Raw genomic sequence first — 123,598 nt, 5'->3', positions numbered from 1 at the left:
GTGGTTTATGATCCAAATGTGCCTTTATGCCCTACATCCCCTTCCTCTGTCCCAGCCAGGCAAACTCCTTCCCTGCTCCCCACATCCCTCTGGAAAAACACAAAGAGAACACAGAAGAATCCAACTGAGAGGCTGAAATTGGTTAAGGAGCAGGATTAGATCAAATATTTCCGAGCATCTGGGGCTTCTTGACCCCCCCATTGTGGCCCATCCCCGGCTGTCAGACCCTGAGCATTCCCAGAAGGAGTTAAGGGAGACCTGGGTGGGAGCCAAGAGCTTTTGCCGGAAGCTTTATCTTCCCCCCCAAAAATCTGATGTCTGGAGCTCTGGACAAGGCATTGTCTTCATAAAACACAACAAGAACAACAAAACAAGCCCTGCTATTCACAGCTCTGTAACAAGCCATAAAATGGGGGAAAAAAGGCAAAAAAAAAAAAAAAAAAGCCCTGGAAATGTAAGAGTTTTATTAAACTGGAACCATGTGTTTCCCATAGTCCCGTCTCCATAAGCTGTGCACATCCCGTCCATGTTTATGTTCTCCTCGGGGGTGTGAGGGGGTTTTTTCCATGCCTGGGAATGATTAGGAGGAGGGAGCCTGGATGAACTCATGTCTCCTGTGAGCAGCACCAGGAAACCTGCACACACCGGGAGAGGCACAAATCCTGCGGGAATGGCCGTGGAAACGCCAGAGACTGGGAAGAGGGAAAGGCAAGGAAAAAGGAAAAAGGAAAAAGGAAAAAGGGAAATTCCAGAGTGGAAAAAGAGGAGAAAGTTGTCCCATGTGGCTTGTTGTAGAAAGTGTGTATTGAAGTGCTGGATTGAGAATATTCCCTGGATATTCCTGTGGGCCTGGAGTGATCCTGCCTCACCCAGGGAGGCTCGGAGAGGCCATGTGTGGCTTAAACACCCCCCCTTCCCTCCTGGGGTCTCCAGCACCCACCAGGGGTTCCTTAAATGAGGAGATTGATCCTAGAAAAGAGAGCAGCTCCCTGGAGACTTCAGGAGCCCAGACAAGGAGAAGGGCCAAGTCTGGGATTTGCCAGGAGCCCTCGGCCTGGCTGGAGACATTTGGGCACAAGGAGTGGCCGCAGCATCCATGGGCAACTGGGTGGTGAAGTTGGAAGTTCAGATTTGAGCAGGAATGCCCCAGGAAGGAGGCTCAGAGGAGGAATCTCAGGGGAAATCTCGGGTAATGGGATATTTTTAGCTGGAATTGGCAATGCTGTGGTTGTTGTTTCCACGTGGGTGAACAGCCCCGGGGAGGACTGGGAAGGACTGGGAATCATCCCCTGTGCAGTGAGCAGGTGTGGTGACATCTGCACGGTGACAGAGCTTCAGAGAAGGGACATTACATCATGGAGAGTGACCTCAGATATCCCAGAGATTACGGAATTTCACCCATTTTTCCTGGTCCTGAGCCCATTCCCTCCCTCCGACCGGTGCCTCTCCTCCTGCAGGACATCCAGGCTTGCCTGGGGCACCAAGGACTGGCAATCCATGATTTCCTGGGCATCTGGTTGCAGATCCCAGGCTGGTTTAGGTTGGAAGTGCCCTCAAAGCTGCTCCCATTCCATGGGCAGCGACACCTTCCATAGACCAGGTGCTGTTAAAACTTCCCTCCTTATTTCTCATTTGGAATCCTCTGGATGTGGCATCCAGCTGATGATGGTTTTTTTCCCCAATGATAAAAGGTTTTTTCTATCCCACATTCCCCTTTTCCAGTGATAACCATGCCTGGCAATCAAGTTATCCCTCAGACTTCCTTTAGTTTTGATAAAGTGGCTCCCTCAGCTTTGCCAGCCCTCGGACCAGGGACTTTCTGCAGGCCTTTGATCCCTTTTGGAGCTGTTTTGCAGCTTCTGGGCCTCAGCTCATTCCCTTTGATGGCCCTGTCCTTATCCCTGTGGAAAACTCGTCCAGTTTGGGGTCTGCAAATGTTCCCAGCAGTACTTGGACATTTTTTGCTGTGTTGCTTCAAGCCCCATCCAACCTGGCCTTGGACATTTCCAGGGATGGGACAGCCACAGCTTCTTCGGGAATTTCATTCCAGGGCCTCCCCACCCTCACAGGGAAAAATTCCTTCCTAATCTCCCACCTATCCCTGCCCTCTGTCCATGGGAAGCCATTCCCTGTGTCCTGTCCCTCCAGGACAGTTTAGGAAGGACACAAGCCATGCATCCAGACGTGGGATAGTCAGGATGTGGGATTTGATGGTCATTCTGTTCCTTCAGCCTTTTAATTCCTCCTCTTGGTGAACGCCTTGAACACATCCCAAAAATAAGGATTCGTAGGAGCGGAGCCAATGAACACCAGCACCTTTCCTGGCAGAATTCCCTCTCCCCCTGCAGCTGCACCAAACCCACCTCCTGCTCCGTGCCCGCCGCCAGCCAGGAGCGGCCTTTCCAAGGGAATGACTCCTGGAGGTGCTGGCACCGAGGGAAATGTGCTCCTGCTGCTGGGACCCAGCTGGCAGCGGGCAGAGGGAGCAGGAGAAAGAGGGGTTTGGCACCTCCCAGGGAAGGCAGAGCTGAGCTGTTCCCTCCAATCTGTGAAGATTAAAAGGAATCAGATTTTCTGCTGGCTCTGGGTTTGTTCCCTCATTACCCCGAGCTGGGAAGGGGACCCTGCAGGACGGACTGGGGACACGGGGGTGTCCTGGCCAAGGGTGACATCAGTGAGGGGCTGACCCCCAACGAGGGGACGGTGACTCGCACACGACCCTGACAGGCAGAGCCCTGAGCGAGCCAAAGGATTCCAAAGGAAAATCTCCTTCCCCAGACCTTGGAATATGAATAATGTTTGCAAGACAACAAAATAATGATGCAACTCCCAGGGGACGTGGAAGGGTCTTTGCCAGACAGCTCAGACACAAAGGCTCTGCTGTGTGTGCTTCCTGCACTGATCTCATGGAATGCCAGGAATCATGGAATCCCAGACTCCCAGAATGGTTGGGTTGGAAGGGACCTCAAGGATCAAACCACACCCCTCTGTCCTGGTGCAGTAAGTGGCCACCAGATCCCAGCGATTGCTGCACACAAATTTCTTCCCATCCCTTTTGGTCTTGCTGTGTTTTCCAGAAATTCCTTTCAAATGTATCCTGAAGGTTTTGGACTCTTCCTAGACCAGTCAGACCAGTACCCAGCCAGACATTCAGGGGCTGGGATAACTGATAAACCTCTGGAAGCCAGGTTTGGAGCAGGAGTCCTCCAGTCCTCCGGGGCCTGTTCGGGATAAGTGAGGCCATGGCCCACCTGGGGCAGGGAGGGAGTTTAGGATCTGGGTACCATCCATGAGGGGATATTTGCATGGCAGGACAACTGTCCTTGGGGTAATTTAGATTAAGTTTGTTCCCCTCCTCCTTTTGGGGGGCAGAGTCAGGCTCTGCTCCAGCATTTGGGATGTCCCAGGGAGGCCACGGGGCTGGATTTGCTGCTGGGGAGCAAAATCCAGTGTTTTTGTGGCCCTGGGCTGCAGCTGTGCCATGGCCAAGCTGCTCCACACAGGCTGAGCTGGGGCAGCTCCAGCCTTGCCTGGGTGGTCTGGCAGCTCTCGAGCTCCAGATGCTCCTTGTGCAGCCCCTTCTGAGGGGGAGAATCCCAGGACAGGGAGGCAAGGGAGGGATGCCCAGGCAGGAGGAGAGCTGAGAGAGTTTGCATTTACCAGCTGATTCTGCACAAAGAGCAAATCAAACCCTCTGGATCTCCTTGGAGCAGGATCAAATGAACACTTGGACAAGACTTAAAAAGGATCCATCCACCCCGAGCAGTCAGCGATGCTTGGCCTGGCTGGTGCACCTTGGAATCACAGAATGTTCCTCCCCCCGTCAGCAGCTCCTCAGCCTTTGCTCACAGCTGTTCTCCTGTCCTGCTGAAATCCCATCAGCTTCTCACGTGGAGGATCCAGCACCTCTTGTCTCTCTCTCTTTCCATGTTCCTCTTCCTGCCTGAATTCCTGAGCCATGAACTCCCCTGCTTTTCGAAGGAAGGGCTCTTCACACACCAAACAAGGTTTGCTCCAGTACTTTCCCTTTCTTTTCACATTTTTACTTCACCACAGAGCCCTGCTCAGCTGAGGGCAATGGGGAGAGGCCTCATGAGTAACCCTGGAGTGTCATCCTTGCCCTCTGCTTCCCTCCTGAACCTCCCCAATCCCTGTGGATTCATTTCTTTGCTCCCTCCTTGTGCCAGCTGATGCTCTGGGCTTGGATTGGGCACAACGTTCCTGGGCATGGACCTGGTTTTTCCTCATTCATGAAGGATGTTTTCCAGGAGGAATGGCTCCAACCTGTGCCTGCTCATGGCTTGGATGTGCTTGGAAGGCAAGTGCAGAGCTCTGCTCCATCCTCACCTTCAGGAGAATCCAGTGTGCATTCTGCAAACTGAGCTGTAGGAAGGGATATCAATATTCCAGCTTTCCCTACAGCTACCCTCTTGTTTTCCCTTGAAATCAGCTCACGTGGAATTCTCACCTTCCACAGGGGAAAGGGTGCTCATGTGGTCACTTGTAGTCACTAAAGCAAATTCCAGCTCCTCTATAGAAAATGGGTTTTTTCGGCTCTGCCTTGGCAGAGCCAGGCAGCGAGTGGCTGGAAATCCTGCCCACGGCACCGAGCAGGAGTTCCTGGGATCTGGGGAGCTGGGCCAGGGCTCTCCATCTGTTCCAGCCCCGCTGCCAAGTTAAACTTCTGTGCTGCAGATTGCACAAAGGGGAGAAAAGAGCAACAAAAAAAGGTTGGAAAACGGGAAACTTGGAATCCAACTGAGGGTAAAGGGAGTGAGGTGGGGCTGGAGCAGACAGATGTGGTGGGGAGAGTCACATCTGCCTGGGGTGACCACTCCATGGCAGGGACACTCCACATCCCAGGAACAAGGGCTGGATGTGCCTCCAGCCCACCTGAGGGCAACAAGAAAGGTGTTTGTATCCCTGCTTGGAATTTCACAGGAAATGGAGGGATCACCTTACTCCTGGCAGGAGAAAGAGGCAATTTTCCTTCTAAATCAGGCAGCTCCCGTGTCAAAAGTTCCACAGCGAAATCCCACTGCACTCAGAGCAGGGCTTTTTATGAATAAAATCTTAATAAATGTCCAGGGCTTGATTTTTCACAGCAGCCTCGCCTGGCTTTGATCTCCCCTTGCCTGGGCTCGGCCCCTGCCAAGCCAAAGAGGGAAAAAGTCCCTTTCCCTGGGTTTAAAGCAAAGGGTGTTTTTTTAAAGCTCTTGGCTGTGGAGCCGTGTGTGATACATCATCCCTCGGCCCCATCCCTCCTCTCCCAAATCCAGAGCACACACTGAAACAATTTCCCTGTGGTTTCCCTCCTTGGTGGAGTCGAATTCCTAGAAAACAAAAGGAATGTTGCAACCGTGGTCACAAGCTCGGAGGCTGGAAATGTTACCCACGGCCGGGAGCCCTGGCGTGTCCTCAGCGGGGACCTGGGATCAGCCCTGGCTGGTGGCACCTCGATCCCAATCCCACATCCCTGGAGCATAATTCCTGCCACGTGAGTGTAAAATTAGGGAGTTTCTCCAGCCCTGGGAATTGCAGGAGGCAGTGAGCATTTAGGGAATTCTGTTGGCTCTTTGCCCTGGCCCTGAGGTCACTCAGAGCTCCCTGAGGTCTTGGTGTGGGTCTGACCTGGTCCTGTCTAAACCCAGAGTCTTGAGATGGGCACAGACTCATCCAAGTGAATCCACAATGAATGCAGAGCCAGGAATTCCTCCCTGGGAGGGCGGTGAGGCCCTGGGATAGATTCCCAGAGAAGCTGTGGCTGCCACAGGGATCCCTCGGGATGTTTTTGGGGTTGGAGTTTTGTTTTTGTAGATTTTAAGGGCATCTGGACAAGGTGCAGGAGCAGGTTTATGTGGATCGTCCCAGGAGGTGACAGCCACTGCCTGCTATTCCCTGTTGTCAGGAGATGGGATAATTCACATCCCTGGGATCACCTGTTCCCTGCGCTCATCCATTGAATTCTCTGGCTTGGAAAGTTCTCAGGAGCCCTCCTGTTCACACAGGACCTTTTTAATGTGTTCTTGGCGAACAAAGCTCACTGGACTGAGCCAAAGGTGAGGCAGGAGGGTGCTCCAGGCTGGTTATTTATTTAATGGCAGGGAGGAGGAGAAACCAGCCCGGTTTGGGGCTAAAAAGCTGCTGGTTGTGTGTGGGACTGGGAGCAAGGGAAGGAGTTAATGCTGTGGAACAATTTCCCCGAGGAAAGCTCTGTCTGGGTTGGTTCCTGAGTGTCTCTCAGTGCCTCATGTGGTGCTGCTCGCTGCCACTTTTGATCTCCAATTCCTTCTGAAATTCGATGGGAAGGTTCTGGAAATCCTGGGCAGTGCAGGTCCAGCAGCCACGTCCTTGTCCCCGTGCCCCCCTCGGCCCCTTTTTACCCCATTCCCACGGATTAAATCCCGCTGTTCCCTGCTTCCCGAGCAGAGTGAGCAGCGTGGGCTGGCCAGGACAGAGCCGTGCCGGGAGCTGGGAGCAGCAGCATCAATCCCACATTCCCTGACCTCAGCTCTCTGCAAGGATTGCAGCACAAGAGCCTGAGCTGGCTTCTTTTTGCTGATTTTTTTTCAGATGACATCACGGTTCAGAGCTGTTGCTGCCCTGACAGCAGTTGTGTCATCCTGGGAGAAGCAGCACGGACTAATTTTAGCAGTTTTAAGATAGCACTTTTTAATAAAGGCAGGAATGGAAAAGTTCAAGGGGCTTTCAGTCAGCTTTGCTGGGGGTTCCTGACAGGCCCTGATGGGGCTGAACCAGCTCCACTTTGATAAAGAAATGTAGGAAAGAGGTGAAAGAATCAGGGCTGACACCCAAATTCCCAGCTCTTGTCAGACTTGGGAGATCAAAGAACCCCGGGATGGTTTGGGTTGGAAGGGAACTTAAATCTCATCTCATTCTATGGCAGGGACACCTTCCACTGTTCCAGGCTGCCCCAGCCTGGCCTTGGACGCTTCCAGGGATCCAGGGGCAGCCACAGCTGCTCTGGGAAATCCATTCCGGGGCCTCCCCACCCTCCCAGGGAGGAATTCCTTCCCAATATCCCACCCAACCCCCCTCTCTGTCCATGTGAAACCATTCCCTGTGTCCTGTCCCTCCATCCCTTGTCCAATGTCCCTCTTCACGTTTCTTGTGGCTCCTTCAGGCATTGAAAATCCACAACTGGGCCAGCCCAGAGCTTCTCTTCTCCAGGCTGGACAATCCCAATTCCTGATATCCCAATTCCTGGTATCCCAGTTCCTGGTTTCCCAATTCCTGGTTTCCCAATTCCTGGTATCATTTCCTCCCAGAGAAAGAGCCATGAGCTTGCTGAGCATTAAACTGTAAAAGTTGAATTTGACAACTTTTAAGCAGCTTTAAACCCCTCCTCTGGGCATTTCCATGGTTCCAATGACATTAATTAATGAGGATCTCATCCTATTTTCCCACAGGATTATCCCAGACAGTCCATGTGCTACCTGGAGCTCCCCAAAATGAAGACATTGGATTTTTTTCTCTGCCCTCATTTGCATTATTTAGTGCCCACAGTTCCACCTGCTTGCACAGGAGAAGTGGCAAAAATTCCTGAATCCAGACTGGGAAAAACTCATAAATCCGTTCTGGGTTTGTTAAATAGCTTGAACAGATAATGAGTCATCTGCAAATATTTGATTCCATTAATGAATGGTACAATTATGGGCTGTACTTTTTCCCTTTCCAAACAACATTTGAGGAGCTTGAATAAATACAATAATTGAAAATTAATTTAAAAGCGCTTTAAAACCAAATCTGTATTATTTAAAATCCAATTCTATGTTCAGGTCAAGCTAAAATGTTCATCAAATCACCCCAAAATCAAATCACCCCTAAATGACTCCTCCTTTCTCTTCATTTCTCACTTGGCCCAGGGCACCAAAAAACTCAATTACTCTGAAGGTTCTACTCCCAGCACATAATTAATAATACTAATAATTAATCACAAGCGCTTTTCCACTGTGCCTCACACATTAAGAATGAAACCCTTCCCGGGCAGTTCCTCTTGGTGCCAGCTCCTTGAGCTAAGCCTAAGCTGCGTTTAAGGCCTCTCTCCTCCTCGAGGGGGAGGAAAATGTCATTTTTTGGTTTTTCCTGGCTATTTTTTCCCATGTGATGTCCCAGTCCTGCCCTTCCCAGGCAGGTAAAGCCCAGGCTGATTCAAGCTGGAATGGGGGCAGGATCAGGCTCGGGGAATGGGAATGGGAACGGGAATGGGAACAGGAATGGGAATGGGAATGGGAATGGGAATGGGAACGGGAACGGGAATGGGAACAGGAATGGGAATGGGAATGGGAGTGGGAATGGGAGTGGGAATGGGAATGGGAATGGGAATGGGAACAGGAATGGGAGTGGGAATGGGAATGGGAACGGGAATGGGAATGGGAATGGGAATGGGAGTGGGAATGGGAATGGGAATGGGAATGGGAATGGGAACAGGAATGGGAGTGGGAATGGGAACGGGAATGGGAATGGGAATGGGAATGGGAATGGGAACGGGAACGGGAACGGGAATGGGAACGGGAACGGGAACGGGAATGGGAACGGGAATGGGAACGGGAATGGGAATGGGAACGGGAACATGAATGGGAATGGGAACGGGAATGGGAATGGGAATGGGAGTGGGAGTGGGAATGGGAATGGGAACAGGAATGGGAGTGGGAACAGGAATGGGAATGGGAACGAGAATGGGAACAGGAATGGGAGTGGGAACAGGAATGGGAACGGGAATGGGAACAGGAAAGGGAACAGGAATGGGAGCAGGAATGGGAATTGTCTCCTGGCAGAGCTCAGATGAGTTGCCAGAGCTGCATTCCCTGCCCAGCTCCATTCCCAGCTCTGCCTTTTCCCTGGCATCCCACAAGGCCGGTGTTAATTAGGCCGCTGTTAATTAGGCCGAGCCTCTCCTGACCCCTCCAGAGCCGGCGGGGGCTGACTGGGAACAGGGACGGGAACAAAGGAGCGCCGAGGGTTTCAGAGGGAGCAGCAGGAGAAGGGCTCAGGCTCTCCTGGAATTCCGGCTCCGCTGGGAATTGAGCCGATGGCTGCAGCCGGACCCTCCCATGCTGGGGTCAGGAGGGGACGGGGCTGGAGCAGATGTGGGATAACCACGGGGAATCCTTGGCTCTCCCTTTGGATCCCGTCTGGTGCAGGAGCTTCTCTGACCCCCTTGGACCTGGAAATCAGCTGGATTTGGGCTTTCCAGGGAGAATTCTGGGCTTCCGCCCCTGGGAAAAGCCATGGGTGTGCAGTGGCACGGAGCAGAAAGAGGATTTATGTGCATTTTATTCTGTGTTATTTAAAGAAAAGCCGTCAGTTGTGAGTCCTACAGCAGGAGGCAGAGGGAAACTGGGGGTTTGTTGGGTTTCATAGTTTTGTTTTTTCACAGAGCCGAAGAGGGAATTAAACTCCCAAAGTTCTGCCTCGGAACAAAGACTGAGTATCTCCAACATGCTTTTATTTTTTTTAATTTATTTTGAGAAAATGCTTCTTAACTTCCAAGGTTTTTCTCCTCTGGAGCCAAGGTAACTTTTGGGTGTGAAGATCTTGGGCTGGGTCACCTATTCCTTCAGAAATCCATCTTTCCTTCATTGTTTCACGTGAATTACCCTAAAAACAGGAAAATAAGCGGCCAGCAAAGTGCTTTTTACTTAAACTTTTCCCCCTGCTGTACCACACCACCATTTGCCCCCGAAATGAAGCCTAACCCCCAGGCTGAACCCGAATTATCCCCCCGAGCCCTTTGAAGCGAAGCCGCTGTCACTGACGCCTCCAGCCCAAATTCGGGAGCAGAGCCTTCCCCAAGGAAGAGCCCCGGGAATGCCGAGGTGCCAATCGGGGCCGCTAAACCCAACCTCTCCCCCAGCCCCTCCTCGGAGCCGAGAACTTTTGGCTGAAGAATGTTGGGCTGAGCTACTCCCACCGCTCGCGGTCCCCTCTCGGCGCAGGGCCCTCCCCCTGATTCGGATGAGGCTGTACCTTTTCTCCTCTCCTCAGGAGTGAGGGCTTTAGTCCCTTCTTTTCTGCCCAGATCTCCACTAAACAAAGGAGCTCTGGGCACATCACCAGCTCCAGGACACAAAGGTATTTAACCACTTTCCGCCTCAGCCCGGAGCTGCAGAGCTGATTTCTTTCTCTTTATCCATTCCTTTCTCTGTTTGATTGTGTCTTGCACATTTTTTTTTTTTTTTTAAATTGATTTAATTTGCACACCCACGGGCTTGGCTTGGAAATGTTTTCCTGCTTCCTTCCCAACCGGTTTAAAATCTGATTTTTGGGGGTTGATTCTCTCATTGCTTTCTCAGTGTCTTTCTTACAAGTGGGGTTTGCTGCAATTTCTCAGCGCTGCAAAGAACTTTTGGAGGCTTTTATTCCATTGAAGCTGTGACTCGCTCGCGGGTGTAAATGACTTTTCCATGCCTGTGCGAGCACTCCGGGAATGTCCCGTGTATCGATCATTTGTCAGGCTCCTCATCCCCCCGCGGGGAAGGGGATGCAGCTGGAATTCCTTCGCTTTAAATCGCTGGAGTGCAAAACTTTTTTGTCCTTTTTTTTTGCCACTTTTTTTCGCCCCGTGTGCCCCGTTCCTCGGGAGCTGCGGGACAGGGAACACTCTGCCTTTTGTGTGGCTGGAGATAAGCGGAGCCCGCGGAGCCGAGCCGGAGCTCTGGGGGCTGCAGGAAGGGCACTTTCTTTGTCTCCCAGCCCTGCCTTTCCCCTTCCCACTCTCCTCATTCACTGCATTTGAAACCTTAGAGCCTGAAAAATTCCTGCCCTCAAGAGCTGAGACATTCCCAGCTGGGACACTGGGAGCAGCGAGGGAAACTGAATTTATAATTATTTTTAATTATTTTTTAATAATCTTTAGGGGTTTTTCCTGTTTATTTTTGGGTTTTGGTTTTGGGTTTTTTTTTGGTCAGACACATTTTCTGTCCTGTCTGGGCTGATTCTCGAGGCTGGGCTGGCCCGGGAAAGCTGCAGTGGGAAAGCAGGGGGGACAGTCAGGGGTGGCTCGGGGGCCTCTCCTTCCCCACCCGGGGCCTCTCGCAGCACAGATTGCTCCCACTCCGGGGCACATCCAGGAGGATTCCTCACTCCTGGAACACCAAATTTTGGGGGTCTTGAGGTGAGAGCTGCATCCCGAGCTGCTGCTGGCCGGGAGGAGGAGGAAGGATGGGCTCCCCACAGGCAGAGCTGGGGGATTTGGGATTGGGGGCCCTGCGGATGGGAGGAGGGGGCACAGACTGGGAGGTGGGATCCTTTTTAGAGCCTTTCCCTTGGGATTTCTCATCTCCTTCCCCCTGATCCCAGCTTTGCCCCCCTGCCTGCTCCCCAGCCCGCCAGGACCACCCACCCTGTCCCAGGGGCCATCCCCAGGACACCCCGATGTCCCTGGTGCCCCAGGGGGTCACTGCCGAGCCAGAGGCTGTCCCCATCCCAGGACAGTTGTCCCCTCAGCCATGGATGAGCTGGGAGGTTGTTTTCCAGCAGCTGATCTCCTGCAATCCCACGGAGCGCAGCAGAGCTGTGGGAGGATGGTCCATGAGCAGGATCTGCTCTTTCTTGAAGCTCTCCTCTTGCCTGGAGGAATTTGGTCGCTCTTTGTTTCTCCATCAGGAAAATAAATGTGAGGCAGAACCACAACTCTTGGACATCTCTTGGTTTCCAGCTCTTGGGAAAGAAAGATCTGGCAATGCAGTGGTGGGGAATGGCAGTAGGAACACCGGGTGGGATTGTCTGGCCCCCTGGATCAGCTCCAGGAGGGGCTGCCTGGGGTGAGCAGTGACTTCAAAAATGGGAAAGTCCTTAAAAATGTCTCTTTCCCCCTCTTTTCCTTCCAGAAAGGGAACTCCAGGACGGCTCCTTGGCACCCAGGGGCTGCTGCCAAAATCCATCCTCCTCCAAGGGCAGCAGGGACCCTGCAGCTGGACAAAGCTCTCGGGGGACTCTCGGAATTGGGGCCACCATGGGGGATTTGTGGCTGGCCAGGCTCCTGCTGGGCTGCACGGCCGTGCTGGTGGTGGCACCGGCCCGGGGACAGTACGAGGGGGACTTGCAGACAGACAGATTTGCAGCCTACGAGGAGAGACCCCCAAACAGAGTGAGGAGAAGGGGCCAGGACTCCCTGCGAGGGTGAGTTTGAGCTCTGTCTCTTTGATAAAGCAGATTTTGGGTTGTTATCATGGCACATGGAGCTGGGCTGGCAGGATTGCCATTCCCTGAGCTCGGGAAGGAGTTGGATCTGCAGCAGGGAAGCTGCTGGCACAGGGAACAGCCAGGCGGGATCCCATGGGAGCAGTGCTGGGCACTGAGCTCCTTTTGGGGTCACAGCACCTCGGGCTCACCTGCAGGGACTGAAGAGTCCCTACACCCACCCGGTGGGTGGGTTTGTCTTCCCTGGGAGGGTGGGCACCGATTTCCCAGAGAAGCCGTGGATTTCCCATCCCTGGCAGTGTCCCAGGCCAGGCTGGATGGGGCTTGAAGCAGCCTGGGACAGTGGAAGGTGTCCCTGCAGGGGTGGCACTGGATGGGCTTTAAGGTCCCTTCCAACCCAAACCATTCCATGACCTGCAGCGGTGGCTCTGCCTGTTCTTCCCACGTCACCTGTGGGATGTTGTTACCCCGGGATTTGCCCCTGGAGTCCCTCTGGCTCCGCTCCCAGGTGCTGTGGCTGTGCTGGGAGGGTTTTGCCCCTGGGTGCTGCTTTGGGAAGGGGCCACACTCAGTCCCTTGGGGCGGCTCCTGCTCGCTCCCAGATCCGTGCGAGACCGGAGCCGTTTTCCACCTGAGGAGGGAGTCAGGGCCCAGCAGGAGAGCCCCGGGCTGAGCTCGGCTCTGCTGCTCTAAGATGGTTCCTGGCCCGCGTTGATCCTGGGTTATTTTAAGTCCGTCTGGCTGCAGCTCCTGGGAGCGTTCCCGTGTCAGTGGGCAGGAGCAGAGCGGGATCCACGCGCGGGGCCGGGCTGTGCCAGAGCCTCGGGAATGCTGGAATGCTGCTGGAATGGAGGGAGTGCTCTGCTCCCAGCCCAGCCAGGCCAAAGGGTTGCAGCTGGAGCCCTGGGGATGGAGGCAGCTCCTCCTGGAATTCCAGCCTGCATGGCCTCCCCTCCTGCTATGATGCCCTTGGAAAAGAGGGACAACGACTGCCCAGGGATTTGGGCTTTTCAAACTCCCCATGTGCATCCCCTGGGATTACTCCTAAGGAATTGTGCCATGCTCATCCTTCAGATAAAACATCCCAAATCAGACAAAACATCCCAGATCTTTATGGGGTTGGAGTGGAGGATCTCCAGAGGTCCCTTCCAACCCCACCCATTCCAGGGGGCTGTGATTAACGGGAATGAAGCTGCTTCTTGAAAAAACCTCTCTCCTCCAGCATTCCCAGCATTCCCACCTTCTCCTCAGTCCCTTCCCCTCCATGGAAGCCAGGCTTGGCTCAAGGCACCCAATTTCTTCATTCCCAACCCCAGCTCTGGGTTTTCCATCTCCCTCCGGCCCTCCCTCACCCTGGGATGATGCTCTGCCACATCCACAGGCTCCCATTGACCCTGGGGCTGTGTGGCTGATTCCTGGCTCTCAGAAAGGATTGGAAGGCATTGATGTGGGCATGGATAACAGGAGGAAAAGGGAGGGCAGAGAAGGAAATAAATATTCCCATTGTTCCCGGCACCCAAAGGAAAAGGCCACTGGTGTCCAGTGGTCTTGGAACACTCAGGGACTGGAGTGACTAGATCCAGTTGCAAAAATTCCTTACAGTCAAATCCCTTTGACTTCTGGGCAGGCTGAGAAGCCCAAATCCAAAGGGCCCTTAAAAACGAAGGGCAGGTTCTTGAGTGAGAAATGGCTCCTGCAACCCCTCCTGCACCTCAAACCCTCACTCAGGGCAGCAACCCCAGGCTCTGGCTTGGCTCCATTCCCCGTGGCTCCGGAGGGCTGGGATCACCCTGCTCCCTCCTTTCCCCTCCTGCCCTCTGGAGCCGCTGCTGCAGGAAGAGAACGCCCCTGGGATAAGCACGAGGAAATCTGTGCAGCTGGAACTGGAGCCCACTGAGGGATCATTGTTCCCCTGGCCCTGGGCAGAGCAGGGCTGTTCCTGGGGAGGGATTCCTGGTGGGCAGCACAGGGGGAGCTGCCAGGGCTGGAGCTGCTGCCTCAGGGGTTCCCAGGCTCCTTGTGGGGTGACCCTGGTCATGGCCTGGATTTGTGTCCAAATCTCTCCTTCCCAGCCCTTCAGCTGGAAATCTCCCTCTTTGAAACCCCTTTTCCAGGCAGAGAACCCCAGTGGGATGAGAACTGGGACATGTTTTAAATAAAGTCCTACTGGGCTTGGACAGCAGCTGCAGATGTCACCAGCCAGCTCCTGCAGAGCCAAAAATCCCAGGGATTCTCCTGTGGATTCCCCAAAATGGTGCTGATCCCTTGTCCTTGAAACAATTCTGGAGAGCTGCCATTGTGGATCAGCATTGGGAGGTTGGACTTTATGATCTCAGAGGTTGTTTCCAAATTTAAAAATTCTGGGATCTTCCCTGGCCTGGCTTCTGCTGCTTTGAGGCCTCAGGATCCTTTGGTGCTGTGGAATTTCCCTTTGGGCAAAGCAGGTCAGTCACAATTCCAGGTTTGGTTCTCTCAGAGTGGCCAAAGGAATGAACCAAGGGGGGATTTTCTCGGCACAGCTTGAAATGCAAATAAAGGTTGGGTCAGCTGTTTAAATTTGGAGTTGTTTCACAGTGTGGGCACGTGGGTGACCTTGACAACTGCATTTTGTGGAATTATCTCTTCTCCAAAGCCACACAGGGAACATTTAATCCCATTTATCCATGGTGTCCATTTAACAGCTCAGGACACCACTGCAAATATTTGCTTTGGCTTTGCCTTCACAGACCCCCAGCTTTCCCTTTCAGGAAGATAAACCAGTTTCAGTCTGGGATCTCTGCTGGTCTGAGCCTTCCCTTGGCTTCAGGGTTTGCAGGAAGGAATTTGGATAGAACTGGAATTAAAATCCAGCTGAGCTCAGCTGTGTCCCATGGGCTGGACTGGCACAGTCCCTGGGCACCACCCCAGGCACTGCCCTGGACACTCAGGTTGCTGTGAGAGGGTCCAAAAATTTGGATGTTGGGTCTGGATGGAGGAAAATGGAGAAATGTTGAGGATTTGCTGTTGGATTTAAGGGTGGAGCAGTGCAGAGTCCTGAGTGTTCTCCTGTGGGGAAACCTTCCCCGGCTTCCTGGACTGGCTGCAGCTCTGGTCATTTGTCTCCTGAAAGAATTTGTTTCCCAATGCGAGTTAATCAGAGTTTTCCTTTCCCACACCTTTTATTCCAGCTCCCAAAGCCTTTTACAGCATTTTCCTGCCATTCCTGGAGCATTTTATCCATGGCAGAAGTGTTTTCCCTCCCCAAATGCCTGGTGAAAGACAGACACATCCAAGGACTCAAGGGACAGCCACCAACCCTGACAAGATCGGGGTTTTCCCCTTCCTTTTGGGCATTTTTTTGCTCTCCCCTGCTGGGTTAATTGTTGGGATGATCCCTGAGGTGTTTTCTAGCCCCAGTGATCCTGGGATTTATCCTTGTCTGGGCCTCCCTTTCTCCCTCCATCTCCAAATCCTGTCATTTCCCACATGGGACAAGAAAACGGAGCCACACCAGAAGTTCAGAGAGAGAAATGGGACTCAGGTGACTTTTTAGGGAGGTTTTTAAACTCTGGAAGATAAAAATGCCCAAACATTGGTTCAGTTTCTCTTAAATATCATCCACAAGTGGCACAAACCAATTCCTGTGGGTTTTGTAGAATCCCAGAGTGGTTTGGCTTGGAAGGACCTCAAAGATCACCCAGAATCCACGGAAACCATGGGACTGGGAGGGAGGAGCTGCTCCCAGTGACTCTGGGTGCCCAACACGAGCTGTCCCTGCTGCTTTCCCTCCTCGAGGGTGCTTGGAGAGGCTTTGGAAAGAGGCTCCAGCAGTTCAGGCCAAAGGCTGGATGTGTTTCTGCTGGAATTACATTTATATGGAGCTCATTCCCATCCCAGCCTCCTTCAATAAAGGGGAAAGTATGAAATAAATGCAAAGCAGGGATTAAATGCAAAATAAACAAGCCTCTTATGCAGCCCTGCTTTCCCAAACAACAATTAATAAACGGATGGGGAGCCATAAACCACAGCCCAAGCCCGGCTTTAATCTGGCCTTAAACTCATTAAAGGAGAGACAATTTCAAATGAGCCTCTCCTGAAGGGCCCAGCCCTGACAAATCCCGTTCTGAGGCAGCACTGGAATGGGATTATTGCTTTAATGAACTCTTGAACAGTTTGCAGGAGCAGGAATGTGTGGAACAAAGGGAGAGCAGGGATGATTAGGCTGGGCCGTGCTGGCACTGCCATTTGCTGGGACCTCAGCGCTGCCTGTTTGTCCCGGGAAGAATAAAGGCCTGACTTCAAACACAACTCGTTATGTCAAGCCCATTAATTATGAACTGGCCCCTGCAAGTGAGAAGATGGATGGGGAGAGCATGTTGGGATGTTTGTGGGACCCTGCCCTGGCCCGGGCTGAGGGCAGCACACAGAGGTGGCCAAATTCATTGTGGGGAAAAGGGAACGGGAGCAGCTTCCAGTGGATTTTGGACACCTCCTCATTTTCCACTGGGGAACGGAGAGGGAAATGTTGGAGCTGCAGAACAGGAGCTGAGGGATGCAGGGGGATTCTCCATCCCCTCCCTGAGCTGGGATGCAAAGGAGGGGGAAAGCCAAGGGCTGGGATTTGGGGCCACAGGACACAAATGAGCCTGGAGCTGACTCTGGGATGATGTTTCAGATCAAGGCTGGAGCTCCATCACCTCTGAGTGTCCTCAGAGAGGGGCACAGGTGTGTTCCAGCAGCATTTCCATCCAGGTCCATCCCTGACCTTGCAGTTCCACCAGAATCTTAGGAATTAGAAAGGTTTCAAACCCACTGGAGGTGGCACTTGGGGACATGCTGGTGACCGTGGGGGTGGCGCTGGCTGATGATCTCAAAGGTCCTTTCCAGCCTCAACAATTCCATGATTCTCTGAACCAAGGTGCTCCTCAGAGGCAGCAGAAGCTGAAATGTCCCGATTTTTAACTCAGTCCTGGATTTCAGGGAGCCAGAGCCCCTCGTTGGGAGGGGAAATGAGCTTTAACTACAATGATTTAAACACTTCAAAAACCAAATCAGCAAAAGAGCCCCAAATTTCCTTCAGTAAAGGTGCAACTGGAGTTCTGCCCCTGTGATCCAGCCACCTCTGGAGCACATTCCTGCTTCCAGCTCCACGTCCTCCACACGTCCCAGCCTTGTTCCCAGCCAGGGCTGGAATACTACGAACAACACCAGGAACAACGTGAAGGCAGCACTTGGAAACCTCTGACTCGAGACTTTTGTTCCTCAGTTTTCCTTGGGCCCTGATTTATGTTGTGAAATGGTTGATCTTGGCCTCCTGGCCATGGCTGGGTTCTCTTGTTTTTGGCAGGAATCGTGAGGGAGAATATTGGAATGGCAAAGGAATATCTGGCAGAGGAGCGCAGAGGTTATATGGGTTTTGTCTGGAAGTTTTAAGGGCTGTATTTGAAGTTTCAGAATTTAAGGGGGGGAAAAAAAAGGGGAGAGTTGGTGGTGCTGCTTTCCAAATGAAAGTGTGAAGCAGTTCCTGGAAATCAGTTGGATTTTCAGTCTTTTTTCGAAGGAAAAGGTTCCTTTGTGGTCTGCAGGGGTTGAATTGAATTTTCACCAAAAGGGAGATTTTCCTACCATCACTCACAGGAGGTGTGTGAAGAACTCAATAAAGGGGAAAAATGCTCTTATGGCCAAAGCAAAGGTGTAGAACAAGATTTGGTAGATCCCCCCCCTTGCTGAAAAGATATAAACCAGAAAAGGATCAGGATTATGAGGCTTGAGCCTGGCTTTACCCAGAGCAGCTGGAACCCAACCCCTGCACAGCCTTGGCGAGACTTTCCTCCTGTTTTGCTTCGTTCCTTTGATGAACCCGAGTAAGAATGGTTTAAAAAATTAATTCCAGCTCCCAGAGGTGAGGCCCTGGAAGAGATTTCCCAGAGCAGCTGTGGCTGCCCCTGGATCCCTGGAAGTGTCCAAGGCCAGGCTGGAGCACCCTGGGACAGTGGGAGGTGTCCCTGCCCATGGCAGGGGTGGAATTGTATGGGATTGAAGGTCCTTCCAACCCAAACCAGTCTGGGATTTTATGATCCCATGTTTCTACGTGCTGAGTTTGGAATATTTTTGTGCTGGAATGTTACACATCCAAATTTCTGTTGGAAGTTCTGAGGCTTGTGGCTTTTCCTCGAGGCGCAGACATTCAGCACCTCTCACCTTTACACCCCAGCTCTTAGGACCAAAAATAATTGGAATTGTTGGGACTTGAATCCATTCCTAAAAGTCCTCAGGAGCTGCTCTGGAGAACCAGGGATGGGTGGAATTCAGAACCCCCTTTGCAGGACCTTGGCACTGTCCCTGCATTGAGCAGGGGCAGATCTGACATTTCCAGGGGGATTTCTGGAATTTTTCCTTTGTAAATTCCTCATCAAACACAGCCAGGCCTGGGGGAGCAAGCAGAGAACTCCTCAAAGTGAGAATTCCCTGGAATGAATCCTTGCAGCGTTTACAGGGGGGGTCTGGTCAGTCCCAAAGGAGGAGGACACGGATGTGCTGCGGATCCCAAAGTCAGCATTGCTCGGGATCTGTTCCCATGCCCTGACACAATCCCAAATCCCTCTGCGGGGGGAGATGCTTTCCCAAAACCCCCCTGACATTTGGCACCAGTTATTGTCCCCTGGTGATCCCCACCGAGGCCAGGGGGGCTCCAGAGCTGTCCCCACTCATTGTCAGGGCTGATCCCAGGGGTGCAGCAAAAAACCGGGCACAGACCAAAACCAGAGCAAATCCTGAACTGGGGGAAGAATTTCCAGCTTGGATGGAGAGGTGGGATCATTGTCCCTGGAAAACCACAGGCTGAAGTCATCCACATTCATGTGATTTCACTCTGAATTTCACAATGAGAGAAGGGCTGCGGGGGGGTCACAGATAATCCCCAAAGAAACTTCCCTGTCTCTTCCTTAAAGAAGCTTTTCCATGGATAGCAGACATCCGTCTTTTGGCACTGAAAATCCTCATCATCCTGAAATTTGGGAAATTTTCACTGGTGAAGCAAAGGCTGCCTCTGGATGGTTGGGAAAACCTGGAGTCGATGGCCATTCCCAAAGGTGAACAAGTTGGGAATTGGCTGAATCTCTTCCTGGAGGGTTTGGTTTCTCCCACAAATTTTTCTTAGGATGAGACTTGAAGACAGAAGAACTTTCCAATAAGGAAAGGGACAGGGAAGGTGGGAACTGGGAATTCCATTCTCCCCTGTCAGAGCGGCTGCTCCCCAAACTGGAGGAGTTGGCAGAACAGGAGAGAGATCCCGCGGCTCGAGTTACCCAGAGAATGCAGAGAGAGAAAGGCAAAATAACTGGGAAATATTGGGACGTTCCCAAAATACTGGCAAAGCTGAATGGATCCCAAAGTTAGGAGAGAGTGCTCAAGCAGGAGAGCGAGAAAGAGCTCCCCTGGAATCTGAGCCTGCGGGGATTCTCAGCACGGCCTTCCCTCACTGTTTCCCTCCCTCTCCAGCCTTTCCCAGGATCTGGCAACACCCGCAGCACCGAGCCCTTCCCAGCTCCTTTCCCAGCCCCTCGGCCGCATCCCGGGACTCCCGGTGGCCTTTCCCAGGTTCCTGCAGCCCCCTCCAGGTGCCGCGTGTGTCCCGTCCCCTGGGCCGTGTCCCCGGCCCGGCTCCCGCTGGGATCCGCTATGGATTTGGGAGGAGGCTCCTCCTGCCCACGTTTCACATCCAGCGTTTCCCATCCCACGGCTCTGTTCCAGCGGGTTTTGCCTCGTTTCCCAGCTCTCCGCTGGAGGCAGTGCCAGAGGGCAGCGCTCGGTGCCATCCTTTGAAATTCCCGCTGACTCCGTCCCTGTTTATCTCCGTAACCCCGGGGTTTGTTTCGAGAGCACAAAGGCGATGCCGAGCGTTTGTTTTCCCTCTGTCCTTCCTCAGCAGCCCTCTTTTAGTCACAGTCACCGCATTTGCATAATTCTCATTAGCGAATGAGCCCTTTCAGCCGCACAGAAGGTGAGAAGGGACGATCCATCCATGGAAAAACGCTCCAGGACTGCGCCCGCTCTGGGAAAGACCCCCAAGGAGGCAGAGCTGAGAGTGAGGAGGGGGGAAAAAAACCTCTGTATTTTTAAATTTAATTTTTAATTGAATTTTTAATATATATTTTTTAAAAAATTAATTGTGTCCTCATCCCTGGCAGTGTCCAAGGCCAGGTTGGACGGGGCTTGGAGCAGCCTGGGACAGTGGAAGGTGTCCGTGTCCCTGGCAGAGGTGGAATTCCATGAGTTTTAAGGTCCTTCCATCCAAACCATTCTGTGATTCCATGATTTTAAGACATCCCTTTCATCCCGACCTTCTTTCTGATGGAAATGAGGGATTCCAACTTGTGTTTCCTGGCACTGAGCAAACTGCTGATAATTCCAAAAGCAATTTTATCTCAAATTTACTGAAGATGTTATTCCCCCCCCCCCCCCCCCCTTACAAACCAGCGTTGTCCTTCTGGAGTTACCGCTTTGGAATCTCATTCCCTTCTCCCTCTGGGTCATTCCTGGGACACCATTAATCCCAGCCCCTTCACAGTGGATTCTCCCCATGGTTTATTTTGAAACTCCACTAATTTTTAGCAGATGCTCAGCAAGGTTCACTTTGGGAGGAACAATTGGCATCTTTTAGTTTCACCCTCCATCTCCCAGGATCCCTGCACGAAATCCTTGGATGGATCCCTTTTGGGAAGAGGTGCTGTCTGCCCCCTAATTAAAAATCCTCCACTTTATCCATTCCACTGAACTCCCTTCTCTCTCGGTCCGTGGGATTGATGCCACATTCCTCTTCCTCCACTGATTTTGACCTAACCCCTCCAAAATTCTAAATGGGAGGGAATGGAGTTTGGAGGGAGATGTCCCGCAGGGAGCTCTTCCCTGCTCTCCTGCAGAGCCTGGATTTATCCAAAGGCACTGGAACAGAGGGAAAAACCCCAAACTGTGTTTGATTTTCAGCCCCAACGTCTGTGGCTCGAGGTTCCACTCCTACTGCTGTCCCGGCTGGAAAACCCTGCCTGGAGGGAACCAGTGCATTGTCCGTGAGTATCCCTTTATCCCTTTATCCATTTTACCCATTTCCCTGCTCCAAGGGAGCTGCCAGCCCCGTGGGAAGGAATTCCCAGCTCCCACTGCAGAGCTCAGGACGGGGCAGGAGCAGGGATTGTGGGAATTCCCAGCTCCGCTAATCCCGATTAAACCAGGGTGGCTCCAACTGGTCCCGGTTATTTAATTCAGCCTTTAATCCTCTCCTGAGGTGTCCCTTGGCCGTGCCTGCTTTGGGACAGGAGGCTCCTGACGAAGTGGTTTTGCTGCTGAGGAAGTGATTTCCTCCTTGTTCCCATGGAATAATTCAGTTGGACACCAGCTGATGGTGACACTGCAGACCTGGTGTCACCAGAGGTGTCTCCCAGAGGGAATTTGCATCTTTGAGGGGCCACAGGAGGATGGTTGAGATAAATCTCACCTGGACTGGGAGGCTTCCTTGCTGTCTGGGCTCTCCAGGGCTGGAGAATCCATGAATGGGCTGATGTCCTGCATTTCTGCAGGATAAAGGTGTCCCTGCCCGTGGATGGGATGGGATTTAAGGTCCTTCCCACTCCTGCTCTGCCCACAGAGGTGCCCCAGGCCCTCCCTGGGTGATTCATATCCCGAGGGATGAATCCAGAGCCAGAGCCAGGTCTGTGAGTGAGTTCCATGTGCTAATCCCAGTGTCCCTCTGTGCCACCAGCAATCTGCAGGAATTCCTGCGGGGATGGATTCTGCTCCCGGCCCAACATGTGCACCTGCTCCAATGGACAACTTTCCCCCAACTGCGGCTCAGCTGGAGGTAAGGGAATTCTGCTGCTGATCCCAGGGGTTCTGTGCTCTCCCAAAAGGGAAAGGAATCGAATCTCTGCAGTTCTACCCTGAACTGGGCAGAGCCCACAAAATATTTTGGGGTGCTTTCCCTGAAGGCTTTTCCTGCAGAAATAAACGGGATTTTGGAGTGTTTTAAGGTCTCAGATGGAGAGAGACGCCCCAGGAATTAATTTCCCATCAGTGCCCAGCTGCAGAGGAGCCTCTGTGATAAAGTGACCCCTCAAACCCCCAGTCAGGGGGTGCCTGGGAGAGGGAAGTTCCCAGGATCTGCTTCCCAGGTGCCACATTTCGCTCCAGATATCCCTGCGGATGCCCCGGGAAGCAGCGGAGTCTCGGGGACGGGAAGGTGCTGGAGCCACGAAACTCCGGGAGTCAGGGTCCATGTGGGAGCAATCAGGGAGGAATTCCAGGAATGCCGAGAGCAGTGCATCCATCTGGGCACGGCCGTGGCATTCCCGGGAGCCCGGGCTGGATGTGAGGGGGGGGCTCCTCTGCGGGGGCTCCTCCAATCTGGAATTCGCTGTTGGGGGCTGGATTTCTGTGGAAAAGCAGACAAATTGTGCATTCCAGAGGCAAGAAAAGCCACTGTGCCTCCTCTGGAATAACAAAGAGCGGCGTTTCCTGCCTGGTTTCCTGCTCCAGGGAGTAAAGATGTTTTAGGAGTGCTCTGAAGGGGCTGTTTAGGTGGAGTAGGGAGTGAGTAGAGACAAAAACCCCACAGCTGATCCCTGGCAGAGCCACTGATCCCTTCCAATAAGTTGTAGGACTAATCCAGTCCAATCCAATCCTGGGAAAAGCTAACGAGGACGAGCTGCCATCCTCCTTTTCCTGCCATTTCTCCTTTTCCGACAACTTTGGCCTCTGCTGCCCTGGCAATTCCTGATAAGGCCTTGAAATTCCTGGTTGGAAGGTGTTCTTCTGCATTGCAGATCCACAGGGGACTCCAACAGTGCCAGGCTTGGACACTCCGAGGCTGGACTGGGCTTGGAGCAACCCGGGACAGTGGAAGGTGCCTGCCCATGGAAGGGGTGGAATGGGATGAGCTTTAAGGTCCCTTCCAGCCCAAACCTGTTGGGGATTCCCTGATAAATCAGAAGATGATGGGATCTCAGGGATTTTGGGATCATGGCAGGAGTCAGAAATGGGACCAGGAAGAGTCTTTGCCAGTTGGTTGGAAATTTCTGGACCAGGACTCTTCTTGTGTCCAGAGCCTGAAGTCCCTGAATTCCTCAGCTCCTCTGAACCTTATCCCAAGCTCCCTGCAGTGCGAGGCTCGGGATGTGCAGGGAGGAGCTGCCTGGGGCCAGCTGTGACACACAGACCCCTCCCAGCCCCCTCTGTCTCCGGGCAGCCTCCCAGATGTGCTGGAATTGCTTTCCCGGGGCTGCCTGAGTGAGCTGAGGACTGTAGGGAAGCAGATTCCAGATTGGAGCCTTTTCCCAGTAGGAACGGCCTTGTGTCTGGTGATCCAGGCAAGGCTTTGAAGCCTCGAGCTCCGTTTCCTGAAGGATTAAACTCCCATCTAAATTTGGGCTGAGCCCTGGCCGTGGAGCACGAGGAAGACGAGGAGACATCGGGACGGATCCAAACCAGCCCTGGATCCAATGTCCAGCCCTTGTGCCGAGCACTTGGAGCACGGAGACTTCCCAGCCCACCCCTCCCTGCTCCCAGAACTCCCACAAACCAGCAGCAGCCACAGAATTATCCCACTTGCACACTTGGGAGCCCTGCTGCTCCTGGACAGGCACTTGGCCCCAGCTCTTCCCAGCCTGGAGCTGGTGTTGGAGGAGCCACAGCTGAGCCTCCACTCCCACAAATCTGGCCCCTGGAGCTGCCGGATCCTGGCCCCTCCTCTCCCTGGCAGCCGGAGCTGAGCTCTCTGTGGGGTTCTGATGTGAATCCACTTTTCGGGTGACTTGCTCCAGCCTCGGGCCCTTGCCGTTGGAGTGGTCGCACTTTCCCGAGGAGGAATGGGCTGTTCCAGGCATTCCAGAGGGAAAGCTGGGTGACCTGGGGTTGTAACTCGGTGTTGAGCCCCAAACCTCCCTTTTTGGGCTGCTTTAATCCCAAATTCCTTAAACATCACGGAGTGATGAAACAGTTAAAGCCAACACTTTGTGTCCACAGCAGGATCAAACTTCCAGTTTATTTACTGCTATTGTTTTCCTGCAGTGCCTCAGTCACATCCAGTGGGTCATAATCCAGTGGGAAAGCTGAACTCTCACATGGAAGAATGGAGGATTCGTGCTTTTCTTTCCAAATTCCTTAAAAAAACCCTCTCCCAGTAACCGGATCTTGCCAAGGAGGCCACGTTGTGTTTGCAAAAGGAGAAATGTCTTAGAGTTGATGGTTTCCCCCCACCAGAGAAATTCCATCCCCCCAAACACCTCAGAAGGCTTTGATAGGGAGGAATTTGGAAGATTTGACAGCCCGAAGTGTGAAAAGGGTTGAAAACGGAGCAATAATGGAAAACAGCGATAAAAAGGGTGGGAAATATTGGAAAAGTGTAAAATCCTGAAAGAAAGGATTATGACAGGGAAATATCAGGAACTGTGCCCTTGTTTGCAGGAAATCCTAAAGCTGGAGAGGTTTAATTGGGGTGGATCCCTTAACGAAGGAGAAGGATGGATGCCTTTGGTGTGTGTGGAATGATGTTTGGGATGGAGTCAGGGAAAGCTTCATCCCCCAGAGGGTGGTGGCCACGGAACAGGATCCCAGGGAATGGGCACATTCCCAACCCTGCCAGAGCTCCAGGAGGGATGCACGGGGTGGGGTTGTTGGGGTGTCTGAAGTCAGGAGCTGGGTCCAGGATCCCTGGGGGTCCTCCCAGCCCAGCACATTCCATGACATCAGCAGCGTCCCCTGTCACTGAAGGACGTGGCCAGTCGCTGTCAGCTGGGCCAGGAATTCCCGGCCCATCCCGCCCTGCCTGGGATCCCGGGTGACGTTTCCTGTCCTGTCCCCAGTGCAGAGCTGCAGCCTGCGGTGCATGAACGGGGGCAGCTGCTCCGAGGAGTCCTGCCTGTGCCAGAAGGGATTCACCGGCACCTACTGCGGGCAGCGTGAGTGCGGGAGCGGGATGGGAACGGGATGGGAACGGGATGGGAACGGGAACGGGATGGGAGCGGGAGCGGGATGGGAACGGGATGGGAGCGGGAACGGGAACGGGAATGGGAACGGGATGGGAACGGGAGCGGGATGGGAACGGGAGCGGGATGGGAACGGGATGGGAACAGGATGGGAGCGGGAACGGGAACGGGAACGGGAACGGGAACGGGAACGGGAACGGGAACGGGAACGGGATGGGAACGGGAGCGGGATGGGAACGGGATGGGAATGGGAACGGGATGGGAACGGGGGTGGGATGGGGATGGGAACGGGATGGGAACGGGATGGGAATGGGAGTGGGAAAGGGAAAGGGCACCCAGGACACTCCAACGTCAGCGCTGTGTTCTCCTTCCTTCGGAATCTCAGCCCTCCCTCCTGAGCAATACAGACGCAGCTCTGTCTCAAAATATAGATATTTGATAGAATTAATAGATTAATTTATTTCCCAGCATAATATAGAATGAATTGATATGATAGAGATTTTTCAAATCATTATAATATATAGATAACGTTGCAGATAGCATTGTATGTACATTATATACTGTATATAATATATAGATAATACAGAATATATAGATGTGTTATATATCCTAATATATTCATAATACACATCCCATCATTATATCAGATAGTACATGCATCATGTATTATATATAATCATTATATATACCTTATTATATGATCATGATATTATTATATTTGCTATATTACAATTATTAAATCATTATATCATTTATAAATTATATACATTTATATATTTTATATCTATTGTACCATGTAACACATTTTAAGAAGCCTTTAGTAAGCAACTAAGCCCAATCTCCTTGAAAGAATCTCTTCTCAATTAGATCAGTTAGAACTTCCCAAATTCCAATCCCTGGATCCGTGTGGGAATCACTCCCAGTGAAGTCAATGAGAATTTTTAAAGCACCCCAAAGTCCCCCTGAGCTCTGCCTGATCCCTTGGTGCTGAAACTTTCCCAAAAGTTCAGCCGGAGGCAAAGGCTCCATATGGAAAATTTCACCCTGAGCAGCAAAAGCTTGGGAAAATTCTAAGGAGCAGCAGCCCAGGGCTGGGGATGGAACGTGCAGCCCTCACTACGTGCTGCTCCCAGCTCCACCCCGCGCCTTCCCGCTCTGGCAGGACATCCCAGCAGGGTCGGGAATGCTGCATCCCCCTGGCCCCGTCCCAGCAGGCAGATCCCGGCTCCTCGGCTCCGGGTGGGAACTGAGGCAGAGCCTGGGATCGGAGCTGGGAGCTGGGCACTGAGTGGGGTCTGTGCAGGGCAGGGGCCTGGGGGGTCCCTTCCTGCTCTGGAGCTTCCATCAATCCATGAGTTTATTCGGGACACTTCCTTCGGCTCCAGCCTGGGAGCTCTGAGTGCAGGGTTTAACCGAGGCTAGCAGGACTAAGTTTAAGTCAGGAATATTTTAAGCCAGTGACTATTTTAAGTCAGGGAACACCTGAGTGTTGCTCAGACCTCAGTTCCTTGCTCTGGGCACGTGGGATTGAGTCCCTGAGCAGCCTCCCCTTCTCCCACTCCAGCTTTTCCCTTTGTGCATTTTCCCATTTGTATCTGTTCATCCCGACCCTGCCACCTAAATCCCAAGGCTGGCCTGAGGGAACTGAGATTCCAGAGGGCAGAAAATCCTCTCCAGTACAATAGGAGTTTATGGCCTTTGCAGAAAGCGGCTCAGGCAGGGACAGGGAACAATTCTTCCCAGGAAAAAAATTAAAACCTCAGATTTTTCTCCGCGTTCGCTGCGCTGAGGCTCCGGATGGGAGAACACGGAGCTGGTGTTCCAAGCTCTGATACTCCAGCCGCGATGGAGGTGACATTCCGAGCTCTGCCAGCAGCGTGTGTCCCACTGAGGGGGTTCTCCGGGAGCAGAAGTGACGGAATTCCTGTTTTCCCTCGCAGCTGTGTGTGAGAACGGCTGCCAGAACGGGGGCAGGTGCATCGGGCCCAACCGCTGCGCTTGTGTCTACGGCTTCACCGGGCCCCAGTGCGAGCGAGGTAAGGGCGCCTTCCCTGCAGTGCCAGGCCACAGCAGCAGCAGCACAGCTGAGCTCCAGGCTGCATCCCACTCTCTGGGTTTAGGTCCGGACATTCTGGGTTTTGTTGAATTTCTGCTCGTGCCCAGCTGGTGCCCCAGGCACTCCATGGGATTCCTGGTTGTGGGATGAGATCTCCCCGGGATGTGGCTCGGGGTGGCTTTGCTGGGTTGACATTGGCTGGGTGTGAACAGAGAGATGGGAATTCCTGAAAGAAACTTCTGGAGAAGACTGGAAAATCCAAGTGTCCTGTGTGTGGGGAGAGGGGAAGAGGCAGGGGGCTGAGCAGGGGCAGACTTTGGGGCCAATGTATAAAATTCTTTACATAAAGGAGCATTTTCACAAAGCCTGCAGAGATTTGGCTGAGCCAGACTTGTGTGAGAGACAAAACAAATCCTCCAGCTGTGTCCACACAGCTCCTCCCCGCCAAGGCAAACAGAGCCTGCTCTGTCCGGCTGGGAACAGCATCCCGGGGGTTTGCAGCCAGGTGAGTGCTGGGACTGACCTTCCAGGGATAACCAGGGAGCCAGGGAACAGCTTAACCCTTCCAAGGGAAAACTGCGCTCCTGCTCCATCCCCGGGGCTGCTGAGAGGAGTCCCTGAGCACCAGGATTTGTGTCCTGTTGCTCCAGGGGGTGTTTGGTGGGTCCACAGGAATCCTTGGGAGTCTCCGTAACGAGATTCCAGCAGCAGGACCTTCTGTAGCTCTCAGTTCGGCTCCAGCCCTCACTCCTGAGGATTTTCCTGGGGAAGGATTAATTCAAAGCAGAGCCTGAAGCCCTTTCCTCACAGGGAGAGAGGACAAATCTCATCACAGAGCCAGGGAATGTCCTGCATTAGTAATGGGAGTAATGAGTGAGGAGCATAAACAAACACAAACCAAGCACAAGAAATTCCACCTCAGCAGGAGGGAAAACTTCTTTCCCTGGAGGTGGCAGAGCCCTGGAACAGCTGCTCAGGGATTTGGGGGTTCTCCCTGTCTGGAGACTCCAAACCCACCAGGTTCCTGTGTCACCTGCTCCAGGTGACCCTGGGTTGGACTGGATGATCTCCAGCCCCAGAATTCTGGGATTCTGAGGGCCCCATTCCTCACAAAAAGAACTCATCCCCCCCCAAATCCATCCAATTCCAGGTTTTTTTAAGGGCTTCGCTTGAATTTACTTTGCTATCGCCGTAGCAAGAAATAATTTTAGTTTTAAATTGGAATAAAGTGAATTTCTGAGTGCAAAGAACAGCTCCAGTAAGAGGCAGCTTTGTGCTGGGAGCAGAACAACCCCCCTCACACCTCATCCAGGAAATTCCCCTCTCCAGAGGTAAATACCCTTGGAGCGAGGAACTCACAGAATTCCAGCATCATTTCCTCCCTCTCCCTGACATCTTCGGGGACGAGGGACCGGGGGATATTTTGTGGAACCTGAGCCCCCATTACATCAGTGTGGGAGGAAAAGCTGCAGCCCAGAAAAGCTGAGGCTGTGGGGCCAGAGGCCAAGGGCTGGTCACGGTTCTACAGCACAGTGAAGGATTTTGATGTCATGGCTCTGATTTCACCCTCCCTCAAGTAGGAAAAAATGACCTGGACCAAGTGACTGAGCTCGACTCAGGTGATGTTTGGAGCTCCTCCTGTGCTCCAGGGATGAGGTTTTTAATTTGGGGCTGTTTTTCCAGCCAAATGAAATCTTCCCCATGGCGGCCATGGAAGAAAATCTTTTTTATTGGAAAAATGGATTTTTACAGGGACATTCTGCACCTTGGGAGGTCCCTCTGACCCCTGTGGCACAGGAGGCCCCTGGGGTGGGTTCTGCTCCTCGTGGTGCAAGGTTCCCAAAAGTTGAACCCAAAAACTCGTGGGTGGAACATTTCCCCCTGAGCTGGGCTCTCCAGTCCCGTATCCATGGAGGAATTGTGCCCATGGAAAGAAAAGAGTCACATTTTCCTCCTTCCCCTCCTCTCTTCTGCTTCCATCAAGGAGCAGCTTTTTATTTCTGAGGGTCCCTTTGATGTCCCTGCAGGGAGGATCCCTGGAATTCCACACTTCTGTGTCTGCAGATCCACCAAAATTTCTGACAGCTTTTGATTCCTGTTTTTTGGGAGGGGGGTCCTGTGAACCCAGGATTCCTTGGAACTCCTCCAATCCCAGCAAAGAGCTTTCCAGATACCCCCAGCTGCTGAAGTGTGGGGTGGAGGGATGAAGATGCTCCTGCCCATCACTAAAATCAGGGAAACCCAACTCAATTTTGTGCAATTCCTCTCTCAGGGGTGTCCTGGCCACCACCCCCTCCCAGCTCTTTATTCCAGGATAGGCAAATCCCACAAAACCTCTGCCCAAAAATGCTCCCACACAAATTTCTGCTCCCTTTAGTCCTGTAAGGAACACTCAGGCCAGGAGGAATCCCCCAAGTTCAGCCACAGCCCGGTCACCATCTCCAGATCTGCTTTTCCCTGGGATCCAGGAGCTGTGGTCTCTTCCAAGGGATCTGGGAAGTGCCAGGTTTCCACCTGAGTGCTTGGGAAGAGTCTGGAGCTCTGGAAGTGCCACCCCAGCACCTCCACTGACCACCCACGACAAGTCCTGACCCCGAGGGCTCTTCCAGGCGTTTCCAAGCCCTGCTCTGACATTCCTGCCTTTCCTGCCCTCTGGAACCCCCAGCTCCGTGTTTCCCTGTGCTCTTTGTGCCTCTGGAGCTGCTCCTTGCAGGAGCCTGAAGCTCTCTCGGGTTTCATCAGGCCGAGACTTCGGCAGGAAACTGTAAAAATAGGACAGGAAAACGCAAAAAAAGTTCTCCCTTTACAATTTCCTTTGGATGTGTTTTTTCAGCACTTGGAATGTCTGGCCTTAGAAAGTGCCCCCGCCAGCTTTTTCTTTTCTGCAAAAGTCCAAACAGTTAAACTTGAGGAATGTGGCTGTGTTTGGATGAGGTAAGGAAATGACGAGCTGGAGAAAGTATTCCATGAGAAAGGAGCCCCTCAGGGAGACCCTGGGGCTGCTCCCACCCCCTCCCTCAGCCAGACCCAGCCCGAGGGGCTGGAGAGCCTCGATCCAGGCTGGAAAACACCTGGAGAACAACAGGAATAATCCTTTGGGGTTGGCTCCTTCCCGTGGGGTTGGGCTGGTGGCTCTGGGATGCTGATCCCTTGTGTGATGCCCTGAATGTCCATGGAGGGACACAGGGAATGGCTTCCTGTGGCCAGAGGGCAGGGATAGGTGGGATACTGGGAAGGAGTTGTGCCCTGTGAGGGTGGGGAGGGGCTGGGATGGAATTCCCAGAGAAGCTGTGGCTGCCCCATCCCTGGAAGTGTCCAAGGCCAGGATGGACCACCCTGGGACAGGAACAAGATGGGCTTTAAGGTCCTTTCCAACCCCAAGCATTCCAGGATTTCAAGGTCTCTGTGAGCAGAGCATCCATTGCTCCACAGAGATTTGATTTTATCCTGTCTCCTCTGTGATCCCTGTCTCTCCCAATCCCTGTCCCTGTCTCTCCTGATCCCTGTTTCTCCTGATCCCTGTCTCTCCTGATCCCTGTCTCTCCTGATCCCTGTTTCTCCTGATCCCTGTCTCTCCTGATCCCTGTCTCTCCCAATCCCTGTCTCTCCTGATCCCTGTCTCTCCTGATCCCTGTCTCTCCTGATCCCTGTCTCTGTCTCTCCTGATCCCTGTCTCTCCTGATCCCTGTCTCTCCTGATCCCTGTCTCTGTTTCTCCTGATCCCTGTCTCTCCTGATCCCTGTCTCTCCTGATCCCTGTCTCTGTCTCTCCCTATCCCTGTCTCTCCTGATCCCTGTCCCTGTCTCTCCTGATCCCTGTCTCTCCCTATCCCTGTCTCTCCAGTGGCCTCCTGCCCAATCCTGGGATTTGTGTTGCTGTGGCCCCATCCCAGCGTGGGCAGGAGCTCCCTGGGGATGATCCACAGGCCACTTTTGTCCCGCTGATTTTAAGGAAAAGCCTCCATTGTTTATTGTGAGAAGGAATTGGAGTTCTGGCAAAGGACAAAGCTCCTCTTCCTCGGCTCTGTTTGTTTGTTTTGGAGAGGAGGAATTCGGCCCCTGGCCTGTCTCAGGAGGGAATTCCAGAGGGTGGGAGAAGAGAAAAGCTCCTCATTCCCTTCCCCTTCCCTTGCGCTGGGCTCTGGATCTACTCCCACGGTAGATTTGTGTGGCTGGGATTGTCCTTTAGATAACACAGAAAGTTGTGGAATTATCCCACTTTTCCATCTCCAGGGATCTGAATTCCCACTGGAATTGACTCAGGGACACCCTCCTGGCTCCATGGTTGTTGTAGGAGTGGAGGAAACTCTTTTTTCTTGTGAATATTTTCAGAAGTTCCTGATCAAACCCTCCCCGTTTCCCCCAGGCACAGTCAGGACCAGTTAAAAGGGAATAAAATGTTCATTTTCAAAGCCTTTTTCATTCCCCCCCAGCAAAGGGGTGATCTCAATCCACTCCTAAATCCAGTCTTTCACGTCCCACTGAAACTGGGGATGAAACAAAGCCGTAAATGCTTCAGGTCCAGCTCCAGTTTCAATCCAGGTGCTACAAAACCTTTGGAAAACGCCCTTGTTGGGAGCCGTGTTCAGTTTGTTCCCTGCTTCAAAGAAACCTGAGCTGCTGGAATTAACATTCCCGTGCCAAATGACGGCGTTAAACCCTGCTGTTATCCCAGGGAAACATTCCCGTTGTTCTCCTCCGGCACTGGGAGGCTGAGCCTGGAGAAGGCACCCTCCAGCCGTTGTCCCTCAGAGCCTGACGGGCTCTGATGGGGATTTTGAACACTCTGAGGCTGATTATTCCTTTTTAATGAGGCCAAGCTGCATTTCTGGGATAAATTCTGGCTCTTTTTTCACCTCTTGGAGGAGGTGAAGGAGGTTCTGGCAACGTGGATTTGGGATAAGGAGGGCGGGCAGAGCGTTCCTGGTGCATCCCAAGTGCTGGGAATGTGGGAAGTGCCCAGGTCCAGGTGCTGGCTTGGCTGGTTCCAGAGGAATTGGCCCCATTCCAATGCCCCAGCCCTTCCACAGGACTCCACGTGGGCCATCCTGGACACGATAATTTGGGATATTGTGAGGAAGCTGCTCCCAGAGGAACAGCATGGCTGGGTGTGAGACATGGATCCCACCCCAGTCCCTGGAATTGTCAGGGATTCAGCTCTCGAGGGGTTCCCAAAATCCTCCCAATCCAGGATGCCTTGCAGTGCTTTAATGGGAACTTTACCTGGAGCTGGAGAGGTGGAACTGCTCCATGTCCCACACTGGGCTCTGCTGCTGGGAAGAGGGAACAGCAATCCCAGCTTTCCCCTTGGCTTTTCCAAGGAAAAACCCAACTCCTGAAGGACAGCTACCTGCAGCAGGATTCCTGGAACATGGATCCCATACAGGGACTGTGAGAGGCTTCAGACATCTCCTAAGCCTCCCCATTTCCTTCATAAAATTTCACTGGTGCCTCATTAAAAATTTAATCATTTGCCCATTAAAATTAGCACCAGCTGGGGCTGGAAGGCAGCCAGGGCTCTCCAGACTGCAATTTCCTTGGCTTCGTTCCCTCCAGAGGAGTCATCTGCATAGGAAAAGTTATTTTGGGCAATTATTTGCTTAAAAGGGGGTGTTCTCCTCACAATCCCGCATTCATTATCCCTCTCCAGGAGCTCCTGCAGTGCCTGGGGGAGATGAGGTGGGAGCTGCAGCTCTCCCCGCTTTGCTCTCTGTTCACAGCATCACTTTGGGGTTTGACATTTATTAACCTGAGTTTTCTGGGGTCCACCCCACAGTGACATCAGCCACTGGTCTGGGATGGTTGGCTCCAAAAAGAAAGGATAATTCTTTGGTAACTCCCCATGGTTCATGTTTCTGGTGTGATTCCCAAAACAAAGGCATTTTTGGGAGATCCCATCCCCTTCCCACCGATGTAACTTCCAAACCATTCCTTTTTTCCCTCTCAAACCCTTCTCCTCTCCACCTCCCGGTGACACCCACAGCCCAGTCTGATCAGCTTTGATTTTCAGGTATGAGCTGCTCCAGAACACAAATCAGAGGGAGCATTAAGCTGGTAATGAGGAATTCTTTGCTAATTGATTCTTTCCCAGACAGGAGGATTTCCTGTGTGTTTTCCATGGATTTTGGGATGCTGTTACCTGGGGGTCCCAGTGCTGTCACCCCCTTCCACACAAGATTTTTGTTGCTTCACACATCAAACCCAAACCTTTCCCTGCAGGGACATCTGGGGGTTAATCCGGGAGCAGGGAACCGGGGTCAGGGCAGTTCCTAATTACTGCCTAATTCCAGCCTGGAAATTCCCTGAGCACATCTCAGCCGGCCTCTGGCTGCCTGACCAACACCTGACTGCTCAGACAGGTCGTGGGGAATGTTCTGGGCTGACAAGGACGAGGTTCAAGGGGATTTTTCCAGCCACAGATCAAACACTTCCGTGCCACCACCTCTGCCTGGCAGAAGGAAAATCTCATTGAGAGATTTCGCTTCCTGCTGGATTCCTGCTGTGCCTCATGCCTCATCAAGGGTCATGGGAGCCCAGGCAGTGGAAAACCCACATTCCTGAGGGCAAAACCCTGCAAAAATTGGGTTAAAATCCTTGGAGTTTAAGGGATGGGAGAATCCTAATTGGGAATGGGAAACCTGCTGGTTGTTCCTGCAGTGTCTGGGGTTTAAAGTCAAAATTGCCAGGAGATGTTTGAGAGCTAAAGTGAAGAGAGACAGCATCCCAGAGTCTGAGAATTTGAGAATCCCAGAATCCCAGACTGGTTTGGGATGGAAGGCAACATAAGAATTGTGGAATTCCAGACCCTGCCATGGGCAGTGACACCTTCCACTATCCCAGGGTGCTCCAAGCCCCATCCAGCCTGGCCTCGGACACTGCCAGGGAAGGAAATTGATTGCTTTTCTCATTCCTGAAGTTCTCCAGGATAGGTGGAATTGCAGCCCTGGAATTGCCTCTTTGCCTGACTTTTGATTTTCAGTTCCTTTTAGGGCCAGCACCACCTCCAACACCGGGCTTCAGTTTGTCACCATTGCAGTTTCCCCCCCAGATTTCGCACGAGTGGCTGTGCTGGAAAGGGAACAGCACTGAGAGCCGGGCAGAAATCCTGGGATTTACGTGCTGGATCTAATCCAGGGATTGATTTCCTCCCCAGATTACCGCACCGGGCCCTGCTTCAGCCAGGTCAACAACCAGATGTGCCAGGGCCAGCTGAGCGGCATCGTGTGCACCAAGACCATGTGCTGTGCCACCATCGGCCGCGCCTGGGGCCACCCCTGCGAGATGTGCCCGGCCCAGCCCCACCCCTGCCGCAGGGGCTTCATCCCCAACATCCGCACCGGGGCCTGCCAGGGTGAGCAGGGATGGGAGGGGAGGGAAGGGAGGGGGCAGAGCCCCTGAAGAGCCCCGGAACAGAGCACACAGAGAGCAGAGCCCCAAAACAGAGCCCCAAAACAGAGCCCCAAAGCAGCCCCACAATGGAGAACACAGAGCAGAGCCCCAAAGCAGCCCCACAATGGAGAACACAGAGCAGAGCCCCAAAACAGAGCCCCAAAGCAGCCCCACAATGGAGAACACAGAGCAGAGCCCCAAAGCAGCCCCACAATGGAGGACACAGAGCAGAGCCCCAAAACAGAGCCCCAAAGCAGCCCCACAATGGAGAACACAGAGCAGAGCCCCAAAGCAGCCCCATAATGGAGGACACAGAGCAGAGCCCCAAAACAGAGCCCCAAAGCAGCCCCACAATGGAGAACACAGAGCAGAGCCCCAAAGCAGCCCCATAATGGAGGACACAGAGCAGAGCCCCAAAACAGAGCCCCAAAGCAGCCCCACAATGGAGGACACAGAGCAGAGCCCCAAAGCAGCCCCCCAAAGCCCAGAACTCGCTGTGGAACTTTGCCAAATCCCCGCCCTGTGTCACGGAGCTTCTCCATGCACCCAGAGTATCCCATGGGATTTTCCAAGATCATTTAATCCTAGAGATTCTGGCCACGCTGTGGCTCTCGGGTGAGCTCCTCCATCCCACAGGGTGTCCTGGATCAGGCTGGTATTTCTCCCAGAGAGCCATGGGATGGACACATCCTTTGGGAAGCATTCCCAGACTTTTGTCTCCCTCTTGCTTGAGCCAGGAATTCATTCCTGTCCATTCCCTGTCCTTATCCCTGGTGCCATCTGAGGGATAATTCCTTCTGGAATGTGATCCAGCTCCTTGGAGCACAGGAAAATCCACACTGGACGTGGGTCCATGGCTCCATTCCCTGACATCCTTGCTCCTCTTGCCACAGATGTGGATGAGTGCCAGGCCATCCCTGGCCTCTGCCAGGGCGGGAATTGCATCAACACCGTGGGATCCTACGAGTGCAAGTGCCCTGCAGGGCACAAGCAGAGCGAGACCAGCCACAGGTGTGAAGGTAAGGGAGGCTCCAGGCCTGGATCTGCCAGGATTCTCCTCTTCCCAATGTCCTTGGAGTATTTTAGTCTTGGCTTTTTCCAAGGCAGAGATGGGGGAGAGCTCCCATTCCAGGCTGGATCCCACCTCCCAGCCAGCCCCACCAAAAGGGTTTTTTATCTTCTTCCCAGAGTCCAAGGCCAGGAAATGAGGAATAGGCCTTGCCTGATCCCCTGATCTTCCCTGAAACCAGAAGGAAATGGTTTGGTTTGTTCACAGAGGGGTTTTTTAAGGATGTTTTAACGGGAACATGGATTGATGGCACAGAGGGGACCTCTGGAAGGGTTTACCCAGGCTCAGCCCAGGGCTGCCTCCAAAGCTCTGTCAGGTTCTGAGTCTGATCAAGCCTTGAAAACTCAAAAACTTTTAATTCCGAGGCTCTTCATGAGGGCTGTGAAGATTTAATCAGTGTGAAATATGGAATCAGACTGGCTGTGGGAGCTAAGGGAGAGCTCTGCCTGCCTCTGGAAGCCCCTGGAACAGTGGGAGGTTGGGATGAGATGATCTTTAGGGTCCCTTCCAACCCAGACCATTCCAGGATTCTGTGCCCTGGGTTCAGCCCCTCAGGAAATCTTTCCCAAAGAGAGCCAGGAGCTCCAAAGGTCAGTCCCTGGTGGGGGATGGACATTCTTCCATCTCCAGGAAACATCTGTGTCTGTGGCTCCTCCTGGGCAGGGTGCCAGGAGACTTTCTCTAAAATCCTGACAGAATTCCTGCAGAGCTCCCACATCCAAGGATTGAAAGCAGGAGAATCCAGCGCAGCCTTTTTCTGTGTCAGGTGAAGGACCAGCTCCCCGAATCCAGTGATATTCCGGGAATTTGCCTGGCCAAGGTGGGACCAGGGGCAGCAGAAAGCTGCTCCTGCCTCTCTCTGCCTCTCCCATGCCAGCTGGGGAGCAGAGCACATCTGAAACCAGTTGAGCTGGAATCTCCTCCATCCCGAGATTAAACCAAGTCCATTGTCTGGATCTGTCCTCCAGATGTGAGGGGCCTTCCCCTTCCCCCAGTGCCTGGAAAAGCAGCCCCACAAACAGCTTCCCTTCCCCATCCTGCCCACAAAAGGGACATCTCCAGCATTCCCAGGGGCTGCTCCACCCTTGGGATCACCACCAGGTCAGGATGCTTCCCTTTGGATCTGGGAGTCCTGCTGGGAATGACATGGAGCAGGGATGCTCCAAAGGGATGGGGTTTGAGGGCTCCTTTCCCAGCTGTGTCCCCTCCATGTCCCCACAGGGGCCACCGGAAGGTGAGGAGAGTCCCAGGAAAGGGAAATCACCTTTGGAGTATCACTGCTCCCCTCTAGGAATGTGATTCCCTAAAACCACGTAATAGGGGAATAGAGAGGGTTCCTCTCCACTTTACGGACACAAGAAGGTTTGGGCCCTGAGCTCCCCGAAAATCTCTGAATTTCCTGAACCCTTTGATCCATCAGGATTTTGGTCCAGCAGATGGAGCATCAAATTCCTGAGCTTCACATTCCTGCTGAAACTGCCAAAATCTCTGCCTTGGTCCAAGCGTCCTCCTCACTGAGCCCAGGGGTTCAATCAAAGCAGCAACCAGAGGATGGATTTGTTATCCAGGTGTGCTCCAGGCTGCAGATCCCAGCTCCGCAGGAGATCCCTTGCTGAGTTTTGGGTTCATTTCACAGCTGGGGAAAGGAGAGAATTCTCTGCCGTAGGAGGAGGAGCTGCTTCCCTCTCGTTCCCAGGCTCCCCATTCAAGCCCGGCATCCAGGGAATATTAAACCTCCATCAAACATCTCCGGGAGATTCTCCCGGGGTTCCCGGAGGTCGGGGGGGTCCTGGTGAGGAGGGAAGTCAGCAGCTGCGACTGTGCTGGAGCCGGAGCTCAGAGCCCAGGCCGCTGATTAACGATGTCCCCTCATTAACGATGTCCCCTCATCAACGATGTCCCCTCATTAACAATGTCCCCTCATTAACGCCGGCGGTTTGTGCCATAACCCCCCCGGCCGTGTCCTGGGGGGAACAGAGATAAGGGCGGTGCCTTCCCAGGGCGATCCTTATCTCTTAACACAAACCTTATCTCCAAACACCGACGGCACCTGGAGCTGAGGCTGCTTTGGTCCCCGAAGGATAAAGATGTTTTTCCTATGCGAGATATTCCATGCTGATAAGGGAGGCCCCGCTCTCCCGAACAAACGGGGAGGCTGCGGCTCCCGGGATATTCCCGGCATGGATTTTGCTCAGCTCCAGCAGGAAAAACGAATCCTTTTCCTATCAGGGCGACGTGCGCCCCACGTCCAGCCTGGATTTGTGCCTGAACCGCCTCCAAGCCCGGGGTTGCTCCGTTCCAGGCTCACTCCCGCAGCCCATCCCTGACCAATGTGACGCTCGCAGAGGGTGGCGCGTGTTATCCCTTTGTCCATTGTATTCCGAGGAGCTCCAGGGATTCCTGAGCTCGGGGCTGTGCTCTGGATGATGAGAACTTCTGGCACTGCTCCCCTTCTGAGGGATCTGAGCAGTCTGGGAAACAGGGAAGTGCTGGGTTTAGGGCGGCGAGGGGTCAGGCTGATCCCTAAAAACCGCTGGAGACGAGGTCGGCTTGGGAAGCACCGAGAACTGTGCTTATGTTGTACAAAAAGATGAGAGAAGAGGGCAGGAATTGCCAGGTTCAGGATGAATTAACCGGTCCCATGCCTGGATTTTGGTGGAAAAAAAGGAAAAAAGCAGGATCTGTTGAGATTTAGGGGATTGAGAGCCTGGGGAGAAGGGCAGGTTTGGATCCAGCGGAGTTCTTAAGACGGTGGGAGGAGAATTGTCGAGGACACAAGAAAATTCCTGGTGCGAAGTGGAGAGAGGGAACATCAAAGCTGAACTCGGAGACATCCTCCTGCTCCAGAGACCTGGATCCATAAATCACAGGGAAAGGGAGGCTGTGGCATTTTTAAATTGTCCTGGAAGCAACCGGAAAAATGACAACGGGGGGAACAATTCCGTGGTGTGGAGTTAAGGGGGAATCACTGGCTGGACAAAGCTTTTCCTGCCATAATTCCAGGGTTTCTCTGCCAAGAATTTCACTTTTTAGCAGCCCTTCCTGTGCTGCAGGACAACGGCCAAGCTCTGCTATCAGTGAGGTAATGCCAGTGCCTCATCCAGGATGCTTCCCAAAGGAATGTGTCCTGCATCCAAAATCCATCCATGGTGATAAGAGACAAAAAAAAAAAAAAAAAAAAAAAAAAAAATCCATGGAGAAACACCAGGAAAGGGAGTGGAAGGCTCCAGGAAGCTGTGTGCAACAACCTCAGCTGAAATCCAGCCAGGATTTGACCATTTTTGGCCTCTCCAGGACATTCTGCCAGGGAGAACAAATCCTGGAATCCCAGCGCTCACCTGTTTTTCTCTCCCCTTTGGATGTGAGGTGCTCCTGATGTCCCCCCAGGCCAGGCTTTTGTCATCAGGGCACAAAATCCTGAATCTCCTCATGGAGCTGAGGCTCTGTTGCCTCTCATTGATGTTCCTGCACCAGTGGGAGCTTCCCAGAGTTTTCCAAGGGTGGATGGAGCCCAAAACCCACTTTCTTTCCATTTCCTCACAAAACCCCTCAGGAGAGCTCATTGTTTGGCTCTATCCAGAGCTCATTTCCCTGGATTTGGGGTGGTTTGGAGGTTCCATTCCCTGCTCTGTGGTTCCTTTGTGCTTCCTGGGAGAGGAGGCTTCGAGTCCCTGGTGCAGCACCAGAGCGATCCCAAGGCACGACCCCTGGGGATGTTTTCTCCATCAAATCCTGGGATTTTAGCACATGGAATGGTTGGGGTTCCCACATGTCTGTAGGCACTGTGTGGGATGAGCTTTGCAGCTCCAGCTCTTCCAGAGGCTCTGCAGCCTTCGGCTTTTCCAGCGTTTTCAGCCTTAAGGATGAAGCCAATTCCAATCCCAGCCCAGCTCCAAAATCAACGTTTGCCTTGAATCCTGCCATTGTCTGAGCAGCAGAGCACAAGATCCTGCTTTAATTTTGAACAGAAGGTTGGAAAAGTCGGGAAGGAGCCAGGCTGGAGCTGGCAGAATTCCCTCCCCGGCGCTGGGTGTTAATGAGAGGGGAATGAACCCATCCCACCGGGTCAGCTCTGCCTGAACGGATCCAAACCACCACGGGACACTCACAGAGGGAAAATCGAGAAGGAAAATGTGGTGGGGAAGGACTGAAAGGACAACAAAGCCCAGGGCTCAGGTTCCCAAAGCTCAGGAGGTGGAATCCTGCAGGAACGGGCTCTTTTCCTGCTCCTCAGCGCTGGGATTTTGATGGGGGAAAGAAAGGTCTGCAGTTTGAGTGACCCCCTTGGATTCCCTGTTTTTCCATGGGAATGGGATTCATCGCTGTCCCCACAGCCCCTGACGCTGCTTTGGGGTGAGTGAGGGATGTCAGAGCACAGATCTGCCAGCTGTGCCCAGATATCGGATCCTCCCCAGTGCCACACGGAGTTTTGAGCTGGTTTTTTCACCAATAGCACAACTTTTCCTTCCCAAAGCTCTTTTCCTTCCAGAGCTCCGAGAGTTGTAGCCCCGGGCAGGGCTGGGATTAAACGGCAGGGCAGGCTGGCTGATAAAATCTCTTTTTGGCTGCAGGGGCCCAGGTGGGGGAAGTGTTTTCGGTGTTCTGTTCCGCTGCCCTGGGAGCTCTCAGGGCTTTTCTGAGGGACTCAAAGAGCCAGAGCAGCCCCGGAGGGCTCGGGGGACACCTCGGGTGGTGTCCGGGGGCAGAATTTGAGAGTCCTAAAGAGCCGAGCAGGAATTTGTCTTCCCCTCTTGACTGGAATAGAATCAGAGGATGGAACCATGGAATATCCTGGGCCGGGAGGGACCCCCAGGGCTCTGCAAGTCCAGCCCATGACCCACCACCCCCATGGCACCGAGTGCCACATCCAGGCTTTCCTTGGGCACCTCCGGGGACGGGGACTCCAAACCTCCCTGGGCAGCCCCTGCCAAGGCCCAGTCCCTCTTTCTGGGAGGAATTTCTCCCTGCTGTCCAGCCCAAACTCCCCCCTGGGAGGGGCTGTGCAGAGAAGCAGAGAACTCCATGAATCCCCCTCTGGGAGAGTTTTGGAGACCCTTTATGGCCTCAAGCATCCCACGACCCCTCCAACTCCATTTCCCACCCTCTGTGCCCTGGGTGTGGATGGGGAAGGGGCCGTTTTGCATCCTCCCCGTGGGATTTTCTCCCTTGCAGATGTGGATGAGTGCGGGGCCATCCCCGGCGTGTGCGACGGCGGCGACTGCACCAACACCGTGGGCAGCTACGTGTGCTCCTGCCCCCGCGGCTTCGTCAGCAGCCCCGACGGATCCCGCTGCCTCGGTGAGGGGAGAAACCGGGATATGGGGCTGGACCAGGCTCTGGGAGCCTGGCAGGGCTGGGAATCTCTGCAGAGGGATTTGGGGGTTGTTGCTGGGATAGGGGGAAACGCTCAGTTCTCCATCTCCTGCTCCTGGCTGGATTCTCTTGCTCTTTCTCCCTCTCCAGAATTGGGGCTGTGGGAGCCTCAGTACTGGGAAGGGTTGACAAGAACACGAGGAGGAGGATTGGGAGGAAGGTGTGGGGCTGGGAATGTGGTGGGAGTGAGGATGGGGAGATTTGGGAAGAGGAATTCAAACAGAACACGCAGAGATTGGTGGTGCAGTGCAAAGTGTCAGGTGCAGCTTTCTGTGGAAATTAATACAGAAAAAAAAAAAAAAACAAAAAAACCCAGCTCCAAATTCTTTTCTAGCCACAGATCCTGGAGCAGGATTAAATGTTTTCGTTCCAGGAGGAAAAAAATGTTGTGAAGTGTAAAAAGTAAAGCCCAAGTCCTCTTGTTTGGGAAACTGATAGATTTTAATGGGAATGGAATTTTTTCCTGCTGTTTCCCAGCCCCTGCCATGAGCCCAGAGGGGTGTGACAGCTCTGGGATGAGTCATGTGGACATTCCCCACTTTCCTTGAAACCAAGAGCTTCAAGAAACGAAAATAAATAAAATTAGAAAGCCCAAATTTAAAAATAGTCCCGAGCTGATTTAGCTGCAGTGGACTCTGACTGCACCTGAGCTGGCTCTGGGTGCTGCAGCCTTTCCCTGAGCTCCCTTTTTGGGTCAGGCAGGGTTTGTTTTGGCAAAATCCACAGCTCCAGCCAGGGTGGGGTTGCCCTGGCACCCGAATTTTGCCAGCTCTGCTCGAGGGGGTCTCAGGGCTTGTTTGGAGAGTTTGGGGTGGGTTCAGGCTCCAGGTTTGCATCCCATGAAATAAATCCAGGGAGCAGATGGGAAAACGGAAGATGGATAAATGATGTGGGCACTTTTAAAGCATGAGCAGCACCAGGAGAGGGGAGATTGTCACCCTGGAGGTGACCACAGTGTCTCATGTGAAGATATTTAGGAGCACCAGCCCTTGATCCATTCCCCTCCCTTTTTAGCAAAGCAAAACCCTTTTTTGTGGCACTGCAATGATCTCCTGCAGCCTTTACAGCTGGAACAGCAACACCCAGAGCTTGAGCTGATCCCCAGTGCCAGGAGCTGCTTCCAGTGCCTGCCCTACTAAAACCCCACCAGGAGAAAAACCCCTCCTGGTCGAAAGGAACCTTCACGGAGGGATTCAAGCACCTGGGCTTGGCACACAAAGCCCAGTCCCACCCTGGGCCATAAGGGTCCCACCCATTCCTGCTGGTGAAGGCTCTGCAGGCAGCACAGGAGCTGCTGCAGCAGCTGGGGGGGGCTCAGTGGATTTTCCTTGGTACAATGGGTTCCTCTTGCAGAGCAGCTTAAAAGAATAATTTTCAAATGAAGAGAAATGGCCTTTGTGCATTCCCAGACACGCACATGGTGTTCCTTCCCTCCCTCCCTCCCTGCGACTCAGCACTCCTGCTCTGGCCTTTCTGAGCTCTTTCTTTCCCTGAGAGTGCAGCAGAGCTCTGAAGGATTTGGGTTCTGCCTCTCCTTGGGCAGCATCAGCAGATTCAGTGCCTCAGGTTCTGGGTCTTGCTGAGCCTGGCAGAGCCCTGGCTCACAGAGGGTTGGGAGGGTTGCACTGAGGGCTTTGCCTGCCTGGAAAGCCCTTTTTGCCCACTTTTGTCTAAGCAAGAGGAAAAAGGAAACATGAGGGTTATGGACTCATGGAACGGGTTGGGAGGGATCTCAGAGCTCATCCAGCGATGTCCAGGGACACCTCCCACCAGCCCAGTTCTGTGGGATTAGCCGTCCTGGATAATCTCTCCTGCCTCTCCTGGGGTCAGGACATGCCCCATGGGATGGGTGCAGGCCTGCCAGACCCCAGATCCAGCCTGGAATCACTCCTGGTCCCTTAGGATGAGCAGGACCAGCTCCCTCTGTGCTCTGCCATCCTGGCTGAGCCCTGTCACCCCCCAGAGCCCTCTGGGCTCAGTCCCCACCCCGCAGCTCTCTCTAATCCCATCTGGAATTTCCCCTCCCCTCTCTCCTGCAGCATTTTCTGCCTTACTGGGGTTTTGTGCAAAGCTGTGCCCTGGGACCAGAACACCCCCATGGCTTCTCCTCCCCTTCCTCAGTATCAGGAGCTAATCCAGCCTTGCATTCAACCCCTGCTTCCAACCTTCCCTTCTCCAGGCCTGACTTTCTCTCTGCCGGTGTTTTTGGTGGATAAAGTTTCCTGAAAGGAGCGATTCCCGCAGAATCCAGCTCTGAGCAGGGGTGGGGGACGTGCCTGAGGAAGGACCTGCTGGTTTGAACTGGGGTCACTGTCCCCTGCGGGTCCCCGAGCTGTGCTGGGAGCAGAAGTGCCCCCACAGCCCACAGATCAAACAGCGCCAGGCAATTAATTCCAATTACATTCCCGGGATGTACATTCCCTGCTGGCAGCCACATCCCAGGAGACTTTTCCCCTCATTAACTGACTTGAGAAAAAACAAGGTGGGAGATGAATGAGGGGAAGATTCCAGGTTTTCCTGGAGGGATTGGTGCCAGGTGGAGCCTGCTGGATATGAGAGACCCTCAGTCCCCTGGGCCTTGGCAGGAGCCACAACCCCCCCCAGCAGGGCCAGGCTCGGGGTGAGTGGCTTTGACCCCATCCAGGGCTCCTTCTGCTCCAGCTCAGTCCAGCTGGGATCAGCCAGGGACAGGGACACGCTGGGAATGGGAGCCTGGAGGGAGCTGGAATTGGGAACAGCTCCATTTGTGCAGCGAGGGATGCTGGGGCCTGGCAGGGGACGATTCCTCGTGGGAAGCCTGGGATGTGGGACACTTTGGGACCTGAGGGGGGCAGGACACACTGGGCAGGGGTGGCAGCAGGAGGGGAGACACCTGGCCATGGTCCCATGACTTTGGGAAGGGAGGAAGCACAGGATGAGGTGGGAACACGGGATGAGGTGGGAATGTCCCTGTTCTGTGCTCTGGGAATTCATCCAGGACCTGCTGGGTCCCTTGTCCTTCCTGCAGGGCAGGGAATGCAGCTCCCAACGGGCAATCCGATGGGGAGGGGTTGCCCAGATCTGGCTCTGGTCTGGCTGGACTGAGGAGCCCAAATGGGAACGGGAGGTTGAACACTGGGAATGAGTTCCTGGATGTGGTCCAGAGGGAGAACCTCATGATCTGGGAGGATGAGACAGAACAGGGGGGTCACACTGGGAGAGGGGACGGCCGGGAGAGATTCCATTGGGAATGGGCCCTCAGGAGCTGGCTGAGAGGGGGGTGGTGGTACGTTGTGACCGTGTCTCCTCTTCCTCTTCCCCTTCCCCTTCCTCCTCCTGCAGACCAGCGGCTGGGGACGTGTTTCTCAGCGCTGCTGGGTGGCCGCTGTGCCGGGGACGTGCCGGGCCAGGCCAGCAGGATGCAGTGCTGCTGTGACTCGGGGCGCTGCTGGGCCATCGGCCAGACCCCCGAGATGTGCCCCGTGCGGGGCTCGGGTGAGTGACACCCCGGGGATCCTAAAACTGGGGGTGTTGTTAAGACGAGGTTGGAAAAGCTCTCCAAGAGCACTGCCAAGGCCACAAAACCCTGTCCCCAAGTGCCACATCCCCACGGCTTTTAAACCCCTCCAGGGATGGGAACTCCTTTGCCAAAGCCACCGTTCCCATGGGGAAATCTCCCTCTGCCCCATTCCCATCAGGAACCCCCTGTGCTCCCTGCCCAGGCCCTGCTGGAACAGCCTTGTTTTGTTTCAGACGAGTACCGCAGGCTCTGCATCGAGGGACTCCCGGTCATGCCAGGCTTCCCCAGCAACTTCCCAGGAATTCCTGGATTCGGGCCCAACGGAGTCGGGCCGGGACTCAACGGGCCCGGAGGCATCGGCCCGAACGGGGCGAACGGACAGGGGGGAATCCCGGGACTGCCCGGGATGGGCCGGGGGAGCTCCAGCATCGGTAATTCGGGGGTTTGTCCTGGCTCTGGGAGCAGGGGTGTTCCCGAGGGCTGGAATGCCGCTCCCAGCCGGACACACGGGAGCAGAGGGGTGTGCTCAGGGAATGTCCTGGCTCCGGAGAGTGCTGGGTTGTGGCACCAACGCTGGGCAGGAGCTGAGCCCGCAAACAGATCCAGCGGGGCTGGCTCCGGTCTGGGATATCTCCCTGATTCCCAACGAGGAACGGAGCTTTCCTGTCACCGCCTCGCTCTCCGTGGTTTCCCCCCCGACCTTGGACCCCTCTGATATCCCCCCAGAGAGCTCCTGGGACATCCAAGGGCTCCCCAACCCTCCCTGTGCCCCCCAGGAACGGCCACGCTGAACCAGACCATCGACATCTGCAAACACTTCACCAACCTGTGCCTGAACGGGCGCTGCATCCCCACCCCGTCCAGCTACCGCTGCGAGTGCAACATGGGCTACAAGCAGGACGTCAGAGGGGAGTGCATTGGTGGGTAGGGGCTGCTCCCAAAGCTCCCAGGGCCCCTCCGGGCTGGTTTTCCCGTTGCTGGGCTTTGCTGTGCCCCAGGGTCCCTCACAGGTTGGTTTTCCCTCCCTTGCAGACGTGGATGAGTGCTCGAGCAGCCCCTGCGTCCACGGCGACTGTGTCAACACCCCGGGCTCCTACCACTGCAAGTGCCATGAGGGCTTCCAGAGCACCCCCACCAAGCAGGCCTGCATTGGTAAGGGCTATGCCCTGCTTTGGGGGAGCTGCAGGGGTGGCAGATGGGTCAGCAGAGCCCCTGGCACCACAAAAGGGTTGTAGGGACGAAATGCAGGGAGGAGTGTCCAGCACCGCCAGGTGTGGGATGGGATCTGTCCAGGAGAAGTTTCCTCTGCCTTGGCCTTCCTTGAAATTTTCTGATGGCAGTCAAGGCACCCTCAGAGTCCTCCACAAGAGCAGAACTCTGCTGGGAGAACTTTATCCGACAAAAGGGGGGATTCTGGGCCCTATTTATATGGATGCAGGATTTCCAGCAAGGTGTTCTGCCAAGATGCTGCTGCAGGTGAGGGGAGGCCAGAAAAGGATGGGAAGGGAGTGTTCCACCATGGGAACAACAAGCAAAGGCAGATTTCCCTGGCAGTGCCCAAGCTCTGAGTTTTTTATTTTCTCCATTCCTGACAAAGTGGCTTCCAAAGGCTCCCTGTTGCCTGGCAGTGTGAAAAGATTCCTCATTTCCAAATGGGATTTTTGAAGATGAATTCCTGTGTCTGAGGACACCTGCCTGGGTTTCTCACGGGCAACATTAAGCTGGGACTGCTCCCATTCCCCCTGCTCCCACTTTCTGGTGATTTCCCTGCAGACATCGATGAGTGCATCATGAATGGGGTGATGTGCAGGAACGGGCGCTGCGTCAACACCGACGGCAGCTTCCAGTGCATCTGCAACGCCGGCTTTGAGATCACCCCCGACGGCAAGAACTGCGTTGGTGAGGGTCCTGGGGGCCTCCAGGAGCTCAGGGCTGAGCTGGGATCGTATTCTCCCTGGGGATTTAATCTGGGCTATCCCCCAAGGAGAGGGTTGGACTGGGGAGGTGTTTCCATGGGGGTGTTGTGATCCTGTGGGGTTTGGGCTGCGGGGATCAGCAGGGCTGGGGCTGGAGCGGGAGGTCCCCCAGGAGCACTGGGAATGCAGCAGGACAGCTCTGACCAGGAAAGGTGACCCTGGGCTTGGAGCTGATGCTCTTGGAGGTCCCTTCCACCCAAACCCCTCTCCCCCTCTGTCCCCTCTGAGAACCAGCACCCACTGCCACAATTTGGCCATGGGATGGGGCACGGGGTTTTTGGGCACGGGAGGGTCTTGCTGCAGCTCTGGGGTCCTGTCTGTGCCCCCAGACCACGACGAGTGTGCCACCACCAACATGTGCCTCAACGGGATGTGCATCAACGAGGACGGGAGCTTCAAGTGCATCTGCAAGCCCGGCTTTGTCCTGGCTCCCAACGGGCGCTACTGCGTGGGTGAGTAAACCCCAACCCGAGCTCTTCCCAATTCCAGCCCCTGCCCACATTCCTGGTCACATGTCAGTGCCTCAGGCCAAGGGGAGCTGAGAAATCCAAGGTGTGGCCAGGCAGCTCCTGCTCCACTGCCAGAAATTGTCCCGTTGTGAGAGAATGGGAAAAAGGGAAAAGGTTCTCCTGTCCTGAGCCTCTCTCTGTGTAACCTGAGCCTTGTCCTGTGTCCTGACCTCCTGTTCTTGTGTCCCAGTCCCTTCTCCACACATCCCAACCCTTTCTCCGTGTGTCCCTCACCTCGAGGTCGCCTCACTCTCGTGTCCATCCCCAGACATCGATGAGTGCGAGACGCCCGGGATCTGCATGAACGGCTGGTGCATCAACACGGAGGGCTCGTTCCGCTGCGAGTGCCTGGGGGGCCTGGCCATCGGCGTGGACGGCCGGGTCTGCGTGGACACCCACATGCGCAGCACCTGCTACGGGGGCATCAAAAAGGGCACCTGTGCCCGCCCCTTCCCCGGCGCCGTCACCAAATCCGAGTGCTGCTGCGCCAACCCGGATCATGGCTTTGGAGAGCCCTGCCAGCCCTGCCCGGCCAAGAACTCCGGTGAGTCCGTCTCTGGGTGTGCCAGAAGCAGGGAAGGTGCTCAGGGATGGCCTGGTGGGTCACTGGGATGGCTTGGGCAGCTTGGAGAACTGTGGGAATGGGGAAAGGGGCACCAGGCAGTCAAAAAATGGAGAGTGGATGCCCACATCTGGTGCTGGGATGTTGGAACTGGAAGTATCAGCGTTAAAATGCACAAAGCCACAGTACCGAGGCTGGGAGAGCTCAAGGAGAGTTTGGACAACGCCCCCAGGCACAGGCTGGGATTGTTGGAGTGCCTGGGCAGGGCCAGGGATTGGGCTGGGGATGATCCTTGGGGGTCCCTCCCAACTCAGCTCATTCTGTGTTTGTGTTGTATGAGCATAACCAGGCCTAGAACTGCCATTCTGACAAACAAGCACTAAACCCAGCTCTAAGCTCAGTGAATGTCACTGTGGGGAGTGTCCAGCCACGCTGATGGCTCTGTTGTGCTCTGTCCCCAGCGGAATTCCAGGCTCTCTGCAGCAGCGGCATCGGGATAACGGCTGATGGCAGAGGTGGGTGCAGGATTCCACAGGGACGTGCGGGATTCCACAGGGATGTGCAGGATTCCACAGGCACATCCCACAGCACCCTCAGCTGCTTTTCACGGCGTGGGGATGGATCTGTGGGAGCGTGTGCCAGGAGAGGCTGGGCTTTACTCCCTGCTCTGATGGGAATGGGGAGCAGGACCGTTTGCACCCTCCTGGGTGTTTCCCTCCTCTGCTCTCCGGCTCCTCCTTGGGGTGTCCCAGGCACAGGGAGTTGGCAAACATGTGCTGCCAAGGGGCTGCTTTGAGTTCCAAGAGGTCCCAGTGCCAGCCCTGGGCAGTGCCTGGATCAGCAGGGAGAGCACAGAGCGGCCAGGCAGCCACGGCCTTGCCGAGCCTTCCAGATGGGAAGGAGCCAGAGGTGAAGCCCTGGTGGCTCCTTGGGCTCCCATCCAGGGCTCCGTGATCTGGCCAGAGGCAGTCCCAGGGGAATGATGAGACTTTCTAGCAAGGCCATGCTCTGGTCATTCCACCCTGCTGGGAGCCAGGACTGCACTCAGAGCTCTCCAGGCTGCGTTTCCCTGGATGGAACCGAGCTCCAAGTGTGTGGGGACAAAGGCCAGCAGTGTCTGGGCAGCCCTGGCCATCTGGCACTGCGGGGACGCTGCGGTGCCAGCACTGACTGCCCTGGGCTGGGCGAGGCTGGGGCTTGCCAGGGTGAAATCCCTGCCCTGGCACCAGGGATTGGCTCCAAAAGAGCAGAGGAAGGGAATGGTGCTGCAGGGAAGGGACACTGCCCACCTGGCTGCCACCCTTCTGGGTCACTCGGTGCTGAATCCAGGGATAGTTGAAAGGCCCGACCTGAGTACTGGGATAAAGAAGACTCAAGGATGTCACACGAGGACCTGAGAGCCCTTGACATCAAACTGGGCTTATCCCATCCCCTTATGCAGCTCTCTCCACCTGAGCTCAGAGCCCCAGGTTGGGTCAGGACCTTATGGGCCAAACCAGGGGAGCAGAGCAGGGAGAAGCTGTGGCTGCCCCATCCTTGGACATGTTCAGGGCCAGGCTGGGCAGGGCTTGGAGCAACCTGGGACAGTGGAACTGGAATGAGATGGGCTTTAAAGTCCCTCCCAACACAAACCATGCTGGGATTCTGCAATTCCTGCAGTGAAGAACCGGGAGGTGCGAGGTTTCTGTCCTTGCGTTTGCTGGGGTCCATCTCATGTGGCTTTTTCCCTACCAGACATCAATGAGTGTGCCCTGAACCCCGACATCTGCCCCAACGGGATGTGTGAGAACCTGCGGGGGAGCTACCGCTGCATCTGCAACCTGGGCTACGAGTCCGACCCCACGGGCAAGAACTGCGTGGGTGAGTCGGGCCTGGCCCAGCACAGGGCACTGGGGCTCAGGGGGTGCCCGGGGGTGCCAGGCACCTCCAGGAGCTGGTGCAGCCCCTGCTGCCCTCAAGCACCATCCAAATCCCCGTGGGACAGCACGAGGAGCCGCGTGAGGACCTGCAGTGTGTGGTTTGAGGCTGCATTGCTGGGAGGGCGCAGCTGCATTTCTGCACCTCTCAGGCTGCCGGGGCTCCTGCAGTGCTGGAAGCCCAGCCCTGCACAGCCCCCACAGCCCCCCACATCCCCCCACAGCCCTGCACAGCCCCCCACAGCCTCCCACAGCCCCCCACAGCCCCCACAGCCTCCCACATCCCCCCACAGCCCTGCACAGCCCCCCACAGCCCCTCACAGCCCCCCACAGCCCTGCACAGCCCCCCACAGCCTCCCACAGCCCCCCACAGCCCCCCACAGCCCCCCACAGCCCCCCACAGCCCTGCACAGCCCCCCACAGCCCCTCACAGCCCCCCACAGCCCTGCACAGCCCCCCACAGCCTCCCACAGCCTCCCACAGCCCCCCACAGCCCCCCACAGCCCCCCACAGCCCCCCCAGCTCCCCACAGCCCTGCACAGCCCCCCACAGCCCCCCACAGCCTCCCACAGCCTCCCACAGCCCCCCACAGCCCCCCACAGCCTCCCACAGCCCCCCACAGCCCCCCACAGCCCCTCACAGCCCCCCACAGCCCCCTGCTCGCTCCCCCAGCAGTGGGACTGAGGGGAGAACTCGTGGGTTGGGATAAGGACAGTTTAATGGGGAAAGGAAAACAAGGATTCGTTCCCTGCTCCCCGTGGGCAGGTTCAGCACCTCCGGGAGAGCAGGGGAGATGCTGCAAGTTCCTTGTGAGGGAAGAGAAGGGGCAGCTCTGATTTCTGTTCTCTGGGAGCAGGGACAGGACACAGGGAACGGCCAGGGCTGTGTCAGGGGAGGTTTGGGATGGATCTCAGGGAAAGGTTCTTTCCCCCAGAGAGGGCCTGGGCACTGCCCAGGGAACGGGCACAGCCCCGAGGCTGCCAGAGCTCTAGGACAGCACTCTGGGGACAGGGTGGGATTGTTGGGGTGTCTGTGCCGGGGCTGGGGTTTGGTCCCTTGGGTCCATCCTGTGGTGGCGTGGGGGAAATTAACCCTTGCCAGCCCAGAGCAGCTGACGGACGCCGTCTGTCCCCAGATGTGGACGAGTGCAGCGTCAATCGGCTGCTGTGTGACAACGGCCTGTGCAGGAACACCCCCGGCAGCTACACCTGCACCTGCCCCAAGGGCTTCGTGTTCCGCACCGAGACCGACACCTGCGAAGGTAACGGGGCCCGAGCCCTGCCTGGAGCCAGCGCGGCTCCAACCCCCCTGCTGCCTCCCCACCCCGCTGCTGTGGGCAGCTCCACCTTTGGGGCTCGGGGGTTTTTACCTCATCTTTAGGGTTTTTTCTCATGGTTTTTAGTGGTACTTCACACTGGGTTCAAAGCAGTGGGCACCCAACCCCAAAACATCTGAGCCTGGAAACCAGAGCAATTTCCTCCAGGCCCACAAAATTTGAGCTTGAGGCCTGACCAAAATTGCAAGGTTTAGGGAATTTGGTTGAAAGGTTGTGATTTGGAGGGGGAGAAATGGTTTCCTGTGCACAGAGGACTCAAATATTTGAGAACTGGCACTTTGCACACAAGTGTTTGGTGAAAAAAGCTGATTTTCTGTGAAGGAGGTGAAAAGTGGCCAATGCTGTGCAGCCTCGATCCAAATATATTTTAAAAAATCTCATATTTTTAATATTGTTGTTAGATCTCTCTAAATTACGTGTTTATACGTACATTTTATATATTTATATGGAATTTATATATAATTTATTTATTATTTATACATTATATAGCATATAGTACATTATGTAGTATTTGTTACATTCCATATGTCATGATTATATGTTATATATGATTGTATATATGCAATATACAATAATATATAATACACCACATATAGTATATAGATGTATTATATATATTATTTATTATATATTATATATAATATTTTATATTTTATATTTTATATTTTATATTTTTATTTTTTATTTTTATATTATATATTATATATTATATATTATATATTATATATTATATATCATATATTATATGTTATATTTTTTATATTATATATTATATATTATATGATTATATATTATATATTATATGATTATATATTATATGATTATATTATATAGTATTTACTGTTATATATGACATTATTATATCATGATATATTTCTATATTGTATATTTTCTATTTTTATACATATTACATATTCTAGCATATTTTCAATTTTATTATTATATTAATACCATGTAAAAAACAGTTTAAACCACCATTCTTCAGGCTCTTTGCTCTCACCTCCTCCAGTCTGTGTCTCTGAGGCAGTGTCCCCTGTCATTGCCCCCAGTGACCATCCCTTTGTCCCTTTGTCCCTTTGTCCTTTTGTCCCTTTGTCCCTTGTCCCACCAGACATCAACGAGTGCACGTCCAACCCGTGTGTGAACGGGCTGTGCCGGAACAACGCCGGCTCCTTCGCCTGCGAGTGCTCCCCGGGCAGCAAACTGGACCCCAGTGGCACCATCTGTGTGGGTGAGTGGGGCCAGCTCCTGCCAGGGCCAGGTGGCACTGCCAGCGTCACCCTGCATGGTCACCTGGCCTGGCGCAGGGGCGGGAATTCCAGAGGGCAGGGATGGATGGGATATTGGGATGGAATCCTTCCCTGGGAAGGTGGAGAGGCCCTGGAATGGATTTCCCAAAGCAGCTGTTGCTACCCCTGGATCCCTGGAAGTGCCCCAGGCCAGGTTGGAGCAGCCTGGGATCAGGGAAGGTGTCCCACTGGATGGGATTTAAGGCTCTGGGGACCAGCCTGGTTTGTGTCCCTGCTGATCCTGAAGGATCAGTGTCCCCAGGGAGCACTTGGGCAGAGACAGCTCCTCCCAGCTGCCTCCAGGGCTTCCATGCCCCTGGAATGTGGGGCGTGGAGCAGCCCCTCCAGCCCCCGTGTCCGTCCCTGCAGACAGCATGAAGGGCACCTGCTGGCTCAACATCCAGGACGGGCGCTGCGAGGTCAACATCAATGGGGCCACGCTGAAATCCGAGTGCTGTGCCACCCTGGGGGCAGCCTGGGGCAGCCCCTGCGAGCGCTGCGAGATCGGTGAGGCTCTGCCAGGCTCTGGCATTCCCGAGGAAGTGCTGGAGTTGTGCCCGGGGGTGGGATGGAGATCAGGAACAGGTTCTTCCCTGGAGGGTGCTGGGGCACTGGCAATGCCCAGGGACAGGGTGGGATTGTTGGGGTGTCTGGGCAGGGTCAGGAGTTGGACTGGGTGATCCTGTGGGTCACTCCTGGCTCTGAATACTCCATGATTCTGTGGGAAACATGGATGGGTTTCTTTGCTGACGTCCCTGTCCCTTGCAGACACCGCCTGTCCCCGGGGATACGCCCGCATGAAGGGGGTCACCTGTGAAGGTAAAATAACTGCTGTTATTGGGAACATGGGCATGGTGTCCATGTTGGTGTCCTGCCTCTCTGAGGCTTGGGGGGGATCTTCACTCTCTGGCCCTTTGTCTGTCTGTCTGTCCGTGCCCAGATCCCATCCCTGTTTGTGCCCGATTTTCATGGATAAGTTGCCACTTGGAGCCTGGTGGGTGGCTCTGGGCTCCTCCCACCTCCTCCAGGAGCCCCTCCAGGCCACACTGGATGTGTCCCTGTGCCATCCCTCACCTTCCCACACCTCTGTGCCCACAGATGTGAACGAGTGCGAGGTGTTCCCGGGCGTGTGCCCCAATGGACGCTGCGTGAACTCGGCCGGTTCCTTCCGCTGCGAGTGCCCCGAAGGGCTGACCCTGGATGGCACTGCCAGGACCTGTGTGGGTAAGGACACCTCCTCTGCCCAGATCCTCCCTGCCATGTGCCCCAGGAATTCTTGGGAATCGAGTCACACCTGAGAGAGCCCCCAGACCTCACAGCTGAACCAGAGTTTCCTGTCCCCAAGTCTGGCCAGTAACACCATTGTCCTTCTTGCGTGGGCTTCAGGAGTGGCCAGATAACCTCAGGGGTTAAAGACATGGCCCAGCAGCCCTAAAACAGCTCCTGGGAACCCAGTGCCAAACTCCTGCCCTTTGTGGGGGCCACCTGTGCTTGCAGCACCGTGTTTGAGAAAAGCCTGGATGTGGCACTCGGTGCTGTGGCCTGGGTGACAAGGTGATGTTGGGTCATAGGCTGGACTCGATGATCTCAAAGGTCTTTCCCAACCTAAATCCTAGCATTCTGTGAGGGTCCATCCTCTGGCCCTGTTGCCAGCACTCCATGCTATGGAATCCCTCCCAGGAAAGGTTTTCTCATCCCCATGGGCGCTGTTTGGAGGACGCTCCAACCAAAGCCACCGCAGGAAGCTCAGCCCGTCCCAGCCAGCGACGTGGCGGGCTGTGCTGGGGGCTGAGCCGCGCTGTGTCCCCAGACGTGCGGGTGGAGCAGTGCTACATGCGCTGGGACGAGGACGAGTGCACGGAGCCGCTGCCCGGCAAGTTCCGCATGGACATGTGCTGCTGCTCCGTGGGCTCGGCCTGGGGCTCCGACTGCGAGGAGTGTCCCAGGGCGGGCTCCAGCGAGTACAAGGCCATCTGTCCCCGTGGGCCTGGCTTTGCCAACCGCGGGGACGTGCTCTCGGGACGGCCCTTCTACAAAGGTGAGGGGGACTCGGGGCTGCTGGGGCTGGGCTGGGATGGGCCTCTCTCAGCTGCGGCCCCGCTGCCTGAGGGGGTTCACGGAGACCCCCCCCACCCTGAACCCCTCTGGTGCCCCCTCAGATGTGAACGAGTGCAAGGTGTTCTCTGGGCTGTGCACCCACGGCACCTGCCGGAACACCATCGGCAGCTTCCGGTGCATCTGCGGCAATGGCTTTGCTCTGGATGCTGAGGAGAGGAACTGCACAGGTGAGGGACCCCCTCTGGGCTCTTCCCACTGCCTTTGGGGGCTCAGCAGGGTGGGGCTGCCCAGAGGAGTCCTGGCGCTTATTGAGGGATGTGGGGAGGAGCCAAGGGCAAGACCATGAGTAGAAGTGTGCAAGGCCAGGCTGGACATTGGGGCTTGGAGCAGCCTGGGACAGTGGGAGGTGTCCCTGCCCATGGGTGGGATTTAAGGTCCCTGCGACCCAACCCATTCTGTGATTCCATAAAGCTCCTCCTGCCTGTGGGATGAAGGGTCAGCCCTGCCCCAGGGAGCAGCGTAACTGCTGCCTCTCCAGGGACAGGGAGTTCCTTTGTCCCTGGTCCCTGCCCAGCGAGTCTGGTGTGCAGTGTGGGCAGCCCAGTGTTGGCTCTGGCGGTGCTGGTGGCCTGTCCTGCCCCACTGCCTGTCCTTGTCCCCAGACATCGACGAGTGTCGCATCTCCCCTGACCTGTGTGGCCACGGCTCCTGCGTGAACACCCCGGGCAGCTTCGAGTGCGAGTGCTTCGAGGGCTACGAGAGCGGCTTCATGATGATGAAGAACTGCATGGGTGAGGCTGGGGACAGGGCATGGCCAGGGCCGGAGCTGCCCAGCTCCCCAAACGCTTCCATGGATCAAATCCTCCCTGAGGAGTTCTGGGACACCATGTACCCTCTCCCACCCCACCCAGCTCTCAGTTATAGGGGCTCCCTTCACCTGCCCATTTAATCTCCCTTTACCCTCACACAATTCCTTACAGCTCCTCCCATCTGCCCAAGGCTTGTTTTTATTCTGTCAGAGTCCCATCTGTTTTCAATTGAATAATTCTTGTTTGGAGCTTAAAAAATCCCATCAGTGACCTCAGTACCTCAGTTTGTCTCCAACAGCTCAGCCAGACTCTTGCTGTCCTCTAATTCCTGGCATTCCATGTTCCTCTCCTCTGTCCAGCCAGACTCACTTGTCTCACTGACCTGCTCTTAATATTCTGCTCTCCCTGCTTTGGCTTGGACTTTCAAACCACTTCAAGCCATGATTCAACACCATTTATTTATTTTTCATGTTTTATTCTCTGTGCTCTTTAAAATAAATCACTGCCCCTGGCAGGGGCTTTGTCTTTTCTATACAATTTGTAGCAGGGGTTTCCACAGCTCCCACTGATCATCCTCCTCCTTCTGCTCCATTTCTGAGACACTGAGAATGTCACAGTCCTCACCCATGGCCTGGTGCCTTCTTGCAGTAATCAGATTTCTAATCTTTATAGAAGGATATAAATTTCATTGTTCTTTTCATTGTTCTTTTTTTAAATTTAATGCTCACTGTTACCCGTCCAATTCCACTTTATCCTGTTTTTCTGGGTGACAGGGAGCTGAGTCATCTTACCCCAAAGGGGGTGGTGACGTTTTGTCCTTGCCTGTGGTCAAGGATTAACTTCTTCCCACCTGTGTTTGGCAAAATAATTTGGCTTCAGCCTCCTGAGGGAGGAATTCTTTGCAGCCTGGGGCAGGGGACAACAACAGCAGTGAAGATACAGCCTGGGATTCACCGGGAACAGGCTCCCACTGATCTGGGGGTGTTTGGTAGGGACCTGCCACCCCCATTTTCAGGTGCATCCCAGCCCTCTTTACCTGGAAATCTCATCAGTGTTTTATCCAAGTCAGGGAAAATATCCCATTCCTAATTTCAAGGCTGGAATCAGAAAAATAAACATGAAAGGAAAATGAGTTTTTTAAATATATCCAACCTCAGTCCCTTGTTCTGCTGTCACTGAGGGGCTCCTGGGTTCTGCTGAGGTCAAGGCACGAGCTGTGATTTCCCAACATTCAGGCTCCAACCAGGAGACCACTGGATCCAAGCCATGCGCTCCCTGCCCTGTTAACTGTGTGATATTCCCTGTTCTGGGATGTGCCTCCAGCACAGCAGCAGCAGCTGGAAGGGACCAATCCCATTTTCCTGTGCAGACATCAACGAGTGCGAGCGGGACCCGCTGCTGTGCCGGGGCGGGATCTGCATGAACACCGACGGCAGCTTCGAGTGCATCTGCCCCCCTGGGCACGAGCTGACGGCCGAGGGCAACACCTGCATCGGTGAGGGGGCACAGCAGGGATGTCCCACGGGGAGCCCTGGAGCTCCTACAGGCGTGTGGGTATCTCCTTCCCATCCCCCATGTCCCATCCCTGGAACTGCCCAGGGCTTGGAGCAGCCTGGGTTAGGGGAAGGTGTCCCTGCCCATGTCCCTGCCCATGGATGATCCTTAAGGTCCCTCCCACCCAAAGTCTTCTGTGCTTCCATGATGAGTGGGTCCAGCTCATCCAGGAGGAGGGACGAAGCTCATTCCCAGAGTTTCACTGTTGTTCATTCTGCTGCTCCCTTTGACCAATGGGACAAATCCAGTTTGGACACCCAGGGTGGGCACCAGATGATGGCCTGAGCGTGGCCTGAGCAGGGCTGGCTGCTCAAAGTGCTCTTGTTCCCTCAGACATCAACGAGTGCTCCCTCAGCGACAACCTCTGTCGCAACGGGCGCTGCGTCAACGTCATCGGCACCTACCAGTGCTCCTGCGACTCGGGCTTCCAGGCCACGCTGGACAGGCAGGGCTGTGTCGGTGAGTGCTCCCCCAAAGGTCCCTCCAGAACCCTCCTGGGCTCGTGTGTGTTGTAGTGTTCAGGGGGTAAAGCAAAGGGGGAACGTCCTGGATGAGTGACAGCCAAATCTGTGCTGCTGGCAAGGGACTGTCACCGGCTGTGAGGGCTGTGAGGGCAGTGCCAGGGGCTGGGGAGAAGGAATGAGGTGTTTTCTCCTGGCTGGGGGAGATCTGTGTCCTCCTCTCCCACCCAAACTGCTGCCTGGGCTCTTGTCTATGCAGGGCCAGGGGTTGGGCTGGGTGATCCCTGAGGGTCCCTCCCAACTCAGGCCGTTGTGTGGTTGTCCCCAGACATCGACGAGTGCACCATCACCAACGGGGGCTGTGACACCCACTGCTCCAACTCCGAGGGCAGCTACGAGTGCAGCTGCAGCGAAGGCTATGCCCTGATGCCAGACAAGAGGTCCTGTGCAGGTCAGTGGCCACCTTGGCTCTCGTAGCCCCAGGGACCTCTGTGTCCCCCCCCAGTTGGCTCCAGGATGAGGGGTCTCACTTTTAAGTCCCTTCCAGAGAGGGGATTTCCCTGGGCAGATGATTTTGCTTTGCACTGCCACATCCAGCCCCTCATGATCTGGGATTTCCTCCTGCCCCCCGTGCTCCCGCTGTGCCTGTTCACTGTGTTCACCTTGGCACGGTCTCCTCTGTGCAGATATTGATGAGTGTGAGGATAATCCTGACATCTGTGACGGGGGGCAGTGCACCAACATCCCCGGGGAGTACCGGTGCCTCTGCTTCGACGGCTTCATGGCATCCCTGGACATGAAGACCTGCATTGGTGAGGCCCTGGCTGTGTCCTGGGCGTGTCCCAGCTCTACATCCTGTCCCCAGAGCCACACCAGGGTCCTTGGGGTGTGCCATGGTTGGTTTTGTCCTGCAGATGTGAACGAGTGCGACCTCAACCCGAACATCTGCCTGCACGGCGAGTGTGAGAACACCAAGGGCTCCTTCATCTGCCACTGCCAGCTGGGCTACTTCGTCAAGAAGGGCACCACGGGGTGCACAGGTGGGAGCTCAGCACCCCTGGAGCCAGGGCTGCCAGTGGCAAAAATGGGAAAACCCTCCCAGAGCTGCCCTGGAGAAAGCCCCATCCCAGGGTGCTGTGTGGGGTTGCTGTGGGATGTGCTGGGAGCCCTCCTGGACAGGCACAGAGGGCCAGCAAGACAGGATGCAGGCAGGAACCCACCTGTTCCCAGGTGATGGCCAAGCCAGGAGCCTGCCCTTTGCCCAGTTGTACCCTCAGCCCCAGGGTACAACCCCGGGCAGCCTCTCCCCCAAAGCCCTGGGAGCTCCGGGAGCCGTTGGTGCCCAAAGCCCGGAGCGGGACCATCCCTGGCTCAGCCCTGCTGTGCTGGGAGAGCTGAGCTGTGCCAGCCCTGGTGTCCTTCCTCTGCAGACATCGATGAGTGTGAGATTGGGGCCCACAACTGTGACATGCACGCATCCTGCATCAACATCCCGGGCAGCTTCAAGTGCAAGTGTCGCTCGGGCTGGCTCGGGGACGGCCTCAAGTGCAACGGTGAGTCCTCATCCAGGGGAGGTTGATCCCTCTCCAGGTGCTCTGCAGGCATCTGGGAAGGCTGGGCTGAGCTTCCACTGGAGCACCAGGAGACGGAGGAGCTCAGCCTGGAGCAAAGCAGGCTCAGGGGAGCCTTCTGGCTCTGCACAACTCCCTGACAGGAGGGTGGGGTTGGGCTCTGCTGCCAGGGAGCAACAGGACAAGAGGGAATGGTGTCAAGCTGTGCCAGGGGAGGTTTAGGTTGGATATGGGGAAAATTGGGAAAATGTCTTCATGGAAAAGGTTGTCCAGCCCAGGCCCAGTCACCATCCCTGGAGGGATTTAAAAGCCGTGTAGATGTGGCACTTGGGGACATGGTCAGGGCTTAGCAGTGTCCTGGTTGTGGCCGTAGAGGCTCCCAGGGATGTGTTGGAGCCTCCAAGTGCCTGGACAGTCTCCTGGGCCATTTGTGTGCCCCTGTAGCTGCCCAGGCTCAGGGGAAAGGCAAGAAAAGGTGACCAAGGCCAGGCTGGACAGGGCTTGGAGCAACCTGGGCTAGTGGAAGGTGTCCCTGGGGGTGGAACTGGATGATCCTTAAGGTCCTTCCCACCCAAACCGCTCTGTGGCTCCGTGGTAAGCGGGTCCAGCTCATCCAGGAGCCCAAGGTCATTCCAGATTAGCCAGGCCAGGCACTGACAGGGTGTTGTCCATGCCCAGACCTGGACGAGTGTGCGACCGAGGAGCACAAGTGCAACCTGAACGCCAACTGCGTGAACACGCCCGGCTCCTACCGCTGCGCCTGCCGCGACGGCTTCAACGGCGACGGCTTCTCCTGCTCGGGTGAGCCCAGGGCTGGCAGCAGGAACGGGACTGGGACAGGGACCAGCCCCTCTGAGCCACCAGCCTTGCTCGGTGCTGCCTGTGGCTGGGGTTCCCCAAAGCACGTGTGCCCCAAAGCACAGGGCAGCCTGGTCTGTGCCACAGGGATCTCCAGCAGGGACCCAGCACCTCCTCACAGGTGTTTGGGGAGGCTCAGGGCCATGACAGGAACTGCAGCCTCCCAGCAGTGGGTGGGCACAGGCTCCTGGGGTCCCCAGGCTGGCTGCGGGCAGCCCCCACCCCTGTGTGGACACTGTCCCTCCCTGCAGACGTGGACGAGTGCGCGGACAACGTGAACCTGTGTGAGAACGGGCAGTGCCTCAACGCGCCCGGCGGGTACCGCTGCGAGTGCGAGATGGGCTTCAACCCCACCGAGGACAGCAAGGCCTGCCAGGGTGAGTGCCCCGGGCTCTGACTCCCTCCTGGCCTTCTCTGTCCTCTGCTGTCACCTCCTGATCCAGCGCTGAGCCAGACCCCAGCACCTGCTGGTGCCAGGCTCCTGAGGTGCCACCTCTGCCACTGGCTGCAGTTGGTCCCCAGCCCTCAGAGAGGCTGGGCTGAGTTGGATTCCTGCCAGATGGAAAACCAGGAGAACAGGGGTGAGGGGAGAGAGTGGGAGAGGGTGGAGTGGCCCAGCTCTGCCAGGAGATTGTCTCCCACGGCACCAGAACCGTCCTGGGGTGGGTTGGTCACAGCTGGGCAGGAGAAGCCTGTCCTGGCCCTCACCCTGCCACAGCCTGTCCCCAGCTGTCCCTGTTTTGCAGACATTGATGAATGCACCTTCCAGAACATCTGTGTCTTTGGCACCTGCCAGAACCTGCCCGGGATGTTCCGCTGTGCCTGCGACGATGGATATGAGCTGGACAGGAGCGGGGGCAACTGCACAGGTCAGGGCTCCTGGGTGAGGGTCCCGCTCTGGGCTCTGCTGGGCTGGGCTGGCCCCAATCAGTCCAGCATCCCTGTGACGTCTTTGCTGCTGGGGGGTGGCCAGGAGGGACAGCTGGGTGTAGCTCTGCTCCTCCCTTCTGCCTCTGGGCAGGGTGGTGGCAGTGGCGCAGGGCAAGATGTGTTCTAGAGGGGCTTTGCCTCACGTGAGGGACACCCTGGGCACAGAGCTCTGGCTGGGCTGGGCTTTCCTGGCAGTGCTCACCTTGATCTTCAGTGTCCATCTGTCCATCCTTTCAGACATCAACGAGTGTGCAGACCCTGTGAACTGCATCAATGGACTCTGTGTCAACACCCCTGGCAGCTACCTGTGCAACTGCCCCCAGGACTTCGAGCTGAACCCCACCGGGGTGGGCTGTGTGGGTGAGTGGGGAACCCCCCGGCACCCTGGGGATCCTTCTTGGTGGTCCCTTGTAGCTGGAACTGGTCACAATGAGGCTGTCCCTGCCTGGCTGTCCCTGCCTGGCTGTCCCCTGGGTTTAACCCACGTCCTGTCAAGTGTGCCCCACCTCGTGTCGCTGTCACCGCTGTGGGTGCCCCTCTTGTTGAAGCGATGTTACTCCAGGGCAGCTCTGGAGCTGTTTTATTCCCTGGCAGTGTCCAAGGCCAGGGTGGACGGGGCTTGGAGCAGCCTGGGACAGTGGAAGGTGTCCCTGCCCATGGCCAGGATGATCCTTCAGATCCCTCCAGCCCAAACCATTTGGGATTCTATGATCCCACACAGCTCCCAGTAACCCACAATTTTTCCTTATCCCTGGAACATTTCACATTCCTTTGCAGCCCGTGGCAGGGGGTGGAACACGATCATCTTTAAGGTTCCACAATTCCATGATTCCATTCCTCCTGCACCCACAAGCTTTCCAGGAGAGGCTTTGCTCACGCAGCCCTGTCTCTGTGCAGATACCCGGGTTGGGAATTGCTTCCTGGACACGCAGGATCGAGGAGATGGGGGCATCTCCTGCAGTGCTGAGATCGGAGTGGGGGTCACTCGGGCCTCCTGCTGCTGCTCCCTGGGCCGTGCCTGGGGCAACCCCTGCGAGCTCTGTCCTCCGGCCAACACCAGTGAGTGGGGAAAAGCTTGGGATGAGCACGGGGTGGGAAGGAGGGAAGAGAAGCAGGGATGCTTCCCGATGGATTCTCAACTCCGACTGGAGGTGCCAAGTTCAGGACTTGCTGCTCCATTCAGGGCAGGGCAGAGGTGAAGCGGGGTGGGAGAGACCAGGCTGTTGTGTCTGGGGGATCTGGGCTGGGATCCTTCATTCCTGGTGCAGTGGGCTGGGGGAGGGAATGTGGAATCGCCCTCTTCCAGGGAGGGCAGGCTGTGGGATGGCTCCGTTGGCTCGGCAGGCGATGGGGATCGAGCTGCCCCGTCTGAGCCCCAGCCACATCCTCATGGCCTGTTCCTCCTGGGATTCTCCTGGGATTCTCCTGGGATTCTCCTGGGATTCTCCTGGCTCTCCCCACCCCTCCTGGTCCATGGGAGCCCTCTCAGCTCCCCCGACTGCCTTTCTCCACAGCCGAGTACAAGACCTTGTGCCCTGGGGGAGAAGGGTTCCGGCCCAACCCCATCACTGTCATCCTGGAGGGTGAGTTATCCCTATTCCCATGGCCCTTCCTGAGGGATGGGGTGCTGAGGGACTCCAGCCCTGTGGGGACTCTCTGTGCTGTGGCACTGAGCTGGTGGGTGCCCGCTGGCCACCAAGTGATGGACACAAAGTGTGGCTCTCCTTGGCCACAGTCCAGAGCAGGGCTGGGCGTGGTGGGATGAACTCTCTGGAGCTGCGGGGGTGGCACAGGCAGTGAAAATGTCCCACTGCTGTCCCTCCTCAGACATCGATGAGTGCCAGGAGCTGCCGGGGCTGTGCCAGGGCGGGAACTGCGTCAACACCTTCGGCAGCTTCCAGTGCGAGTGTCCCCTGGGCTACTACCTCAATGAGGACACCCGCATCTGCGAAGGTACCGGTGCCAGGGACGGGGGACAGGGGTGGCACCTGCTGCAGGGGCTGGGGTGTTGTCCGTGGTGGATGGCACACGCACGTGCCAGAGCTGTGTGTGCATCCCAGCTGCCCCAGGAGTGGTTCTTTCCCTTCCAGATTTCCTCATCACAAACCTGTCCCTGTGCCAAACCCACCCATCCCTCGTGCCAAGCCTACCCCCACCCCACCCTATGCCCTTCCCCACCCGTGCCCAGTGCTTTGACTCCTTTATCCCGCAGACATCGACGAGTGCTCTGCCCACATCGGGATCTGTGGCCCTGGCACCTGCTACAACACCCTGGGCAACTACACCTGCGTGTGCCCCCCCGAGTACATGCAGGTCAACGGGGGAAACAACTGCATGGGTACGGCTCCAGATCCCTGGGGAGGGCTCAGGATTCATGGGGAGGGCTCCAGATCTGCGGGGAATGGGCCAGATCTGTGGTGAGGGGTCTGGCACTGCCCTGGGCCCGACCCTGGGGCTGTGCTGAGGGGATGGAGCAGAAGAGCTGGGAACGGGCTGGGATTCAAAGCTGGACGTGGCACTCAGTGCTCTGGGCTGGGTGACAGATGGGGCATGGGTTGGGCTCAGTCTTGGAGGTCTTCCCTCCCATTCCCGGGGCCGGCAGTGCCATTCCTGGGGCCGGCAGTGCCATTCCCGGGGCCGGCAGTGCCATTCCCGGGGCTGGCAGTGCCATTCCCAGGGCCGGCAGTGCCATTTCTGGGGCTGGCAGTGCCATTTCCGGGGCCGGCAGTGCCATTCCCGGGGCCGGCAGTGCCATTCCTGGGGCTGGCAGTGCCATTCCCGGGGCCGGCAGTGCCATTCCTGGGGCCGGCAGTGCCATTCCCGGGGCTGGCAGTGCCATTCCTGGGGCCAGCAGTGCCATTCCTGGGTCCGGCAGTGCCATTCCCGGGGCCGGCAGTGCCATTCCCGGGGCTGGCAGTGCCATTCCCAGGGCTGGCAGTGCCATTCCTGGGGCTGGCAGTGCCATTCCTGGGGCTGTCCCAAGCCTGGCTCTGCCGTTGCAGACATGAGGAAGAGCGTTTGCTACCGCAACTACAACGACACGTGCGAGAACGAGCTGTCCTTCAACATGACCAAGAAGATGTGCTGCTGCTCCTACAACATTGGCAAGGCCTGGAACAAGCCCTGCGAGCCCTGTCCCACCCCTGCCAGCCGTAAGTGCCCTCACGGGGTTCCTGTGCCACCCCTGCCAGCTGTAAGTCCGTCCCATGTGATCCCTGTCGCCTCAAGTTTCCTGTTTTCCCATGAAATTTGGGGCATGGACACCAACAAGATAGAGGAGAAGGGAGAGCACCCTGAGGGTGACTCCAAGCACAGTGGGGAGCCCCTGCTGCCTGTCAGACCCCAGTTCCAGCACAGTTGTCCCTCACTTCACCCCCCTGTCCATGGGCACAGCCATGACCTCGGTGTTCCCTTTCCAGCCGAGTACCAGATCCTGTGTGGGAACCAAGCCCCCGGATTTATCATTGACATCCACACAGGGAAGCCCATTGGTGAGTAAATCCTGCATCCCCACGGGGCCAGGGCTGCTCCCGACCCTCTGCTTCCTTCCCAGCCTGCTTGTGAGCTTCTGCCCTTCCCCTCCCCTAGGGAATTAAGGGTTAGGGCAAGGAAAAGAGGCTTGGCAGTGCCAGAGACTGAAGAGGTGGGAGATGAGTTCTCCCAGCATCTCCCAGCATTCCCGGGATGCCAAGGGGGGATGCTGATGTTGTGGGGCATTCCTGGGATGCCGGGGCAGGACGCTGATGTTGGATTGTGTGCAGATATCGACGAGTGCAGCGAGATCCCAGCGATCTGCACCAACGGCGTCTGCATCAACCAGATCGGGAGCTTCCGCTGCGAGTGTCCCATCGGCTTCAGCTACAACAACATCCTGCTCATCTGCGAAGGTACCGCATCCCAGCGGGAATTCCGGCACCTCCTGCCCCCAGCATACTGCCCCAGGGGCTGCCAGCAGCTCCACGGGGGGGATTCCTGGCATGTCCTGCACAGGACTGGGAGCTGGACGCGGTGATCCCAGTGGTCCTTCCCAAGCTGGGCTGGTCCCGCTGGGTGCAGCGATCCCAGTGCTGCCTCAGCCATTCCCGGGACAGCCCCCACTGGATTTATCCCGGCGTTCCCGGTGCCATCCAGTGTCCCTGTGCCCTGTGTCCCTGCAGACATCGACGAGTGCAGCAGCGGGGAGACGCTGTGCCAGCGGCACGCGGAGTGCGTCAACATCCCGGGGAGCTTCCGCTGCGAGTGCGCCACCGGCTACCGCCTGTCCCCGGGGGGGGCCTGCGTGGGTAAGGGGACACCTCAGGGACACCTGGAGGACACCTCAGGGACACCTGGGACACACCTGATACCACACTCCCCTTTTTTTTGGGATGGCAGCACATAAATCTCGTTGTGATGAAGTCACCTCTCCAAAACCATGGGCGGGGCTCTGCTCTCCCCCTCCCCATCCCCTCCCTGCCCCTCACCGGGACCCCTCGGCTCCGTTTCAGGTCGCAACGAGTGCCAGGAGATCCCCAACGTTTGCAGCCATGGGGACTGCGTGGACACCGAGGGCAGCTACGTCTGCATCTGCCACAACGGCTTCAAGGCCACCGGGGAGCAGACCATGTGCATGGGTCAGTGTCACCCCAGGGGGACACAAGTCCCTGACACCCCAGGGTGCTGCCAAGGACAGCCAAGTGTCCTCCCTGTGCTGTGCAGCCACCTGGATTCTCAGGTGTGACCTTGTCCCCGCAGACATCGACGAGTGTGACCGGCAGCCCTGCGGCAACGGGACCTGCAAGAACACTGTGGGCTCCTACAACTGCCTCTGCTTCCCGGGCTTCGAGCTCACCCACAACAACGACTGCATGGGTGAGTGAGTTCCCCGGAGCCCTGATCCCATGGATCACTCACCGGGCTCAGCCCTGGTGGCCGGGGGTGGCTGTGTGTGCCACAGGTGACACTCTGACGCTCTTGCTCCGTCTCTCTTCCCGTTTCCCGCTGCTCTCCGGCCCGCAGACATTGACGAGTGTTCATCCCTGGTGGGGCAGGTGTGCAGGAACGGGCAGTGCATCAACAGCGTCGGCTCCTTCCAGTGCCTGTGCCAGGAGGGGTACGACCGCACCCCCGACGGCAAGAACTGCGTGGGTGAGTGTCCAGGGCAGTGTCCAGGGCAGTGTCCAGGGCAGTGTCCAGGGTCCGCTGGCCTGGCTGGTGCTGTGCCATGTGGTCCCCAAGCTTGTCCCAGCAGTGGGATTCTCCAGAAGTGCTCACAAGTCCCCAGGAAGCAAAGCCTGGTCATTTAAATGCCCACAGAGAGCCGGACTGACCCCTCCCTGCCTCCATCTCCCTTCAGGCCTGTGCTGTCCACGTGCTGGGACCTGCAGGCAGTGGGAGAAATGTCCTGTCCATGCCCTAAAATTGTGCCAGGGACATCTTGGGAACCATCCTGGAAATGTCTCCCCTGTTCCCTGTCAACTTTGGGGCAAGGCAGGGCCTGGTGCACCCAGGGCACCCCCAGGTGCTCAGAGCAGAGCCCAGACCCCATCCCTGGCTGTTTTCCCCCTCTCCAGACATCAATGAGTGCGTGAGCCTGCCCGGGACCTGTTCCCCGGGCACCTGCCAGAACCTGGAGGGCTCCTTCCGCTGCATCTGCCCCCCTGGCTACGAGGTGCAGAACGACAACTGCATCGGTAAGGTCGGCTCTGTGCCCCCGTTCCCAGCACGGCACCTGGGCACCCTGACCTGTCCTATCCCAGGGGCATCACCACCCCCAAATCCCTCCTGGAAGCCAGGCAAGACCAGCTTTGGTGGCACAGGAGGCTCGGGGGTGTTGCTGTGCCCGTTTTCCCTGAGGGAAGGTTGGGGGGTGAGGCAGGGGTGGTGTCCAGCCCCCAAACACCCCCCTCACCTGTTCTCCTGACCTCTGGCTGCCCCGTGTGTCCCTGCTCCTCCCAGACATCAACGAGTGCGAAGAGGAGCCCAACATTTGCCTCTTTGGGACGTGCACCAACACCCCTGGCAGCTTCCAGTGCGTGTGTCCCCCGGGCTTTGTGCTGTCCGACAACGGCCGCCGCTGCTTCGGTCAGTGCAGCCCCTCCTGGGGGGAGGGAGCAGAATTCCCGGGATTCTCCCTGACCTTGGCGCACCCCCATCCTCCCCCAGACACCCGCCAGAGCTTCTGCTTCACTCGCTTCGACAACGGGAAGTGCTCCGTGCCCAAGGCCTTCAACACCACCAAGGCTCGGTGCTGCTGCAGCAAAATGCCCGGGGAGGGCTGGGGAGACCCCTGCGAGCTGTGCCCGCAGGAGGGCAACGGTAGGGACGGGAGAGGGAGGGGGGGTCCTGGGGAGAGGGATGGGGGTGTCCTGGGGAGAGGGATGGGGGTGTCCCCGGGAGAGGGATGGGGATGTCCCCGGGAGAGGGATGGGGATGTCCCTGGGGAGAGGGATGGGGGTGTCCCTGGGGAGAGGGATGGGGGTGTCCCCAGGAGAGGGATGGGGATGTCCTTGGGGAGAGGGATGGGGGTGTCCCCGGGAGAGGGATGGGGATGTCCTTGGGGAGAGGGATGGGGGTGTCCCCGGGAGAGGGATGGGGATGTCCTTGGGGAGAGGGATGGGGATGTCCTGGGGAGAGGGATGGGGGTGTCCCTGGGGAGAGGGATGGGGGGTGTCCTGGGGAGAGGGGGTGTCCCCATGGGAGGGGGATGGGGGGTGTCCTGGGGAGAGGGATGGGGGTGTCCCCGGGAGAGGGATGGGGATGTCCTTGGGGAGAGGGATGGGGGTGTCCCCGGGAGAGGGATGGGGGTATCCTGGGGAGAGGGATGGGGGTGTCCCCGGGAGAGGGATGGGGATGTCCCCAGGAGAGGGATGGGGATGTCCTTGGGGAGAGGGATGGGGATGTCCCTGGGGAGAGGGATGGGGGGTGTCCCCGGGAGAGGGATGGGGATGTCCTTGGGGAGAGGGATGGGGATGTCCCTGGGGAGAGGGATGGGGGGTGTCCTGGGGAGAGGGGGTGTCCCCATGGGAGGGGGATGGGGGGTGTCCTGGGGAGAGGGATGGGGGTATCCCCATGGGAGGGGTGGGTGTGTCCTCATGGGAGGGATGGGTGTGTCTGTGTGTCCCCATGGGAGGGATGGGTGTGTCTGTGTGTCCCCATGGGAGCAGTGGGTGTGTTCCCATGGGAGGGGTGGGTGTGTTCCCATGGGAGCGGTGGGTGTGTCCCCATGGGACTCCCAGGAGCCTCCAAAGCCCATTTGAGCTGCTGGGAGCAGAATCCCTTCAGCACATCCCACTTCTCTGCTCTCTTCCAGTTGCCTTCCAGGAGCTGTGTCCATACGGCCACGGGGCCATCCCAGGCCCGGGTGACACCCGGGAAGGTGAGGCAGGGTGGAGGGATGAGGAGAAATTTGGGCTGGGGGGTTGTTGCCTGGGATCAACCAGAGCTGGGCTGCAGGACAGCGGGGAGGGATCCTGGGGGGGGACACGGGACTGGGCACCCCCCAAACCCCAACTGCCCAGCGGGGGTTCATCCCTCAGCTCTGGAGAGGGAACACCTGAAACTCCAGGGATCGCCTGAGCATCCCGTGTCAGTCCTGAGGGGACAGGGCTGTTTGTGGCTGTGTGAAGCATCATTTTCCATTCCCAGATGTGAACGAGTGCTCGGAGAACCTGGGCGTGTGCATCAACGGGGCCTGCATCAACACCGACGGCTCCTTCCGCTGCGAGTGCCCCTTTGGCTACAACCTGGACTACACCGGGGTCAACTGCGTGGGTGAGGCTCTGTGGGGGTCTGCATGGGTGCCCTGCTCCCTCCTGCTCCGTCCCCCTCGCTCCAGAGGCGATGGATCGCTGTGGGTGTGTGCCGAGAGGGAATCCCTTCCCTTCCCTTCCCTTCCCTTCCCTTCCCTTCCCTTCCCTTCCCTTCCCTTCCCTTCCCTTCCCTTCCCTTCCCTTCCCTTCCCTTCCCTTCCCTTCCCTTCCCTTCCCTTCCCTTCCCTTCCCTTCCCTTCCCTTCCCTTCCCTTCCCTTCCCTTCCCTTCCCTTCCCTTCCCTTCCCTTCCCTTCCCTTCCCTTCCCTTCCCTTCCCTTCCCTTCCCTTCCCTTCCCTTCCCTTCCCTTCCCTTCCCTTCCCTTCCCTTCCCTTCCCTCTCTGTTGGGACAGAGCTCCCCCTGCAAGAGCCCAGCCCAGCCCTTCCCCATCCCCGTCCCCCACACGCTGCTGTGCTCCCCAGACACGGATGAGTGCTCCATTGGCAATCCCTGTGGGAATGGCACCTGCACCAACGTGGTGGGAGGCTTCGAGTGCGCCTGTGACGAGGGCTTTGAGCCGGGGCCCATGATGACCTGTGAAGGTAACAAGCTGGGCAACAACGCCTCATTCCACCCACGCTGGGCTGTGTGCGGCCCCCCTGCCTGGGCCAGCCCCCCGTGGGTGGTGTGGAAAAGCTGGATGGGGCTCCTCTCCACACGGGGCTCCACCAGCTCCCTCTGGAGCCCAGAAGGAGGCCTGGAGACCTGGATGAACATGGGAGCTGCCTCCCCAAGGACCAGCAGCCCGTTCCCATCAAAGCTGCTGGGACACCTCTGCAGGGGGACACCGTGGCAGGAGGCCTCGGTGGAACAAAGCTCTCATGGGATGGATGCCCAGGGAGGGTGGCTCTGCCCTGGGGAGTTCCTGCCCTGCTGAGGGCACCGGGGTGAGTCCTGTCCTGTCCTCTCCTCCCTGCAGACATCAACGAGTGCTCCCTGAACCCCCTGCTCTGCGCCTTCCGCTGCATCAACACCTTCGGCTCCTACGAGTGCACCTGCCCCTCCGGGTACGCCCTGCGGGAGGACAGGAGGATGTGCAGAGGTAAAACCCCTTCTGCAGCCAGCAGGGGATGGCCCAAACTGTCCCCAGCCCCTGCACGTGGCCAGGTGTGTATGGGGAAGGTGGGAATTCTGTGCTGGCATCTCTGGGCTTTTCTCCCATCACCCACCTCAGTGTCCTGCTGGTAGAAGGGAATTCTTCCCTGAGAGGCTGGGTAGGCTTCCCAGAGAAGCTGTGGTTGCCCCATCCCTGGAATTGTCCAAGGCCAGGCTGGAGCACCCTGGGACAGTGGAAGGTGCCCCTGCCCATGGCGGGGGGGGGGGCACTGAATGAATTTCTAAGTCCCTTCCAGCCCACCTCATTCCATGGTATTTTTTAAGCTGTGTGCCAGCCAGATGGAGCAGTGCAAGGGTGGCAGAGCTGGGGCTGGCAGGGGCTCTGATGGGGTCTGAGGCAGAGCTGGGGCTGGCAGGGGCTCTCACGGGGTCTCGTTGCAGATCTGGACGAGTGTGCGGAGGGGCTGCACGACTGCGAGTCCCGGGGGATGCTCTGCAAGAACCTCATCGGCACCTTCATGTGCATCTGCCCTCCTGGGATGCAGCGCAGGCCCGATGGAGAGGGGTGCACAGGTACCAGGGCAGGCTGGGGGCACTCCCAGGGCACGGACAGTGTCCTCTCCGAGGGGTCCTCCACGGAGCTTTGGTTTACATCCTTCTTTCTTTTACATCCTTCTTTCTTTTACACCCTTGGGCTCCTCCCTGGGCTCTCCCAGGTGTCACAACTTCCCGAGTGTCCCAGTAGGACACACAAAACCTTTGTGCATCCCTGGAGCCGTGGGTCACCCCCAGGGTGACACAGCCCTGTGCCACGTGTCCTTCCCTTTGAGTTTTTCCAAGTCTGTGCCAAGCTGCTTTTGGAGTGGGCAGGAATGAACAACCCAGAGCTGCACAGCACAGAGCCAGCTCCAGCCCAATCCCAGCAGCAGCTGGAGCAGGGACAAGCCAGGGAGGATGAATTCCGGCCACCCTGCTCTGGGAGAGGTCTGGGGCAGGTGGAGGTTTCTCCCAGGGAGGGTGGAGGTTTCTCCCAGCTGCATAAAAACATGGAACTGATCCTCAGGGGCTCTGTGAGGGCGTTGCAAAGGGAGGGGAAGCTGGGAAGGTTTGTCCCTGGGCTCAGCAGGGCTGTGTGCTGTGCCTCCCTGGCAGATGAGAACGAGTGCCGGACCAAGCCCGGGATCTGCCCCAACGGGCGCTGCGTGAACACGGCCGGGAGTTATCGCTGCGACTGCAACGAGGGCTTCGAAGTCAGTCCCTCGGGCACCGAGTGCATCGGTAATGCCCCGGCCTGGGCAGCACAGGGAGCTTTTTGGGTGTCAGGGGGGCTCAGAGAGCGGGAGAGGGACTCAGGACAAGGGACGGAGGGACAGGACACAGGGAGTGGCTTCCTGCTGACAGATGGGATATTGGGAAGGAATTCCTGGCTGGGAGAGTGGGGAGGCCCTGGCACAGGGTGCCCAGAGCAGCTGTGGCTGCCCCTGGATCTCTGGCAGTGTCCAAGGCCAGGTTGGACAGGGCTTGGAGCAGCCTGGGACAGTGGAAGGTGTCCCTGCCATGGCAGGGGTGGCACTGGGTGGGCTTTAAGGTCCCTTCCAACCCAACCCATGCTGGAATTCTTTGCTCCTGAGCAGGAAAGCTGTTGGAGCATCACCTTTATCCAAACCCCCACCACGCTCCCCGTTGGCCCTGGCACTGCCTGCTCCGTTCCCCTGCTGCTGGCACTGCCTCAGGTCTTGGATTTGTGTCCCCTTTTCCTGTGCCCAGACACCCGCCAGGGCTTCTGCTTCACGGAGGTGCTGCAGACCATGTGCCAGATGTCCTCCACCAACCGCAACCTGGTCACCAAGTCCGAGTGCTGCTGCAACAGCGGGCGCAGCTGGGGCCCCCAGTGCGAGCTGTGCCCCCTCCCTGGCACTGCCCACTACAAGAAGATGTGTCCCCATGGCCCTGGGTACTCCACGGACGGCAGAGGTGAGCAGGGCAGTCCCCCTGGGAAGTGGCCAGGACAGGCCTGGAGCAGACAAGGAGCCTCTGCAATGTTCTGTGGCCACGGAGCTCTGGCTCTCTGGGAGAATCCAGCCTGCCCCAGTGTCGTGGGATGAGGGGGAGCTTCAGCCCTGCCTTAGCCTTGGATTTATGGCTTAATGTTAAGGAATCCCTGTGGCCTGCAAGGTCTAAGGGTGGCAGATCAGGTCTATTACAAAATGAGTTATTTATTGAACAGGCAGGAGATAACAGATGAAAGATCTTAATCAGTTACTCCACAGTGTAAAACTAAAAACAGCTACTGGTAGATTACAGCAGAACATAAACAGTGCAGATACCGAGGTATTAAAGCTGGCAGAAGAAACAGGATGGATTAGGAGCCAAATGTAACTTAGCATGGAAATGATGATAATTAAGCAGAGTCCTTCACCCTGCTCTGGGGAGAAACCCCACACATGTCCAGGGAATGTGCAGCAGATTTCTGCTTCGTGAAAGTTCAGCCACAAATCCAGTTTATCTTTGCAGCTCTCACGTTAACAGGAGGGATGTTCATTGGCAGCTGGGAGCTGCCAGACCACGGTGCCAAAATAACTCCAAGACACTTGTCCTGTTTGAGTTATCTGATAACAAACCACAGATAAGCTCTTGGGGAGGTGAGCTGGGCTGGCACCTGGGCACAGAGCAGCTCTGGCACTGACAGCTCCTCCCCTCCCTCCGCAGACATCGACGAGTGCAAGGTGCTGCCCAACCTGTGCAGGAACGGGCAGTGCATCAACAGCATCGGCTCCTTCCGCTGCCACTGCCGCCTGGGCTACACCCCGGACATCACAGGCACCGCCTGCCAGGGTGAGCCGGGCTGGGCACCCCGCACGGCCCCGCCGGCCTCAGGCGCCCTCCCTGCGCTTTTTAACCCTCCGGGACCCGCCCTCCCCCCGGGAGCTGTGGGTGTGCCGGGCTCTGGATACCGCGCCCTGTTTCGTGCCCCTCTGCACCTCGAAGTCACCACTCCGTGTGGTTTAACTCCTTAAAAATGGGCTTCTCTGTCTTCCCTGACCCCAAGAGTCGTAGGGACTGGCAAGGATTGGGGTCCAGAGGAAATCTGGGAGCAGCCAAGCCCCGACAGGCAGCACAGCTGGTTCCACCCAGCCTGAGCGCCACGCTGGGAATCCAGATGTTGGCATAAAAGGCACCTCTGGAATCACAGCTCTGTCCCCACAGGATTTGTCCCAGATTTGTTGTTCTGCCTCAAACTGAGCTGCTCCCCCAAAGCCCTTGGCTCTGCTCACCTGGAGAGTGAAAGTGGGGTGTTTGTGCAGGCATGCCAGAATCCATGGGGATATCTCACCCCTGATCCACAAAACCTGGGATCACCTGATGTCCAGGAGCCCCTGGGTGGGCTGGGTGGTCCAAGGGCTGGAGGGAACCCTGCCCCTGATATGTTTTGTCCCTGGAGTGCAGATCTGGACGAGTGTAACCAGTCCCCAAAGCCCTGCAACTTCATCTGCAAGAACACCGAGGGCAGCTACCAGTGCTCCTGCCCCCGGGGCTACATCCTGCAGGAGGACGGGAAGATCTGCAAAGGTACAGAGCCAGGAGAGGGAGCAGGGGGGGAGAGGGGACAGGGCAGCCAGACATGGAAAAATACCAGCAGGTGGATGTGGGGAAAGGTGCCACGCTGGGCTGGTGCATGAGGGCTTCATCCTGCTACACTCCAGATGTGCCTCATCAGGGAAAAAATGCTCCTGGCCCTTTCCTGGAGAGTGCACAGCACATCCCGAGCTCCAGGGAGCTTAGACCTGCATGTCCCCTGCACGTGGGCTGTGCCTGGCATTGTCACCAGCCAGGCTGGGGCTGTGCCCACCTCTCCCAGGCTGAGGCACCACAGTGTGAGGAGCCTGGCCTGGGGATCTGGGAGAGCCTGGGGTTTGTGAATTGCAGGAGAGGCAGGGAAACATCCCTGCATCTTCCAGATGTGTCTGTGTGTCACCCTGAGGTGGGGAGAGGTTTGTTCTTCTCCTGCAAGAACTTTGGGGGTGCTGCTCCTGGGCTGGTTCTGTGCATCCACAGGGACACTGAGGTGTCACAGCCTCAGGCCACAAAGACACCTCAGTGGGATAAACTGAGACCCTTTCCTTGTCCCTTCAGACTTGGACGAGTGTTCCACCAAGCAGCACAACTGCCAGTTCCTCTGTGTCAACATCATCGGGGGCTTCAACTGCAAGTGCCCCCCTGGCTTCACCCAGCACCACTCGTCCTGCATCGGTGAGTGCAGAATTCCCTGCCCTGCACATTCCCACGGAGCAGCCCCAGCTCAGCAGAGGCTTCCCAGCCCCCAGACTGGCTCTGAAGCCCTGCCCCTCTCCAGCCACCCCGGCAGTGTCTGTGTCGTCCCTCTGCTGCTCAGCCTGGGCCAGGGCCAGGGCTAGACTTTCAGGTGATCAGGGATGGACTTTCAGGTGGCCACAAACCCCTTCTGGTGTTTTGCAGACAACAACGAGTGCACAGCTCAGCCCTCCCTGTGTGGAGCCAAGGGGCAGTGCCTGAACACCCCGGGCAGCTACAACTGCGAGTGCCAGAAGGGATTTTCCCTGGACAGCTCCGGGGTCAACTGCGAAGGTGGGTCTGGGGCTCCAGGGTGGCTCCGTGGGGAAGAATTCCCAGGGCACTCCCAGGCTCTGAGGAGGCTCAGTCCAGGTGGGAAGTTCAAGGAGCGTTTGGACAATGCTCCCAGGGACAGGGTGGGATTGTTGGGGTGTCTGGGCAGCACCAAGGGTTGGGCTGGATGGTCCTTGGGGAAAGGAATGGTGCCTATCCCACCAGAGATCTCAGCCTGAAGCAGAGCAGAGCTGGTGACAGCCCAGGCCACACCTGGAATCAGGAACCATCCAAGCAGGGATGTCTGGGAGCCGGGGGTGTCGCTCAGCTCCGAGCTGCAGAGCCAGAATTGGGCACAGGAGCCACCCACCCCCAGGAGCACCCTGGAGGGTCCCTGAGCCCGCAGCTGGTGGGGCAGGGGAAGGTGTCTCAGGTCCCTGTGTGTCCCTTGGGTGCAGATGTGGACGAGTGTGACGGGAACCACCGGTGCCAGCACGGCTGCCAGAACGTGCTCGGGGGGTACCGCTGCGGCTGCCCCCAGGGCTACGTGCAGCACTACCAGTGGAACCAGTGCGTGGGTGAGTGGGGGGCCCGCCTGGCGAGGTGTCCCTGCCTGGGGGAGGTGTCCCTGCCTGGGGGAGGTGTCCCTACCTGAGGGAGGTGTCCCTACCTGGGGGAGGTGTCCCTTCCTGGGGGAGGTGTCCCCTGCCTGGGGGAGGTCTCCCCTGCCTGGGGGAGGTGTCCCTACCTGGGGGAGGTCTCCCCTGCCTGGGGGAGGTGTCCCCTGCCTGGGGGAGGTGTCCCTGCCTGGGGGAGGTGTCCCTACATGGGGGAGGTCTCCCCTGCCTGGGGGAGGTGTCCCTGCCTGGGGGAGGTGTCCCTGCCTGAGGGAGGTGTCCCTACCTGGGGGAGGTGTCCCTACCTGGGGGAGGTGTCCCTGCCTGAGGGAGGTGTCCCTACCTGGGGGAGGTGTCCCTACCTGGGGGAGGTGTCCCTGCCTGAGGGAGGTGTCCCCTGCCTGAGGGAGGTGTCCCTACCTGGGGGAAGTCTCCCCTGCCTGGGGGAGGTGTCCCTACCTCGGGGAGGTGTCCCCTGCCTGGGGGAGGTGTCCCTGATTGGGGGAGGTCTCCCCTGACTGGGGGAGGTCTCCCCTGCCTGGGGGAGGTGTCCCTGCCTGAGGGAGGTGTCCCTGCCTGAGGGAGGTGTCCCTACCTGGGGGAAGTCTCCCCTGCCTGGGGGAGGTGTCCCTGCCTGGGGGAGGTCTCCCCTGCCTGGGGGAGGTGTCCCTACCTGGAGGAGGTGTCCTGTACCTGTGGGGTGCGTTCTGTACCTGTGGGAGGGCTCTCTGTGGGATGATCGAGCTGTGGGATGTACCCTGTGGGATGTATCCCGTACCCATGGGATGCACCCTGTATGTGTGGGGGACACCCCATGATTCCGTGATTCCATGACTCTGTGATTCCATACAGATGAGAACGAGTGCTCCAGCCCCTCTGCCTGTGGCTCTGCCTCCTGCTACAACACCCTGGGCAGCTTCAAGTGCGTTTGTCCCTCGGGCTTCGACTTCGACCAGGCCTTTGGGGGCTGCCAGGACGTGGACGAGTGCTCGGCCGGGGGCAGCCCCTGCAGCTACGGCTGCTCCAACACGGACGGGGGGTACCTGTGTGGCTGCCCCGGGGGCTACTTCCGAGCAGGACAGGGGTAAGGGAGCGGCCAGCGGGGCATTCCCAGCTGGGGATTCCTGGAGGACGTGGCACAAGGAGTCCTCAGCTTCTCCCCACCCATCCTGAGATCCTTGTGCCAGCAGCATCTCCCACCCCATTTCCCTGATGCCAGGGTTAGTGCAGCTGCCAGCAGATGCTCTGTAGATCCACCCAGTGCAGGATGGAGATTAATTAATCCGTTAATTAATGACACCAGGCACATCCTGTGCCATGTGCCACACCCACGTGTGACCCTCTGGGTGGTTCCCATGTGGAGAACCTGGGAGTGATGACATTTCCATTGGAATCACGGATCTGAGCTGGGTCTCTCTGCTCTTCTGCCACCAGCCACTGTATTTCTGGCTTGGGATTTGGGAAGGGTCCCTACCTGCCTGCACCCCAGGAGGAGGATGAGGACAACCTGCTGTCCCCCGAGACCTGCTACGAGTGCAAGATCAACGGGTACCCCAAGAGGGGCCGGCAGCGGCGCAGCGTCAACGGCACGGAGAGGCACCAGGTGAGAAATGCAGGGCATCCTGGAGGGGCTGGAGCAAGGCGGGAGCTGGATCCCTTGGGATCCCATTCCCTCAGTCTAGGCAGAGCCAGCAGCTCATCCATATCTGCCCGGGTTTGGCATCCCCAAACCCTCTTCTGAAACCAAGGAATGAAGTCCACGTTTCCCATCCCTGGAAGTGTCCAAGGCCAGGTTGGACGGGGCTTGGAGCAACCTGGGATAGTGGGAGGTGTCCTGTTTTTAAGGTCCCTTTCAACCCAAACCATTCCATGATTCCATTCCTCGGAGGGAGTTCTGGCCTCTGCCCAAGACTCCCAGGAATTTCCCAGCCCTGGACAGGAGAGGTCATTTTGGGGCTTGGAAGGAGAAGGGCTTGGAAGGCTCTGAAGTTATTGATCCTCCCCGGGATGGGGGCTGTGTCCTGGGGCTTCAGTGCCAGAGGCACAGCCAGAACACCAAGAAACTCTTGTGGGAAACGAAGGACCAAAACGAAGGACCGTGGACGTCGTCGCTGCTTCTCAGAGCTGATTTGGGGCTGAATTTCCCTAAATCAAACCCACCTTCCCCCGGCCTGAGCTTTCCCTGCTAAATCCCACTCACTCCCGGTTCCTCTCCAGGACCACGCCGTGAACTTGGCCAGCATGGACGTGGACACGCCGCTGTCCATGACCCTGAACCTGTCGGAGCTGGCGCACAAGGAGCACATCCTGGAGCTGCTGCCGGCCGTGGAGCCGCTGGAGAACCGCGTGCGCTACACGATCTCGCAGGGCAACGAGGAGGGGCTGTTCCGCATCCACCACAAGGAGGGGCTCAGCTTCCTGCACCTGGGCCGCAAGAAAATCCTGCCGGGCACGTACCTGCTGGAGATCGTGAGCGTGGCCCTGCCCCGCCGGCGGGAACTGCACAAACTCGAGGCCAACAACCACCTCGACCACTTGGCGGGGGAGCTGGGCCAGGCGCTGAGGATGAAGCTGCAGCTCCAGCTCTACTAAAGCCACGAGAGACCCCCCCAGTCCCACCCGACAGCGCTGCCCTTCCCCTCGCCACCCACCCCGGGAACAACGGGCTCCTCTCCTGCCACCGCCGCCGCCACCGCCGGGACAGCCATGGGAAACGTCCCTCTGGGATCAGCAGCCTCGAGGGATGCTCTGCTCCTGGGGGTGCCTGAGCCAAGCCCAGAAGAGCCAAGCCCAGAAGGGCCAAGCCCGAGCCACAGCTCACAAAGCTCCCGCAAGCTCTGCCAAAGAACCCAAGCTCCTGAGCAGGGACTCTCCTCCCTCTGCTCCCGCCTGCCCCCTTGTCCAGGACACTCCGAGCTGGCACGGGCGGTGCCCTGGGGAGCTGCCTGCTCTCCGTGGCCACATCCCAGGAAAAGTGAGGGGATCTGGGGGCGGCTTTGGGAGGAGCTGTGGCTCCGTGTGGTGTCCATGCATTTCCCAACAGCTCCTGGTCCTGCTCTGCTTCTGTGCTGGGATGGTGCTGCAGGGTCCGTCCCATCCCTGGCCTGGCTGAGCTCTGTATCCCTCTCTTCTCCATGGCCCCTGGGCCTCTGGGGGCTCCTCTGGGCCTTTGGGGCTCCTCTGTCAAACAGAAAAGGCCACCCCTGAGCAAAGGGACAGTTCAGGTTCTCCCCTCCCATCTCAAAGCCATGGGCAGGAAGGGACAGGGACATCCAGGGCTTCCTTTTGAACAGAATCCTTGACCTGGGGTCACCCTGTCCATGATCCCCCCCGGCCAGGAGCCCCTCTGGGAAGGGGAGCTGTGAGTCCCTCCCCTCTGCTCGGTGGGCCCAAGGTGACAGCCCCAAGGACATTCTCTGGTTAATGCAGACCAAAGGCACTAAAGAGAGTGTGGAAAATTGGGATGAAGTGGCCGGAGGGCTCCGTGCTGCCCCACATTCCCTGTGCAGCCCCTTCTGGCCGGGGGGGGGCTTTCCCTGCTCCCCGGGGTGTTCCTCTCACAGCTGATCCCTGCTGATCCCAGGTTTTGCATGAATCCTTTGCAGTTCTCCACCGACCCCGTGCTCATCCCCGGGACAAAAGGTGCTGATTCATTCCCGGGACAAAAGGTGCTCATTCCCACCGAACTGCCTCATCCCCAGGCCCGAGGTGCTCGCAGCTCCTGGGAGCTGCTGCTGGTTCCTGGCCAGCGTTCGTGCACTGTACCCATCCACCCTCCCGTATTTATGGAAAACCACCAAAGGGGTGCTCGCTCGGTGTTGTCATGAGTGCATTTTCCTGTAGCTTGACGGTTTTTTGGAGGGGTGGGAATTTTCCCTGGTTCGCTGCCGCTGCAGGGGTGGGGGATGTGTGTGTTTACTGTATCGGGGCTCCAGGCAAACTTGAAAACTCTTCAAAGCAGCTCCAGACTCTGGATTTTGCAAGAGTCCCAGAGCTTGTGACAGGATGGGTGGCCTGATGTTTGGGATTGTTTTTTTGGTTTTTTTTTATTATTATTTTTGTTTTGGTTTTTTTCCAACAGGTGCTTTTTTTTAAAAAAAAAAAAAAAAAAACCAAAACCCAAGAACTATTAATAATAATAAATTAGCAGAGCTGGGTTTGTGTGTGTGTGTTGAGCCAAAGTGTCAAAGCTCAAGGTTTCCTCTCTTCCTCTCTGGTGTGGTGTTTTGGTTTGGTTTTTTTTTTTTATTTTGTTTATATTGACATTTCTTGCTGGTTGGTTTTTTTGGGGAAGTGTTGAAACCCCAAACCTGTGCCCCTTGTTCCGCACAGAGAGGTGGCTCTTTGTGGAATTCCTTTTTTGTATCAGAAGCAACGGCAACAATAAAATTATTTTGGGTTAAGTGGGGCCGTGTCTTTGTGTGGGCACGGACTGGGGGGCGCAGCGCCCATCCAGCTCCAACGTGGAGCTTCCATGGAGACAGAATTGGGATTGTCCAGCCTGGAGAAGGCTCCAGGGAGAGCTCAGAGCTGGAGAGGGACTGGGGACAAGGGCTGGAGGGACAGGACACAGGGAATGGCTTCCCAGTGCCAGAGGGCAGGGCTGGATGGGATATCGGGAAGGAATATCCTGTGAGGGTGGTGAGAGGCTGGGATGGAATTCCCAGAGCAGCTGTGGCTGCCCCTGAATCCCTCGAAGTGTCCCGGGCCGGGCTGGACAGGGCTTGGAGCAGCCTGGGATCAGGGTAGGTGTCCCCACCCATGGCACTGGATGGGCTTGGCCGGGGTCGAGTCCAGCCCAGACGCTCCTTCCAAGCTGACATTCCCGGTTTTTGGAAGCTCTTCCCGGCTCCCAGCGCAGACGGAGCCGGTGCCGCCAGAGGGCGGGCGGGACTGCGGCAGCGCGGCCGGGACGGAGCGGGGACAGCGCCGGGAGCGGGACACGGCTGCTCGCCCGGTGCTGTCAGGAGGGCAGAGGGAAAAACGGGAGCTCAGACAGCTGGAAAATGTGCCTGGAACAGCTCCGTGCGTGAGAGGGGGGATTTGTGTCGCACTGTGGGGGGACGGGAGGAGGCCGGGCTGGGTCCGCCCGTCCTGGTGCACCGGGCAGTGACCCCTCGCCTCCTCCTCCTCCTCCTCCTCCTGCAGCTCGGAGCTCTCTCGTTGTCACAAGAGGGACGGGGCAGCCCGCCAGGATTCGGGAGGGGCCGGTTGCCCCCAGGACGCGTCACAGAGCGGAGCAGGAGCCGGCTGGGGTTGGCACGGTGCGGCTTTATTTCCATGGAGGGGGACGAGCTGCTCCCCCCTGGGCTCAAATCCCTTCGGACAAATCCTCCCGCTGGCCCACCGCGGGTTTGGGAGCCCTGTGGCCACCCGCAGCTCCCCTGCTCGCCAGGCGTTTGTCCCTCGGCCACTTCCAGGCCCCTCGGAGAGCCAGGGAAGGGCCGGGCACGGGGTGGCCACCTCAGCAGGGACTGGCCACGCTGGGGCACCCGTGGGAGGTTGCCAGGCCCGTGCCGGCCGAGGAGCCTCTCCCGGGTGTTTCGGGGGCCCCTTGGTCCGTCCTGGGCGGGTGTCCCCCAGCGGGTGTCCCCAGGACTGGCCCTCGCTCAGCCCATTGTCACCAGCTGGGCAGGGACGGGGTGCGAAGGGACAGGGCTGGAGGCCGAGGGGGGGCTGCACACGGGGGGTCTCCACCTGCCGCTCCCTTCGGGGGGCTTGGGACTGCCACACACAGAGGAACAAAGCCAGCGCTCGGGTCTGGTGCCGATAACCCCTGACGGACACAGCTCAGCTACAGGGACACACACACACGCACTGGACCACGGGCAGCACTCCCGGGGGGCACGGCCGGGGGCGCGGGGGGCAGCGGGGGCTGGGGGTCAAAGCTCTGGTCTGGCACCGGGCAGAGCCGCCCAGCCCAGGGGCCCCGCGGGCCGTGGCCGAGGGCAGGTCCCGCCATGCCCCGTCCCGTCCCCTCCTGCCCCTCCGCGCTGCCCGGGGGCCGGAGGGGCAGCGGGGCCCGCGTGGAGCCCGAGCCCTGTCCGGCCCCCGGAGTCCTGCAGGCTGCGGAGGGAACTGAAAAGTGCTTAGAAAAGAGAGAAACCCCTAGAAAATCCCCCCGGGCCGGAGCCCCTGCTCGCCCCCCTGCCCGGAGCATCCCTGCGGGGCAACACCACAGAGGAAGGGGGGGCCGGGGCCGGGGCCAGCCGGGGGGGGAGGCATCCGGAGCGCCCGGGCTCGCCCCGTCCCTGCCCTCACACCAGGGCGTAGTCGAACTGGCCCCTCTCCAACCCCTCCTTGTGGTCCGTCCAGGAGGAGGCGGGCATGCGGCTGTAGGGGTCCAGCAGGATGCGGAAGCAGCGCACCATCAGCATCACCAAGAAGACCAGGAGGAAGATGACGAAGGCAAAGACAGTTTTCTGCTCGGCATCCATGCCCGCGGCACCGGCGGGGTGCTCCACCAGGGACGGGGAGAGCAGTTCATAATCCATCGTGGATGCATCATTCATGGCAGAGGCGAGGGGCGCGAGGGCAGGGCGCGTTCGGGTGCCCCGGGGCAGCCGACTTCAGCCTCCTGCTGTGCCCGTGCACCTGGAAAACCTCCTACTCCATGGCCACCGGCTCGGGATCGGCTCCTGCCCGAGCCCAGAGCTCCTGGAGGGGAAAGCAGAGACCGTGAAGGAGCAAGAATTGGATACGGGGATAGGGGAGATGGTGAGGGAGGAAGAATTGGCTGCGGGGAAAGCAGAGATGGTGAGGGAGGAGGAATTGGGTGTGGGGGAAGCAGATGGTGAAGGAGAAGGAATTTGCCACAAGGAAAGCAGAGATGGTGAGGGAGGAGGAATTGGACATGGAAAAACAGATGGTGAAGGAGAAGGAATTGGATGTGGGGAAGGCAGAGATGGCTGGGGAGGAGGAACTGGCCACGGGATACAGCAACAGGCACGAGGAAGGGCAGGGAGGTTCTCAGGGAATCCTTGATTTCCTGGCGAGCTCAGGAAGCCGCTCTGAGGGCACCAGGCACTGGTGGGCACAAGGGTGGGCAGTGCAGGCACTGGTGGGCACAAGGATGGGCAGTGCAGGCACTGGGGCAGAGGCTGCTCCTCCAGCCATGAATCCCCAGCAGTCCCTGCAGAGGCCCCGGCCAGTGCTGAGAGACCCTTTGGAATCCGTGCCCCAAATCCCAGGTGATTCCCACCAAAAAGGAGCTGTGGGGGCTGGACCTGGCCTGGAACTGTCCCAAGATGGACACGAGGCCAGGGGGAGCTCGTTCCTGCTGGGGACACGTGTCCAGCTGCTGCTTCCCATCGGGTTTGGAGCAGAGGGAGCTGATTCCCGATGGAACAGGGGCACCCACCTGGCTGCAGCTGCGTGGGGACAGGAGTGGGGCCAGGCTGTGCCCAGACAGCCCCGTCACCGAGGGAGCCTCGCCGGGGTCCGGCTGTCCGGGGCTTTGGGATGAAAGGAGAGGGACAAAGAGAACAGGGGGGTTAAAAGGGAGCAGAGCAGCTGATAAACCCCTGGTAAACATAAAACATCCCGGGCCGGCCTAGAGCTCCCAGCAGCCCTGGGAGCAGAACTGGGGGGAGCTGGAATGTCCACACCAATCTCTCCAGGAGAACATCCGTGCCAACCTCCCTAGGAAAACATCCACACCAGCCTCCCTGGAATATCCACACCAACATTCCTGGGAGAACATCCATGACAACCTCCCTGGGAAAACATCCACGTCATCCTCTCTGGGAGAACATTGACACCACCCCCTCAGGAGAACATCCACACCACCATCCCTGGAATATCCACACCACCATCCCTGGAACATCCACACCACCATCCCTGGAACATCCACACCACCATCCCTGGAATATCCACACCACCATCCCTGAAACATCCACACCACCATCCCTGGAAGAGTCCGAGGCCAGCTTGGAGCACCCTGGGATGGTGGAATTGGATGGAACTGGATGAGCTTTGAGGTCCTTCCAGCCCAACGCATTCCATGACTCTGTGCTCTGGATTTCCTGGGAATTCAGAGCAGAGCCCCATCCCTGTGCCCGGCCCCTCAATGGAGGCTGCTGTTATTTCGGGAGCAGTTGATGGAGTTTTATTAAGATTCCTGTTCCCTTAGTAACTCCAAAGACACGAGCAAGGAAATTGCTTAATAGGGACAGAGCTCACAAAGGAACGGGATCACTGTCAATGATTCCGTGAGGCTGCACCCAGGTTTTTCTGGGAATGAGGCACGAATTAAATGTTAATTTGGGAACTGCAAATACCCAATGAGATGCTTATTTAGAACAAAGGAGGGAGTCAGCGTGGAGCCAGGCAGGATCCAGGTGGGATCTGGGTGGGATGGAGGGAAGGATCCAGGTTTGGGGTGGAAGGACCTTAAAGCTTATCCAGAGCCAACCCCGACACCTTCCACTGTCCCAGGCTGCTCCAGCCTGGCCTTGGGCACTTCCAGGGATGGGGCAGCCACAGCTGCTCTGGGAAATCCATCCCAGCCCCTCCCCACCCTTATCCTAGAAAATTTCTCCCTCAAATCCAGCCTGAATCTCCCCTCTTTTCCCTTAAAACCATTACCCCACCCCCATCTTGTTCATAAGTGAAGCATTGGAAAATCTCCCTGGAGCGTTTTTGCCATGATTTTTGGTGCCTGAGCTCCTCAAAGATGGGAAAAGGCTTCACTTGCAGGCCCATGGGGCTCCCTCCCTCCTTCCCTTCACCTCCACAGCAGCGGGTCCTGGTGTCCGAGCTGTGTCCGAGCTGTGTCCGAGGAGTGTCCGGCGGGGCGGAGGCAGCTCCGTGCCCCTCTGGACACCCCGGTGCTCCCCCCGGAGCTCCGGGAGCAGTCGGAATCTCTGCATTGCCTTTTTCAGTAAATGCTGCTGCTGGGACGGGCCCGGCTGCCTCTGGAGCACAGCCAGGGGCTCTGCCAGGGAAACCTGAACTTCCAACGGGATCCAACCCCCCGAGCACGGAGCTGCCCCGAGTGCCCAAGAACCAAGCGGGTCAGCCCCACGGAGTGTCCGGGATGTCCCATCCCGTTTGGAAGGGACAGGAGCAGCCCCAGAGCCCAGGGGAAGGCTCAGCCCAGCCCCAGCCCAGCAGGGATGGATTTTCCTGGAATATCCACACCAAACCGCAGGCTCGGAGATCCCTGATCCTCCCAGGGACCCTTCTCCCAAACCGAGCCACCCGGGAAGCATCCAACCCCCAGGAAAGGCTGTTCCCACCCCAAATCCCGGCCTCCCGCCCTCTCCATCCAGCCTGGACAGCACCACTGGAATATCTCCTGGATCCCAGCTCCCGAGCCCACCCAGCACTGCGGGGTGGGGGTCCCAGGCAGGGAACCCCCGCTCCCAGTGCCGGCCCTGCTCCTCGGGATGGCCCGGACGGTACCTGGCTGCGCTGGGATCCCGGCTCCATCCCCGGCCATCCCGGGGGAGGGAGCGGCCGCGCGGCTCCCGGAGCTCCCGGGGAAGCGGCTGCTGCTCGCTGCCGCCGGAGCGGGTTCCTATGGCGATGCAGAACCCATTAGAATAAAAGGTGGAGCGCAGCGACTGGAGCCGGGAGAAGTTTCCCGAGGCGCCTGCCTGGGAAAGCCAGACCGTGGGAATGCTCGGGGCTGGACCCCTGCTCCGGCTCCTGCATCCCCAAAAACCCTCTCTGATCCCCCTGCTCCGGCTCCTGCATCCCCAAAACCCTCTCTGATCCCTGGGAAGCTCCTGCATCCCCAAAAACCCTCTCTGATCCCTGGGAAGCTCCTGCATCCCCAAAAACCCTCTCTGATCCCTGGGAAGCTCCTGCATCCCCAAAAACCCTCTCTGATCCCTGGGAAGCTCCTGCATCCCCAAAAACCCTCTCTGATCCCTGGGAAGATCCTGCATCCCCAAAAACCCTCTCTGATCCCTGGGAAGCTCCTGCATCCCCAAAAACCCTCTCTGATCCCTGGGAAGATCCTGCATCCCCAAAAACCCTCTCTGATCCCTGGGAAGCTCCTGCATCCCCAAAAACCCTCTCTGATCCCTGGGAAGCTCCTGCATCCCTGTCCCCCCGAGAGCCAGGACTGTCCCTGGTGTGTCCGTGTCTGTCCTGGGATGCTCCAGGATTCCCGGGCAGGCACAGCCCCCTCTGTTCATGGCACTCAGGACCAGGATCGGCCTCAGGGACACGCCGGGGTCACAGCTGGCAGTGCCCGGGCCCCTTCCCCCCCAGGATCCGCAGGGATGCGGCTTTCTGGGATGCAAGGGCTGCCCCTCTCCTGCAGGGAAAATTCCTTGGAAATACTTGGAAACAGCCGCGTGTTTTCCCGCTCGGTTCTGATGGAAATGGGGTTTCTGGGAGGTGCCCACGGGGTGTTTTTCACACTCCAGCAGTGCAGGGAACGCTCCATGCCTGGGGCACCAGGCAGCCTCAGCGGGGGCAAATTAAAATTGCTTTGCTCATCCTCGGGCCCTGGCAGGGCTGGGAGGGTATGGATGGACAATTCCTGAAGGTCTCCTTCCCACCTGCTCCTGGAAGAGCCACGGGAAGAGCGTGGTGTGGCTGCCCTGGCTGCTCCCACAGTTCCTCTGGAGAAATCCATCCTCTGTCCCCATCCCTAAATCCCAAATGTGGCCAGGGGTCCCTGTGGGAATCGCTGTGGAGCTTCCTGCTCTGCCCTCTCTCCTTGGAAGGGTTTCAGAGCTGGAGGAGATCCTTGTGCTGAGGAATTTTTCCGCTTACAGCACAAAAAGCTGGATGGTCCTCGGGGAAACTTGGGACAGAGGAGCCCTGAGGCACAGGGACGGCTCTGGAGTTCAGGAATATCGATCCCAACCGTGCTTCAGAGCGGGATTTGGCGCTGCAGCCTCACAGCAGCCACAGGGGAGATCTGGGATTTGGGGATGCTGAAGAAATTCCAAGTGGAGGCAGGAAGGGAGCTGGTTCCTCCCAGATGCTGAAGTGAGGTTCAGCCTTTGCAGTCTCCCCCCGCTCAGCTCTGTGCTGAGAATCCGAATGTTCCTCTAATCCAAACTCCCCTCCCTGGGAAATGCCGGAAATCCCCGGCAGGATCTGAGCCCATTCCGGTGCTGACAAAGGGATCTGTGAAACCTGGAGTGGCTCTCCGGGTACAGCCCTGGGGCACCGAGTGGCTGCTCCTGCTCGGGGGACAATCCCACACTCGGCTGCTCCAGTTCCAGGCGAAAACTCTGCCCGTGGCTGGGGGAAAACCATTTGTGATTCCTGCAGGTTCCAGCCACGGAAGGGTCGGATTTAACCGCCAGTGGCAAGGGATGAAAATCAGCTCTGAGTTATTGGGAGCCTGGGATGCTGCAGGAGGAGAAATTCCTTTGTGGGAAGGGTGGACAAGCATTGGAACAGGCCGGATTCCCACCCCTGCAGGGACTGGGAGCTGTGGGGATGTGGCACTTGGGGACAAGGGTGGCCTTGGCAGTGCTGGGAGCAGTTGGGCTCCATGGTCTGGGAGGCTTTATCCAACCCTAATAATTCCATGATTATTGTGGATGAGACCCCAGACCCCTCCCTGGCGCTGGCGGGGCAGGGACAGCTCCCACCCCTTTCCTGGCAGCACCAAGGGGGACCCGACCGCTCTTCCTGAGGGCTGAGCCACATTCCCAACACATTTCCCACCGTGCCCGGGTGACACTGAGGGAAGGGAGCGTCCTGTCCTTTCCAGGCTCCCCTGCTCAAGCAGAGAATTCCAGCTGGCTGCCCCTTCCTGAGCCAAGCCCAGCCTGGCAGAGCTCTCCCGGACAGGTGAGGGATGTTTCACACCCGAGCTGTTCCCTGATCCCCGCAGGGGCTGGGGCCTCTCCCTGAACAGAATCCCGGTCCCAGCAGCTTCCCTGGACAGCTGAGGGGAGGGGAGGGGAGGAATCCCGGTCCTTTGGATGCTGCAGCAGCTCCAGAACTCACAGCAGTGTCACCCCTGAGTCCTGACACTGTCACAGGGTCCTGGGATGGTTTGGGCTGGAGGGACCTTAAACCCCACCCAGAGCCACAAACATTCCCTGATTCCTCTTTCCATGCCGTGGATCGACACCAGGGAATTCGCTGTCCCTGTCCTCTCCTCCTGCTCTGCTTCTGCCACCCCCAGCCCTGCTCCAGAGCCCAGGAGGAGCATCCCAAGCTCCCAACACAGATTTTGATGCCAGCCCAGCTGACCCAGAGGCCCCGGGCCACAAATTGTGTTGACACTTCCAGTGGGACGCATGAATCTGCTCCATAACTCCTGAGAGAACCTCTGGATAACGAGGAGCATCCCATGGGCCGGCTCTTCCTGAAAGAATTTGTCACCATCCATAAATTGCTGGGAGATTTATCCCTGCCAGCCCTAAAACTGCGCACAAAGTAATGGGATTTGTCCAAAGCCTTTAACGGGCCGTTCCCCTTGATTTAAAGGCTGTTGAAGTGTCTTTATTTCCTTAGCACATTATTAATTCACATTCTGGCTCCGAGGTGCCTCCAGAGCCGGCGATTTGGGAATGAGAAGAGGAAAGGGCAGCTGGAAGGGCTTAGGCAGCGAAAAACCGGCTCAGGGTAACTCCAGGCTGGGAATAAGCAAAGGTTATCCGTGCCTGGAGCTCCTCCGAGGAACGGCCACGCTCAGCTCCGGAGCTCCCAGGGCTCTGCACACAAACATGGAAATCATTCCTGGTCCCCAGCTCTGGGAATTGCAATCCCAGCTCCCTGAGACTCTGGAAAAGGGCAGCTCCAGCCCCTCTGGATGGTTTCCAGCCTTCCCGAGGCACCCGCGCTGCCCATGCCCAGTTTAAGGGATGCTTCCCTCGGGTGGGGTCTCGGAGCCCCAGGGGGAGGAAGTTCAGGATTCCATCAGTGCCACAGAGCGCGGGGATAAAACTCCCGGCTCCAGGTTCCATCCCTGGGGGGTCAGAACCTGGGGAAGGCTCAGCCCAGGGCATGGAAACCCCCCCTGAGTGACAACAAATGGATTTTCTGCCCTTTTTGTCCCGACCCAGTCGCCTTCTCCTGTGCTGGGAACAGGGAGAGAATTCCCTGCGGGATCCTTCCCGGTTTTAACCTGAGCGGGGCTGCGGAGAACGAACTCGGCAATTCCTGGCCGGGAGCAGCTCCGGGAACATCTGCTCGGGAAGGAGCAGCGCTCCCCAGCCCGGAACGAGCTCCCCCGGGACACGGAGTGACCTTGGCGGCCGCTCGGCTCTGCTTTGCTGGGAATGCGGAGTTTGGGGCCAAGGGGAGCCGGGAGGAGCTCTGGGATTCGGGAGCTCCAGCCCGGAACGGGGATTCGCGGGTGGGGGAATTGGGATGAGCAGCGGCCGCTTCCAGAGGTCGGGATGCCGAGAGCCCACGGGGCTGTGCTGGGATCGGGATGAGGGAGAGCCCTGAGAGCTCGGGGTGGCCCCAGAGATTCCTGCTCCACCCAGAGATCCCAGCACCTTCCTCGGGAGCAGAGGAGACTCTTCCACTCCCGGGAGATGTCCCGGCCTCTCCCAGTGCCGTGGGGGAGTTGCTGATCCTGTGGGAATGTGGGAATCCTCTGTGCTCCTCATCCCTGACCTGCTCGTGCTGCCTCATCCTCTTCCCGAATTCAGGCTGATCCCACTGCTCTGATTTATCCCTGGCAGTGTCCCAGGCCAGGCTGGACAGGGCTTGGAGCAGCCTGGGACAGTGGGAGGTGTCCCTGCCCATGGTAGGGTGGGACTGGATGGGCTTTAATGTCCCTTCCAACCCAAACCATTCCATGATTCCACGATTCTGGAAGCGATTCCCTCTAGCTCTGATCCTGGGAGGGGCCAGGCCACAGCCGCGGGGCCAGAGCCTTTACACTGGGGCAGCTCCCTGATCCTGGGATAGAGTCCCAGAAAAACCCGGGAGCTGATGCGATTAAAATGGAGAACGTGAATCAGGGATTTCAGGAGGAAAAACTCCCTGCGGTGCGGGAGGCGGCAGCGATCCCACGGCGAGCTCTGCTCAGGAGCTGCAGGACACGATCCCAGCCCGGTTCCAGCCGGGATCGGGGGAGTGTGGGGAGCGTCAGAGCAGTGCAGGGACATCCCGGTGCCATGGCAACCTGAGCCGGCCACCGGAGCCGGGAGCGACGCGCTGGGAGCGGCGCGGGAAGCCCCGTCCGGCCTGGCCTTGGACACTTCCAGGGATGGGGACTCCACCTGCTCCAGGGCTGGACCACCCTTTCCATGAGGAAATTTTCCCAATATCCAACCTAAACCTCCCCTGGCACAGCCCGAGGCCGTTCCCTCTTTGTCCTGTTGTTCCCTGGGAGCAGATCCCGATTTCCCCCTGGCTCCTCCTGTCAGGAATTGTGGAATATTGATAAAAACAGCCACATTCCCTTATCCAAACGCCCAAATCCCCCCCTCTCCCAAAAGCACTTGGACATTCCAGGCTCCCCCCAAACCCGCACATCCAAGGCCGTGTGCGGTGGGAACAGCCTGGGAAGGGGGACAGGGATCAAACCCAGGCGTTTCCCACGTGCTGCCTCGTTTGGCGTTAATTTGCATTTTCCCTGGTTTTTATGAGCCACGAAAAGAGGATGGGGCAGCACGAGGCTTCCCTCAGCACAAATCCAGGGATAAGTTTACAGGAAATCAGCCCGGAAAACAGGGACGGTGTTTCTGCTGTGTGCAAACAAGCCCAGAAATGCTGAGTAATTCCTGGAGCATGGGAAGCGATCATTACTTTTAATTAGCAATTAACTGACTCGGTAATTTCTCGCATTCAGGCAGCAATGGAACTGCAAACAATGCCAGGCAAATCTGGGTCTTTAGCATTTAATTACCGGGCTCTGCCATGAATTATTGAGCAAATGGGCAAAGACTCAGCTCGAAGAACTCGGGTGCTGCAATTAAGGGATTTTTAATCATTCCTGGGTCGGAGTCGCTGTTTGGAGCCGCCCTCCACGTGCAAAACACCCAGAGCAGTGGCGGAGGCTTTGCGTGGATCGTGGAGCTGAATTCCCCCAAAATAATCCGGGCTGCAAACACGGGACAGCGGGATCGTCAGTCCCAGCCTGTCCGGCTCTGCTCCTGCCACAGAATTCCAGACTGCTTTGGGTTGGAGGGACTTTAAATCCCACCCAGGGCCACCCCTGCCACGGACACCTCCCACCGTCCCAGGGGGCTCCAGGCCCCGTAAAACCTGGGCTGGGAAGGTGCAAAGGCGGAGCAGAGGGAGCATTCCCAAATCCAGTCTGGACTCTGCCACCTGGGCAGGTCCAGGCTGGGGTTCAGCCCAGGACTCCTGGTACGGAGTGCACAGAGCTCCTGCTCTCCAAGCGCGGATTCCAGCCCCGTCCTGGCCCTCAGACCTGTCCCCTGGAGGGAATTATCCCGTCCATTCCAACAGGGACAGCGATGGCTCCGGCCCAGCTCCGAGCGGCTCCTGCCAAGCGCGGAAGGTGACGGGAGGAGAAGGGAAGAGCAGCCAGGGAAAGGCAGCACTGGAGGGGCCCGGCATGGCCGGAGCCTTCCCTGTCCTGGGAATGCCAAGTGCTCCCCGACCCAGCATCCCCACAGAGCCGTAAATCCAAGGAAAAATGGACTTCCCAAGTGCCAACACGGGCTGTTTGTCGTCATCAAGGAATTCCAGAGGAAACAAGAGAGAAACCCCTGGCTCGGGAATTCTCTGGAATTCAGCCCCTGCACCCACCCAGGTACAAGGCAAACGGGAGCAGGAGAGGGAGGAGAAGAGGGAAGGCAAAGCCTGGCTGGATTTGGTCCATGTCCTTCCCAAAGCATCACAGATGTCCCGGCCTCTGTCCCTGGGGAGCATTTTAACCTGGAGAACGTCCCCGCATCCCTGCATCCCTCCTTCCCTGCATCCCTCCATCCCTTGCAGGACCTGTGGGACACTGCAGGACCGGGCAGGAGACCTGAGGAGCTGAGGGACCCCCAGCAGCACCCCCAGAGCAGAGCTGCTCCTCCTCCTCCTTTTCCCGCTCCTCCTCCTCTCCCCCTCCTCCTCCTCCCCCGCAGTGCCGAAGCCTCTCCCGTCGCTGAGATGAGCTGATAAAAATGCAGATCGATCGCAGGGCCAGGGCTCAGATCCCGGAAATCGATGCCGCTCCCATGCTGCGAACTCCCGGTCATTTTATCCACCCTCGGGAGGCTCAGAGCTGCAGGGAGCCGGGGGAGCCCATTCCTGCTTCCCTCAGGGAAGGTCCTGATCAAATCCGGCCTCGGCCACAGTTCCCAAAGCACCCAGAGCACTCCCTGTACTCCAACAAGCAGCAAAGCAGGCGGGGAAAGGACCCGGGAGCTGCTGGTGGATCCAAGGACCCTGAGCTCCTTGAGAGTCCCAGATCTGCTCCAGGGAAATGCCGGGGGTGGACACAGCTACGGGATGGAGGGGATCAGGGAAAGCAGGAATGGCCACAGAGGCAGCAGGGTCCTGGATCCCAGCAGGGTCCTGGATCCCAGCAGGTCCCTCTGGCCCATCCCCATCTCTCACCCCAGCCCAAAGCTCCTCCATGGCTTCCCCAGGGCCAGGAATGTCAGGGCTGGGCTGGGATGAGTGGCACGCACGGGGCAGAAGCAGGAGGGAAGGAGCATCCCCAGAACTAGACCCCAAATCCTCTCACCCCACACTTCCCCTTCCCACTCCCCCTGTGCCAGGCAGGGACAGACAGGGACGGGAATGTCCATCCGCAGCTGGAAACCCCAGTCCTGCCCCGGGGGATCCGTGTCCCACCCGCCCCCTGCTCTGGGCTGCGGCTCCTTTGGATCCAGCCTCCGGCCCCGTGCCAGGATCCCAGGCTGCCCCGCCTGTGCCCGCCCTGTGCCAGGACACTTTGTGCCATCCCAGTGCCAAGCACTTTCCATCACTGCCTGATTTGCGTCCCTGCCGTGCCCTGGTGGAGAGAGGCATTCCTGGAAGCACCTTGGCAGCCGAGCCGGGTGGCTGCTCCCGGCCTTGGCGCCGCTGCTCCGGCTGGAATCCCAACCCAGGGACACCAGGGCCGCGTCTGCCCCGAGCCCGGCACCGCCAGGGCAGGACAGGGGTTCCCTCGGGGACAAGGTTCCATCCCTGCCGCTCTCAGGGAATGTTCCTGATCCCCCTGCCCACGTGTTTATTCCAACCCCTGCCCCTGGCAGCAGCTCCCGTTCCAGCCACCTCCTCTCCTGGAGGAGCCTTGGGCACATCCCACACTCCTGACCTGGAAAGAAGAGGATCCTATGGATGGAGCAGCTCCATGGGATCCAGCAGGGAACAGCTGCTGGAGACCCTCCCTCCCATAGGGGAGAGCATCCCACCAGCTCTCCCCTTCCTGGGAACTCATCCAGCCCTGGAGCCCATCCCAATCCTTGCTGGAGGGGTGCTCCAAGCTGCCAATGCCCAACGGAGAATCCAGGGAGAAGGGAGTGCCCAGATCCATCCAGGTGTTCCCTCATCCCTCGATCCATGGGAAGGCTCAGCCAGCTGGTGGGGACAAGTGGCCCATCCCCAGCACTGGCTCAGATCCCGGGATCCCAGCGTGGGATGCTCCAGGCAGGGGTGAAAGAATGAAAGGAGAGCGTTACAAAACACGAGCCCTTGGAGCAGGGGAGGGAATTTGGCCAGCACCGCTCACCCTTCCAGGCCTTAATCCCTTCGTTACTACAGCCCGGCACAATTAAAGACAAACTCCCAGCCCTGCAATGCAGAGGGGCTGCGGGAGATCCCGGGAATTCAGGCACCTCCGCAGGCACCAGACTCTCCGGGCTGAGGAGCCTTTCCCACCCCGGGCAGCTCCGTGGGACCAATCCAATGATTTTCCAGATGAATTCCATGAACTGGCACCTCACCAAGAGCTCTCCCACCCCAGAGGATCCTTCATCCCTGATGCCCCAGGCTGGGCCAGCCGGGAGCCCAAGGGCAGCGGGAACAGGGGGACGGAGAGGGAGGGATGGCAAAGCCACCTCTGCTCCCACAGGGACACCACAAAGGGAATTGTGGGATCATGGAATGGGCTGAGAGGGACCGTGGGGGTCAGGGAGATCCTTCCCCTGCCACGGGCAGGGACACCTCCCGCTATTCCCATCCAACCTGGCCCCTAGAGCCCATTCCAGGCTGGAAGAGGCTCCAGTAAATCCTGCCCTGCCTCTTTGGGAGCTCCCAGGATGTGTTTGTTCCTCTCCATGACCCCAAGCTGTTGCTCTCCTGTGGGCTCAGGGATCTCATCTCCAACCCCCTCTGCTCCCAAACTATTCCCACAAAGTGACGAATTCCAGCAGGAGCCAAAAGTGCTTCCAAAGAAAGGTTTGGATTCCAAAAATCCTCCCTGAAGGACGTTCTGCCTGCGTGGCTGGGATGCAGAGACCCGGTGGGCACCAAGCCCTGCCAGGACAGGAGGGGAAAGCCACACAAGAGCTTGGGAGGATGTAAAAATCCATGGATACACTTCTGCTGCTGGATCCTGGGAGCTCCCCAGGCTCCAGGTCTGCACCTCAGCCATGTCCCAGCTCCCCAGCAGCATCCTGCCCTTCCCATACAACAGAATCCCTCAGCCAGGAATGGTCAGGCAGGCCCCTCGCTCGGGATTCTCAGGGTATTCCAGGTGGTTTTCCAGCCAGTCCTTGGGAAGGCAGATCCAAGGCCAGGCACGGCTGGAATGGGAATGGGCAGGTTCTGTCCCACCCGCCAGGCACGACTGGGATCGCTCTTTCCCAACCATTCCAGACCCACTCCAGGTCCCTCTTTGGGTCCCCAGGGCTCCGCCCTGCAGGTTCCAGCTCCTTCTTCCAGAAACAGCCTCCAGCTCCGCTCTAAATCCCAATTTTCCATGGCCTGGCCCCACGCCCTGGAGCAGCCCCACCCCGCAATTCCCTCCCCATCCATCGTTATTCCTTTAATCCCGGCTTTAACGCCGGCCCTCCGGGCCGCAGCCGCAGCCTAATGGCCCTTAAGTTCCCCTTCGGGAAGCTCCGATCCATCAATTCCACTTGGTCGGGAATGTTTGCAGCCAGAGCAGAGCCGCTCCAGGCGCCGGCCAGCCCTTCCTTCCCGGGAGCAGCTGTTCCCAAAGCGCGGCTCAGGATTTACTGACAGTGGCCAATTCCAGAGAGTTCAGCGCCACGAGCCCGAGGCTGTCACCCGCTCCTGTCACCCGCTCCTGTCACCCGCTCCTGTCACCCGTGTCAGGCGCCGGGAGGAGGCGCGGAGCTGACGAGCCCCGGCTGCTGCTCCAACCTCCGGCTTTTCCGGCAGCCGCCCACGGCCCTGCTGCTGCTCCAGCCCCGGCCTGGCCTGGCAGGGGCCGGGCACAGCCCGCTCCATCCCGCTGCGCCCCGGGAACGCTGCCCCGGCCCCGCCGGCTGCGGGAAGCAGGGAGCAGATTTCCCTGGCAGCGGGAGAGCCGCGAGGGCAGCGGGACCTGCCCGGCCGGGGCCACCTGCAACAGGTGGACGGCGCCTTGGGGGCAGCAGGCGCTGCCGGGTGGCCCTGGAGCTGTCCCAGATCGTGGAATCAGGGAATTGTTCACGATGGAATAGCCCCCCAAGATCATCGAGCCCATTCCCAGCACTGCCAAGGCCACCACGGACCCACGTCCCCAGGTGCCACATCCACACGGCTTTAAAATCCCTCCAGGGGTGGGGACCCCACCAGTGCCACTGCCCGACCTCCCTTTCCGTGGAGAAATTCTCCCAATATCCAACCTAAACCTGGCCTAGCACGGCCTGAGGCCCTTTCCTTGTGTCCCATCCATCCTTTCCAGGGGGATTTGCAGCTTGGGGGTTTCACCCACGCCATTCCCGTGCAGTTTTCAGGGATGATCCCACCTCTGTCCCTTCCCCTCCCGACACCGGAGCCGTGGGGAGAGATCCCGAACACATTCCAAGGCAGCCTCCCAGGGTTTCTCAAGGAAAAACAGAGCCTCACCCAAAGGTCTGGGCATTGCCAGGAGCAGCCGGGGCTGTGCTGCCCAGGCAACCAGACAGATCCTGCTCCCACCGCGTCCCTTTGCCAGGAAAACCATTCCCACCGCCTGTCCCACGCGCAGCCCTGCCCAGGCACCGCCAGAGCCACCAGGAGCAGCACCGGAGTCACCCCCTCAGCTCTGGGACACGTTCCTGCCAGATACCAGCAGCTGGGAGGAAGCAGAACCCCCCGGGAATGGCCGAAGGTGGGGATGGGAGTCAGGATCGGGGGAGCCCCAAACCTTCGTCGATCCCACACCTGGCACTGCTGGAGCTTCATCTCATGTTCAACACGAGGCTCTGCACCAAAAACTGCCTCCAGCGAGCCCAGACTTCCCGAATTCCCTCGGCACGGGCAGGGCTCCCCGGCACTCCCAGAGAGCTCCCACAGCTCCAGCTCTTCCCGAGGGGGCTGAGGGTGGAACGCCCCCGGCTCCTCCGAGGGGCAGCTCGGCGGCTCAGCCCTTTGTCCCGGGGTTCTGTGGGATCCCCCGGCTCCCGCACAGACCCCCGGCTCCAGCAGGGACCAAGCAGCTCCGTTTCATCCCAAAGTTTCCCGAAGCCTCCCTCCCCCTTCTCCCAGACCCGGGTTGGGCACCCCCAAAGCCCCTCAGCCCTCGGGGGCTCTGGCAGCCGCCCCTTTGCTCCCCGCCAGCAGAACCCCGAAATCAGCAGCTTTGCAGCAGCTGCAGGAATTCCTTGTTTTCCACTTCTTCTTCCCCAAAATGCCCATCCTAGATTTTATCTAATAGCGATATTTCTTCCCAAATTCCCCTTTTTTCCCTCTCCCCCCCCACCCCAGGCTGACACAGCCCCCCGGGCGCACCCCGACCCCGGGGATCCCGCACCTCTCCGGATCCCCATCCCCGCAGGGAGCCCCCCCGGGGCCAGGGGCAGCCGGTACCGGGAGCGGCACCGGGAGCGGCACCGGGAGCGGAGTCCCCTCGCATCCCGCACCGCCCCTGCGGAGCCGCGGGCGGGCGGTGCCCGGTGCAGCCCCGGGGGTCCGCCACCAAACTTTCCCGGTTCCCCCGGTCCCCCCGCGGTTCCCCCCCGCTCACCTGCGCTCCGGGCGGCGGGCGGGGGCCGCGCCCGCCCCGCCGCTCCCCGAGCCCATCCGGACCGGCCCCGCTCCCGGTCCCGCTGCCGCCGCCGTTCCCGGCCGCTCCACGGCGCAGCCTTCCCGGCCGGGGGAGCGGAGCGGAGCCGCCGGCGGCGCTTGCGGGGCCGGGGTTTGAATTCCTCCAAGCGGCCCTGATTGGGCTGCGGAAGGGGGGGGGGAGCTGCGCCTGGGGGGGCGGAGTGTGGATACGGGGTGGGGAGGGAGGGATGCGCGGGGTGCGGGGATGCGGAGGGTGTGGAGGGATGCGGGGGATGGAGGATGCGGGGGATGGAGGATGCGGGGGGTGTGGTACCCGGCGTGGGGGGGATGCAGCGGCTGGGAGGAGGCGGGAGGGGGTGGGAAGCGTGCGGGGCTGCGGGGAAGGTGGGAGAGGGAGGGTGCGGGGGATGGGATAACGGGGGGATGCGGGAAGGTGTGCGGGATGTGGCGCCGGGGGGATTTAGGGATGCAGGGATGTGGTAACCCAGGGATACAGGTGGAGTGGGGGGATGCAGGGATGTGGTACCCTGGGGGGATTTTAGGGATGTGGTACCCCGGGGGTGCAGGGGCTGCGCTGTCGTGTGGGGGGGATGCCGAGGAGTGTGGTGGGGACGCACGGGGAGGTGACAGCACAGGGGCCCTGGGAGCAGGGGCAGGGGGCTGCAGTGGGTGTGGTCCTGCAGGAGGACCCTGGGGATGCAGGGAGGAGCAGTGCCATGGGAATGCTGTGAAAATACGGGATTGGGGGGGGTCAAGGTGGCTGCAGGGGCATCCATGGGAATGACCCTGGGGATGTGGGGGACAGGAGCGGCCACGGGGGTGCTGGGAAGGGGACACAGCCATGGAGCAGAGCCATGCTGGGACAGGCAGGAGGGATCCAGGCCCCACGGGATTTTTTGGCCAAGATCCCTGTCAAATGCCAGCTTGGAATTCCAGCATCGCTGCTGCTTGTGCTCAGCATCCTGCTCATCCCATCCCGCTCATCCCATCCCGCTCATCCCATCCTGGGGATCTCTGGGACACCCCTGGGCCCAGCACAGGGTGACAGCAGGGACAGGACCGTGGTGATGGAGCTGCTGCTCCTCTCCAGCCAGGAGCTTCCAGCACACCTTCAGAGCATCCCTGCAGCCAAGCACATCCCTGCTGCTGCACCATTCCTGCCTGGATCCATCCCTCTGGAGCGCTGCCTTCCCGCACACCCCCGAGGCAGAGCAGGGTGTGACCGTGTTTCCCTTCCATCCCTTGTCCCCAGTCCCCCTCCAGCTCCCCTGGAGCCCCTTCGGACCCTGCAAGGGGCTCTGAGCTCTCCCTGGATCCTTCCTTTCTCCAGCTGGACGCCCCCAGCTCTCCCAGCCTGGCTCCAGAGCAGAGATGCCCCATCCCACATGGAATCATTTCGGCCGGAGATGGGAAGAGGTGCCCGTTGGTGGGGCACAGACCTTGGAATCAACGGGATGCTGGGAGCAAGGATAAGCTCTGCCAGGGCTCTCGCCCGACATTCCATAGAAAAATCCACTACTCCCTTAAAATGATCAGCCCTTGCTGTGGGCACAGCCCGAGGAGGCTGATAGGAGAAAAAAAGGGAAAAAAAAACGCCTGGAAAAGTGTTGCTGTGCACGGCTTCGGTGTCTCCATGGCTACGGGAGCTCGTGGCAGACGTTCCCGAGGAACTCAGACGTGCCGGTGCCAATGGAGACCGCGGGGCTCATCCCCGCCAGGGCAGGTCCCTCTCACATCCCATGGGATCAAAACAAACGCCAAAAGGAGAGATCCCATCCCACGGCCGGCTGGGCGGGCGGGGAGCCGCGAGTCCAGCGCCCGGCTCGTGTTCCCGGGAAAGCCGAGCCCGTGATCCCGGGGAAACCTGGGCGTGTGGGGAAGGTCTGGGCAGCCACTGCGAGGTCACAGCTCCCGCTGCAATCAGAGCTGGTCAGGATGTTCGGATCCATCCTTTCCAGGAGCAAACCTTGCCGGCAGAAAGGATCCATCAAAATCACGGCGGATTTTCAGGGTATTTTAAGAAAATGGTTTCACGAAGTTTCTGCTGCATTTGCGTTTGAAAAGGGAGGTATTTTTGGAAGTTATTCCTTTCCCATTTCAAATCTATGTAAATCCTGTCAGATAGTCCCAGTTCCCAATTAGCAGCACTGCAGCAGCCGAGGGAAAATGAATTAAAGCTTTTTAAAAAGCACCTCAGCTGAAAACATCCCAGGGAAAGGCAGGATCGAGATCAAGGACAGAACAAAATCAATGGATCCATCCCTTAACCCGTGCTCATTTCCCTGTCGAGGGCTGTTTCGAAATCCATCCGTGCCAAGCCGCCCTGGAAGCAGGATGGCTTTTAAGGGATAGCACAGAAGTGCCGGATCCCATCTCCCCGTGGGAATCCCGGTGTTTTCCAGCCCTTCCCTCCGCTGCCGGGACATCCCCGAGAGCCCCCCCCAACGCTCTGTGTGCCTGGTCGGTGACAGCCACGGGCTGGTGGCGTGTCCCGGCTGCTCCGGCCCCTCTGGAGCAGGGATGCTGTGTCAGGATCCTTCTCCTGCTGGGCGGCTGCCTCCAGACACTCCTGCGGGGATGTTTGGAAGCTCTTTCCCTCTGGAAAGGAAATTGCTGCTGCACTCGGCAGCTGCTGGCCAGCCCGGCCCGGGCCTCAGCGCTGCCACTCGGGCTGCGGAGCTTGGCCAGTGCTGCTCCAGGTCCCCGCGCTGCTCGCGGCTCCTGCCGAGGCCACGGCGGGATCGCAGCGGTGACTCCGCACTTCAGGGGCGGAACCAGGGAATCAGGGAGTGGGTCGGGTTGGAAGGACCTTAAAGCCCGTCCAGTCCCACTCCCTTCCCACTTTCCAGTATCCCAGCTTGCTCCAAGCCCCTTCCCAACACTTGGACACCTCCAGGGATGGGGCAGCCACAGGCAGAGCCTTCCCAAGTGGAATTTCCTCCCTGTGCTCCATGGGAGAGTGTGGGGGAAAGTGTTCTCCAAGACTTCGCCCTAATTAAGCTTTATTTATTTATTGTAGCTGGGAGGAACAGTCAGAGCCAGAAGAATCCCACACCCCTCAGTAACTCATCCCTCCACCGAGCCTGACAAAGCCCCCGCTCCCTCCAGCAGCTCCAGGGAGAACTCGCAGCTCTTGGAGCTGATCTGATACAGGGGAAGAATCATTTTGGAATCATTCACCACAAAAAAAAACCCATCTCAGAGGCTTTGGCAGAGGAGCCGAGCTCTGGAGAGGCAGCACAGGAGCTGCTGCTCCATGGAGCTGTCCCAGCTCCCTTCCCAGATGAAAAACACCTCATTCAAAAAAAACCTCCCCCTCTAATGAATTGTTCTTGAACGAGGTTGGTGCTCCGGGCTTGGCACAGCTCGTCCCCCAGAGCCGTCGTTTGGCAGGAATGTTTTGTGTGCTGAAGGCTGGAAAGAAGAGCCCCGGTGCCAGAAAGGCCCAGGGAGGATAATTCCACCTGGCAGCAGGGGCTGCATCCCTAAAAAATGCAATGAAGGGAGGAACAGAGGAACAAGGAGCACTGAGGGATCCCTGGGGATGTGCTCAGAGCCACCCTGATCATCACATTCCACCCAAATCCAGCTCCAAACTGGGAACTGCCTGAACAAAACCCTCAGGGCAGTTTGTCCAAAGTCCAGCACCCCAGGATCCGGGGGGCAGTGCCCCGAGGGTCTCAGGATAACAGCGTGGGACGGCCCAGCCTTCCCAAGGAGCTGTGGAACCACAGAACCATGGAATGGGCTGGGCTCAGCCAAAAACATTCCAACCCTTCCCTGGAGGGTGGGGAGGCCCTGGAGTAGAATTCCCAGAGCAGCCGTGGCTGCCCCTGGATCCCCGGCAGTGCCCAAGGCCAGGCTGGAGGGCTGGAGCAGCCTGGGAAGGTGTTGGGGATGTGGGGGCTCTGAGCCCCCCACGCCGGGATGGGAACAGCCCACGGAATGTCAGAGCCTGGCAGGGAGCAGCTCTGAGTCACCATCCCACCATCCCCATTCCCATGGCAACCCCGCTTACCTTGGAGACATCCCGGGGAGGGAGCCACGGGCAGGGCTGGCAGAGCCCAGCACCCGGCATCGTGCGACCAGCAGGGCTGGGAAAAGCCTGCAAGGCCACCAAGTGCCACATCCCCGTGGATTTCAAACCCCTCCAGGGACGCTGACTGGGCCAGGCCTTTACAACAATTCCTTTCCATGAAGGAATTTTCCCTATGTCCAACCTGAGCCTCCCCTGGTGCAACTCAAGGCCGTTCCCTCTCCTCCTGTCCCTGTTCCCTGGGAGCAGAGCCCGACCCCCCGGCTGCCCCCTCCTGTCAGGGACTTGTGCAGAGCCACAAGGTCCCCCCTGAGCTTCCTTTGCTCCCTCTGAGCCCTTTCCCAGCTCCCTCAGCCCCTCCTGGGTTCCCTTCCCTGGACTCCTCCATCCCTGGCCTTTCCCAGCATCCCAGCCCCTCATCCCAGCCTGGAGCATTCCCTGGGGTGGTCGTGACCCCAGGAACCACATCCCACCCTCAGCCTGCCCTGGGGACGACCCAAGCAGGGAATGTGGAATCCCCACTCTGGGAATGTTCCAAGGGCTGCCTCTGCTGCTGGATTTGTCACATTCCAAGGAAAATGTCTCACCCTGGGCTGTGGGAAGGCCCCAGGGATGTTCAAAGCTCCGGACACTCGGAAGAGAAGGAGGAACTGTAATTATTCTCTTTAATCACGGTGGCACGGCAGAGCTGTCCTGCCTCCCCCTCAGCACCACAGCAATCCTCGGATTTCCTCTTCCAAACCTTTTCCCACCCCCGTTTTCCATGGACAGGGGGCAGGTGGTGCCCCCAAACACCTCCAGGAGAATCCCAAACCCTGCAGTTCCTGCTCCCCTCAGACATTCCCCCTGCTCCTCCTCCCCACAGGAAGAAGCTCGGGAAGGAGGGTCCCAAACCCCACCGAACGCTGCTGCTGGAACCTGAATTTGGGGGATTTTTTTTATGACTTGGGATTTTCAAACCCCGTTTTTTAGGTTGGGCCTGGAAGGGGATTTCACCCCATGCTCCAGCAGCAAACTGGGAGGTTTCTGCTCCTGGACCCAGGATTTGTGCAGGGATGAGGAGCAGACAAGCCCAGAGAGCTGAGCAAGGAGCACAGCTTTCCTCCTGGGAATGAGATGGGATGGAACAGAAAAATCCAGGGTTTCCAGACTCCTCAGACATTCCAGCTGCTCCTCCTTTCCTGCCCCACACCCTCCACCCTCCCCACCAGCCCAAGGGATGCACTTGTGGCTCTCTGTGGCCAGAACCAACAATGTTCCCCCTGCTGAGCTGTGGGTATCCAAACCTTACCCCTGGATATTCAAACATCACCTTCATCCCATCCCATCCCATCCCATCCCATCCCATCCCATCCCATCCCATCCCATCCCATCCCATCCCATCCCATCCCATCCCATCCCATCCCATCCCCAACCTGAGCTTCCAACACCTCCATGTGCAAAGTCCTGGCTGTATTTGGTTTGGGAAAGTGCAAGACACGGCGGGGACACGAGTCTGGAGCTCGGACAGGAGATTGGCAGCCAAGAGCCCCTCCAAGGCCTTTCCCAGGATCTCTGAGGATGCCAGCAGCTGGGAATGAGGGCTCTCTGTGATTCCCAGCTGGCTGGGAGCACTGGGAAGCACCCAGGAGCCTCCTTGAGGCACGAGGGAAGAAGCACCAGCAGAGCTGCTCGTGTCACACATTCACGCTGAGCCCCCCGAGCAGGGGGTCACCCCCACTCCTCAGGGACTGGGATAACTGGGAGCCTGCTCTCCCAAAAATCCCAGCCTGGCCTGCTCCCCGTGGAGGCTGGGACGAGTTCCGGGCTGGAGCTGCTTCCAGAGGGGGGGAAGGGCCCGGCCCAGCCCTGCTCAGAGGACCTGCTCCGTGCTGGAGGAGGAAATGTCCAGGAGCCTCCAGGCCATGTAGGGGTTGAGCTCGTCCTGGTCCCTGCACAGGGCCCACACGTAGAGCATCCGCAGAACCTTGTCCTGCCGGGAAAATCCCGCAGTTAGAGGGGCACGGACACGCTGCCCTGGCAGGGGTGGGAGGAGGTGACCTTTAAGGTCCTTCCAACACCAGAATCCTGTGGATTTGAGGGTCCTCTCTCCCTAAAAACTCCCCGTGTTCAATATTCCAGCGGTGGCTCAGCACTTCCACCCAACCCTGGGCACTTGACTAAAGCTGAGGTTTGGGTTCTACTGGAGAATTTTAATGCCTCTCCCTGATTTATTGCGGCTCCAGAGGAATCCGACAGCAAACAGACTTTGATATCCTGTTCAATAATTATCCCATCAATATTTATCTCCCAGGAATGCAGGAATTCAGCACAGGGAATCACTGGATCAGCTGTTCCTGCCCTGGTTGTGAATCAGCCCAGACGGGCCCCATCATTCAGATGAATCCCATTTTTCCAGCCTGGACTAAAGGCCAGGGTTGCAAGAGCCAATATTTGTTAAATGCCCTTATTAATTCCAAGGAAAATGTGCTGGGAAGTGCCAGCACTGTCCCTATGAAGTGTCCCTGAGCTACTGAGGCACAGGACAGACTGGAGCTGCCTGGAGAGAGACACTTGGGAATAAAGGAGCTCCAGGAACCTCCTCCAGCAGCTGCCACGAACTCTGGGAACAGGGAATTCCATGGGCCAGGCTCAGCCTGGAATCACCCAGGAAGGAACAGCCCCAACCACAGCCAAGGGCATTCCAGGAGGTGCCAGGGGTTTGCTCCACAAACCATTCCCTGCCCTGTTCCCAAAGCACCACACACAGCCTGAGCTGCAACCGGGCGTGGGAGTTCCCTGTGGGATTTCCAGGGAATGAAGGCATCGTTCTGTGTCAGTGTGGGGAGCTAAAAACGTGGATTTGGGGATTTTTTTCACTCAGTGACTCAACTCTGCTCCCACCCTGTTTGCCAGAGGGCTCTGCTCTCCCAGAAAGGGGAAGGAAAACCCAGCAGGGTGAGGTGGGAATGGGATGGAGCTGGAGCTGCAGTGGGAGATCCCAAACGTGTCCCAGGCCCCAAACGTGTCCCAGGCCCCAAATGTGTCCCAGACCCTAAATGTGTCCCAGGCCCCACTCACCGGGTCCCCTTCCACCACCTCCCCTTTGTGGTTCTTGATCACCATCACCACCTGGGCCTGGAAGGTGATGATCAGCACTGGTCCCTGCTCCATCATCTTCCCCATGGCCAGCTGCAAGGACAGAGAATTCCATGGAAAACAGCCCATTCCTGCAGGTTCACAGAAGAGCACCCAAAGTTTCCCACCTCCCCCAGGGCTGGACAGTCCCAGCTCCCCCAGAGCTCCTCTGGCTGTTCAGCCACATCAATTCTGTGGTTCAGGTATGATGGAAAAGCTGTTCCCCAAAAAACTTCCCATTAAAAAATGCTTGGGAACCTTCAAAGCTTTCCCCAAATTGTTGTGAATTTTTTCGTTACTTTCCCAAGTCCATAAATCTGGGAAATGGGAACAAGCTCTGCTCCGTTATTTCCAATTAGAAAGCAAGAATAAAGGACCCCCTGCTCTCCAAAACTGGAGTTTTCTGAAGGAAATGCTTGGAATCCTGAGCTGGAAGGGACCCACAAGGATCAAATGGAGCCTTTTCTCCTGATTTCACATCAGGTTTTGCCAGGAAATTGTTCTGAACCAGACAAAAACTGTACCACAAAGACTCCGAGGTGAGCACCTTCTGTTTGCCAGGATTTTTCTCCTCTGTTCCCATTCCATTAAATATTTAAAGGCCTCATTCACCAGAATGCAAGAGGAGTGGAAATTCAGCTTTTTCCTTCTAAAAACCCAGAATTCTCTTCCTGCCCTCTGTGGGAAACCTTTTGCATCCCCTTTCTGTGGGAATGCAGGATGCCAGGGAATGCTTTGCTGCTCTCCAGCTCCGGAATTCCTGGCTGTGCTGCCCCCAAAAGGAATCACAGGGACTGGGGACAGCGGGATTTTCCTCTTTCGAAATGTTCCCAAAGATTCTGTTTTATCCCCTCATAAAGGAAGCAGCACCAGGACGGGGACAAGGCTGGGCCGTGTCACAAAGGAATACATTTATTTATAGGCAGATTTTCCTGCTCCCTGAGGCAATCTCAGCAGCTCTGCAATGTTCCTGTGCCTGATCCCAGGGAATCAGCTCCCATCCCAGTCCTGGAGCTGGCTGGACTCACTCAATCCAGCCAAATAAAAATCAGTTTTCCACCCAAATCCAACCCCAGCCCGATTTCCAAGATATTTTAGATGCCATCAATGATCCCACAACATCCATCTGCCTGTGGGGTTCCAGGAGGAGCAGGAATGTCCCTGATCAGTGCATCCCTCCCATACTTCCCATTGGGATTATTTCTCAGTGCTGGGATCCCTGGAATCTCCCCAAGCAGGTCAGGACTGGGAGCTGATCTTGATGCCAGAATGAGGTGACAGAATTCCTGTCATTCCCTAAGTGGGGCAGGAACAGCTCCAGCTCCTCCACAAAGGGACCTGGAGAGCACCTGGAACTTGGCTGAGTCATCCCAGAATCCCTGGTTTGGGTGGGAAGGAGCTTAAAGCTCATCCAAGAGTGGGATTTTCCCTCTGGGAACAGAAATGCCAAACCCCAGAGCTCAAACCCAGCAGGCAGAGCAAAGAAGGTTGAACTCGATGATCCTGGAGGATTTTTCCAACCTTAATGATTCTAAAAATCCCCTCCAGAGCCCGTGGGTTTAATTCCTCCCCCAAAGGAGATCCTGGACAGGGAACTCACGTCGATGTTGTCGATGTCCAGGATCCTGGAATGGAACTGGAGCCCCAAGGCCTTGGCCTGCTGGATGGGATGGGCCAGCTGGCTGTAGGTCTGAGGGAAGAACAAACTTGGGTTGGGAATTGTTTGGAATTGCTCTGTCACAAAAAGAAAAGGGAATTTCTGCTTGGAGAGAGCCACCAAAAAAACCCCACGAGAAAAAAAAGCCCCATTTTTATAAATGTGCTGAAGGAAGGGATCAAAGAACTGCAGCAAATGCTTTGGGATTCACCAAATTCCCACTAAAAATCCCACTTTTCCTGGGCAGAACGTGAGGACCTGAGAGCACCTGAGAGCTGAGGGATTCACAACTGGACTGAACAGCAGAAACAGGGAAAACCAGGGAAAACCAGGGAAAACCAGGGAAAACCAGGGAGTTTAGTGACCAGAATCACCAGCTCAACACCTGTGGGATCCCTTAAGAGGCTTTATCCCCTGGATTCTCAGGGATAGGATTCCCATTTCCTCCCCTGGTTTATCTGACTGATTATTCTCGACTCAGGAGCTTCATTTCCAATTCCAGCTGCCTGGGAAATGTTTGGTTTTGGTCTCACAAACTGCAGGGAGGCTGCTGCTTCCCTCCAGAGCAATCCTGAGGTGTCATTCCCTCGGCTGCTGGAAGCAGGGAGGGTTCTTTGCTTTCAGACTGGATTATTGGTAGAAAAAATGCTCATCAGGATTTATTAAATAGAAAAAATTGCCTCTCCCAGCCCTCTGGTGGTGGGGAACAGCACAGGAAACTCACGTGGAGAAATTCAGCTCCTGAACAGAGGAACAGAATTATTTTGGACTTTACAGCACAATAACTTTGGAGGAATGAAGACCCAAATTAAAGCCCCCCAACACTGTCAGGAAAGGCCCTGCTTCCAGGAAGTCCCTGAATTCCAACCAACTCAAATTCACAGTTTGCAAGGCAAAACCCCCTCAAAACAACCCCATTTCCAAGGGAGAATCCCAGGCTTTGGGGCCGTTCCTGGGAGCTCCACTCACCGCCTCATAGCACCAGTCCTTGAGGATGTCGAGTTCCCCGGAGATCAGAGCCTGAGGAGGAAACCAAACAGAACCTTTTAAAGCTCCTCCTGTATCCCAAGTGGGACCAATCAGCCCTTCCAGCAGCAGAACACCTCAGATCCCACATTCTGTGGGACTCTGGGGGGAAACTGGGAGCTGCAAAGGGGAACAGCAAAAAGGATTTCTATCAAAACACAGGAGCTGAGGCCAAGGGACATAAAGCTTTGGATAATTAAACTCTCTTGAAGCTTCCAGCTGAACCTTCCTGTTAAATCTTCCTGTTACACCTGCCAGGGAGCCAGCAGAGTTCCCAGGGCTCAGAAATCCCGGGATCAAACAGGAGCAGGAGCAGAGCTGCAATTTTCCACACTGAAGAATTCAGGGCACAGAAGGAACAGAAGAATCCCACGTTTGGCTCCTCAAGTCCCAGTTCTTCCAGTCTCTCCCGAGTCCCTCAGAACAATTCCTGCTCTATTTCAAATCCCAGGTTCCCTCTGTCTTCCTCGTTGCAGTGACAGGGACCTACACCCATTTACAGTGACATCTCTCATCACTCTGAGTCCTTAAAAACATCAAATTCCAGACACTTCCATGACCACTGAACCTTCTGTCACAACCTGCTCCTGTTCCCAAACCCCAGATCAGAAGCCAGGAGCACATCCCAAATCCCTTCCCTAATCCCTCTGCTGTCCCCATTTGCTCACCCCTTTCCCTCTGATCCCACCTCATTTGTTGTTCTCCAGGCCAGAACAATCATTTATTATCTCATGGTTTGAACCTAAATGTGGGATCCAATTCCTTTCCCAAGGTTCTGTGCAGAGCTGGAGAAGCAAATCCTGCCCCAACTTTTGATTTTAGCAACGGGAAAGTAAAAAAAAACAACCTTCCATGGGATAATAAAGGGAAAAATACAGGGAAGAAATAGATCCTGTGTCACCTCGAGGATGTTGGGGATGATGTCCCGCTCGCACTGCTTCAGGAACCGATCCTTGTCAAAGGATGGATCCACCTTGAGGATCTCCGTCAACACCTCGGACATTTCCGTCTTGGAGAACAATCCCCCTGGAAAAACAGCTCAGTGGGGGGGGTGCCACAGCCACCAGCACCAGGAAACAGGAACAGCCCTCTGGCTACAGAGCAGAGCAAGAGTCACCCTGGGAACAACTCCAGCCTTGAAGTCAAACCTGGGATTTCTCCCGCCCAAGGACTGTCCTCCCACCCATCCCCCGGATAACGATCCATGCAAAACCCGGCAAAGCTCGGGAATGTGCCCCGTTGTGGCAGCACACGGGAGGAGCAGCAGTGCCAGCAGCAGGAGCAGAGCCAGGGGCTCTGGGAGGAGCCCTGGGATGTGCCTGTACCGATGAGGTCGGTGACGCGGTCGGTGACGGCGCGGGACGCTCGGATGAAGGCGTTGTCACTCTCGTCGTACTTCATCTTCATCTCAAAGAACCCTGGAACGGGAGCAGAGAGCTCAGAGCCCTCCCAGCTCATCCCGAGCCAGGGAATAACCTGCAGCATCCAACCTCTCCTCAATCCCTTTCCTCAGCACCAGGCACCAGCTGCGAGTTGGTTTTCTCCCCATTTTTCTCCCTATTTTTCTCCCCGTTTTTCTCCTGGTTTTCCTGCAATGTTCTGATCTCTCAGGAACTTTTCCTCTGCTGTCACTCTGGATTTAACACCTCCTGGAAGGGTATTTATCCAGTGGAATGAGGAACTTCAGGATTGGGCTCACTTAGAGCAGGGTTGCTCCAGCTGGTGGAGCCCCATCCCTGAGGTGGCACCCGGGGCTCTGGGGGTGACACATGGGCACAGCTTGGACTCAATGGTCCTGAAGGGCTTTTCCAACCTAAATTCTGGGATTCTGGGATTGTTTTCAGGGCATTCCCACTAGAAACAGCCTCAGATGATATCAAAGATCAGCTTTACAGTACAAAAAGATCACAGGATTTTTTTTTTTTAAATCTTTCACCTGTTTGGAAGTTGTGTTAAAGTCCCTCAATTTTTAAGGATTTTCCTGCTTTTAAGCTCTAGCTCAGGAGGAGCAGAGCTGCCTTCCCTGTCCCTGGTGCCAGAACAAAGGGGGGAGGGAAAAGCAGGAAACCCACGAGCTCAGTTCCCTCTGAGCAGGGTTTGGAGCCCTGGAGCTGGGAGCACTCCCAGCAAAGCCCGGCTGCAGGAGGGGCCGGAGCACAGATGGAGCAGCCTGGAGAAGCTGCAGGGCTGTCAGCTCTGCCTCCCTCCCTTCACAGCACTCCCAGCACCAGCTCCAACCCCACAGAAAAAGGTGGGAATTTGTGATTTGCATTCTGTCGAGGCTGGAGGCACAGATGGAAGCAGATCCAGGCAGGAAGGGCTGGGAGGGGAACGTGCTGCTCCCTCCAAGCACTCACTGTTGAAAACCACGTTGTTGTCCTTGAAATCTTTCCACTGCTGGTACCACTTGGAGTCTTTATGCAGCACCATGCCCATGGCCTCCCTAGAGAAGGCAGAAAACAGGGATAAAACGCAGATATTTGGGAAAAATTAACTGGTAACAAATACAGACAACACCCTGAGGAATATCCCTGCAGCACTTGGCATCACTGAGGCTGAGACAGCACATAAATGATGAGCTCAATTACAGGATAAATTATAGCCTCATCAATTATAAAATAAATTGTGGCCACGTAAATTATAGCCCCATAAATGATCCACCAGATAAATAAAACACCAGACAAATAAAAAACCAGATAAATAAAACATCAGATAAAAAAAACTCCAGATAAATAAAGCACCAGACAAATAAAACTCGACTCAGAGGAGCAAAGCAGCAAACGAAAAAGCCTTAGTCCTGCCCAGCCTAACTCAGCAGTAAGAAGTTAAAACTGAGCACAAAACAAAGCTCAGCTCAGAATTTCACCTCTGAACATTAAATCTCAACTTCAGAATTGGCAGTTCCCAGTTCCAGCACAGGAAGATTCGGGATCACCAACTCCTGCTGGGAATGCGCTCCCAGACCCAGCTGCTCCCACCCCACAGCTCCTGGATTTTAATCCCTGACCTACTTTGAAGTTTCCCATCAAATTACACCTGGAAATATCCCCCCCAGAGGACCCCACACGTACTCATTGGCTTCAAACACTCGCTGCTCTTTAATCCTCTCTCCGGAATATTCCGTCCGTTTCCGGAGCCGCTCCGGGCGTCTGTAGGGCCCCGTTTGTCCCAAAACACTCTCATCTATTTCCTTCTTCACAGTTTCTACTCCCTGCAAGGCAAACAGCCCTGTTAGTGTGGATTTCCTGCTCCCCCAGAAGCTGAAAATCCCTCCTGTGATGGTTTGGGAGAGCAAAAGGCCCTGGGCACTGCCAGGGATGGGGCAGCCACAGCTTGACAACAAAGCACTGGGTACTTTCTGTATTTCCTGCAAAAAGAGGGATTCAAAGAAGCTCAAATCCCACTGGAGAGAGACATTTCCCCCCGCTGCTGCACGCAGCTCCGCTCTGCCAGGCTCACACCTCCCAGGCACTGCCAGACCCGCAGTCCCGGCTGCCAGGGCCGCCCGTGGGAGGTGGCTGCTGCATTTCCCACCCAGGCTCCCCACGGAGCCGGCCCCGAGGCTCTGGGTGCCTGGGTGGACCTGCGAGATGGTGCCAGGGTCGGTACCTGTGAGATGGCTTTGAAGGCTGCAGTCCTGCCCAGCTTCTCCCCTCCCCTGGTCACCGACTCCGCCGACTGCTTGGCCGTTTTGGCCGCTTCCTCCACCCCTTCCTTGATCTTCCTGCCCAGGTCACTTTTGCTGACCTCATCCAAACTCTGCAAGGGAAACCAGGAGAGGTCATTCCAGCTCCATCCCTTGGCCCCAGTTCCTCTCCAGCTCTCCTGGAGCCCCTTTAGGCCCTGGAAAGGGCTCTGAGCTCTCCCTGGAGCTTCTCTTCTCACCCCCAGCTCTCCCCAGAAGGGATCCAGCCCTTGGAGCATCTCCACGGGCCCCTCTGGACTCTCTCCAGCAGCTCCACATCCTTATTTTGGGCTCCCAGGGCTGCAGGTGGGGTCTCTCTTTTCTCCATCCCCCAAATCCCAGAGGAATCTCCGGGCTGGGCCTCCTCTGACCACACTCAATCCATTACCCTGTCAATGCCTCTGCTTTTAAAAGCTCCAGGGTTCGAATCACCTCTGGAATAGCAGCACCTGCCACCAATAATGACAATTCCAGCCCCCCCAAAAGCCCAAGGGAAGCAGAGCTGCCCTAAGGAAAGGTCCTTTTACCTCTTTAACCGTCCCTGTTATTTCTCCAAGTTTCTTTTTAATCACTTCTGAGGTCTTCACTGTTTCAGATTCAATGGTTTTCTGGGGGAAAAAAACATTAATCAAGAGACAGAGAATACTCAGACCCAGCTTGGATGGAGCACAATCCATTAAGGCTGGAATTGAGGGCGAAAAAAGCGACATTTCAGGAGCTCATTGCCTGAGTCAGCAGCAGCTCAGCCTTGCAAATGATGATGTTCAGAGCTCTCTGAACAACACAAAAGAAACAGTCGATGTTCAATTTAATGCCTCATTATTTGATCTGCTCAGAAATGCAGCCAAGTGTCTGCTGGAAAGATTTTCCACTAAAAAAAAAAAAACCCAACCCCAAAACATTCCAACAAATAAATATCCCAAGGCATCCATTTAGCACCGAGTGCTTCCAGCCAAGCAGAACTCCTGAACAGTTCAGCTGTGGATTGAAATTTACACTCAGAGCAGTAAAAGCTCAGGGACTGGGCAATAAACCAGGGAACACTCACATATTTCCTCCTTGCTTCCCGAAGTGCATCTGATTCCTCCAGCTTTTTAGCTTCATCCCGGAATTTTTTAATACTTTCCTTCATCTCTTTGTTTTTGGCCAATTCCTGTTTGATGTTCTCCACAAAACCTGATATAAATCCCTTCCTTCCTCCTGAGGAGTAGCATCTGGACTGGAGAAAACCATTCCATGTTGGAGAATCCCAAGGAATTCAAGCAAACAGGAGTCACATAACACAAGTTTCAAAGGCAGGAGGTCGACTGACCAAAGGCAAGCACTGGGTCACTCTCAAAACACGTGGAAAACACGGAGCTGCCTTGGAAGAGCAGCAGCTGATCCTTCAAACAGCCACATGTGCAATGCATTCCATGGAATCCCAGGATGGACGGGGTTGAAGGGACCTTAAATCCCACCCAGCTCCACCTTCCACTATCCCAGGGTGCTCCGAACCCCATCCAACCTCAGCTACCCCAAAAGACCTTGAGGTCCACTCAAAAAGTGGAAATTTCCTGCCTAGAACTGGTGTTTCCCAGAGCCACATCCACATCCAGCTCAGGACTCTGCTGGGAAAACACTTTGGGGTGGAAATGGAATAAATTCAGGTGGGACCAACCTGGGGGGTGCCCAGGGCAGGGCTGCTGATCCCGTACAGGGCAATCCTGGGGAAGGCAGGGATGGGATAACGCCTGGAAAAGAGCCACAGGCCACTGAGGAGACATTTCTGCAAGGAAAACAGCACAGGAGGAGCTCAGGGAACCATCCAAGAGCTCCCAGCACCTGGGTTTGGGACAGCGGCGATGCACAAATCTGTCCGGGAGCTGAAACATGAGAAGCACACGGATTTTTCTGGGAAAACGCTTTCAAACACAATTTTTTCCCAGCTCTGGAGGAAACCCAGGACCCCCCCGAGTGTTTGTGCTGCCCCAAGACACAGGGCAGGAAAGATCTGCTGGATCCCAGAACAATCCCCGGCCGGTTCTGCTGCCCCTGCCCAGGTCCAGCCTGCGAATCCCAGCGCGGGAAGGGGGCATTGCTGAGCCCGGGGCTTGAAGCAGGTGAGAATCAGGGAAATCCCACCGCCACACCTTCCAAATCTGTATTCGAGCCCCGGGGCAGGAGCCAAGGACCGAACCAGGGCAGCTCCCGACCAAAGGCACAAATCGAGCAGAAAATCCCCGATGCCCCGTTTAACTTCGGGCACAAAGGACTCGTCCAAGCCCCTCACGCTACGAGCGGGAGTTAAAGGAGACGCTCCGTGCGCAGCTCCCGCCGCTCACGGCAAAATCGCCCTTAAGTGAACCCCGAGAGAGGCTCCGGGAGCAGCTCGGGGCACGGCGGGCTCCGGGAGCAGCTCGGGAGCAGCTCGGGGCACGGCGGGCTCCGGGAGCAGCTCGGGAGCAGCTCGGGGCACGGCCGGCTCCGGGAGCAGCTCGGGAGCAGCTCCGGGAACAGCTCGGGGCACGGCGGGCTCCGGGAGCAGCTCCGGGAACAGCTCGGGGCACGGCGGCTCTGGGAGCAGCTCCGGGAGCAGCTCGGGGCACGGTGGCTCCGGGAGCCCCGGCACGGCTGGGCCGGAGGGGCCCTCAGCAGCCCCCGATGCCCCCCGGCTGCCGCGGCCGGGACACGGGCCCCGCTGCAGGCTCCGGGACCCATCCCGCCGGGCCGGGCGGGAACAGAGACGCCGGAGCGGGGGTGAGGAGCCGGGACCGGGTCCCCCGGGTGTCCCCACCGGGGGCTGACAGCGCCGGGGCCCTGCGGGCTGTGAGCGAACGGCGGCCCCGGCGCCGGGCCCCGCCAGCGGGCCGGTCCCGCGCTGCCCCTCCCGTTGCCGCAGCCCCGCTCGCTGTCCCCGCCGCCCCGGGCAGGCCCCGGGCAGGCCCCGGGCAGGCCCCGGCGCGGCCCCGTCCCGCCCGGCCGCGGCGCCCGCGCTCACCCGGCACCCTCCGGCCGCCGCCATCGCCCCGTGACCTTCGCGCGGCGCCGCGCGGTGACGTCACCGCCGCGCCACAACCGCGCCACGTGGCCGCGAGCGGCGGGAGCGGGCGGGAGCCGCGGGGCAGCCCCGGCCCCACCGGCACCACCGGCCCCACCGGCACCACCGGGCAGCCCCGGCACCACCGGCACCACCGGCCCCACCGCCGCCCCTCCGTGCCCCACACCGCATCCAGTTGTTATTAAAACCGCTTCTTGCAGGAAGAGGGGAAAGCTCCCCCCTCTCAGCGGCAGCAGGTGTTCGCCCCTCGCCTGCCCGGGCCAGCCGCCCCCACAGGAGAGAAAACAGACGTTTTTAACCCCATTTTCAGCTCCGGCCTTCCCAATGGCACTGACACAACCCAGGGGAGATTTTCTCTGGTTTTTTTAATCCAGCGTTGGCACCAGAGAACAACCTTGAGCTGGGAGTGCCCGTGGAGTAGGTGGGATCCAGGAGAGGGAAGATCCTGCACCCTGGAGACATCTTAAAGAGAGATGCTGTCAGCAGGAGGAACACTGGGGCTTCTGACGCTTCACAGGGTACAAACTGGAGCTGGCAGGGAGTTTAGGCAGAGTAAAGGATGCAGTGACTGAAATCTTGAACTTGCATTTATTATCAAAGTCAGACTGTTTACATCTGTCAGGTCAACGAGATGCCACAACTACAAAAAAAGATTGTGCACATGGCAGTTCCAATGCAAAAAACCAGTAAAATGGGTCTCCCTCAGTTAAAAAAAGGACTTAAAATTACTCCAGAAAGCAACCAGGTTGGGCTGAACAGCTTCACATCCAGTCAAAGTAAGATGGTTAACGAGAGCAAGCACGGACAGGCCGCAGGGCCCTACGCGTTGCGGTCGATCCGCACGTCGATCTCGCGGCCCCGCAGCTGGATGCCGTTCATCATGCGGCACGCGCGCTCCGCCACCTCGGGGGACTCGAACCTCACCACCCCGCAGCCCTTGGACTTGCCGTTCTCCATCTTGATGTCAGCGTAGAGCACGTGCCCTGGGACAGGACACAGCGTGAGCGCACGGCCCCGGCCGCTCCCCGGCTGTGACAGCCAGAGCTCAGCGTGAGCGGGCTGGGCTGTTTGTGAGGAGTGACTGGGGACAGGAGCTGGATTTATCCTGGGCTGTTTGTGAGGAGTGACTGGGGACAGGAGCTGGATTTATCCCGGGCTGTTTGTGAGGAGTGACTGGGGACAGGAGCTGGATTTATCCCGGGCTGTTTGTGAGGAGTGACTGGGGACGGGAGCTGGATTTATCCCGGGCTGTTTGTGAGGAGTGACTGGGGACAGGAGCTGGATTTATCCCGGGCTGTTTGTGAGGACTGACTGGGGACAGGAGCTGGATTTATGCCGGGCTGTTTGTGAGGAGTGACTGGGGACAGGAGCTGGATTTATCCCAGCTCCAGCAGCAGCACCAGCACATGGAAGGAGCAGAGTGTGAGCCCTGTCTGGAATGGCCACGCAGGCTCCAGGTCACAGCTGAGGCTGGGCTTGGCTCCCATGGAATCATGGAATTGTCTTGGCTAGGAGGGACCTTAAAGAGCATCCAGTTCCACCCAGGGACACCTCCCGCTATCCCACGCTGCTCCAGCCTGGCCTTGGACACTGCCAGGGATCCAGGGGCAGCCCCAGCTGCTCTGGGCACCCTGTGCCAGGGCCTGCCCACCCTCCCAGCCAGGAATTCCTTCCCAATATCCCATCCATCCCTGCCCTCTGGATTATTATCTGGCCATTATTCATATTCATTCCTCAGAGTGAGGAAAACAACTCACCACATTCATTGAATTTATCTTTCAGCATTTTCCATGTAAAATCAAAAGGCAGCTGTGGGAAGAGAGGAACAAACCATTACTGAGGCTCTGCTGAACAACCTGCAGGCACTCCCAGCTCCCCAAAAATTGAACCCATCCCAGGACAGCCACTTCCAGAAAACCATGGAATCACGGTCAGCCAGGAGCTCTCCTCCTGGTAAGGAAATGGCTCCAACTGCCCCAAAGACTTGGCAGCATCCAGTATAAGACATTGTGAGTGGAAACTGAGCATGGATGAGATCAACACATCAATCCCAACGACTGCCATGGGCGGGAATGGAGGGGTGGGAAAGGGCAGGAGTGGGAACAAGAGGGAAGAATGAAAAGGAGGAGGAAAAAGGGGTACTCACATTTCTCACAAATATCTGACAGGCTTTCCGGGCCACCCCGGCTGCAGGGCCTCCGGCTCCTCCCAGGGACCCTGCAAAATTCCCTGCAAAGTTGCCCCGCTCCATGTCCATGGGCCTCTCGAAGTTGCTGCCCATGGCCAGCCCCATGCGCTCGATCCCCGCCCCCATGCCCTGCCCCATGGGCGGCCCCATCCTCTCCATGTTGGCGGCCCCGATGCGCTCCAGGCCCATCCTGTCCATGGGCGCGGCGCCCATCCTCTCTATCCCGAGCCTGTCCATGGGCGGGGCCCCGATGCGCTCCAGCCCCGCGGGCATCCTCTCTATCACCTGGCCCATGCCCGCGCCCATCCCGGCGGGCACCATGCGCTCGATGCCGATGCCCATCCTATCCATGCCCGCCCCCATGCGCTCCACGCCGGAGCCCATCCTGTCCATGGCGGTGCCCACGCGGTCGATGGCGGCGCCCATGCGCTCGATGCCGAAGCCGATGCCGGAGCCCATGCGCTCGATGCCGGAGCCCATGCGCTCCATGGCCGGCCCCATGCGCTCCAGGTTGGGGGCCAGGTGGTCGATGCCCAGCGGGGCCATGCGCTCCATGCCCGAGCCCATCCGCTCCACGTTGGAGCCCATGCGGTCCAGCACCAGCCCCATCCTGTCTATCTCCGAGCCCACCCTCTCCATCCCGTGCCCCATCCCCGCGGGGAGCCGCTCGATTCCCGAGCCCATGCGATCGATGCCAGGGGCCATCCTCTCGATCCCGGGAATGCTGGCGTTTCCACCACCTGGAACACAACACAGACAGGATCAGCAGCTGGGCCGGGACACAGAACCCTGAACAGCTGCTGGCTCTCCTGGAATGAATTCCCATCACTCAGAGCCCCCTCAGTCCAGGCACTCTGGGCCTGAAGGATGAGGCAAACTCAGATGCTCAGGTGAGACACCCCCTGCAGAGCTGCCTCCAGCTCTGGGACCCCAGAATAAAGATGTGGAGCTGCTGGAGCCAGTCCAGAGGAGGCTCCAGAGCGGCTCCAGGGCTGGAGCCCCTCTGGAGCCAGGCTGGGAGAGCTGGGGGTGCTCACCTGGAGAGGAGAAGGCTCAAGGGAGAGCTCAGAGCCCCTTGCAGGGCCTAAAGGGGCTCCAGGAGAGCTGGAGAGGGACTGGGGACAAGGGATGGAGGGACAAGGACACAGGGAATGGCTCCCTTGATTCCGGAATGTTGTGATTTCGTCAAAAATTCAATCTGTAAATTGATGGGGGAGCTGTGTCTGCTTGGAGATGTCTGGGTTCAGCTTTGCTCCAGAAATTCTGCTGTTTCATTACTGACATTGTCCAATATTTCCAGGGAACGTGCTTGGAAGGTAAATGTGATACAGGCAGCAGGAGAAGCAGAATTTTGTTTTCACTGACAAAAATTAACAACTTCCCAGCAGCATTTAAAAACCAGAGAGCAAAGCTGAAATCTAAAACTCCTTGCTTTTCACAGTTTTCCAAGATTTATTTTCCCAGAAGTGTTTTAATGCACAATATTGCTCATCTCTTTCAAGATTCTATCCCTCAGAACTATTATTATGCTGTAATATACTAAATAGCTCAATATATAGCATCATGATGTAAGACATAGCAAATTAAGTGCATTAGGACTGTTAAAAATTTCCTGTTCCTTCTGAAATCCCTCTCCCAGCCCCATGCTGTATCCTTCTGCACTCCCTGAATATTTAACTTTGACCAAATTCCTACAGCAAATCTAAAACAGAATCTGTTTTTTTATCTGTATCACCCCCATGACTGTTGTGAGCAGTTCAGGGATAAAAAGCAGGCAGGAAATGGATTTGATTTACTGCACTCACCTATTCCCCTCTCCAAGGTCTCTCCAAAACTCCGGGACATTCCCATCTCATTTCTTCCAAACTCCCTCTCAAATCCACCTCCCATGGCCCGATCCATCTCTGCAAAGAGGAAGGTGGAGAAGTTTTCAGAGGGGTTTCAGAGAGAACATTTTACCACAGGAATTGTTTTGAAGAGTCACAGCACAAGAAGGTTTCAGTGATTTTCTCCTGATCACTTTGTCGTGGCTTCGGGAGCCCAAAACCCCAAGGAAGAGCAGGATTTATCCCGAACACATGTGAGGCTCTGGGGATCAGAGCCAGAATCTTTCTAAATAAACCCTTCAAGGTAGCATCAATAAATCACTTGGTTTGTGCAGCTCAGAGGCCACGAGGGACTTGGGGATCCCTCCCAGGGAACCCAGCAGGATTTACAGGAAGCCAGTGCCTACCACTCATCCTGCCCATGTTCATCCCAGCTGGGAAGCGACCGATGTTTTCCATGCCACCGAAGGGACCTTCCATTCCTGAAAAACAGATTTTCCAGGGATTCTTTAGCAGTGCATTTCAGCTCCACGCTGCACACACAGCAGCTGCTGCCACACAACATCCCCACAGGCACAGGACACCCCCCTAGCACCAGTTCCCAAAAAGGAGTCAGGATTTGGGCACAGCATTACAAAAATCAGGGGGTCAGAGTGGCTTGGGTTGGGACAGTGAGGATCCAGTTCTGACCTCCAGGGATGGCACCCTCCGGATCTCCTGAACTAAGGAAGCACAGGCCATGTTTTATGGGATGCATCCCTCCTCCCCACACACCTGCAGCAGTCTGAATACCCAAAAAGGACCAAATTCTTGCTCAGTTGGTGATGACCTCCCAGCACACAAAGTCCTGCCATGCACACACACCTCAGTCTACAGGAGTTTCCCAAAGGCCAAGCTATGAACAGATCAAAAACCACAGCTTACCTCCCATTTTATTCATTCCAAAGCCCATGCCTTCCATTCCCATTCCTCAAAATAAAAGAGAAAGCTTTATATAGCACACATCACCCAATCAATTTCAGCCAAAGGCTGCAGAAATCAAACCACACAACACGTCCATGGCTTACATGGGATAACTCTGAGGAGATTCCAACATTCCTGCTCAGAAAATCAAGCAGCAAAGGGGAAAAACCCACTGGCATTTCGACATGGAAAGCTGAGTGTGTGCTACTTTTTAGGTGGCTCTTTGAAACTTGTGCTACTTCAACAGATCCTCACCAAAGATTTACAAGCCCACTACAAGTGTTAAAAGTGAGAGATGGTTTGGAGTTTCATGGATCTTTGCAGTGTCTGCTGCTCATGCTCAAGAGTCAGAAAATGAGAGCTGTGTCTTGACCACAGTGAAAAAAAAAAAAAAATGGAGCAGTTGGTTAAATTCAAGTTTCCATTATCAAGCTGAACAAAAAACTCATTTGGCTTTAACATTCCTAAGAAACTTCCAACTTTTTGGGGAGGCAAACAAAGCTATCTACCTTCTACACAGCTTAAAGCTCTCATGAAACAAAAGCATAGGAGTAATCTTCTTACCTCCAGGTCCCATGTTGCCCATTCCCATGCCTTTGTTTAAATGATTTGCATCAATAGGTTGACCTCCAGGTCCTAATCCCATGCCAATACCACCAAGACCATCTGAAGAAAATATTCAGATATCAAAAAAGCCTTCTTTCCATAGTTTGACAAAACAGCAAGTTTTATTTCTTAAGTAATTGACTTTCATTCTCCAAAAAAAGCTTGCTGTGTCCCCCCTTTGGGGTGTGTACTGAAAGCAGGGAAGTGTGGAGTAAATCAAGAGTAGATGTGTCTTGAAATAGTTTTTAGCCTATCTCCAATTATTTGTTTTCGTAGTTAAATTTCCATCTTACTGCTGAGAAAACTTGGTTTGGAGCTGACTCCTGAAAAACAACTGGCTAGAACACTGCTTCATTTGGGCAAACTCCTCAGCTGAGGAGGATGGAGTGGGCAATTTGGGAGAAAGATCCTCTAAAGCTTTGCACAGTTATCACCCTGGATTGCCAATGGCTCATTTCCCCCTCTGCCAGGGCTGTCCCCTCGCAGGGAAGAACTGAAGCCCCAGGCACAGCCTACGGATAAATGACAGCCACCTATGGAATTGCGAGCACACAGCCAGCCTCTCTCTGAGCAAACAAGACACGGCATTCCCAGGCATGGATTTGAACCTTCCTGAAGGATTCCCCAGCCCAAAGAAAGAAGAAAAAGCCCTTTTTTTTTCTCCTGAAGCAGGAAGAAAGTTCTCTGCTTGGCACAAACACCAGTTTATGGCATCCTCTGCCTGGCAGGATTCCCTCGTTTCCAGCTCAGCACTGAACACAGGAGTGTTGAATCTTGTTTTAAAACAGCACAAGGTCCCCCTTCCCCGCCCCAGTAAAGGCCAAAATCCAGGCTTCCAGAGGGATTTAGGGAGTTTTACACCAAGGCAATGGAATTGGAACCCAGTGACTTTGTCCTGAAGAAGAGGAACATCCTTACAGTGATACTGCTGTGAAGGAAGGCCTTGACAGACACTGAAAGCTGAACTAGGGAGGGACTAATTAATGATCATTAATAATGGGCAATTTAGCAGCACACAACAGGTCTGGTTCCCAGGAAGAAAACAGAATTCAGAGAAGCCCAGACTGGTTTGGGTTGGAAGGGACCTTAAAGCTCATCCACTTCCAGCCCCTGCCCTGGGCAGGGACCCTTTCCACAGCCTAGGACAATTAAAATTCCATCAACAGCCCAAATTTTGCTGCATTTGAACAAATTCAGCCTGCAGCTCTTCCAGCCCCAACTCTTCTCTTCAGTATTTCCAGTGCCTCATCCCAGCATGGCCAAGGTTGGGAGGGGCCTTTGGAAGGCATCAGCTCAGCCCAGGCTGCTGAACCCAGCTCACATCCACAGCTCTGGAGTAATCCCAGGGATGGGACTCCACAGGATCTCTGAGCAACCCAGTCACCCTCCCAGGAATGTTTCCTTACATCCATGTGGGGTCTGTGGATTTCCACTGCTGGTTTAGACGTGATCTTTTAATTCAGTCAAATTCCAAGTTGGAAGGGGCAGCGTGGGACAGCCAATTATTCTGAATTTCCAATCTCCTGGGTTTTGGTTGGTGCTTTCTGCCTCCTGCACCTCCAAGAAGAGCCTGGTTCCCTCTTCTTTCCATATTTAATACATTCATAAGATCCCCTTTGGAAATCTGAAGACCTGGAAGACTCCCAGGTCCTGAATTCAGCCCTTTCAATTGAAGGGAAAACATTCTAGTCCCAGAGCACCATCCCATAGAAGGAGGTGCTGACTGATTCACTGTGTTTCCATTAAATCCCACTACTAATGGAAGGCACTGGGATCTTGGAATTGCAATGGAGAGCTCTGGAAGCCTTGAGAAGGTGAATGTTTTAAGACAAGCTTCTGGCCATGAGCTGAAAGAAGTATCCAAAAAATCACTGAGCAGCTCTTCTTCACTATTCCCTCTTCTGAAATTATTCTGGAATTTCGATCCCAGTTTTCCAGTCTGAACCAGAGTTTTACTGGGGCTGGGACTGGTTCCCAGGTGCTGAACAGCCAAATAAAAAGCAGAAGATGTTGAATTGAATCATGCAGGGGACACTTACGAGGGAGCTGTTGGGGTCGCTCTGGAGGGAAGAAATCTCCTTTGGGGAAGGCTCGTTCATCCTAAAAGGAATTCAACGCGACAAAGTTGGCAAGAGAAGTAGGAAATTATTTCCTGATTCTTAACATTTTGAATTACAATACAGAAATTTCAAGTTAAAGCAGTCTTGAGTATAGTTTTGACTTGTCTTTTAGCAAAATAATCAGAATTAACCTTCCCTGATGGCATCAGTTCAGAAGGAATCGGGCAAATCACACATCTCCCCCTCTGTATTTTGATCCACCCTTGAAACCACAAATCCCCCCCAAACCAGGAGTGCAGTTCCCGGGTCAGGATGCAGTGGGAATGAGGATGTCCTCACCATTTTGACGTGCATGGGTCTGTCAAAGAGCAGCTGCCCATTGAACATCGCTGGGGGCCGTTAAGGACCGTTGTGCAAGCGCTGAGAGCTCTCACGGGGAGCACAACAACCCCTCAGAAAATCCCATCTCCTCACTTATCACTCACAGATGATCCCAAATCCTTCTGCCTTCTCCAAAACTAAAAAGCCTTGAAATCCAAGTATATTGAACATTCAAAGAAAGGCTTTTTGAAATTAAAAAATGATAGAAACACACTGCTGGGTAAGATTAAGTTCACTAAGAGATTATCCAAAACGTTGACTCCAAACCAGGCCAAGTGTTTAAATGTTTCCTCAGTCACTTTTTCCACTGAAAAGGAGAGAACAGGGAAGAGTTCCACAGCAACACCCACATTTTGAAGCGTGCCATGCCAGGGAATCCTTTGTCCAAGTCTGGCTCCTACAAGGTTTAGGGGTGCAATGGAGGAGGAAACTAACACTCAAACAGAAATTCTGGAAAGGGAAAGGGGGAATATTTCGCTCCTTTCCGTACCATAACCAGGAGCTGAGAGAGTAATATCTGGAATTCTATTGCTGTTTGGTTTCTAGGTAGCAAACCATTGCTTGGCCAGCAGAAGGACACAGGAAGAGAGGAAAACACCAGGTCCATGTGCCTTGGCACAGGGATTTGTTCCTTTCCAGACAAATCTTTTCACAGAATTGCATTTTAGTACTAACTATAACCTAGAGACAGGAACTTATTTGGGACAGAAGTACATTTATCCATGTGGGAATTTCCTTTGCTGGAGATCCTGAGCAAACTGCACCAATTCTTTCAAGAAGGAATTTTGCCTCTGTTTCGCTTTTCCTTCCATTTTCCATCCACTACAACTTGACCTTCCCTGACAAGGCAATATCCTCGCTTGGAATACAATTTCCATTCTCCCCCTGCTGCAATTCCCCAGTTCCTTGCCCCCATTCCCAGTCCTGCTGCCCAAGGATACAGATGGCCTGCACGGCCTCGATGGCCTGCTCAAAGGTGACGGTGCCGATCCCGCGGCTTTTGCCGTCCTTGTCCTCCAGGATGTCGGCCCGAACCACCACTCCAGCCATGCTGAACACCTCCTTCAGCTTCTTCCAGCCCACCTTGTAGTCCAGCTGGAAAACAGGGGAATCATTGGAAATGCAAGAGAGAAAACAGCTTCAGTGGGCTTGTGTCCTTACCTGGTATTGGCATTAAGAGTTGGCAGAGAGATGAGATAAAACTTAATCAAAGTACAGAGGTTTGTTCAAAAATCCCAATTAACAGACACTGTGGTACAACTTAACTGAGAACCTCCTTAGCACAGAGAATCAACAGGACACAGATGAACTTTTCCTGGCACTTCCAAGGCTTTTCCTCCCTCAGATTTGCCCCAGCTGAGAGGTTCCCACTGCTGTGTTTTGCAGGGGGTGTCCCAGCACTCACATTGGCCACGAAGACGGTGCTGCCGAGCCTGCCGGCCTGCAGGGCGTGGATGATCTCGTTGGGGATGTTGGGGTTGTTCAGGATGCTGGGGGGGATGTTGATCATGCCGGGGCCGCCGGGGCCGGGCCCGATGCCCATCCCTCCTGCTGCCATCACCTTCTGCATGGCCCTCCTGGCGTGCTCTCCATCGGGGTCCTGGGGGACACACACACACACACACTCAGATCCCCCACCCAGCTGGTCAGTGCCATGGCTCAAACAGGCACAGAAAGGGGGGTTCCCTTTATCCCAGGCTGCCTGCTCCCCAAGGATTCCCAGCCCACTGCTTCCCTTGCATTGTCAGCCGATTTATTTTATTTTAGCCAACACCCAGCACCCTTTATCAAGTCATTCCTCCTCAGGCATCTCCCTGGTTCCCAACGTGTTTATCTATCATTAATACCAACAATAAGCCTCTGTTGCACCTGTTCCAAACCCTGATAAACCCCCAGTGCCACTGGAGAGGGTTTGGAATTGACTCCCAGGACTGGCTGTCAATAGCAAAGCCACTAAATTGGAAATACATCTTTGAGGTATTCCAGGAAAGAGCTGATTCTGTGGAATTGCTGGTGGAATCCATTCATTCTGATGCAGAATTCAAAGGGAAGTTTGTCAAGAACAAACACTGATGGAGATTTCTGTGTCAAATCATTAACAAAACTGCAATTAAAGCCAAACTCCTGCTTTGTCCTCAGATCAAGTTTAGTCTTTATAAGCACAAGTTCAGCACTGGCTAAGATGATTAGAAAGAAGTTGACTGGGGTTTTTTAATCTTATTTAAGTCCTGCTTTCTGTCCGTTATCCCCTGAGTCAGCCCTAAATCTTTAACAAGAACTCCCCCTTCCCACTCCAGCCCCTGCCAGAACACCAGATGCACTCCTTACTTCTTTCACTTTCAGGGGTCTCCCACCAAGACTGTGCTTGTTCAAAACCTCGGCAGCCTTTTTCATGCTCTCTTCCATCTTGAACTCAACCACCCTGTGGAGACACAACACAGCTCAGGATGTTTTGTTTTAAGAAGTCTCCTTGGATTTCAGGTATAAATTGAGAAGGAACTTACGCGCATCCCTGGCGAGGTGATTTCCCAGGACAGTCACAGGGAGGAGGGAAGAGAGAAGAAATCAAGTCAGTAAAAGCCCAAATCACACACAAATATTTTATTATTAAAGCCAAATCACATTAGTTAAGCCCTACCAGAGAAAATAAATGTAACCTTACACAGGCAAGCCTCCAATACTGGAATTCCATAATTTCTCATGCCTGAACAGGATTAACCTGGGGTCTCTGAGGTTGTAACAAACACTAATTCCCGACTCTCCAAGAAATACCACACGCTTCCTGTGACCTGCTCTTCCCTGGCATACAGCAAAACCCTCCACACTCTCACCCTAAATCCATATCCTTCAGGACACTTAAATATGCTCCTACTGTATTCCCTGCTCCTGGACTAAAGGCCCATGAAGGCACTGAACGTTTACATTTAGGAATTTAGCTCGCTCTACTGGCCCAGGAAGTGGAGTTTGCAGCACCTGCTGTTGCACCCTGGCCCTTCCAAACTCAGCCAACCACTCGAGTGACTTTTCCAAAGCACAGGAATATTCCAGAGCCCTGTCCTGCCTGCGGGGCTCCGGGGTCACACAGCCAACGCCAACGGCACGCAGGGAACAGCTCCTGACTGCAGAGCCCCACCCCACCTCCTCCCGTCCCACAGCACTCCTGACCTAGAGCCACTGCACATCCACACTCTGAGCCTCCCTGGCCTCCTGTCCAGCACACAGAAACATTTCAGGTAGAAAATCCACAAAGAAACTCTCAAACACTTACCCTTGACTTTCCTTCAGCGTCCATTAAGAGCTCCACGTATGTTACCTCACCAACTACAAATCAGATTCCAGACGACACAGATACCAAGGGAGAAAAGCCAAGAAAACAATGGGAATTTAGAACAATCAACAACCGTGTATGGAGCCTCTGCCTTATAAGAAAGCCCAGAAACACTCCATGTTCTCTAGACCACAAAACGGGACAATTACAGGTATGCAGTAAAGGCTTCAAGCACTTCAGTATGTTCTTGGTTTTCCTCCACCTCAAAAGCCAGAGATTTCCGCAGCTCCCTGGATCTTTAGTGCCCACTCGTTACCCGAGGCAATCCAAACCCATGGGAAAGGCTGCAGGAACAAG

General features: G+C 56.5%; 4 protein-coding genes across 6 annotated transcripts; 1 reads left to right on the top strand and 3 right to left on the bottom strand.

Moving 5' to 3' along the window:
- Positions 1 to 11,977: 11,977 nt before the first annotated feature.
- Positions 11,978 to 76,974, top strand: FBN3 (fibrillin 3). Of its 2 annotated transcripts, none has more exons than XM_068996942.1 (64): positions 11,978 to 12,144; positions 21,130 to 21,212; positions 21,902 to 22,000; positions 24,999 to 25,094; positions 27,062 to 27,157; positions 34,330 to 34,527; positions 35,459 to 35,584; positions 40,807 to 40,932; positions 44,329 to 44,481; positions 44,740 to 44,937; positions 45,283 to 45,426; positions 45,539 to 45,658; positions 46,280 to 46,405; positions 46,812 to 46,934; positions 47,260 to 47,535; positions 48,015 to 48,068; positions 49,288 to 49,413; positions 50,605 to 50,730; positions 51,917 to 52,036; positions 52,464 to 52,601; positions 52,863 to 52,913; positions 53,193 to 53,318; positions 53,905 to 54,132; positions 54,254 to 54,379; positions 54,815 to 54,943; positions 56,331 to 56,456; positions 56,849 to 56,974; positions 57,305 to 57,427; positions 57,663 to 57,788; positions 57,891 to 58,016; positions 58,407 to 58,529; positions 59,226 to 59,348; positions 59,657 to 59,782; positions 60,152 to 60,274; positions 60,573 to 60,695; positions 61,233 to 61,394; positions 61,850 to 61,918; positions 62,163 to 62,288; positions 62,548 to 62,673; positions 63,338 to 63,487; positions 63,755 to 63,826; positions 64,097 to 64,222; positions 64,493 to 64,618; positions 64,823 to 64,948; positions 65,070 to 65,186; positions 65,334 to 65,462; positions 65,888 to 66,007; positions 66,273 to 66,398; positions 66,480 to 66,632; positions 67,627 to 67,692; positions 67,962 to 68,087; positions 68,548 to 68,667; positions 69,045 to 69,167; positions 69,623 to 69,754; positions 70,334 to 70,459; positions 70,949 to 71,155; positions 71,891 to 72,016; positions 72,629 to 72,751; positions 73,316 to 73,432; positions 73,658 to 73,786; positions 74,224 to 74,343; positions 75,235 to 75,466; positions 75,817 to 75,985; positions 76,600 to 76,974. In XM_068996942.1, the coding sequence occupies exons 1-64, from the start codon at positions 11,978 to 11,980 to the stop codon at positions 76,972 to 76,974; spliced, it is 8,619 nt and encodes a 2,872-aa protein (XP_068853043.1). The 2 variants fall into 2 exon arrangements, with proteins under 2 accessions (XP_068853043.1, XP_068853042.1); XM_068996941.1 differs by having other exon boundaries at positions 44,740 to 44,985.
- A 3,625-nt stretch (positions 76,975 to 80,599) lies between these two features.
- On the bottom strand, positions 80,600 to 83,199 carry CTXN1 (cortexin 1). The gene is made up of 3 exons (XM_068997264.1): positions 83,112 to 83,199; positions 81,743 to 81,836; positions 80,600 to 81,039 (listed from the first exon to the last, which is right to left on the bottom strand). The coding sequence occupies exon 3, from the start codon at positions 80,892 to 80,894 to the stop codon at positions 80,640 to 80,642; it is 255 nt and encodes an 84-aa protein (XP_068853365.1). The 5' UTR covers positions 80,895 to 81,039; positions 81,743 to 81,836; positions 83,112 to 83,199; the 3' UTR covers positions 80,600 to 80,639.
- A 17,656-nt stretch (positions 83,200 to 100,855) lies between these two features.
- TIMM44 (translocase of inner mitochondrial membrane 44) lies at positions 100,856 to 111,942 on the bottom strand. Its single transcript, XM_068997261.1, has 13 exons — positions 111,890 to 111,942; positions 110,570 to 110,677; positions 109,958 to 110,128; positions 109,437 to 109,517; positions 108,834 to 108,983; positions 108,296 to 108,435; positions 107,582 to 107,667; positions 106,550 to 106,642; positions 106,126 to 106,250; positions 105,168 to 105,218; positions 104,142 to 104,231; positions 102,485 to 102,595; positions 100,856 to 101,396 (listed from the first exon to the last, which is right to left on the bottom strand). The coding sequence occupies exons 1-13, from the start codon at positions 111,911 to 111,913 to the stop codon at positions 101,277 to 101,279; spliced, it is 1,350 nt and encodes a 449-aa protein (XP_068853362.1). The 5' UTR covers positions 111,914 to 111,942; the 3' UTR covers positions 100,856 to 101,276.
- A 576-nt stretch (positions 111,943 to 112,518) lies between these two features.
- HNRNPM (heterogeneous nuclear ribonucleoprotein M) lies at positions 112,519 to 122,395 on the bottom strand. Of its 2 annotated transcripts, XM_068997424.1 has the most exons (12): positions 122,302 to 122,395; positions 121,379 to 121,573; positions 120,915 to 121,068; positions 119,932 to 119,981; positions 119,572 to 119,632; positions 117,491 to 117,592; positions 116,888 to 116,932; positions 116,371 to 116,445; positions 115,943 to 116,041; positions 114,096 to 114,877; positions 113,707 to 113,758; positions 112,519 to 112,932 (listed from the first exon to the last, which is right to left on the bottom strand). In XM_068997424.1, exons 1-12 carry the CDS (start codon positions 122,377 to 122,379, stop codon positions 112,769 to 112,771), a joined length of 1,857 nt encoding a protein of 618 aa, XP_068853525.1. In that variant the 5' UTR covers positions 122,380 to 122,395; the 3' UTR covers positions 112,519 to 112,768. The 2 variants fall into 2 exon arrangements, with proteins under 2 accessions (XP_068853525.1, XP_068853526.1); XM_068997425.1 differs by lacking the exon at positions 117,491 to 117,592.
- Positions 122,396 to 123,598: the final 1,203 nt, after the last annotated feature.

Source organism: Aphelocoma coerulescens, chromosome 28 (genome assembly GCF_041296385.1).
Source record: "Aphelocoma coerulescens isolate FSJ_1873_10779 chromosome 28, UR_Acoe_1.0, whole genome shotgun sequence".
Classification (NCBI taxonomy): Eukaryota; Metazoa; Chordata; class Aves; order Passeriformes; family Corvidae; genus Aphelocoma; species Aphelocoma coerulescens.
This window is presented reverse-complemented; position numbering and strand designations above follow the sequence as displayed.

Bases quoted from the DNA above. Each gene is read 5' to 3' on its own strand.
- HNRNPM (XM_068997424.1), bottom strand. From the start codon at position 122,379: ATGGAAGAGAGCATGAAAAAGGCTGCCGAGGTTTTGAACAAGCACAGT. The intron at 119,982-120,914 runs GTATCCTTGGGC...AACGGCCCCCAG, and splicing joins CGAGGCCGTGCAGGCCATCT to CGATGTTCAATGGGCAGCTG. The intron at 116,042-116,370 runs GTAGGCACTGGC...TCCTCTTTGCAG, and splicing joins GAACATGGGCAGGATGAGTG to AGATGGATCGGGCCATGGGA.
- TIMM44 (XM_068997261.1), bottom strand. From the start codon at position 111,913: ATGGCGGCGGCCGGAGGGTGCCGG. The intron at 105,219-106,125 runs GTGACACAGGAT...TTTCCTCCTCAG, and splicing joins TCATCCCCAACATCCTCGAG to GCTCTGATCTCCGGGGAACT. The intron at 102,596-104,141 runs GTGAGTTCCCTG...CTGTCCTTGCAG, and splicing joins TGGACATCGACAACATCGAC to CTGGCCATGGGGAAGATGAT.
- FBN3 (XM_068996941.1), top strand. From the start codon at position 11,978: ATGGGGGATTTGTGGCTGGCCAGGCTCCTGCTGGGCTGCACGGCCGTG. The intron at 45,427-45,538 runs GTGGGTAGGGGC...CCTCCCTTGCAG, and splicing joins CGTCAGAGGGGAGTGCATTG to ACGTGGATGAGTGCTCGAGC. The intron at 47,536-48,014 runs GTGAGTCCGTCT...CTCTGTCCCCAG, and splicing joins CTGCCCGGCCAAGAACTCCG to CGGAATTCCAGGCTCTCTGC.
- CTXN1 (XM_068997264.1), bottom strand. From the start codon at position 80,894: ATGAATGATGCATCCACGATGGATTATGAACTGCTCTCCCCGTCCCTG.